The 144,179-nt window shown below is 44.3% G+C and overlaps 2 protein-coding genes across 3 annotated transcripts in view; both read right to left on the bottom strand.

The window, feature by feature from the left end:
• Positions 1-17,062: 17,062 nt before the first annotated feature.
• LOC122942028 (keratin, type I cytoskeletal 19-like) lies at positions 17,063-89,520 on the bottom strand. The gene is made up of 6 exons (XM_044299523.1): positions 88,969-89,520; positions 88,481-88,563; positions 77,817-77,973; positions 75,938-76,105; positions 18,662-18,790; positions 17,063-17,287 (listed from the first exon to the last, which is right to left on the bottom strand). Exons 1-6 carry the CDS (start codon positions 89,518-89,520, stop codon positions 17,063-17,065), a joined length of 1,314 nt encoding a protein of 437 aa, XP_044155458.1.
• Positions 89,521-135,865: 46,345 nt separating this feature from the next.
• Positions 135,866-144,179, bottom strand: part of LOC122940752 (keratin, type I cytoskeletal 14-like) — an 8,671-nt gene continuing 357 nt past the window's right edge. Inside the window, exons 2-7 of one of the 2 annotated variants that reach the window (XM_044297483.1) lie at positions 143,899-144,055; positions 143,662-143,823; positions 142,689-142,814; positions 142,378-142,598; positions 140,639-140,673; positions 135,866-137,712 (exon numbers count right to left, since the gene is read on the bottom strand). In XM_044297483.1, the coding sequence (XP_044153418.1) occupies positions 137,588-137,712; positions 140,639-140,673; positions 142,378-142,598; positions 142,689-142,814; positions 143,662-143,823; positions 143,899-144,039 (810 nt within the window). In that variant the 5' untranslated portion in view covers positions 144,040-144,055 and the 3' untranslated portion in view covers positions 135,866-137,587. Of the gene's footprint in view, positions 137,713-140,638; positions 140,674-142,377; positions 142,599-142,688; positions 142,815-143,661; positions 143,824-143,898 lie in introns of both variants that reach the window. The other variant, XM_044297482.1, reaches the window with a different exon arrangement.

The raw sequence follows: 144,179 nt of genomic DNA on the forward strand, positions 1-144,179 counted from the left end.
TTAACATTTATGATAAAGCAATTTTGTTGGAATCTTTAAGGTATTAGTTGTTATTAGGCTCCCAGAATTTCAAAAATCATCTGTCATCAAAATTTTCTAAGTGAATACTGTTGATTTTTCAAGAGGGAAAGTGGACATTTTTTTTCTGTATGCATACAACCCCATTAACCGTAACCTACCACACTGAACAGTCTGTCAAATCTGCAGGCAGCATTTTATAGAGAGCAAGAGGAGCTGAGCAGATAGATATATAGGGGGTCTATTATTAAACAGAAATATGCCAATATTAGGCATATAACTGGTGCAAATTACAGCACGTAGGTCTAAAAAAGTGGGTGCAACGTGGGTGGGGATGGGGACCGGCAGGCCCGTCTCATTTACCATTTTCTACGCCTGCTTTAGGCCCAGAAAATGGTCTAAATATAAGACAGCAAGGAAGCTGTCTTACATTTAGAAGTGGCGGTGGATTCGCTGAAGTTATGTAGAGGCCCGCGCCTCTACATAACTTCGGCGGTCCACTGCCAGCGCATGGGCTTATTAAGACTAGCATCTAAAATGGTGGTCTTAATAAATGTGCCCTGTAGTTTTATAGGAAAAGATTCTGCATAGTATAACTCATATTTTAATCATTTTAAAGGAAACCTGTCACCAGGATTTTGCGCATAGAGCTGGGGACATGGGCTGCTAGATGGCTGCTAGCACATCTGCAGTACCCAGGTCCCATAGCTCTGTGTGCTTTTATTGTGTTAAAAAACAGTTTTGATTGATATGCAAATGACCTGATATGAGTCCTGTATCCGGAGATGAGTCAAGCGGAAAGGAGCCCAGCACCGCCCCGCGTCCTCCGAATCTCCTCCTTGCTGGCTGACGTCACAGAGCTGGAGCGCCGAAATCTCGCGATGCGTGAGCTAGCGCAGTGTCGGCATCATGTTCATTCCCTGTACTGGCATCAGCACAGGGAACGAACTACGCATGCGCTAGCTCGCGCATCGCGAGATTTCGGCGCTCCAGCTCTGTGACGTCAGTCAGCAAAGAGGAGATTCGGAGGACGCGGGGCGGTGCTGGGCTCCTTTCCGCTTGACTCCTCTCCGGATACAGGACTCATATCAGGTCATTTGCATATCAATCAAAACTGTTTTTTAACACAATAAAAGCGCAGAGAGCTATGGGACCTAGGTACTGCAGATGTGCTAGTGGCCATCTAGCAGCCCATGTCCCCAGCTCTATGCGCAAAATCCTGGTGACAGGTTTCCTTTAAACTGTGCTCATTCTATGCAGTTTGTATGCCCATTAGAAACTGTAACTGCCAAGCTAGGTGCCCAATTGTAATTTTAACCAGTAAGCTCTATGTCACTTTGTAACAATTACACCTATTGCCCCATTTGGAGTAATGTTTTGTTGCTTTGTGCTCGTCTTCATCTGCCTTGATTGCTATGCCATCTTTGAGTGCGATACCGTGTCAGAATCAAGTGCCACGCAAAAAAGAAAACTGACACTATGCTGCTGTTGATTCTTATAAACCCTATGGATGGAAGATGTTTGCACTAAAGCAGCAATAAATAGTCATGTATAGGCTTTATTTTGACCTTAAACTATATTTTTCAGGACACAGAGGTAGCAAAATGGCAGACTGTTCATGTCAGCATGTGACAGATCCTTGTGGGAAAACAGTCACTGACAGATATGTTTCAGATTTCAGCTTTGAGCAAGACGATCAACATCCAGACATTGTGGAAAAATAAATTGGTTTTACTTGGGAGGGCAGATACAGGAGTAATTGACACATTAAAACTAGGGATGAGAGAATCAATTCTAATAAATTTATTTGTCATTTGTAGGAGTTGTTCCCCTGTGAGCGACTGTTCCCACAGATGAAGAAGCGTCCACCTGCCTGTTGATTGACAGGGTGGAAATCTAGTCTGCCCAGAAAATCTGGGCCCTGCTCCTCTTCTCCGAGTAGCAATGAAGGCGCCGAAACCCAAATTTATCTTTAGGAGCAGCGACTGCACTTGCACTGCTATCTAGAAGTGTATCAACGCATGTATAGTTGATGCACCAAAGCCAAATATAGGCTTTGGCATCTACATCGCTACCAGGAGCAGCGGTGCAGGGCTCAGATTGTCAGGGTCATGCCAGATGTTCGGCCCTGTCAATCAAAAGGCAGGTGAGAGCTTCTTCACCTATGGGGACAGCCCTTCACAGGTGAAGATCTCTTGCTAATGAGATGAATCAATTCATTAGAATCGAATAAGCACATCCCCAATTAACACCAAAGAAAAAATAGGGACTAGTGGACCTTTCCATCACAATGGGACCTGGTGCACCAGACAGTCGACCTGGTGCATTCATGCATTACATAGACTGACAGTCATTTAAATGACTGGCATGTTTATTTTTTTAAATAATTTTCTTCCTTTCAACTATATATTATTAATATAACACTTCCAATCACATATAAAAATATTTGCCATAGCAGTGGCCATATCATCTAAACATTTCAAAATGTCTTACTTCGCTCTTTCCCTCTCTCTCTCTTCCCCCTGAATTAACAGATTATTCTACTCTTCCATTAAAAATAAAGGGTCCATAATAATTTCAAACTGGTAGTGCCTCTGTTATTTACAGTGGCAATCCTCACACCGAAACTCCCTAGGGTGGAGCAGTGACAGGAGGGCACACTCTTTCATCCCTTGGGGCACACCCTAATCCTTTGGCTCCTGCCTGATGGTAGTTGGGGTGCTCTAGGTTTTATGAGGGTTGTGCGGATGCAAGACAGGAGATGTTGGTGCTGTGCAGCCAGTTGTGAAAAATAAACAAGTCTCTCTATACTAAAATGCAGAAAGGGAAAATCTCAGTGTGTGGCAATACCATCACGACTAGGCAGCATACCTGCTGTTTTCGTGTTATGTCTGACACTGATCTTTCACCCCCTATATTCATTCTTTTGCCTGCTCATGCCGCCTGCACCTCTCTAGGATCAAACATCTCTAGAACCTGCCGCTTCTTACTGTGGAAGCAACAAAAACTCTCATTGTTGTCTTGATCTATTCCTGTCTCAATTAATGTAACCCATTACTAATTGGTCTCCCCCCTCACCAGACTCTCTCCTCTCCAATTTATCCTGAGCAAAGCAGCCAAGCTCCTCTATATGCCCAGCTGCTACTTTGATGCCTACGTCCTGAGCCAGTTATTGCACCGGTTGCCCATGCATTACCGGATTCAATTTAAAGTTCTCATTCTCATCTACGAAGCTCTTCATAGTGCTGCATCCCCGTACACCTCTTCCCTCATTTCTGTCTACCGTCCTACCTGTGCCCTAATGATTTACGACTGACATCCACCATAATCCGAACCTCTAACTTCTGTCTCCAAGACTTCTCCCAAGCTGCACCAATTCTCTAGAATGCCCTACCCCAAGCAATTAGGTTAATTCATAATATCCACTGTTTCAGGCACTCCCTAAAAACACATCTTTTTAGGTTAGCCTATCACTTCCTCTGATCTAACCCTTCTTCATTTACTGACCCCTTCCATTGAGCATCATTCTTCTGAACCTGATCCATTGTCAAATATCTACATCCTATGCACTCAGAATCATTAGTGATACGGGCTGGTGACTGACTCATGTAGCCTTAGATCGATTCCCCTATTGTGTTTTAAGATGGCCGAACCATTGCACAAATCAAGCATTGTCTCAACTACAGTTGCAAGAAAAAGTATGTGAACCCTTTGGAATGATATGGATTTCTGCACAAATTGGTCATAAAATGTGATTTGATCTTCATCTAAGTCACAGACAATCACAGTCTGCTTAAACTAATAACACACAAATAATTAAATGTTAACATGTTTTTATTGAACACACCATGTAAACATCCACAGGGCAGGTGGAAAAAGTATGTGAACCCCTAGACTAATGAAATCTCCAACAGCTAATTGGAGTGAGGTGTCAGTCAACTGGAGTCCAATCAATGAGATGAGATTGGAGGTGTTGGTTACAGCTGCCCTGCCCTATGAAAAACACACACCAGTTCTGGGTTTGCTTTTCACAAGAAGCATTGCCTGATGTGAATGATTCCTCACACAAAGGAGCTCTCAGAAGACCAACAATTAAGAATTGTTGACTTGCATAAAGCTGGAAAGGGTTATAAAAGTATCTCCAAAAGCCTTGCTGTTCATCAGTCCACGGTAAGACAAGTTGTCTATAAATGGAGACAGTTCAGCACTGCTGCTACTCTCCCTAGGAGTGGCTGTCCTGTAAAGATGACTGCAAGAGCACCGCGCAGACTGCTCAATGAGGTGAAGAAGAATCCTAGAGTGTCAGCTAAAGACTTACAAAAGTCTCTGGCATATGCTAACATCCCTGTTAGCGAATCTACGATATGTAAAACACTAAACCAGAATGGATTTCATGGGAGGATACCACAGAGGAAGCCACTGCTGTCCAAAAAAAAAACATTGCTGCACGTTTACAGTTCGCACAAGAGCACTTGGATGTTCCACAGCAGTACTGGCAAAATATTCTATGGACAGATGAAACCAAAGTTGAGTTGTTTGGAAGAAACACACAACGCTATGTGTGAAGAAAGAGGCACAGCACACCAACATCAAAACCTCATCCCAACTGTAAAGTATGGTGGTGGGGGCATCATGGTTCGGGGCTGCTTTGCTACATCAGGGCCTGGACGGATGGCTATCATTGAAGGAAAAATGAATTCCCAAGTTTATCAAGACATTTTTCAGGAGAACGTAAGGCCATCTGTCCACCAGCTGAAGCTCAACAGAAGATGGATGTTGCAACAGGACAACGACCCAAAGCATAGAAGTAAATCAACAACAGAATGGCTTAAACAGAAGAAAATACGCCTTCTGGAGTGGCCCAGTCAGAGTCCTGACCTCAACCGGATTGAGGTGCAGTGGCATGACCTCAAGAAAGCGATTCACACTAGACATTCCAAGAATATTGCTGAACTGAAACAGTTCTGTAAAGAGGAATGGTCAAGAATTACTCCTGACCGTTGTGCACGTCTGATCTGCAACTACAGGAAACGTTTGGTTGAAATTATTGCTGCCAAAAGAGGTTCAACCAGTTATTAAATCCAAGGGTTCACATACTTTTTCCACCTGCACTGTGAATGTTTACATGGTGTGTTCAATAAAAACACGGTAACATTTAATTATTTGTGTGTTATTAGTTTAAGCAGACTGTTATTGTCTATTGTTGTGACTTAGATGAAGATCAGATCACATTTTATGACCAATTTGTGCAGAAATCCTTATCATTCCAAAGGGTTCACATACTTTTTCTTGCAACTGTATGTCTCCTGATTGATTGTAAGTAGAGATGAGAAAATGATTCAAAAATTCGATTCGGACAATTTTATTTAATTTTTTGTTTGAATCGCGTTAAAAAATGGCTATTTCCTGGCTGCAGAGGGCCTTTATAGTGGTGTAGAACACTGTGCCTTGCATATGGAGTCTGCTCTGGTAGTGAAACTAATACTGTGTCAGTATGACATGCAGATGACAGGCGTCACTCTTAGAATCACTGCACACTTCACTTATTTGGGAAGTGACGGGGTCAAAACTGACCAAATAACTCAAGTGAACTCAGCCTTACAGGTCGATGTTAGGGTTAAGAAGAAGCGCACTTCTTTTACACTGTTGTCAGCTGATTCCATATAGATGTCTACAGAACCTGTACTATTAAACACTTATATAAGTATAGCCCCTCCCGACAGAGTGGAGAGGGTGTCAGCAGTAAGTTTGTGTTGATGTTACTAATTATTTTGCCCTTCATCTGATCTGTCAGAACAATTACCCCCCCCCCCCCCCAAAAAAAAAAAATGGATCCTGTCTATTGAGCATCTGCCTTCACTCGGTCAGCATTTGGTCAGTATTCCATCAGTATTTCTAATGCCCAAAAAAACAAAGATGATTGAGTCAACCATTCAAGAACCATTGGGTTGCTGGTAGAGTTGAGCTGACACCTGGATGTTCGGGTTCGACGGGTTCGGCCGAACTTTGAATAAAGTTTGTGTTCGGGACCCGTACTTGACCCTGAACCCGAACCCCATTGAAGTCAATGGGGACCCAGACTTTCGAGCACTAAAATGGCTGTAAAAATGTCATGGAAAGGGCTAGAGGGCTTCAAATGGCGTCAAAATGTGGTTAAGAGCATGGCAAGTGCTCTGCAAACAAATGTGGATAGGAAAAATGACTTTAAATAACATTAAATACGTAAAGATAAAAAATATTAATCTTGATCTAGGAGGACGAGGTCCATATGGAGTAGGAGGTTGAGGAGGCAGTGGATGTGGTGGTGTAAGTGGAAGCGGCGGTGGAGGAGGAGGAGGTAGCCTACACTGCTTTTTGGTTTTAAATTTTATTTTAAAAATTAGGGTACACCCCAAAACATTGGGAAATATAACCTGTGATAACCCCCTCCAGTCATGCTAAACACACATTCAAACAATACACTGGCTGCAGGGCAGGCCAGCACCTCCAAGGGGTAAAGGGCAAGCTCAGGCCATGTGCCCAATTTGGAGACCCAGAAGTTGCAGGGGCTGACCCCTGTCAATCAGTTCGTGTAGGCGTGTGCACACTTACTGCCCCACCATGTAGCACGTCCCCGTGATGTTCACGATCCAATTTGATATCTGCTCTATCAACTTTCGATGTTCTTTTATGCGCCTACAATGGTGATCACGGGTGGCGGGGAATCTGGGTTCCAGGCCAGAGAGGGAGCGGGAGAAAGAGAGACCACATCCAAGGAAGGATTCATTTTTTCAAATTTAAAATTAGAGTTGAAATATGGGAGAAATTATTAAAGCATAAAAGTGAGACAACTTTTCAAAGTTTAAGCATTGATTGAAAGGATGTGGTGCGCATTAATTACTGAATAATTTATTAAATTTTATTCCCTGTCACCTATGCATAGCAGGGGTTTATTCACGTCTAAAATTGTATAATATCAACCCAAGAATGTAACAGAAAAATTATTGAAATTGATTAAGCTGTCAACTAGGTAGAGGAGGGGTATATTACACCCAAAAATTAGTTAATTTCACCATAAAATGTAACTGAAAATTTTTATTTTTACCGGTCCACTAGGTATAGCAGTGGTACTATACACACCAAAATTGGTGAATTTCCCCCTAAAATGTAAATGACAATTTTTTTTTTAACCGGAGGCATAGAAGTGGGATAGTAACACTGAGAACGGCGTTATCGGCACTGGCCATGTTGGTGGAGTACTCGAAACAGCGCAACAAGGAACACAGGTCTCGCATGGAGGCCCAGTCATTGGTGGTGAAGTGGTGCTGTTCCGCCGAGCGACTGACACGTGCGCGATGCAGCTGAAACTCCACTATTGCCTGCTGCTGCTCGCATAGTCTGGCCAGAATGTGCAAGGTTGAGTTCCACCTTGTGGGCACGTCGCATATGTGGTGGTGAACCAGAAGGCCGAAGTTACGCTGCAGCGCTGACAGGCGAGCAGCAGCAGGGTGAGAATGCCGAAAGTGCGCACAGACGGCCCGCACTTTATCCAGCAGCTCTGACCTGTCAGGATAATTTTGAAGGAATCTCTGCACCACCAAATTCAGCACATGCGCCAGGCAACGGATGTGCGTCAAACCGGCTAGCCCAGAGCTGCCACGAGATTTCGCCCATTTTCGCACACCACCAGGCCGGGCTTGACGCTGACTGGCACAAACCACTCATCGGTCTGTTGTTCAAGACCCGTCCACAGCTCCTGCGCGGTGTGGGGTTTGTCCCCCAAACAGATAAGTTTTAAAACTGCCTGCTGTCGTTTACCCCTGGCTGTGCTGAAGTTGGTGGTGAAGATGTTACGCTGACCAGATGAGGAGCTGGTAGAGGATGAGGAAGCAGAGTAGGAGGAGGAAGCAACAGGAGGCAAACTGAAGCTCCCTGCAATCCTCGGTGGTGGAAGGACATGCGCCAACCTGCTATCCGCCTCAGACCCAGCCGCCACTGCATTTACCCAGTGTGCTGTTATGGAGATATAAAGGCCCTGACCCTGCTTACTGGTTCACGCATCCGTAGTCAGGTGAACATTGCCACAGGTGGCGTTGCACAGTGCACACCTGATTTTGTCCCTTACTTGGTTGTGCAGGGAAGGGATGGCTCGCCTGGAGAAGTAGTGGCGGCTGGGCACGACGTACTGTGGGACAGCCACCGCCATAAGGCCTTTAAAACTATCCGTCTCCACCAGAAGGAATGACAGCATTTCGAAGGCCAGTAATTTTGAAATGCTGGCATTCAGGACTAGGGATCGTGGGTGGGTAGGGGGGTACTTCCTCTTCCTCTCCAGCGTTTGGGATATGGAAAGCTGAACGCTTCTGTGGGACATTGTGGAGATGCTTGGTGACCCAGGTGTTGGTGTTGTTGGCAGATCGTCTGTTTGCGGGGTGCCAGGTGGCACTGTCACTCCAGAGGTGGATGAAGTGGCCACGACTGCAGCAGAAGAGGAAGCAGGAGGAGCCAGACACCTTTCTTGGTTTTAGAGGTGTCTACTTCACTGCAGCTCGTGCTTTGCACTTAAATGCCTGGTCATGCAGGTTGTGCTCAGATTGAGAACGTTTATGCCTCGCTTCAGGCTCTGATTGCACAGCGTGCAAACCACTCGTGTCTTGTCATCAGCACATTGTCTGAAGAACTGCCACGTCAGGGAACTCCTTGGAGCTGGCTTTGGTGTGCTCGGTCCCTTGCTGCGGTGGGAGTAGTAGGAGGCGCACTGTCTAGAGGACGGCCGCTCTGCTTTTGTACCCTGCTCCCTCTTTTGCTGTGCTGGTGGCTCTGTCCGACCACCGCCTCTTCCTCCGAACTACATTGGTCACTCGCATGACCTTGATTCCATGTGGGGTTGAGGACCTCATCGTCCTCCACATCATCTTCTACCCAGTCTTCACCCCTGACTTCCTTGTCGGTCTGCACACTTTCGAAAGCCCCAGCAGTTGGGACCTGTGTATCGTTATCATCCGAGACATGCTGCTCTGGTCCTCCCATGTACTCGTCTTGAAAGATAAGTGGTTGGGCATCAGTGCACTCAATCTCTTCCACTTCTGGGGCAGGGCTAGGTGTAAGCCCCTGGGAAACCCTGCTAACAGAGTCAACAAAAAGTAGCAGAGACTGCTGCATGACTTGTGGCTCAGACTGCTTGGCTAATTTGCAAGGGGGTGAGGTGAAAGACTGATGGACATCAGCTGCAGGTGCCAACTATGTTATTTCAGCAGGAGACTGGGTGGGAGACAATGTGAAGGAACTGGATCCACTGTCAGCAACCCAATCTACTATCGCCTATACTTGTTCAGGCCTCACCATTTGTAGAGCAGCATTAGGACCGACCAAATACAGCTGCATGTTTTGTCGCTTACTCGCACCTGAGGAAGGGGTTTCACTTGTGCGTAAAGCTGGCACAGATCGACCACGTCCTCTCCCTGCAACAGGAGCTCCACCAGCAGCACCATGACCTGGGCCACGTCCCTTATTTGACGCTATTTTTTGAATTTAGGCTCTTGCCTTAAATAGGTGTTTAATTAATAGTAGAATAGAACGATAGTATGTAAAGGGAGTATCTCAAGGGCCTGAACCAGTGTAGGCCTGAAGTAAATATATCTTTGCACAAAATGGCTGTATTTCAAATGGCTGTATTTCAAATGCCTGATTCAAACCCCTGGATGTAGAGGGGGTATCTCACAGGGCCTGAACCAGTGTAAGCCTGAAGTAAATATATCTTTGCCCAAAATGGCTGTATTTCAAATGCCTGATTCAAACCCCTGTATGTAGAAGGGGTATCTTACAGGGCCTGAACCAGTGTAGGCCTGAAGTAAATATATCTTTGCCCATAATGGCTGTATTTCAAATGCCTGATTCAAACCCCTGTATGTATAGGGCAGGGGTGGCCAACCTTACAGGCACAAAGAGCCCAAAAATAAATGTATGACTACCAGGAGCCACAAACTATATATTTACACACAAGTCACTGTATTTTTCGCCCTACAAGATGCACCTAGGTTTTAACAAAGAAGAATAAGAGGAAAACATGTCTGAAATTTTTTCTTATTTTTCATTAGCAGAGAAAAAAATAAAAATTATATTTTTCATTAGACCTCAGATCAGATTCCTAAATCAGATCCCCAATCTTCATCTGACCCAAAATAAGATCCCCAAACCTCATCAGACCTCCAAATCAGACCCCCAATGCTCGGATCAGACAACACAAATCAGACTCCCAGTGTCAGACGCTTAGTGCTCAGATCTCCCCCCCATGCTCAGATCAGATCCACCATGCTCAGACCTGACCAACCGATACTTAAACAAGACCCCCCCATGCTCATCTCTGCCCCCCATGCTCAAATCTGAACCCCCATGCTCAGATCTTCCCCCAGACCCCTATTGTTCAGATCAGGACCCCCTATGCTCAGATCAGACCCCTATTGCCCAGATCAGGCTCCCCCCCACCATGCTCTGATAAGAACTTTCCATGCGTAGATCAGACCCCCATGCTCAGTTCTATAAATTAAAAAAAATCTTTTCCCTCTCCTGATCAGGCACTGGGCTCCTGCTCAGGCACCTGCTACTCTGCAAGTTTGACACACTCTCAACTGTGACCTGATGAGCACAACGTCAGATCATAGTGCGTGTATCCACATACTATGTTCTGACACTGTGTGCATCAGGACATAGTGGAGAGTAAGCTGGAGCTGTAAAGTAGCAACAGTGCCCGATCAGGAAAAGATATCTGAGCATGGGTTGGAGAGTGAGCCGGCCTGACTGCTTCCCAGCTCCACAGCTAGAGCCGCACTTTAAGAAGCAAAGAGCCGCATGTGGCTCAAGAGCCACTGGGTTGGCCACCCCTGGAATAGGGGGTATCTCACAGGGCCTGAACCACTGTAGGCCTGAAGTAAATATATATTTGCACAAAATGGCTGTATTTCAAATGGCTGTCTTTCAAATCCCTGAATCAAACTCCTGTATGTAGAGGGAGTATCTCACAGGGCCTGAACCACTGTAGGCCTGAAGTATATATATATTTGCACAAAATGGCTATATTTCAAATGGCTGTATTTCAAATGCCTGATTCAAACCCCTGTATGTACAGGGGGTATCTCATAGGGCCTGAACCACTGTAGGCCTGAAGTAAATATATCTTAGCACAAAATAGCTGTATTTCAAATGGCTGTATTTCAAATGCCTGATTCAAACCACTGTATGTAGAGTGGGTATCTCACAGGGCCTAAACCAGCGTAGGCCTGAAGTAAATATTTCTTTGGCCAAAATGGCAGTATTTCAAATGGCTGTATATCAAATGCCTGATTCAAACTCCTGTATGTAGAGTGGGTATCTCACATGGTCTGAACCAGTGTAGGACTGAAGTTAATATATCTTTGCACAAAACGGCTGTATTTCAAATGGCTGCATTTCAAATGCCTAATTCAAACCCCTGTATGTAGAGGGGGTATCTCACAGGGCCTGAACCAATCTAGGCCTTAATTAATTATATCTATGCCCAAAATGGCTGTATTTCAAATGGCTGCATTTCAAATGCCTGATTCAAACCCCTGTATGTAGAGGGGGTATCTCACAGGACCTGAACCAGTGTAGGCTTGAAGTAAATATATCTTTGCACGAAATGCCTGTATTTCAAATGGCTGTATTTCAAATACCTGATTCAAACCCCTGTATGTAGAGGGGGTATCTCACATGGTCTGAACCACTGTAGGCCTGAAGTAAATATATATTTGCACAAAATGACTGTATTTCAAATAGCTGTATTTCAGCTGTATGTGGAGGGAGTATATTGCATGGTCTGAACCACCAAAGGCCTGAAGTAAATATATCTTTGCCCAAAATGGCTATATTTCAAATGCCTGATTCAAACCCCTTCATGTAGAGGGGGTATCTCACAGGGCCTGAACCAGTGTAGGCCTGAAGTAAATATATCTTTGCACAAAATGGCTGTATTTAAAATGGCTGTATTTCAAATGCCTGATTCAAACCCCTGGATATAGAGGGGGTATCTCACAGGGCCTGAACCAGTGTAAGCCTGAAGTAAATATATCTTTGCACAAAAGGGCTTTCAAATATATAACTGCACTGCTGAACGGAAAATAGGCCCTTATAACCAGAAACAATATGCAAGTAACCTATTCTGGGGTACTGCACATATGGCTAACATATAAATTTGGATTCTCCTATTCATAGCAACCATAGATAAGAAAATTTGGACTCTCACAAATACTAAAGAAGGGCTAGCACTACTAAGCGTCAACCGTTTGAGGACCACTGTATTGTAATATGTTATATAGTAATATTTCAAATGTAAAATGCAGCATTTTCCTAATTATAAATTAAAACCAACAGAATAGTGTCTTAAAGAAAAAGATTTTATTGAATATATGGTGGTTGCCAATACATAGTGTCTAAAATAAATATAAATATATATCTATATATATACATATATATATATATATATATATATATATATATATATATATATCTTCCAAAGAAGAGGCAGCGCTATTACTACCTGATGACCGAATTGTCTAAGGTCTGAGGATTTGCACCTTACTTCACCAACAAGTGCTGCTGCTTTTTCTTTGTGTTTTATATATATATATATATATATATATATATATATATATATATATATATCTATATATATATATCTATATATCTATATATATATATATATATATATATATATATATACTGTGTATTTTATAGTCTTTAAAACTAGAGATAAGCGAATTGCCTGAAACTCATTTCAGTTCCAATACTAGCGATTTGGCTGTCAGATTCTATTTGGTCTGAATACATTTGACCTAAAAAATCTGAATTGCTATAGTTGCCCTAAAAAATAGTTTATGACACTGTGGGGTTTCCTATGACTATATCCAAACCCTTTCAAGCTCTTTAAATCAAAAAGAGCATTCATAATCTTCAAGTGACAGTGACATAAACACCTGTGGGTAAAAGCATGATAGCAGGTGGCTACAAAAAAGCCTGTTTAATAACACAATGAACTGTTGAATATTTAAAAAGTTACAGAAATATCTTTTTTGTGGGCATATGCCTGCCGTTACAAACACGGTGGTATCAAAAGAAGCAATGGCTTGTTCTGAACTTTGCAATAGTTTTTTTTAGAAAGAGTCTACTATGAGACACAAAACAATATCTCAGGCTGCAGGTATGCTTTGAGGAAATGATTATTTTTTAAAATAGCAATGACAATTTTTTTTAAACAAAAAATGGTCAATTGCACAGAGTCTGCTGTACAGTAATTGTGATACATATAACTACCCTATGTCATAGCTCCCAGTAAAATGGCTTACAGCCTCCCTGAATCTGTGAATTATATGGTGAAGATCGGGATGTTGGGATGATTTATGTTAATAATAAGCTGAATACTGTATGTTTAAATTCTGCAGCCCTCAATAAAATGTCTGCTAGCCCTTAATAAAATGTCTGCCAGCCTGCCTGAGACAGCCTAAGTTACACACTAACTCCTGTCCTCTGTCTAAAACCTATCTCTCTGTGTCAATAAATTGTAATATTTTACCAGCCATTTTCTTCTCTTCATTGTGAAATTACCACTCTGACCCTAAACTAGCTGAATTCTGTGTTTTAAGATCTCTTTCTTCTAACAATTATGCAATTCTACCAATTTAAAAGCCCAGAAAAATATGGCAGATCCTGGCTTGGATCTTATATAGTACCTATTACAAGCCTTCTGGGACAGGATTATGTGATCCTTCTTCCTCATCTTCTCATCTTCCTTGTATACTGATGTGTAAATCACATTTCACCATTTTGATCAATTTTTGCGCTACATCTATTTAACAACCATAAAAGGGCACTTAAAAAAGTGGTACATGCATTTAATATAAAGTTTAGGACCTCGGAATAATGTCCCTTGGTGGACCCAAGATGACAGTGGAGTTCCAGCAGTTTGGACTGCTTTAGATCCTAAAACAGCCTGCCCATGGTGGTTAAGAATCAGCAGAATCAATTTCGTTTTTCTTGTATATCTGTAAAGAATAAATTAAGGCAACTGGACTTACTGTAAATTTCTTGAAAACATTTCACTCGTTCTTCCAACGAGCTTTCTCAATTCTGAGTGACTGTACAAGAATTCTCTGGGAATAAATATGTAACTGAATCAACATCTGGTAATTATACCCAGCATGGGGTCAGAGGTCATTATACCCAGCATGGGGTCAAAGGTGTTTATTCCATTATCCTAATTGGAGTTAGTAGGTGATAATGACCTCTCAGAAAAAGGTGTTAAGACAGCATTGTATGTGACAGACAATAGACCTTTGACCCCATGCTGGGTATAAGAACACCTTTGACCCCATGCTGGGTAAAATTACCTCTGACCCCATGCTGGGTATAATTACCAGATGTTGATTCAGTTACATATTTATTCCCAGGGAATTCTTGTACAGTCACTCAGAATTGAGAAAGCTCGTTGGAAGAACGAGTGAAACGTTTTCAAGAAATCTACAGTAAGTCCAGTTGCCTTGATTTATTCTTTACAGATATACCATGACCTGGATAAATGAGAACCTTCACAGACATAGTTCTTCTTGTGTTAGTGTAAACATAGTCATTTTCTTTACATTCAATCAAGGTCAGACTGACTAATCAGAATACCAGAGAATGGGCCCAGGCTCTGACACTATAATGGGCACTAAAGATCCAGCAATAGTCAACACACTTTGGACCTGACTTCAGAGCCCTAAGGTCAATTATCCCTATGGCCTACTTCTTATGTGCTGGGTTACAAATAATGGATTAGATCTCCTTTGGTTGATCTAAGACAAAATGTATAGAATATAGAACCCAACTTTGTACGCACAATTACCTAATAGCTAAAAAGTGACATAATGAAGATGTAATAATGATATGGTGCAGGGATTTACAAGTGGTCTCCAAAACAATCAAGTTTTCCAGGGCTTTAAGGACACAGTATGTTACCAATTTGCCATGACAATGAAATTCTCGTAATCGTAGCAGTAATGCAAATTAGTTATTATGCATTGATGTTTCTATAACTGTAGTATTAAACGGCACTAATGACAAGGACATATAGTGCAAAAGTCAATCCTTCTGTGCATCATATCATTATTATATCTTTATTATGTCGCATAACCAGAGTGATGCCTCTAATTATTCTACCTCTCCCATAGATCACTCATCGCAAAGATACATTTAATGGCTATATATGTCTTAGTAACTGAGGTTTCATTAGCTCATGACAGTTGACCAAAGAGTACAATATGAGATGACTGTCTCTAGACACAAATAAAATATATACACTGTATTACAAAGATATTGACATGATCTAGCAGTGTAAAGCCTTGTTTATCAGTCATGGTTGTAACACCAAAGCTGATGAGATGTTCCAAACCAAGAATAGTATATCTAAGATGAAGCCATCATGTCAACCTGGTTGAACTGGCCGGACCAAAATGGAAGACCAGCTGTTTGGGTTATGGCAGTAGCAGTAGAAAATCCAAGAAAAACATTTATCTAGCCCTACGGGATTCAACATGCTGTAAGTAAGATCACGGATGCGATTGAAATGCATAACGCACTTAATGCTTGCCATTGTTGTTTTTAACATTAAAATAAAGAGGAAGATTTTTTAAATCTGGATGAATGTTTCAACACAAACTGGCCAAACAGAGCACCTGAGGGTCCTTTAGTGAGTACATACTCAATTAAAGACACAATTAGACCCAAAGGTTTAGCAGAAGACAACCCTATTTGGAGGTTGGTTTAGAGTCAATCACTTGCCCCTGGTGTGTGTTTAATATAAGATAAAGGCATATATTATGATGCAATTAAATGCGGATGTATATATTATGGACAGAGGTTGGAAACCCCAATCCGTCATAGAATGTCAAACATTCCTAGTAATTTTCTCTTGGAGATATAATTTTTCTGCTTTCAGTTTCTTCCGTCACAGAGACAACCCTTATAAGCTTTGAGCGGTCTAAAAAAAAAAAGAAAAGAAAATATTGAAAACATTTTTAAAATAGCAAAAATAATTTCTAAAGTATTCTAGATGCCATTTGGCTTGTTGATAGGTTACATGTGATATTTCCTTCCACCTTATATTGGTGGAATATTCCTTCATGATTAAAACCTTTCTCAGCTTTTCAATATTCCTCTCTCAACGGTTGGGGAATAGCAGCCACCTTCTGCAAAATACTGGAGGCAAGTTTAGCACCATAAGTCTCCAGCTTCCTTGCTGTCTTACACTTAGACAATTTTCTACACCTAAACCAGGCGTAGAAAATGATGAATGAGCTGGGCCTGTCCCCTTCCCCACCCACACCACACCCCTATTTTTAGACCTGGCATGAGCTGGGAAGAAGTTGCAGATTCTGCCATGGCATGTGACAGAATCTGTGCTAGATATATGCCACAAAAATTGTGTATATCTGTTCGTAAATGACCCCCTATGTACAGTATGTGATACACAAGGTATTATGTAGCTCGCTGTGTAGGTTCATGAAGGTAAGTGCAAGAAAAATACATCCACTGTTTGTACTTACTTTCAGCTACAGGTGATGAAGACCTTGGTGCACTGCAAAACAAACCAGGCAGGGTGTATATTAGAAAACACACTAAGGTTCTTGAGCTACATTGTATTTTGTGTGTAGGTTTGTGTGTCAACATTGTCCTTCAATGATGTTTGCAAGCCCATGCTAAACCATACAGACCCTACTTCTTTCTTCTAGAGTACGTAAGTTACTAATCCACAGATTGGTGAATGATGAAGTGGATCAACACAAAACTGCAGGAATCAGACTACCTAGAGCAGGCATGTCCAAAGTGCGGCCCTCCAGCTGTTGAAAAACTACAACTCCCAGCATGCTTGGATAGCTTACAGCTATTAGGGCATGCTGGGAGTTGTATTTTTGCAACAGCTGGAGGGCCGCACTTTGGACATGCCTGACCTAGAGTTTCTTTGCAGTCTGTAACCATGGAGACAGTAGGCCTGCAAATAAGCTGTATACATTTTTACTTACTGTGCGTCCTGATCATCGAGCAGGAGTCGATATGTAGCAATTTCTCTCTCCAAATGTGTTGTCTCATCCATTAAAACCTTGTAATCTTCATTCTGATGTTCTTGCTTGGCTCGTATTTGTGACAGATTTGATTCGACTTGATTGATGAGGTCTTGTAACTGTGACAACTGGGAACTATAACTGGCTTCTTTTTCTGTTACTGTGGTTTCAAGTGCCAATTTCTATGATGGGAAAGAAATGACTTAATAATGACACATTACTTATAACTGGAGCAGATGGAGTTAAACTAGCATCTTCAAGAACACAGTAAATTCTTATTAATATGTCAGTGTTTTTATCAGTGATTTAGATCAGTCATTGTGAATAGAGATGAGCGAATTTCTTGAAAATTTGATTCGGCTGATTCACCGAATAAAAAATTAAAATTGCTTCGTGACAAATTATTTCGCCACGAAGCGCATTTTTTTTTTGTAAGTAGTGGGTACAATGACAGGGAGTGGAAATAGCGCCGTCCCCGCCATTGTACCCCTCAGATGCCGCGTTCATACATGATCGCGACACCTGAGCGTACAAACAATGTGAAATTAACATTAAAAAAAAACCATTACATCAAACGTACACCATCCATTTGTGCGCGACGGGCTGGCCACCACAATCTTGCCTGAAAATCTCGGCCGAAATGACGTGCTGCGCGAGATTACGTCGCCACACCGACCCGCGTGATGATGTAATCTCACGCCGCACAGGATTTCGGCCGAGATTTTTAAGCAAGATGGAGGGTGGCAGCCCGTCGCATGCAAATGGAGGCGGTAAGTTTGAATTTCAGGATTAATCGATTCGCTGACATGAAGCACGAGGAAATTCGGCTTCTAGACAAATCAAATAATTCCTGAAATTCGGATCGAATTGTGAACCAAAACAGAACAGGCACAGATCTTTTCCTTATACCTTATCTCTGTGGATGCTCCAATCCTGGCTTTGGCTCACAATAACTGATGGAAATCACTGACCAAAACACTGGTGTGTAAATAAGTCCTATGTGAGATTTATTAATTTAGTATTGCTTTAAGAAAAAAAAAAATGCTGCAAATTGAGCCACATTTATTGAAAGGGTGCAAACGCAATGCTATAAAATATAAGATGGTGCCACTCACAAAGTATGTAATGCACTTATTTGTTCATTATGCCACTTGACTAGAATACCTTTACACCATTAATATGCACAAAAAATTACATAAATTATTATTTATTGTGGGTAACATAACAGATTTGGAAGATTATCAGCCTTACCATTACAATTTTCACCTTTTAATGCCATGTTCTTGAATAATTAAATTGTAATTACATTGTATATCGTTATAGTGGCCAGAGAACATTTTTCTGATCCAGAGCTCCATTTCCCCTGCATAGGTACTTTGTTACATGATAAAATGCTAACTGCCTGCTTAACTGTTCAGTGTATGAGCAGTATGCTCATAAGGCCCCTCTAGTGGTGGCTGACATTTACCTCTAACTAGTAAAATTGTTTATTATTCTTTGATTCTTTGAATTAACATCTCAGATATGTATTAAGAAATTTCATATTTACAATTTACCATGCTTAGTTGGCTTTGTAGATCAATATCCAAAGTCTGAACCGTTCTCTTTAGCTCTATGATCTCCCCCTGGGAGGTAGGAAGGTGTTCAGAAGAGCCATAGTCTACCTCACGTTTCAGTTCTTCACTCTGGAAATAGATAAACAGGGATGGAAATGGTCTTCAGGTCTAACATAATGGCTTGTGATCCTTATACTATAACTACCCCTAATTTTGGAAAAGATGGTTTAATATAATGTGAAAAATAACACCTTTGCCAGGAACCATTTTTCAGCTTCTGCTTTGTTATTGTCCATCAGAACTTCATATTGTTCACGAATCTCAGATAACATTTTGCTCAAATCCATGGTGTGGGGGGTATCCACTTCAACAATGACTCTGGCACCAAGCTGATTGTAAAGACTGTTTATTGTCTGTTAGGATGTAAGAAAGAAAAAAGTCAATGCCTCATGTAAAGGAGGAGTAGAAAGCCTGTAGGATCATATATACTCCAAAATGTGCATGTTAAAACAGGGCTAATACAGGATAATGTTCACTTTTTTAAAACTCTTATCCAAGTCACATGTCTTTGTGGTCTACAAAACAAGACTGTTCTGAGAATGTTTGGGAGTAGCATGATTGGAAAGCTAAATCTATATGTTCTCATTCAATATACTTTGCTAATAGAACATTTATAGTCCCCAACATTTTGTACTAGTACATTACATCTTGATTGGCCTTCTTCTTCTGAAGCATATCATGTTGAAGTGTTTGATGATCAAAATCTAGATCTTCAATTTCCTGCTTGAAAGCCTCTAACTCATGGCGCAGATCCTTCACATCCAGCTGAATATCAGTCCTTAACTTGACCTCTATCTCATATCTTGGAAAATAGTAAAAAAAAACTATGAAATAATTTGTTACAAAATTTGTGTATACAATTATTTCCTACCTCCATAATTAATAAAAATAGAAATAGCCTACCATGTCAATGTATTCTCTTAGTATGATTTATATACCCTAAATTAGCACAGTGCTACTCAATCTAATCAATGCATCCACGGTATCAAGCATCATCCTTACAATCATATTTAATTACAATAATGTTTTCCCCCAATACAATATTGGTAATCAGATTTATTTTTTCCCAATTGTTGTTAAAACATAATTGGCCAAAATAGTTTGCCAGTCCTAACTTGAAGCTCCTGGGCCCCAGTGCTAAATCTGTATCAGGGAGCCACAGCTAACATTCATTATATACAGTAATGGTATCCTTACATGGGGTAGAGAGATTTTTGGGGACCTGGGTGCAACTGTTACCTCTGCACCTTATATAGTTACTCCTCAGGTCATACCTTGTATGTTGGTTCATGATTAATATGGATAAAGCCTCCTTCACACGACAGTGTTTTGGTCAGTGATTTCCATCAGTGATTGTGAGCCTGGATTGGAGCCTCCACAGATATGAGGTATAAGGAAAAGATCAGTACCTGTTTTATTTTTAGAGCAGCGCCTGATTTTGGCTCACAATTACTGAGGGAAATCACTGACCAAAACACTGACGTGTGAATGAGGCTTAAGTCTGAAGACATACTTACTTGTTTTGAAAATCGTCCACAGCTAAGCGAGCATTGTCAATCTGCCGAGTAAGCCGTTTGTTAACCATTGTGGATTTTAAAATCTAAAAAAAACAAAAAAAACAAACAAACAACAGAATGTATGGGGGGACTTATTAAAACTGGTACAAAGGCTTAATTGCCCATAGCAAACAATCAGATTCTACTTTTCATTTTAAAAAGGAGGTCTAAAAAATGAAAGATTGAAGCTGATTGGTTGCTATGGGCAACTAAATTAGTTTTCCTTTGCACCAGTTTTGGTAAATCTCTCCCATGTCTTTTTATGTAATAATTTGATCTCCAAAGTGGCACAGTTCTTTAATGCTTCCTCTCTTGCACGGTTCCTCAATGTGGAACTTATCATTACTATTAAGATAAATAAAGGCAATAAGTGTTAAAAACAAAAATACATTTTTGTAAATCTAAGTTTTCTCCCATATATAATCCCAAAAGACTTCATTCATGTCATTTTATATTATACCAATCCCTGCCAAATAAGGTCATAGTCTAATTTAGTCAGAAACACACTACGGACAATTTTCCTATGAAGAAGTAGGATCCGGGAAATTATCAGGAAGGAGAGTTCCTGGGAATGCTCCTTCCCGATAATTGACCTGTGTAAAGGTGCCTTAAATCACCCGATGATTGCTGCATGTAATTACGGCTCTCAACTCCTCTGACGTGGGAGCACATTTCAGCATTCGGGAATTAATGGATTATTCCTGATAACTGACTCCTGTGTCGGCCAATGCAGAGAGTAAACATAGAAACTTCTTGCAGATGTTAACAGTGTACCCCCCAAATACAACATCCCTAAAATATCATTATTAATATTATTAAATAGATACATTTCTAAGATGTATTTATTGCTATAGTATCCTACCACCTAAGAGGTATGTTAACCACACTGAAGATCATCATATTGTATACTAATATTCAAATAATTGTCATTTATTTATTTTTTTAAACGTAAAGGGTTTTTCCAAGATTTTGATATTAGGAGTAAGTAAATAACTTCCGCTGATCTTATATTCATGACCTATCCTGAGGATGGACCATCAATATCTTAATCTCAGAATATTGCTTTAACTTAAAAGGGCTGTATGACTTCAGAAATTGGCATTTATCATGTAGACAAAGTTAATACAAGGCACTTTCTAATGTATAGTGATTGTCCATATTGTCTCCTTTGCTGGCTTGATTCATTTTTTAATCACATTATACACTGCTTGTATCCAAGGTTATGAACATCCTGCAATCACAATACATTAGTAGATGCCTTGTATTAAATTTGTCTACATGATAAATGCCATTTGCTTAAGTGAGACAACCCATTTAACTATTATGTTAACTTTTTAGTTTACTGGCAACTTGAAAACAGTGGTATTACTGGAGTTAACCACAGTGGCATCCTTACTACATTTCATATGTACAAAGGATCAGAAGACAGAGATATGGAAATTTGTTTGGAAAGGGGTCGTTCTATTTAGTGCTTACTGGTGATCTACCATAATTTTAAAATAGTCCAAAGCCACTGACTTACAGAGAAACAAACTCACTGGTGACTTAAGAATACTACCAGCTCTTGAGGACACTATCATACAACTCCCCATACTTTATTAGATTCTTCCTAGATCATACCACTTAAAATTGTTTTATAATATTTTAGCATCTGACTAGTGCAAGATTGATCAGTGTTAAAGTAATACATTTCATTTACCTTTCTTTGAAGTTCTTCAATTGCACCAAAAAAGTCATTAAAATCAGGTAGCATCTGAGGATGATTTTTGTCATACCACTCTCGAATCTTCTTCTCTAGGTGAGCATTTTCTTCTTCTAAGGAACGCACTTTCTCCAAGTAAGATGCTAGTCGATCATTCAGAATCCTCATAGTTTCCTTCTCATTTTTGGTATGTAAATTATGCTGCTTGGGGTCTCTACTAGGAGAACTATCCCTAGAAAAGCTTCCATTTGTTGGTCCAAAGTTACATCCATATGTAAAGGAATTGTGCTTAATAACAGGACTTCCAGCAGTTTTTGCTTGAAAACTAATTGGTCTCCAACTACAGGCAGTGGTGGCTTTACTGAAACCTCTGAGGTTAAGAGAAGTTATCTGGTTGAAGATATGTGGGGATAGACTCCCTTTAAGTTTTTCTGGTAGAGACTTCTTGGAGTTGTGGCTCATGGTGTCAGTACAGCATATATTATACTTTGCAGGCTTTATAGTACAAAGAATGTTTTTACAAATGTAAGACCTCTTTTAAGAAGCATGGGATAGGGTGTGAGAATACAGCATCTTCTTTATAGGCAATATAATCTAATCATTTCCTTTCTTTACTCAGTAAGTGGATTTGTCAGACAATGTAAAAAAACATCTAAGAACATGGGGGTGGTTTGTCAGATTGTAGGCATTTAATATGTTTCTTAGGAGAAACATTGACACACCCAACTAAGCAACATGGTAAAAGAAAAATCACCTTTAAAGCAAGGAGGCTTAATTTTCTTACACACCTCCAATAATATCCTTAATTGGTATACCGATCACCACAAGAAATATATATACACATATCTAAATGGCAGTTCTAAGTATGGTGATTCAGAAGAAGGTACACATAATCCTTCAAATTAGGCCTAAAAAAAGTTCAATTACTTGACTAAGATGCAATCAAGTTTTCAGTGTTAAGACAGCCAGATACATTAGATGTGTATTAGTCAAACCTTGCTGATTATGGTGGATTACAATTACCATGTAATGTGTAGGGCCTCACGAATCTCCCTTGATGGCTGATATCAGGGGGCCATTAAGAAGATGCCCGGGGGGATGTCCAAGCCCTCCTCGAGGCTGCTGGTTTGGTAAATAGAGATCTGATCCTCTCAGCATTAATTAAAGCTAGGAGCATCTGCTACTTTTGCACCTGGCTGGCAGAAGAAAGTGTCCTCTTGCAGTCAACAGTACTGCTTTCCTCAGGATGGTGATAGAGTTGAATCAAGCAGCAGGGACTGCAGTATTTTGTGCTGCACTACAGTATTTTTGGTTCGCCTACTTATGTTATTCCTGCCTACTTATATTGGCCCTGCCATCTGTCAATTTGGACCCACCTACAACATGGGGCCACTTTAAGTTTTTTCAAGGGCCACTACAAATTTCCCATCTGCTCGTGCAGGAGACATAAGGATTTGACAATTTATCTCATGTATATGGCCAGATTTATATATTTTAAGTTTAATTCAACAGGACCAGGGGTACAAGGAATAGGGAGCTGTCTATAGCTCAACTGGGCAGTAAATGGATATATGGATTGAATGAAAACTGAATGATTCAAAAGAACATTTGATGTAAAAGAGTTAAGGAACATAGCCGGGACAGGAGCTAACAGACCTTACTGCAGACATGTGGTAGAGTAGTAGAAATGTTGAGTATGTGCAGCGGGCCGGACCGCAGGGGCAGTATGTGAGTGCACGATGGACTGATGGGGGTAGTAGTCGTACTCAGGGTTTTGCAGCTCCCTGGGTCGGCGTGCAGTGATAAGGAAGACAGCACTAAATCCTCTGGGGCACTATTTATTGAAGGGAACACCAGACAGATGGAAGTTGAGGTGCCCTTGATGGTAGTGGGTATGCTTAGGGTGCTTTGGTGGCTGGGCCTCTGTGTTTGTGATGCCAGCACTGTGAGGAGCAATTAGGAGATGATGTAGAGCCAAGTTTCTTAACAAACTCCCAGTAATTTACTGAAGCTGATCCAAAGGTCATTGATGTATGCAAAATTCACTTACAACAAGGCAGCAGTTTTCTTATGACAATCAATCTTTCTCCCTTGTTTCTCCAGGCTGGAGGGATGTACTATGTCTGCTGTACTGTATAATCATATACTTCTGTATCCTCTCTGGGGAATACTATATGCTGACAGATGGCATTTCTGTCCTTGGTTATGGTGGGTAGCTTGTAGCTTAGAATTTCTCCACCTAATGCAAAGGAGACTAGAGCCTGATAAACAACAGTTACCTTCCTTTGCCAATATTCTCACTCTCTCTCTGAGTTGCCTGGTTCTTCTATAATCTTTCCCTTCTATAGGCTGGTACATGGAACTAACTATGAAGTTTGGCTAACTTTCCAAAATGGCTGCTGAGGTTAGACATCACACACACACACACACACACACACACAGACCTTCTTCTCCTTCTCCTTGTACTGTGTGCAGGGCGGAATCAGCCCTGGGAGGCTTTTTAGAACCTCCTCCTCCCCATGCAACTTTATTGGAACTCCTATACAAGCTCAATTTACATGAAACACGATCACAGTATTAAGCAGTGTGTTTCAGGACACTGCATTTGTATTAAGAATAGAAACAGTGGGAAGAGTAACATGGATGAAACAATATAGCATGGGTGACAAGGGCTGTAGTTTCTCTTGTAACTGGGGATCTGGGAGAGCTGACCTGGCACAGCAAACAGTAAAGACCAGGATAGTCCATAATGTAAAACAAAAAGGAAACTTCTCAGGAGGCTCACAAGGCATGAGTCCGTTCCCTGGGCATGAAGCATAATGGTTGTAGAACATCACGGAGGGCTTTAGTATGTCAAAGTCCATCTCCGGGCACATGACTTGAACTTTGCAAAACAAGAGCAAAGGAGTCTTCAGAGAGTCCTTAGAGCAAAGCAAATAATCAAGGCAATGAGTCTCTTACTCAGGCTCTGTAGCTCCAATTGATGCAAGAGTACAATCACAGTTGAACTGGAAGGGCTGGAAGTCTCCTCCTCGGCTGCTGCTGCTGGATCTCCCTATAACGGGCAGGCGGCTGCTCTATAGGCCTTGGTTCAAGGCAACTTGATCTGAGGATCCTTCACAAGGTAGTTTTTCTGGCTGAAGTGGGGCTGTATTAGTCTTGGCGGGAACAATAAAGTTAAGCCATGGTATAAGGAACCACTGAAGGGGGTATGAGTCTAATAGTAAATTTAGTAATAGTAAGTTATTAAAATTCCTAGGTCCTTTTCCATGTCAGTGTTACCCATTGTTTTACCATTTAGTATGTACGGGGGATTTGCATTATTCCTTCCCGTGTGCATAACCATACATTTGTCAGTGTTAAACCTCATCTGCCACTTCTCTACCCAAGCCTCTAATCTATTCAGATCCATCTGTAGCTGTACATTGTCCTCTTCAGTGTTAATTACTTTACACAGTTTAGTGTAATCTGCAAAAATAGATTTTGTAGATATCAGTCTCAGGATTAGGAATAGCTGTGATGATGTAGGGTTACCTTTTCCATTTACTATCCAGCTTACTAGTGCGATGATTATTTTTCAGCCATGGTTACCAAATTTTAAGAGTTCTGCTTTTGCAGACTGATCATAGTCTTTCCGTTGCTTTTGTCATACATTCGCCATGTGGATCTGGACAATCTATGGGGGATCAGCTAGGAGTTTTTGATGTTCACTCACCCAATCTGTTTGTGGCAAAGGATTAATGGAATCTGGAACTTGTACATCGAAAATGAGATCTGAGGTAATCTGCCTCGACGGCCAAACGTAAGGTAATATGCGGTGTATCCAGTAGAACAATGGATGGTATTGTTGTAAAGATATATCAGTTGAGGTAGTAGAGTTGGCCAATCATTTCTTTTAGCAGGTGGTACAGCTCTCAACATTTCAATCAAGGTTTTGTTCATTTTCTCGCAAAGTCTGTTACCTTGAGGATGGTAAGCTGTTGTTCTCATCTTCTGACAATTGTGAAGTTAACATAGTTCATGGAAGAGTTGGGATTCAAAGGCAGATCCTTGATCTGTGAGAATCTTTTCAGGGCATCCATAGAGCAACAGGAAATTCTTCCAGAAAACGTTTGCACGGTTTTGGCTGTCAAGTCTTTAACGGGTACAGCTACTATGCATTTGGGGTAGTGATCTATTATTGTCATGGCAAAGGTATATCCTGAGCGGCTTCTAGGATTTTGTTGGGTAAAATGTTTGGAGAAAACCGTCATCTCTACTTCTTCCCAAATGTCTTCCTGTTGAGTAGGGTTTTCTCTGGTAGGCAGACAGAATAAGGCATCTCATTTTCATTTGATTTGCCTGTTCTGTACTTGACCACAAAGTTGTAGTTGGCAAGATGTGAGGCCCATGTTTGTTTTAAGGCTCATAACTTGGCTATATATACAGTACAGACCAAAAGTTTGGACACACCTTCTCATTCAAAGTGTTTTCTTTATTTTTATGACTATGAAAATTGTAAATTCACACTGAAGGCCTCAAAACTATGAATTAACACATGTGGTATTATATACATAACAAAAAAGTGTGAAACAATTGAAAATATGTCATATTCTAGGTTCTTCAAAGTAGCCATCTTTTGCTTTGATTACTGCTTTGCACACTCTTGGCATTCTCTTGATGAGCTTCAAGAGGTAGTCATCTGAAATGGTTTTCACTTCAATGGTGTGCCCTGTCAGGTTTAATAAGTGGGATTTCTTGCCTTATAAATGGGGTTGGGTCCATCAGTTGCGTTGTGGAGAAGTCAGGTGAATACACAGCTGATAGTCCTACTGAATAGACTGTTAGAATTTGTATTATGGAAAGAAAAAAGCAGCTAAGTAAAGAAAAACGAGTGGCCATCATTGCATTAAGAAATGAAGGTCAGTCAGTCCGAAAAATTGGGAAAACTTTGAAAGTGTCCCCAAGTGCAGTCACAAAAACCATCAAGTGCTACAAAGAAACTGGATCACATGCGTACCGCCCCAGAAAAGGAAGACCAAGAGTCACCTCTGCTGCGGAGGATAAGTTCATCCGAGTCACCAGCTTCAGAAATCGCAGGTTAACAGCAGCTCAGATTAGAGACCAGATCAATGCCATACAGAGTTCTAGCAGCAGACACATCTCTAGAACAACTGTTAAGAGGTGACTGTGTGAATCAGGCCTTCATGGTAGAATATCTGCTAGGAAACCACTGCTAAGGACAGGCAACAAGCAGAAGAGACTTGTTTGGGCTAAAGAACACAAGGAATGGACATTAGACAAGTGAAAATCTGTGCCTTGGTCTGATGAGTCCAAATTTGAGATCTTTGGTTCCAACCACCTTGTCTTTGTGCAACGCTGAAAAGGTGAACGGATGGACTCTACATGCCTGGTTCCCACCGTGAAGCATGGAGGAGAAGGTGTGATGGTCTGGGGGTGCTTTGCTGGTGACACTGTTGGGGATTTATTCAAAATTTAACGCATACTGAACCAGCATGGCTACCACAGCATCTTGCAGCGGCATGCTATTCCATCCGATTTGCGTTTAGTTGGACCATCATTTATTTTTCAACAGGACAATGACCCCAAACACACCTCCATGCTGTGTAAGGGCTTTTTGACCATGAAGGAGAGTGATAGGGTGCTGCGCCAGATGACCTGGCCTCCACAGTCACCGGACCTGAACCCAATCGAGATGGTTTGGGGTGAGCTGGACCGCAGAGTGAAGGCAAAAGGGCCAACAAGTGCTAAGCATCTCTGGGAACTCCTTCAAGACTGTTGGAAGACCATTTCAGGTGACTACCTCTTGAAGCTCATCAAGAGAATGCCAAGAGTGTGCAAAGCAGTAATCAAAGCAAAAGGTGGCTACTTTGAAGAACCTAGAATATGACATATTTTCGGTTGTTTCACACTTTTTTGTTATGTATATAATTCCACATGTGTTAATTCATGGTTTTGATGTCTTCAGTGTGAATCTACAATTTTCATAGTCTTGAAAATAAAGAAAACTTTTTGAATGAGAAGGTGTGTCCAAACTTTTGGTCTGTACTGTATATATATATATATATATCGTTTTTGTATTCATCACTTTTTTGGTCTAGGGTCATGTTCTTATTGATGGCATAGGTTTCTATTACCATTTTTGACTTATGGATCTATGGATCCATTTTTATAAAGTTACAATATTACACAATACATTTTTTTTTTTTTTTTGTGTTATAGCAATATAGAAGGAGTTTGTTTATGGGGTTGTGCATATATCATTAATGGTGAAGGCTATAGGGGGCTCTATACTATGCTGCTCTGCCTGTATATATTACTCTGATATGCTGTACGATTGAGCTGACTATTGGCAATTTTGATCTTTGTACCCCCATATATTGTCCTTTATATGTGGTTATCTTTCCACTGTCCTCTATACATTGTCTCCACCTGGCATATGCGCATCGCTCTGGTGCGCTGTCTGGCTGGCATTGTAGTGACGCTCCTATACCTGGCTGTCTCAGGGCCGGCCAACGTGTGTGTCATGTGATCGGACCCGGGGCGGGGAGGTGTGGCTGCGTGATGTCAGATGCGGCTCCCTCCCTCCTCCTGGTCTGGTCATGTGACGCGGTGGGCGTGCCTCGCCTTGCTCTGTAAGCTGGGTGGCGCGTCTTTATGATGTCATCCCTGCAACACTGGGCGGATGCGCTAATCAGCAGCCAGCTATGGACCACACCATTTAAGGACGAACTCAGTTTGTTACTTTACCTCCTGACGAAGCCTTTCTAGGTGAAACGTACGTCGAGGTGCAGCTTTTGGTCACATGCTCTGGGTCCAGCATATCATGGGTAATACATGTTTTGTTGTTTTGCTCAGTTAGTTGTTACATTTCTTTTTATATCTCTATTACCACCTGCACTTGGCACACTTGCCTCTGTCTGTAATGTACAGTTCAATGGCTATGTGCATACCTTATGCGGCCATCCCAGGTTTTTGGGTGGGCTAGTTTGCCTTGTGCTATTTGTAAATTTTCTCATTTATCTTTCTGTGCATGCAACATACATACCAGTACATGTTACTTTGAGTGAACCTACAGTTCTCACAATTTTCATGCTGATGTATACCTAGGGCTGTGACATCTTTTTCCCTGCCAGCTAGATGTTTGGGAGAGAGGTTGTATCTGACCTCCTTACATGAGGTCTCCCCCCCCCCCTCCTGTACACTTGTGCCTTATGTTTCATATATAGTTTGTTATGTGATCATGTCTTTATTATATATATTTTATATGTGTGTCTCCCACTTTTCTTTGGGGTTATTGGTTTTGTTTTTGGGTTGGCTCAGTATATTATACTAGACCCCAGTGTTATCTACACATTATATGTGAGTTTTTTCTTATAGGTTGGTCTAAAAGTCTTTCAATATAATGCAGATTAAATATGGTTTTACACACTTTTTGCATTGCGTTACTATTGGCAACTGCTACTTTGTAGGTGTCTGGCTCTTTTAGGAGTCACTGTGACAGCTTAATATAGAGGAGTATGGTGCTCTGTAAGGCAGATAGTGATCCCAAACAGTACTTATTAAGGTTCATTTTTCCAACTGCACTCACCCTGACATTCATGGACGATTCTCAGGCTACAGGGAATTTGGAACATTCTTTATTTTTTTCAAGGTCGAGATGCTTTCACTTCCTCTATGGGTGCAGCTGGTTTATCTGTCCTCCAAGAAACTTGCACTCAAATACCTTTGTTCCTCTGTGGAGGCAGGCTGTTTGTCTGTTTGTACGTGGAGAGCAACAACAAGATGGCTGATTAACCCCTGTTTTGCCAGCAGCAAATAAATGCAATACAGTCACTTGTATGGGTTTTTTACAGATGCTGTAAGTAGGGATGAGCGAACCCAAACTGTATAGTTCGGGTTCCTACCGAATTTTGGGGTGTCTGTGACACGGACCCGAACCCGAACCTTTTCGTAAAAGTTCGGTGTTCGGCGAATTCTTGGCGCTTTTTGAAAGGCTGCAAAGCATCCAATCAACAAGCGTCATACTACTTGCCCCAAGAGGCCATCACAGCCATGCCTACTATTGGCATGGCTGTGATTGGCCAGTGCAGAATGTGACCCAGCCTCTATTTAAGCTGGAGTCACGTAGCGCTGCATGTCACTCTGCTCTGATCAGTGTAGGGAGAGGATGCAGCTGCTGCTGTTAGGGCGGATTAGGCTGGGATTTACGCAGCAAAAACACTTAATGAAGTGATCGATCTACAGCTGTGAATCATTCAACTTCTGCTATTTAATAGCTCACTGTTTTTAGGCTGCCCAGAGCGTTTTTCAGTCATTTTTTTCTGGGGTGATCGGCGGCTATTTTGTGTCTTGTGGTGCGCCAGCACAAGCTGCCACCAAATACATTTAACCATCAATAGTGTTTTTTTTTTTTTTTTTTTTTTTTTGCTATATCCTACATCAGGGGCTTGGCTGTGCTTGCTATTTTATTGAGGGGTGAAATACAATTGCGAAAATAGCAGTACCCTAAATGTGGTGTTTCAGCTGTGGCTAGCCAATTGTAATACTGTCTGCTGTCTGGCAAAGGATATATTTTTGTTCTGGATTGAAATACAATTCCCAACTTAGCAATTCCCTAAATCAGTGGTTTCTGCTGTATCAGGCCAAGTTTAAATCTATCCATAAAAGGGTATATTACATTGAAGGTGCTGATAGGGTCATCCTCAATAACTTCACACGCTACCGTGCATTTCCAAGTCTAATTCTGTCCGTAAAAGGGATACCTGTCATCCAGGGCCTAAATACTAGGCCTACAATTTATATTCAGCTAAATCTGTTGTTACTGCTGTGCCTGTATTAGTGTAATACGGTACCTAAATAGATAGCCAGATAGTGTTAGGTGCCTGTAAAAAAAGGCCTGAATTTGAATTCAATACATTGGGCCAAATAATTTTTTTCTTATTGTGGTGAACGGTAACAATGAGGAAAACATTTAGTAAGAGACGCGGACATGGTCGTGGTGGTGTTAGTAGACCCTCTGGTGCTGGGAGAGGACGTGGCCGTTCTGCCACAGCCAAACGTCCTAGTGAACCAACTACCTCAGGTCCCAGTAGCCGCCATAATTTACAGCGATATTTGGTGGGGCCCAATGCCGTTCTAAGGATGGTAAGGCCTGAGCAGGTACAGGCATTAGTCAATTGGGTGGCCGACAGTGGATCCAGCACGTTCACATTATCTCCCACCCAGTCTTCTGCAGAAAGCGCACAGATGGCGCCTGAAAACCAAGCCCATCTGTCTGTCACATCACTCCCATGCATATCAGGGAAACTGTCTGAGCCTCAAGTTATGCAGCAGTCTCTTATACTGTTTGAAGACTCTGCTGGCAGGGTTTCCCAAGGGCATTTACCTAGCCCTTCCCCAGCGGTGGAAGACATAGAATGCACTGACGCACAACCACTTATGTTTCCTGATGATGAGGACATGGGAATAGCACCTCAGCACGTCTCTGATGATGACGAAACACAGGTGCCAACTGCTGCGTCTTTCTGCAGTGTGCAGACTGAACAGGAGGTCAGGGAGGAAGACTGGGTGGAAGACGATGCAGGGGACGATGAGGTCCTAGACCCCACATGGAATGAAGGTCGTGCCACTGACTTTCAGAGTTCGGAGGAAGAGGCAGTGGTGAGACCGAGCCAACAGCGTAGCAAAAGAGGGTGCAGTGGTCAAAAGCCGCCATCTAGGATCGAGCACCCCAAAGGCAGCTTCAAGGAGTTCCCTGGCATGGCACTTCTTCAAACAATGTGCTGATGACAAGACCCGAGTGGTTTCCACGCTGTGCCATCAGAGCCTGAAGGGGCCCATCACTGGTGCGTGGCTGGGGGGAAACGCAGGACGATGACGATACCCCTCTTACATTTTAACGTGTGCAGACTACTGGGTTGCCACCCTGCTGGATCCACGGTACAGACAATGTGCCCACCTTACTTCCTGCACTGGAGCGTGATAGGAAGATGCGCGAGTACAAGCGCACATTGGTAGACGCGCTACTGAGAGCAATCCCAAATGTCACAGGGGAACAAGTGGAAGCCCAAGGCGAAGACAGAGGAGGAGCAAAAGGTCGCCAACGCAGCTGTGTAACGGCCAGCTCCTCTGAGGGCAGGGTTAGCACGGCAGAAATGTGGAAAAGTTTTGTCAACACGCCACAGCTAACTGCACCACCACCTGATACGGAACGTGTTAGCAGGAGGCAACATTTCACTGACATGGTGGAACAGTACGTGTGCATACCCCTCCACGTACTGACTGATGGTTCGGCCCCATTCAACTTCTGGGTCTCCGAATTGTCCACGTGGTCAGAGCTAGCCTTTTATGCCTTGGAGGTGCTGGCCTGCCCGGCGGCCAGCATTTTGTCTGAACGTGTATTCAGCACGGCAGGGGGCGTAATTGCACACAAACGCAGCCGCCTGTAAACAGCCAATGTGGACAAGCTGACGTTCATAAAAATGAACCAGGCATGGATCCCACAGGACCTGTCCATCCCTTGTGCAGATTAGACATTTATAACTACCTCCCCTTAACCATATATTTTTGTACTCCAGGGCACTTCCTCATTCAATCCTCTTTTTATTTTCATTTTACCATGAACCTCTCCTCTGTCTGGGTGCCGGGGCCTAAAAATATCTGACAGTGGCCTGTTCCAGTGTTGGGTGACATGAAGCCTGATTCTCTGCTATGGGACCTCTCTCCTCTGTCTGGGTGTCGGGGCCTAAAAATATCTGACAGTGGACTGTTCCAGTGTTGGGTGACATTAAGCCTGATTCTCTGCTATGACATGAAGCCTTATTCTCTGCTATGGGACCTCTCTCCTCTGTCTGGGTGCCGGGGCCGAAAAATATCTGACAGTGGCCTGTTCCAGTGTTGGGTGACATGAAGCCTGATTCTCTGCTATGACATGAAGCCTGATTCTCTGCTATGGGACCTCTCTCCTCTGTCTCGGTGCTGGGGCCTAAAAATATCTGACAGTGGCCTGTACCAGTGGTGGGTGACGTGAAGCCTGATTCTCTGATATGACATGAAGCCTGATGACATGAAGCCTGATTCTCTGCAATGGGACCTCTCTCCTCTGTCTGGGTGCCGGGGCCTAAATATCTGACAGTGGCCTGTTCTAGTGGTGGGTGACGTGAAGCCTGATTCTCTGCTATGACATGAAGCCTGATTCTCTGCAATGGGACCTCTCTCCTCTGTCTGGGTGCCGGGGCCTAAATATCTTACAATGGCCTGTTCCAGTGTTGGGTGACGTGAAGCCTGATTCTCTGCTATGACGTGAAGCCTGATTCTCTTCTATGACGTGAAGCCTGATTCTCTGTTATGACGTGAAGCCTGATTCTCTGCTATGACGTGAAGCCTGATTCTCTGCTATGACGTGAAGCATGATTCTCTGCTATGACGTGAAGCCTGATTCTCTGCTATGACGTGAAGCCTGATTCTCTGCTATGACATGAAGCCTGATTCTCTGCTATGACGTGAAGCCTGATTCTCTGCAATGGGACCTCTCTCCTCTGTCTGGGTGCCGGGGCGTAAATATCTGACAATGGCCTGTTCCAGTGGTGGGTGACGTGAAGCCTGATTCTCTGCTATTACGTGAAGCCTGATTCTCTGCTATGGGACCTCTCTCCTCTGTCTGGGTGCCGGGGCCTAAAAATATCTGACAGTGGCCTGTTCCAGTGTTGGGTGACATGAAGCCTGATTCTTTGCTATGACATGAAGCCTGATTCTCTGCTATGACATGAAGCCTGATTCTCTGCTATGGGACCACTCTCCTCTGTCTGGGTGTCGGGGCCTAAAAATATCTGACAGTGGCCTGTTCCAGTGTTGGGTGACATGAAGCCTGATTCTCTGCTATGACATGAAGCCTGATTCTCTGCTATGGGACCTCTCTCCTCTGTCTGGGTGCAGGGGCCTAAAAATATCTGACAGTGGCCTATTCCAGTGTTGTTTGACATGAAGCCTGATTCTCTGCTATGACATGAAGCCTGATTCTCTGCTATGACATGAAGCCTGATTCTCTGCTATAGGACCTCTCTCCTCTGTCTGGGTGCCGGGGCCTAAAAATATCTGACAGTGGCCTGTTCCAGTGTTGGGTGACATGAAGCATGATTCTCTGCTATGACATGAAGCCTGATTCTCTGCTATGGGACCTCTCTCCTCTGTCTGGGTGCCGGGGCCTAAAAATATCTGACAGTGGCCTGTTCCAGTGTTGGGTGACATGAAGCATGATTCTCTGCTATGACATGAAGCCTGATTCTCTGCTATGGGAACTCTTTTTTATTAGAAAAATAAAAAACTTTACAGACAAGAAAACAAACAGAACAGCTTCTCAGCTGGCCCAGCCTCACTCATACTCACATTCATACCAATACCCTATAAAAACTATATACAAACTATATACCAAAGCTAAAAAAGAAATTAAACTTACTTAGCCGGTTCAGCTGTAAAACCCAAAAGAAAAACTTGACTACTTGTCAATAAAACGAAACTGCAAATAAGACTACTTGCTTATAAAACAATAACAATAATAATATTAATAATAATACAAACAAATTTTTTATTTTTTTCCCTCAAATTTATTATATATATATATATATATATATATATATATTTTATATATTACCTTTTTACTAATATAACACATAAAGCAAAACAATTTTTTTTTTACCTCCCTAATCTAGCCCTAGTCCCACTACTTACTCCATCACCCTTCACCCATCACCCAAGGCTGACCTCTGCCTCACGTCTCTCTCGTGTCCGCATAGTCCGAGGCCAGCCCTACCTCCACCACCCACATCTAGCACCTCGCCCCATGTCCTCCCATGTCCGCATAGTCCAGGGCTAGATGCAGGCCTCCCACTTCAAAACACATAAAACACATAAAAGCACAAATAAAATACCCCTTCCCTCACCCACCAAACCTAACTAGCCCCAACTCATTCTCTCCTAATAAACAACATAACTATTTAACACACACTGCAAAATATTCTAATATACAGAACTACCCGAAGACCCAAGCTCGGTCTCTGTAAGCCTTTCTTCAAAGCTCAACATCCCACAAAACAAAAATCTACGGGGAAAGCATCAGCCCACCACCAGGAAACGTATGACTAGGCTAGGGTACGCTAAAAGCAAAGCCTCTCCAGAGGAGAGAGGCCCTACTGGCACCCAGTCTCTCATACTCCAAAGAACGCACCTTCGCCAGGTCACCCATAATGTTCCTACATACCTCGTCCACTGGGAGGACTTTCTGCTGCGTTGAAACTAAGCACCGTGCATGCCACGTGTAGAACCTAACCACTATACTGATTAAAAAACATGTGCACAGGTCCCTTCTACCAATGTCTCTGAGCACTCAATAAGCCCATTCCGCGTAGGAGCCGCTGGCTAGCGTAGGCCAGCCAATGGAAGCTCCCACCCGTTGGTATACCTCTGTATTAAAGGGACACTGAAGCAGGAAGTGATCCATACTTTCCAGTATGGAGCCACACTCCTCCCGGGGACAACCTCTTTCATCAGAGTTCCTGTACTTCAAGTTGTCCCTCACATACAGCCTCCCGTGAAAGCAGCGCCAAGCCAAGTCCCAAAACTTCAAGCAGATCCTTGCAGAATTTAGCAACTGTAACCCCTTGTCTAGATCCCGGCTTGGGCAATCCCTGAGGGCCAGGGGCTTCTGGAAGTGGGACAACAAGACCCTCTCGTCACGGGACCTCCTTGACAGAGTCCTGATCTCCCTCACCCCCAAACCCCACCGGCGGATAACCTTCAGAATCGGGGTGACGTAAGTCGGAAGATATCCGTGAGGCGTACGTAAGTCTTTCACTTGCCCTCCTGTCTCCCATTCCTGGAAGAAAGGCCGAAACCACCCCCGGCAGGAGACTACCCACGAAGAAGCCCTCTCCATCCAGAGGTTTGCCAGATTTGCTTTAACAAAGGTGTTTACAAGAAACACCACGGGGTTGACCATAGATAACCCCCCTAGTCTCCTCGTGCGATAAGTCACCTCCCTCTTGATCAGGTTCAGTCTATTCCCCCATAAGAGCTGGAAGAACAGACTATAAACCCGAGTCCAGAGAGGCTCTGGCATGATACACACGCTACCCAAATAGATAAGAAAAGGGAGTAAGTAGGCCTTGATCAGGTTTACCCTTTCCCTGAGGGTCAAAGACCAACCCTTCCACTGGTCGACCTTCTGAGCGGCGATCCTAAGCCTGTCGTCACAATTTTGAGTGGGATAATCCCCATGGCCAAAATGGATGCCTAGGACATTGGCTGACAACTTGGGCCCTGGGAGGGTGTCCGGGAGATCAAAAACTGGATCACCCCCTCCCAGCCAGAGACTCTCACACTTATCCTGATTAGAGTTGAGCGAACACCTGGATGTTCGGGTTCGAACCCGAACCCCATTGAAGTCAATGGGGACCCAAACTTTTCGGCACTAAAAAGGCTGTAAAACAGCCCAAGAAAGGGCTAGAGGGCTTCAAAAGGCAGCAACATGTAGGTAAATCCCCTGCAAACAAATGTGGATAGGGAAATAAATAAAAATTAACCAATATCAATTGGAGAGAGGTCCCATAGCAGAGAAACTGGCTTCACGTCACCCACCACTGGAACAGTCCATTCTCAGGAATTTAGGCTCCGGCACCCAGGCAGAGGAGAGAGGTCCCGTAACAGAGAATCTGGCATGGGCGTGTCTGTTTCCTGCAGCTGAGGTGGAAAGGTGTGCGTGCAGCAGCTCCAGGAGACTTCCACCTCGTTAAGGCCCCAGGGAGATTTTTCATCACCTTAATCCCCTGGGAGGGACCAGGCTTGTGGGGAGGTTTTCCACCTTTCTCCCCAGCCCAGGCCCTGCCTCTCCCTAGGGAGCTGGTAAGGGCCTGGGCTATGCGCTCAGGCAAGGCCCAGGATCCTGCTTTTCGGGGTAGGCCGGCGGGAGGTAGGGGAGGCGAGTTACCGGCCTCTGCTCCATCTTCCGCTCCGGGGGTCAGAAGATCAAGCAGGGGTCATGTGGAAGTGTCCCCTGTGGCCCCCAGGGGCGAAGCCGTGAAGATCGCCAGCAAGTCCAGGAGAATGGAATCTCCTAAAGGTACGCAGGGTGCTCCTGGAGGTGGGTCGGGAACGGTGGAGGCCGACTGGGGCTGCATGCGGCCCAGGGAGCCTGTCGCCATATATAGCTCCCGTATAGCAGCCTATCTCCAGGAGTACGAGGAGGCTGGAAAAGCCTTAAAGAGGCTCAGAGGCGAGCTAAAGTGTGAAAGACGAAAAGCGGACTAAGCCTCTAAGGTGAAGAGGCCAGAAATATCGGCTAAGATTAGAGTCCTAAAAGACGAAATATGCATATTGGAGGACAGGAGGGCCGCTATCCTCAAGAATAGTGGTCCTTTTGAGGAAAAACTTAAAAATGAGAAAAGGTTTAAAGGAGAACTGGAGGAGGAAAAAGCAATGGACCCCTCAGATAATGAGGAGGAAAGGTCTGTGGTGAGCCTGGGGGGTCAGTCTGCAGGGCCTGCGCACTCAGGGATCCGGCCTGAGCAGGTCTGTCTCCCCCCCACAAGCTCAGAGGAGGAGGATAGTGAGAGCAGTGGGGTAGGGGGGCAATTAATGGAGCAAATTCGTCACCTAGAATCCCCCCGGGCTCACCTTGAAAACTTTGTTTTTGGGAATGAGCTCCTGGAGGACGAGCCTGCAAGAAAAAAGAAAAGGAAAAAGGCAAAGAAACAAGAAAAGAACAAAGAAATGAAATTGGTCTATGTTTCTCACCCACTGCCCACTGGACTGACTGCAAAGTCAGTCCAGGGGGCTAACCCCACTACCCCCCTAGCCTGGTTTCTGAAGTGAGACCAGAGCGTGGGAGTGGGGAAAGTATAGCTATTAAAAAGATGGCACAGGACACTGTCCTTGTTTGCAGTAACAGGGGCGGTTTGATGTTTGTGGGTGGAGCGGCTGAAAAGCCGAACAGTGAGGAGTCAGTGACGAGGGGAGATGGTGTGGCTCCGCCCACCGTCGCATCAGCTATAGCACTGGAAAAGTGCTCGGTTGAATTGCGGCAGTGTGGTGGGGTTACCTCCTCCTCCCCTGTGTCTGCTCGCAAATTGGAGGATGGTCCCGCCGGTTCTGCGGCTCCCGCTGTGGCTCCCGTTGCCCCCTCTGCTCCTGAGGTCCCCGATACCCCTCCCCCTGCTGTGTGTGGGCGGGTGGAGAGGGTTGGGGATGAGGGGGTGGAGCGGGGTGTTGGGGGTGCATCAGGGGAGATCGCGCCGCCGGGGGGCGTGGCCGGGGGCGTGGGCAAGAGCGGCGACGTGGCTGGAGCAAGCATGGAGCACTGGCTCATAGGAACTGTTAAGGACGTGATAAAAAGCATGGCAAACACTAAATTAAGTGAAAAAAAGCTAGCTAAGCTAGCAATGAAACACCAGAGGTACAAGATTCTCAGGGCTGTGGACGCCGCTGCATCCTCTCTGTCCTCCTCTGAAGAGGGGGGGAGGGGGGTGATAGTGGCGGAGGCCATGGTCCACCACAATGCAAATAATGCCAATGAAGCCAAGGAAGTGGTGACAAGGGCTACTGAGGCTGAGGCAAAGAATGTGAATATTAATAATAATAAGAATGTTATGGTCCCAGCTGGCCCAGCTGAGTGTTTGGGGGTGGGAGAGGAGATGGAGGTGGCTACTGAAAAAGTGGTTACCCAAAAAAATGGTTACAGAGGGAATGTTAGGTCAGGGGTCACTCCGGATCCTGATGGGGGGGGGGGGGTGAATGCGGGGGGTTGTCCTGCTGCTGGAAAAGTGGCGGGGTCCCCCCGTGTGGCCTCCTCAGAGGGGTCTGGCGTGACAGGTGGGGGGGGGGAGCCGGTTCTGCTGCCCCTCCTGCCTCCATGGCGCCTGGCAGAAGTTATGCCAGTGTGGCTGCGGCTGTAGGGGGGGGAGGGGCTGACTTCTTTGGCTTCCTCGCTCTCAGGGTCTGGTAACGGTGACTTGCAGCGGCGACTGCTGGAGGCCCTCAAAAAGGGGGAGAGTTCCTTTTCCGTAGAGGGAGAGAAGGTGGAATGTTCATTCTGGTTCAACAGACATGGCGTTCGGACCTTCCGAGAACAGAACGGGGGCGAGACCGCCTGGTCTTCACCCACAATCGGCCCTGGAGCCAGATGGAATGTGGTCTGTCTCAAGTGGAGTAGCGATGAAGCTTGCCCTACTAGAAAGAGGGTAGTGGAGCTCCTGCTTGGGATGGGTTTCAAGGCTACTGACATTTTTGCCTTGATCCATCCTTTTGGCTCCAAGGAGTTTGACATCAGCTTTGTCCGGCCGGAGGGGCTTGAGCTCTTCTGGTCCGGATATGAGCTGGTGAAGAACATGCCGGACTGGCGTGGTTTCGTTGCAAAAGCGATAACCCGCCAGAGTGAGGTCAAGAGAGTGACCGTGCTGACCCGTAACGAGTCTCTCTCTTGTATTGACTTCATGACCTGGCTGGGAAGGTACGGAGAGGTCCAGGGAATACCAGCTAAAAACCTGGACGAGTTTGGCATTTGGTCGGGTGCCTGGACGTTTAATATCAAGCTTAGGCGTCTGGGTAGTACAGTTTCCCACATTCCATCATCTGCCTTTATCGGCCGAGACAGGATCTTGGTTTTCTACAGGGGGCAGCCTAAGCTCTGTCACAAGTGCGGCAGCCCCACACACTTCAGCGCCAGCTGCCAAGTGCAGAAGTGCGCGTTGTGTGGGGGGACAGGTCATCTTGCTGCATCTTGTGAGGAGATAAGATGCAACCTGTGTGGGGAGCTCGGGCACCCCTTCAGTCGCTGTCCTCTCTCTGAGGCCAATGCGGCCCGAGCTCATGCAGGAGCGGGCCGGGAGGTCCCTTCGGCTGAGGCGGGTGCTGGCAAAGGCAGTGGAGTTAAGGGGTCAGTGAGGAACCGGAACAACCCGTCCCAGCAGAGGCGGAGAGGGAGGGGGAGGAACCCCGTCCTGGGGTGATGCCCGCTCCTTCCCAAACGACTGCCCCTCCTGAATCCGAGAGCCTAGGGGGCAGCGAGCTGGAGGAGGAGATTGAGAGACTGGATCGGGCCGAAGAGACTACGAAAGTTCTGCAGAGAGTAGTGGGGCAGAGTCCCAAAGTAGACGGAAACGACGTACTAAAAAAAGATCTAGCCCGACCAAAGTTGCCAGGGAAGGTGTAACCGGCTCCCCTCTGGAGCTCTCCAACCGGTACCTCATCTTGGATGAGACCTCTGCCTCCTATGCTGAGGAGGAGGTTGAAGGTGAGGGGCCGGGGGCGAAGGAGGGAGGGCCTTCAGGGGGCCCCGCGCCCCCCTCTGGTGGGGATGCAAGGTCCTCAGGAGGGGTGGCAAAACCGGGCCCTGAGACTGAGAAAGCCAGGAGTGGTGCGCAGAGGGAGGTGGTGGTGGCAGAGATGGATACCACTATCTCCATCAAGAGAGGTCGTGCTGCTCTAGAAGGCAGCCCCGGGAGGGGGGAGAAGGATGGGAAGAAGGCGGTCTAATTTAACTACTCTTTATGGCGGTACCCGCTCTGCTGACTCTGGCGACCATTAATGTCGCCAGCATTAAGTCGGATGCGGCTCGTTTCACAGCCTTCGATTTTCTCAGCCGTGTTGAAGCTGACATTTTGTTTTTGCAAGAGACCAGGCTGCCAGATTTGGCAGCGATTTATAAAGCCAAGAGGGAGTGGAGACCAGGGCCCTCCTACTGGTCTCTTGCGGCTGAGCCGTATAGCGGAGTGGCGGTCCTTTTTACCGCACCGGTAGAATGCCGACGAGTAATTGAATTAGAAATGGGGAGGTGTTTGATCTTGGATGTCCTCATGAAGGGACAGGAACTGCGCCTGATTAATATCTACGGGCCCCAGTCCAGGTGGGACAGGAAATGTCTCTTTATGACGATTAAGCCTTTCCTTTTTACAAGCCGGCAGGTGGTTTTTGGTGGGGACTTTAATACTGTCACAAGGCCCCAAGACAGGGGAGGCACCAGAAACCGGCTGACTTATGATAGTATTTTTCTGAATAGAGTAGCTAGTGAGGCTCGTCTGGAGGATGTCCACATTAGGCATACCCCAGGCCACGGGGGTTTCACTTTCTATAGAGGTAGTCAGGTAAGGTCTAGAATAGATAGGTTTTATTTGAAGGAGGAGGCTACCTTTTCGCCCTTAAGAGTTGTGGAGGTGGAATTCTCCGATCACTGTTTGATTATGTTTTCTCTGAATATTTCAGAATCCCCCCAAATGGGAAGAGGTTATTGGAAGCTGAATTCGGGTGTCTTGGAGGAAGCAGAGGTGAGACAATCCTTTGAGGACTTCCTTCAGAGTCAGGTACCTTTACTGGATCTCTGTGATACTAAGTCAGAGTGGTGGGAGATATTCAAAGATCGGGCTGCAAAGTTCTTCCGCCGGCTCTCGAGCCTCAGGTCCCTGGACAGGTACCGCCTGTATCAGGGTCTGAGGAGGAAACTCGAGCATCTGGTCTCGCCTTATGGTAGCCGCGAGGATATCTCCAGGGTGAAATCTTTGCTCAAGAGGTGCCAGTATGATAGGCACACATCTTTAGTTTTTGAGAGGGACTTTGGGAGGTACCGCTCGCCCGACCCCTACAGAAATTGAAAGATGTCAGTGAAGAGTAAGTTAATAACAGGACTGGTCGATAGTACGGGATCTCTGAGCAGGTCCAGATCAGGGATCCTGGAAGTCGTTAGATCCTTTTACTCGTGCCTCTTGGGGAGGAGGGATCTGGATCGGGACAAGATGTCGGCTTTCCTGGCTGGGGTCACCCCTGAGTCAGGAGCTCACCTCTCTTTTGACGGTTTGGTAGAAGAGATCAGGAAGGAGGAAGTTATCCTGGTGGTGGAAGGGTTAGCTCTGAAGAAGTCGCCAGGCCCGGATGGCTTAACATCTGAGTTTTATAAGACCTTTAAGGACTCTTTATGTCCCCTCTTGACTGAGGTATTCAATGAGTGTTTATCCTCGGGCACTCTGCCTCGGTCAATGAGGAGGTCAGCTCTGATCCTTTTATCAAAGGGTAAAGATCCGAGCCGTATTGAGAACTGGCATCCCATAGCACTTCCTAATACGGACAGAAAGATTCTGGCCAAGATACTTTTTAATAGGCTGGTAAAATTTGCACCCCAACTCCTTTTGGTGGCTCAGCATTGCTCGGTTCCAGGCCGCAGCACTTTTAGTGCTGTACTCGGTGTCCGAGAGGCAGTGGAGCAGAGTAGAGCAGGCTACTGGAGGGGGTACATGCTGTCCTTAGATCAAGCAAAGGCGTTTGATCGGGTGAACCATGAGTACCTCTGGTCGGTCCTTCTGAAGTATGGCCTGCCGGGGGGGTTTGTCGATTGGTTAAAGATCTTGTATGCAGGGGCATAGAGTTTCCCGCTTGTGAACGGTTGGTCTGGCTGCTCTTTTGAGGTTGGGTCTGGCGTCCGCCAGGGTTGTCCTTTGAGCCCGCTTTTATACGTGTTCGCGATTGATCCCTTTCTTAGGCGGATCGATCGTGGACCGTTGGCGGGAGTCGGGATGGATCGGGCGGCGCCGGAAGCCACTCTGAGGGTAGTAGCATACGCTGATGATGTCACCATTTTCGTATCCTCGTGAGGGGAGGCGGAGTACGTAATGTCTGAAGTGGATCGCTACTCGGAGGCATCCGGGTCCATGATCAATCGGGATAAGTGTGAGAGTCTCTGGCTGGGAGGGGGTGATCCAGTTTTTGATCTCCCGGACACCCTCCCAGGGCCCAAGTCGTCAGCCAAAGTCCTAGGCATCCATTTTAGCCATGGGGATTATCCCACTCAAAATTGAGACGACAGGCTTAAGATCGCCGCTCAGAAGGTCGACCAGTGGAAGGGTTGTCTTTGACCCTCAGGGAAAGGGTAAACCTGATCAAGGCCTACTTACTCCCTTTGCTTATCTATTTGGGTAGCGTGTGTATCTTGCCAGAGCCTCTCTGGACTCGGGTTTATAGTCTGTTCTTCCAGCTCTTATGGGGGAATAGACTGAACCTGATCAAGAGGGAGGTGACTTATCGCACGAGGAGACTAGGGGGGTTATCTATGGTCAACCCCGTGGTGTTTCTTGTAAACACCTTTGTTAAAGCGAATCTGGCAAACCTCTGGATGGAGATGGCTTCTCCGTGGGTAGTCTCCTGCCGGGGGTGGTTTCGGCCTTTCTTCCAGGAATGGGAGACAGGAAGGCAAGTGAAGGACTTACGTACGCCTCACGGATATCTTCCGACTTACGTCACCCAGATTCTGAAGGTGATCCGCCGGTGGGGTTTGGGGGTGAGGGAGATCAGCAGTGGCGTCTCTAGCTTTCAAATTTTGGGGGGGCACACTGGGGGCCAGGACAAAAGTAGGGGGGGCAGCTATAACAACGATACATTTACACAAGTATGCTTAGAAATGCTACGATACTTTACCCAATACCTAAAACCGCAATAGGGAAGAAAAACCCCAATCACTCAGATTTCAACATGTCCTAGCTGCCTGGGCATGCTGGAATCACTCCAGATACAGCATCTACCAGCTGTGTCAAGTCCCCTTCTCTTTGTCACATGGCATGAACCAATAGTATCGCTATCGGCGAGCACCTGAAGTACTTGTACTCAGTATTATTATAGGAGCGGATCCGTCTGTGCAGACACCAGACGGATCCGCTCCGAACGCAAGTGAAAGTAGCCTTATGGAGGGGGATCTGTGGATGACCCTTATGGAGGGGGATCTGTGGATGACCCTTATGGAGGGGGGTCTGTGGATGACCCTTATGGAGGGGGGGTCTGTGGATGACCCTTATGGAGGGGGGGTCTGTGGATGACCCTTATGGAGGGGGGTCTGTGGATGACCCTTTTGGAGGGGGGTCTGTGGATGACCCTTATGGAGGGGGGTCTGTGGATTACCCTTATGGAGGGGGATCTGTGGATGACCCTTATGGAGGGGGATCTGTGGATGACCCTTATGGAGGGGGGTCTGTGGATGACCCTTATGGAGGGGGATCTGTGGATGACCCTTATGGAGGGGGATCTGTGGATGACCCTTATGAAGGGGGATCTGTGGATGACCTTTATGGAGGGGGATCTGTGGATGACCCTTATGGAGGGGGATCTGTGGATGACCCTTATGGAGGGGGATCTGTGGATGACCCTTATGGAGGGGGATTTGTGGATGACCCTTATGGAGGAGGATCTGTGGATGACATGCCGTTTATAGCATCTTATGCTATATGTGTCATCCACAGATCCACCCCATATCAGTGTCATACCGGGATCCCTCTCCCTATAAGGCCCCAATCACACATCCAAAATTTGCATAACGGAATTGCGGACCCATTCATTTCTATAGGGCAGCACGACATGCTGGCAGACACGGAAATGCGGACTCGCACTTCTGGGTCCGCAATTCCGTTCCCGAAAAAAAAATGCCGACCCGTACATTGCCGCTGTTATGGATGTCTGAATAGAGCCTAACAGTGTCATCCACAGAGTGGCACAGATCCCCCCCAATAATCGTGTCATCTACAGATCCTCGTCCCTATAACAGTGTCATCTACAGATTCCCCGCCCCCCCATAACAGTGTCATGACATCCACAGACCCCCGATCCCCCTCCCTATAGCACTATAAGAGTATCATCCACAGATCCTTCCCCCCTATAACAGTGTAATGACTCATGACATCCACAGATCACGCTCCCACCACTCACATTTGAACATGATTTTTCTAAACGGTAAAGTAGTAAACACTGTAATCATCCAGGCTGCACTGACAGTAAGTTTAAAGGGGTTCTGCACTTTCATTTAACTGATGATCTATCCTCTGGATAGATCATTAGCATCTGATCAGCTGTTTGATCAGCTGTTTGAGAAGACACCGGTGCTCCAGCAGCGCCGCGGCCTTCTCACTGTTTACCGCAGGCCCAGTGATTGACATCTCGACTAGTATCAACTAGCCTGAGCGCGGCTAAGCTCTGTTCACTTGAATGGAGCTTAGCCGCGCCCACGCTAGTTGATACTAGTCGTAACTCGTGACATCACTGGGCTGGCGGTAAACAGTGAGAAGGCCGCGGCGCTACTGGAGAGCCGCTGCCATCTCAAGCAGCTGATCGGCGGGGGTCGTGGGTGTCGGACCCCCGCCGATCAGAAGCTGATGATCTATCCAGAGTATAGATCATCAGTTAAATGAAAGTGCAAAACCCCTTTAACTTTTAAATCAGGAAGATTCAGGGGCAGCCGCCAGCCAGCTCTCCTCTCAGTCTTAGGGCTCTTTCACACTTGCGTTGTCCGGATCCGGCGTGTACTCCACTTGCCGGAATTACACGCCGGATCCGGAAAAACGCAAGTGAACTGAAAGCATTTGAAGACGGATCCGTCTTCAAAATGCGTTCAGTGTTACTATGGCAGCCAGGACGCTATTAAAGTACTGGTTGCCATAGTAGCAGTGGGGAGCGGGGGAGCAGTATACTTACAGTCCGTGCGGCTCCCGGGGCGTTCCAGAATGACGTCAGAGCGCCCCATGCGCATGGATGACGTGCCATGAGATCACGTCATCCATGCGCGTGGGGCGCCCTGACGCACGGACGGTAAGTATACTGCTCCCCCGCTCCCCACTACACTTTACCATGGCTGCCAGGACTTCTAGCGTCCCGGCAGCCATGGTAACCATTCAGAAAAAGCTAAATGTCGGATCCGGCAATGCGCCGAAACGACGTTTAGCTTAAGGCCGGATCCGGATTAATGCCTTTCAATGGGCATTAATTCCGGATAAGGCCTTCCGGCAAGTCTTCAGGATTTTTGGCCGGAGCAAAAAGCGCAGCATGCTGCGGTATTTTCTCCGTCCAAAAAACGTTCCGGTCCGGAACTGAAGACATCCTGATGCATTCTGAACGGATTTCTCTCCATTCAGAATGCATTAGGATAAAACTGATCAGGATTCTTCCGGCATAGAGCCCCGACGACGGAACTCTATGCCGGAAGAAAAGAACGCAGTTGTGACAGAGCCCTTAGTCACAGTCAGATCTAATCTCTCTCGTTAGGGTACTTTCACACTAGCGTTTTTCTTTTACGGCATAGAGTTCCGTCACAGGGGCTCTATACCAGAAAAGAACTGATCAGTTTTATTCTCATGCATTCTGAATGGAGAGTAATCCGTTCAGGATGCATCAGGATGTCTTCAGTTCAGTCGTTTTGACTGATCAGGCAAAAGAGAAAACTGCAGCATGCTACGGTTTTCTCTCCGGCGAAAGAAACTGAATACATAGGAATGTATTAGTGCCGGATCCGGCATTCAAAATACCGGATCCGTCCTTCCGGCCTGTGAAGACCGGTAAAAATGTGAAAAAATGTACAAGACGGATCCGTCTGTCTGCGTGACAAGCGGAGAGACTGATCCGTCCTTGCAATGCATTTGTGAGACGGATCCGGATCCGTCTCACAAATGCTCTCAGTCAGCTGCAGATCGGCGGATCCGGCGGGCAGTTGCGACGACGGAACTGCCCGCCGGATCACACTGCCGCAAGTGTGAAAGTACCCTTAGAATAGAAAGAGACTTAGTCAGTCCACTCACTCACTACTTGTAAGTTGTAGTACCTTATATTATTAAGTTAACCTGAGTGTCCTGCTTGCTACACACCGTCACCACTAGGTCAGTCTCAGTCCAGTCTGTCCGTCTGTCTGTTCAGTATCGGTAGGGCCACACCAGGCCACACACTGTCTCGTCTGTCTCAGTCAGTCTCTAGTCTTGTCTGGCCCTGGCTGGCTTAAGCAAGTTAGACTACAGGCAGTGGGCGTGCTGCTCACGGTGACGTCACACGCCTAGGAGGAGGAGCAGGAGCGCCTCCCGCACTGCTGCCAGTAGTTGAATAAATTCAGATCAGCTGAGCTAGTCTCGACTAGGTGATTGAGACTAGCTCAGACACTAAGTCGGACTCAACTGGTATGGGGCTGGGGGCGGGGCTTATTATGTGGCGGGAGCGGGGTTTATGACGTGGCGGGCGGGGCTTATGACGTGGCACGGGTGGAGAGTGAGACTAGAGGAAAGTGAGAGAGACCGCAACGGCAGTACGGCACCCGGGCACCAAGACTCAGTCAGATCATCAGACTGAGATGTGTGAACTTAGATGTCCGGTAGGAGTGCCTACACAGTGCGCAGCAGGCAGCACAGACCAACACTAGTATCAAAATGAATGGGGGATATTTTAGTTGGGGGGGCACATGGGGGGGCACAGCTTGATGTAGGGGGGGGCCGTGGCCCCCTCTGGCCCCCCCCTGGCGACGCCACTGGAGATCAGGACTCTGTCAAGGAGGTCCCTTGACGAGAGGGTCTTGTTGTCCCACTTCCAGAAGCCCCTGGCCCTCAGGGATTGCCCAAGACGGGATCTAGACAAGGGGTTACAGTTGCTAAATTCTGCAAGGATCCCCTTGAAGTTTTGGGACTTGGCTTGGCGCTGCTTTCACGGGAGGCTGTATGTGAGGGACAACTTGAAGTACAGGAACTCTGATGAAAGGGGTTGTCCCCGGGAGGAGTGTGGCTCCATACTGGAAAGTATGGATCACTTCCTGCTTCAGTGTCCCTTTAATACAGAGGTATACCAACGGGTGGGAGCTTCCATTGGCTGGCCTAGGCTAGCCAGCCTCTCCTACGCGGAGTGGGCTTATTGAGTGCTCAGAGACATTGGTAGAAGGGACCTGTGCACATGTTTTTTAGTCAGTATAGTGGTTAGGTTCTACACGTAGAATGCACGGTGCTTAGTTTTAACGCAGCAGAAAGTCCTCCCAGTGGACGAGGTATGTAGGAACATTCTGGGTGACCTGGCGAAGGTGCGTTCTTTGGAGTATGAGAGACTGAGTACCAGTAGGGCCTCTCTCCTCTGGAGAGGCTTTGCTTTTAGCGTACCCTAGCCTAGTCATACGTTTCCTGGTGGTGGGCTGATGCTTTCACCGTAGATTTTTGTTTTGTGGGATGTGGAGCTTTGAAGAAAGGCTTACAGAGACCGAGCTTGGGCCTTCGGGTAGTTCTGTATATTAGAATATTTTGCAGTGTGTGTTAAATAGTTATGTTTATGTTGTTTATTAGGATAGAATGAGTTGGGGCTAGTTAGGTTGAGTGGGTGAGGGAAGGGGTCTTTTATTTGTGCTTTTATGTGTTTTATGTGTGTTTTGAAGTGGGAGGCCTGCATCTAGCCCTGGACTATGCGGACATGGGAGGACATGGGGCGAGGGGCTAGATGTTGGTGGTGGAGGTGGGGCTGGCCTCGGACTATGCGGACACGAGAGAGACATCAGGTCAGCCTTGGGTGATGGGTGAAGGGTGATGGAGTAGGTAGTGGGGTTAGGGCTAGATTAGGGAGGTAAAAAGTTTTGTTTTGCTTTATCTGTTATATTAGTAAAAAGGTAATATATATAAAAAAAATATATAATAAATTTGGTGATGGAAAAAACAAACAAAAAAAAAACAACTTTTTTTTGTTTGTATTATTATTATTATTATTATTATTATTATTATTGTTTTATAAGCAAGTAGTCTTATTTGCGTTTTCATTTTATTGACGAGTAGTCAAGTTTTTCTTTTGGGTTTTACAGCTGAACCGGCTAAGTACGTTTAATTTCTTTTTTAGCTTTTGTATATAGTTTGTATATAGTTTTTATAGGGTATTGGTATGAATGTGAGTATGAGTGAGGCTGGGCCAGCTGAGAAGCTGTTCTGTTTGTTTTCTTGTCTGTAAAGTTTTGTATTTTTCTAATAAAAAAGAGTTCCCATAGCAGAGATTCAGGCTTCATGTCATAGCGGAGAATCATGCTTCATGTCACCCAACACTGGAAAAGGCCACTGTCAGATATATTTAGACCCCGGCACCCAGACAGAGGAGAGAGGTCCCATAGCAGAGAATCAGGCTTCATGTCATAGCAGAGAATCATGCTTCATGTCACCCAACACTGAAACAGGCCACTGTCAGATATTTTTAGGCCCCGGCACCCAGACAGAGGAGAGAGGTCCCATAGCAGAGATTTAGGCTTCATGTCATATCAGAGAATCATGCTTCATATCACCCAACACTGGAACAGGCCACTGTCAGATATTTTTAGGCCCCGGCACCCAGACAGAGGAGAGAGGTCCCATAGCAGAGATTCAGGCTTTATGTCATAGCAGAGAATCATGCTTCATGTCACCCAACACTGGAACAGGCCACTGTCAGATGTTTTTAGGCCCCGGCACCCAGACAGAGGAGAGAGGTCCCATAGCAGAGATTCAGGCTTCATGTCATTGCAGAGAATCAGGCTTCTTGTCACCCAACACTGGAACAGGCCACTGTCAGATATTTTTAGGCCCCGGCACCCAGACAGAGGAGAGGTTCATTACACTTTGGGTTGCCCCGCAATATAATGGTAAAATAAAAATAAAAAGAGGATTGAATGAGGAAGTGCCCTGGAGTACAATAATATATGGTTAAGGGAAGGTAGTTATAAATGTCTAATCTGCACAAGGGATGGACAGGTCCTGTAGGATCCATGCCTGGTTCATTTTCATGAACGTCAGCTTGTCCACATTGGCTGTAGACAGGCGGCTGCGTTTGTCTGTAATGACGCCCCCTGGCGTGCTGAATACACGTTTGGACAAAACGCTGGCCACCGGGCAGGCCAGCACCTCCAAGGCATAAAAGGCTAGCTCTGGCCACGTGGACATTTGGAGACCCAGTAGTTGAATGGGGCCGAACCATCAGTCAGTACGTGGTGGGGTGTGCACACGTACTGTTCCACCATGTTAGTGAAATGTTGCCTCCTGCTAGCACTTTCCGTATCAGGTGGTGGTGCAGTTAGCTGTGGCGTGTTGACAAAACTTTTCCACATCTCTGACATGCTAACCCTGCCCTCAGAGGAGCTGGCCGTGACACAGCTGCGTTGGCGACCTCTTGCTCCTCCTCTGCCTTCGCCTTGGGCTTCCACTTGTTCCCCTGTGACATTTGGGAATGCTCTCAGTAGCGCGTCTACCAATTTGCGCTTGTACTTGCGCATCTTCCTATCACGTTCCAGTGCAGGAAGTAAGGTGGGCACATTGTCTTTGTACCGTGGATCCAGCAGGGTGGCAACCCAGTAGTCCGCACACGTTAAAATGTGGGCAACTCTGCTGTCATTGCGCAGGCACTGCAGCATGTAGTCGCTCATGTGTGCCAGGCTGCCCAGAGGTAAGGACAAGCTGTCCTCTGTGGGAGGCGTATCATCATCGTCCTGCGTTTCCCCCCAGCCACGCACCAGTGATGGGCCCGAGCTGCATTGGGTGCCACCCCGCTGTGAACATGCTTCATCCTCATCCTCCTCCACCTCCTCCTCATTCTCGTCCTCCAGTAGTGGGCCCTGGCTGGCCACATTTGTACCTGGCCTCTGCTGTTGCAAAAAACCTCCCTCTGAGTCACTTCGAAGAGACTGTCCTGAAAGTGCTAAAAATGACCCCTCTTCCTCCTCCTCCTCCTCCTGGGCCACCTCCTCTTCCATCATCGCCCTAAGTGTTTTCTCAAAGAGACATAGAAGTGGTATTGTAAGGCTGATAACGGCGTCATCGCCACTGGCCATGTTGGTGGAGTACTCGAAAAAGCGCAACAGGGCACACAGGTCTCGCTGTCACGAGGGTGTCAAGAGCCACGTCTGACTCCGTTATACCCGGGGTCAGGAAGTCGCAGCGGGTGGCTGCGCGCTCTATGTCTAAAGATCATACTGCTTTTTAATGATAGCTTTCTGTGTTTGCCTTACAATCCATTTTGTCTCACTCGGGGATCCGTAGCTTCTCCTCAGCTGTTTCTTGTCTGTCACTCCCAACCTCCTTATGTTCTCCTCTCCCACTTCTCTGGTTGCCAGATATAGAGCTTCCTGCCTGGACTTCTATACTGACCCACTGGAGCTGTGTAGCTGTGATTCCTGGTTGTTGTTCCAGAGCGTTACACTCCGGATCCCTGTTGGGCTTTTGTTGTTCGCTGTTTTTGCCCACCTGGGATTATATGTTTTGTCTGTATTGTCTGTCCTCTCCTTGGTGTTTTCCTTTAGTGTTAGTGGTGCGGACTAGTGTTCCCACCGCCATATTCACTACCTAGAGCTAATCTTAGGGAAAGCCAGGGTTTAGGCACGTGATCGGCGTACGGGTGAGAAACCCATCTAGGGACGTCAGGGCAGTCAGGTGCCAGCATCAAGGTGAGTTAGGGGTCACCACCTTTCCCTCTCCCTTGGACAGGGCCTTCCCTTTTCCCTCCCTTTACGTCACGTATGTGATCGGTACGCCGGTCATGATACTCGCATGGAGGCCCAGTCATTGGTGGTGAAGTGGTGCTGTTCCACAGTGCGACTGACCCGTGCGTGCTGCAGCTGAAACTACACTATGGCCTGCTGTTGATCGCACAGTCTGTCCAGCATGTGCAAGGTGGAGTTCCACCTGGTGGGAACGTCGCATATGAGGCGGTGAGCGGTAAGGCCGAAGTTATGCTGTAGCGCAGACAGGCGAGCAGCGGCAGGATGTGAACGCCGGAAGCGCGAACAGACGGCCCGCACTTTATGCAGCAGCTCTGACATGTCGGGGTAGTTGTGAATGAACTTCTGCACCACCAAATTCAGCACATGCGCCAGGCAAGGGATGTGCATCAAACCGGCTAGTCCCAGAGCTGCAACGAGATTTCGCCCATTATCGCACACCACCAGGCCGGGCTTGAGACTCACCGGCAGCAACCACTTGTCGGTCTGTTGTTCTATACTCCGCCACAACTCCTGTGCGGTGTGGGGCAAACATATGAGTTTCAGAATGGCCTGCTGACATTTACCCCGGGCTGTGCTGAAGTTGGTGGTGAAGGTGTGTGGCTGACTGGATAAGCAGGTGGAAGAAGAGGAGGAGGAAGCCGAGTAGGAGGAGGAGGCAACAGGAAGCAAAGAATGTTGCCCTGCGATCCTTGGCGGCGGAAGGACGTGCGCCAAACAGCTTTCCGTCTGGGGCCCAGCCGCCACTACATTTACCCAGTGTGCAGTTAGGGAGATATAGTGTCCCTGGCCGTGCTTACTGGTCCACGTATCTGTGGTTAGGTGGACCTTGCCACAGATGGCGTTGCGCAGTGAACACTTGATTTTATCGGATACTTGGTTGTGCAGGGAAGGCACGGCTCTCTTGGAGAAGTAGTGGCGGCTGGGAACAACATACTGTGGGACAGCAAGCGACATGAGCTGTTTGAAGCTGTCTGTGTCCACCAGCCTGAATGACAGCATTTCATAGGCCAGTAGTTTAGAAATGCTGGCATTCAGGGCCAGGGATCGAGGGTGGCTAGGTGGGAATTTATGCTTTCTCTCAAATGTTTGTGAGATATAGAGCTGAACGCTGCCGTGTAACATGGTTGAGATGCTTTGTGACGGAGGTGGTGGTGTTGGTGGTACATCCTCTGTTTGCTGGGCGGCAGGTGCCAACGTTCCTCCAGAGGCGGAGGAAGAGGCCGAGGCAGCAGCAGCAGAAGAGGTAGCAGGGGGAGCCTGAGTGAGTTCCTTGTTTTTAAGGTGTTTACTCCACTGCAGTTCATGCTTTGCATGCAGGTGCCTGGTCATGCAGGTTGTGCTAAGGTTCAGAACGTTAATGCCTCGCTTCAGGCTCTGATGGCACAGCGTGCAAACCACTCAGGTCTTGTCATCAGCACATTGTATGAAGAAGTGCCATGCCAGGGAACTCCTTGAAGCTGCCTTTGGGGTGCTCAGTCCCAGATGGCGGCGGTCACTAGCAGGCGGAGGATGTTCTGCTTTTGCCCACTGCTCCCTCTTTTGCTACGCTGTTGGCTCGGTCTCACCACTGCCTCTTCCTCCGAACTCTGAAAGTCAGTGGCACGACCTTCATTCCATGAGGGGTCTAGGACCTCATCGTCCCCTGCATCGTCTTCCACCCAGTTTTCCTCCCTGACCTCCTGTTCAGTCTGCATACTGCAGAAAGACGCAGCAGTTGGCACTTGTGTTTCGTCATCATCAGAGACGTGCTGAGGTGGTATTCCCATGTCCTCATCATCAGGAAACATAAGTGGTTGTGCGTTCTATGTCTTCCACCACTGGGAAAGGGCTAGGTGGATGCCCTTGGGAAACCCTGCCAGCAGTCTTCAAACAGCATAAGAGACTGCTGCATAACTTGAGGCTCAGACAGTTTTCCTGATATGCATGGGGGTGATGTGACAGACTGATGGGCTTGGTTTTCAGGCGCCATCTGTGCGCTTTCTGCAGAAGACTGGGTGGGAGATAATGTGAACCTGCTGGATCCACTGTCGGCCACCCAATTGACTAATGCCTGTACCTGCTCAGGCGTTACCATCCTTAGAACGGCATTGGGCCCCACCAAATATCGCTGTAAATTCTGGCGGCTACTGGGACCTGAGGTAGTTGGTTCACTAGGACGTGTGGCTGTGGCAGAACTGCCACGTCCTCTCCAAGCACCAGAGGGTCCCCTAACGCCACCACGACCATGTCCGTGTCCGCGTCCCTTACTAGATGTTTTCCTCATTGTTACCGTTCACCACAATAAGCCAAAAATTATTTGGCCCAATGTATTGAATTCAAATTCAGGCCTTTTTTTACAGACACCTAACACTATCTGGCTATCTATTTAGGTACTGTATTACACTAATACAGGCACAGCAGTAACGACTGATTAAGCTGAATATAAATTGTAGGCCTAGTATTTAGGCCCTGGATGACAGGTATCCCTTTTACGGACAGAATTAGACTTGGAAATGCACGGTAGCGTGTGAAGTTATTGAGGATGACCCTATCAGCACCTTCAATCTAATATACCCTTTTATGGATAGAAATAAAGTTGGCCTGATACAGCAGAAACCACTGATTTAGGGAATTGCTAAGTTGGGAATTGTATTTCAACCCAGAACAAAAACTGTGCTTTGACGGACACTAAATAACTTGACCAGCTACAGCAATAATGACAGATTTGGATGAATATAAATTTAAGGCCTATTTTTTAGGCGCTGGGTGACAGGTATACGTTTACACACAGAAATAGACTTGGAATTGCACAGTAGCGTGTGTGTGAAGATATTGAGAATAACCCTATCTGCACCTTGAATCTTATATACCCTTTTAGGGATAGATTTAAAGTAGGTCTGATACAGCAGAAACCACTAAATTAGGAAATTGCTAAATTGAGAATTGTATTTCAACCCAGAACAAAAACTGTGCTTTGACAGACACTAAATAACTTGAACAGCCACAGCAATAACCACAGATTTAGATGAATGTAAATTTGAGGCCTAGTATTTAGGCGCTGTGTGAAAGGTATACGTTTACACACAGAATTAGACTTGGAAATGCACAGTAGCGTGTGTGTGAAGTTATTGAGAATGACCCTATCTGCACCTTGAATCTTATATACCCTTTTAATGAATAGATTTAAAGTAGCCCTGATACAGCAGAAACCACTAATTTAGGAAATTGCTAAGTTGGGAATTGTATTTCAACCCTGCACAAAAATATATCCTTTGCCAGACAGCAGACAGTATTACAATTGTCTGGCCACAGCTGAAACACCAGATTTAGGGTACTGCTATTTTGGCAATTGTATTTCACCCCTCAATAAAATAGCAAGCACAGCCAAGCCCCTGATGTAGGATATAGCCAAAAAATAACCACACTATTGAGGGTTAAATGCACTTGGTGACAGCTTGACCCTGATGTAGGATATAGCCAAAGAACAACCACACTATTGATGGTTAAATGCACTTGGTGACAGGCTCAGCTTGCCCCTGATGTTGTATATGGCCAAAAAATAACCACACTATTGATGGTTAAATGCACTTGGTGTGACAGCTTGAACCTGATGTGGGATATAGCCAAAAAACAACCACACTATTGAGGGTTAAATGCACTTGGTGACAGCTTGACCCTGATGTAGGATATAGCCAAATAACAACCACACTATTGATGGTTAAATGCACTTGGTGACAGGCTCAGCTTGCCCCTGATGTAGTATATGGCCAAAAAATAACCACACTATTGATGGTTAAATGCACTTGGTGTGACAGCTTGACCCTGATGTAGGATATAGCCAAAAAACAACCACACTATTGAGGGTTAAATGCACTTGGTGACAGGCTTAGCTTGCCCCTGATGTAGTATATGGCCAAAAAATAACCACACTATTGATGGCTAAATGCACTTGGTGTGACAGCTTGACCCTGATGTAGGATATAGCCAAAAAATAACCACACTATTGATGGTTAAATGTACTTGGTGGCAGCTTGTGCTGGCGCACCACAAGACACAAAATGGCCGCCGATCACCCCAGAAAAAAGTGAATGAAAAACGCTCTGGGCAGCCTAAAAACAGTGAGCAATTGAATAGCAGCAGTTCAATGATCCACAGCTGCAGATCGATCACTGAATGAAGTCTTTTGGAGGAGTTAATCACTGCCTAATCTCGCCCTAACGTCGCAGCTGCAACCTCTTCCTACACTGATCAGAGCAGAGTGACGTGCGGTGCTACAAGACTCCAGCTTAAATAGAGGCTGGGTCACATGCTGCACTGGCCAATCACAGCCATGCCAATAGTAGGCATGGCTTTGACGGCCTCTTGGGGCAAGTAGTATGACGCTTGTTGATTGGCTGCTTTGCAGCCTTTTAAAAAGCGCCAAGACACGGACACCCCAAAATTCGGTACGAACCCGAACTATACAGTTCGGGTTCGCTCATCCCTATCTGTGACATACAGTCTAAATTTTCAATAGACGGTGTCCCCTTCTCACAGTGACATTACCAGTGCCACTGGTCCAGTGTAGCGTGTGCGCTTAAAAAATTAATCTGTGACATACAGTGTACTTTTCAATAGACGGTGTCTGCTTCTGACAGTGACATTACCAGTGCCACATCTGCAGTTTAACGTGTGCGCTGAAAAAATTTATCTGTGACATACAGTGTACTTTTCAATAGACGGTGTCTGCTTCTGACAGTGACATGACGAAGGTATGGGCTATCGTGCTCGCTACCCGTACTCCCACCCCCAACCCACCGCCATGTCCCAATAACGACACAAACACCAGGTTGGATTTGAATTGGCGACAACAGCCGTTTTATTATTATATATTCCAATTAAAATTTTCCAATAACACATTTGAACAACCAACCCATATGCAACAGCATATGATACCATGACCCCCCCAACATATGTATAACATAAAATAATGACAAGTGAGATCCTCGAAGCCCCAACTGTTTTGTTAAATCCTCCTCCACGGGGTACTCCATCTTGCCCCCACGTGATGAGCGCCAGCCACAACCACGGAGCTCTCTCATCCTCCAGAACCAGATATTCAACCCACTTCAAGGACCTCCCGCCGCCTCGACTGCCACAACAAGAACATTACACCTCCGTCAGCTGTGAACAGAAAACAAAACCACCTGACTGCCCTTAATGAAAATTGCTACCCAAGACAAAAATAACAAGAAGGGTGGGTGGGTGGGAGCTGACTGCTCTTCACTTGTACCTCTAGCCTGTCGTTTCTGTTCACCCAAAATGGCCCCTTCTTCCCTCCTCCCATCCTATTTAAAACCTCCTTCTTTTTTCTCCGCCCCAACTTTTAAAACCACCAATCAACCCTTTGCCTATATCGCCGTCGCCCCCCCTTGTCTCTAGTCCGGCCACACTTTACCAATGCCACATCTGCAGTGTAACATGTGCGCTTAAATGTATCTGTGACATACAGTGTACATTTTCAATAGACGGTTTCCGCTTCTGAAAGTGACATTACCGGTAGTGATGGATGAACATCAGCCGGGACAATTCGTAAACGCGGTCAAATGTTCGCAAACTGCAAGTTCGCTGCAGGCCCATTTTACTTTAATGGCAGGCGAACCCGAAAAATCTTCAGGTCATATTTTCAGCCACCAAATACTTACTAGAAGTGCACAAATCATCCCACAACATGGACAGTGACATACCAGAGGGGGATCGATGGCAAAAATTCCCACAAAAAATATGTATATTTTTATGGAGTAGAAACTCCATAAAATTGACCCCATCTATGAAATTACACCCCTCAGGGTATTCAAAACTGATTTTACAAATTTTGTTAACCCTTCAGGTGTTGCACAAAAGTTATTGGCAAATGGGGATGAAATTTGTGAATTTCGATTTTTTGCCAAATTTTCCATTTTAACCTATTTTTTCCACTAACAAAGCAAGGGTTAACAGCCAAACAAGACTGTATCTTTATTGCCGTGACTCTGCCGTTTGCAGAAACACCCCATATGTGACCGTAAACTATTGTACGGGCACACTGTAGGGCGTAGAGGGAAAGGTGCGCCATATGGTTTTTGAAAGGCAGATTTTGCTGGACTGGATTATTTACACCATGTCCCATTTGAAGTCCCCCTGATGCACCACTAGAGTAAAAATTCCATAAAAGTGACCCCATCTAAGAAACTACACCCTCAAGGTATTCAAAACTGATTTTACAAACGTTGTTGTTATTGGCGAATGGGGATGAAATTTGTGAATTTCATTTTTTTGCCAAATTTTCAATTTTAACCCATTTTTCCACTAACAAAGCAAGGGTTAACAGCCAAACAAGACTGTATCTTTATTGCCCTGACTCTGCCGTTTACAGAAACACCCCATATATGACCGTAAACTACTGCACGGGCACACTTTAGGGCATAGAGGGAAAGGTGCGCCATATGGTTTTTGAAAGGCAGATTTTGCTGGACCGGATGATTTACACCATGTCCCATTTGTAGCCCCCCTGATGCACCCCTAGAGTAGAAACTCCATAAAATTGACCCCATCTAAGAAACTACACCCCTCAAGGTATTCAAAACAGATTTTACAAACTTTGTTAACCCTTCAGGTGTTGCACAAGAGTTATTGGCAAATGGGGATGAAATTTGAGAATTTCATTTGTTTGCCAAATTTTCAATTTTAACCCATTTTTTCCAATAACAAAGCAAGGGTTAACAGCCAAACAAGACTGTATCTTTATTGCCCTGACTCTGCCGCCTACAGAAACATCCCATATGTGGTTGTACACTACTGTACGGCCACACTGCGGGGCGTAGAGGGAAAGGAGCGCCGTGTGGTTTTTGGAGAGCTGATTTTTAAGGACCGGTTAATTTACACCGTGTCCTGTTTCAACCCCCCGGACCCCTGGAGTAGAAACTGATTTGACGAACTTTGTTAACCCTTTAGGTGTTGCACAAGAGTTATTGGCAAATGGGGATGAAATTTGAAAATTATTATTTTTTGCCAAATTTTCAATTTTAACCCATTTTTTTCACTAACAAAGCAAGGGTTAACAGCCAAACAAGACTGTATCTTTATTGCCCTGACTCTTTTGTTTACAGAAACACCCCATATGTGGTCATACACTACTGTACAGCCACACGGCGGGGCGTAGAGGGAAAGGAGCGCCGTGTGGTTTTTGGGGGGCTGATTTTTTATGGACCCATTTATTTACACCGTGTCCTGTTTCAACCCCCCTGATGCACCCCTGGAGTAGAAACTACCTAAAAGTGACCCCATTTTGGAAACTACGGGATAAAGAGATGGTTTTGTTGGGACTATTTTTAGGGTACATATGATTTTTGGTTGCTCTATATTACATTTTTGTGAGGTAAGGTTACAAAAAATTGAAATTCTGAAATTTCATCCCCATTTGCCATTAACTGTTGAGTAACACCTAAAGGGTTAATAAAGTTTGTAAAATCAGTTTTGAATACCTTGAGGGGTGTAGTTTCTTAGATGAGGTCAATTTTAGGGAGTTTCTACTCTAGGGGTGCATCAGGGGGGCTTCAAAAGGGACATGGTGTCAATAATAAAAGGCCATCAAAATCGGCCTTCCAGAACCCATGTCGGTCCTATCCTTTTGCGCCCTGCCTTTTAGTGATACAGCAGTTTACGACCACAAATGTGGCGTTTCTGTAAACTGCAGTATCAGGGTAATAAATATTAAGTTTTGTTTGGTTGTTAACCCTTGCTTTGTTGCAGGAAAAAACGGATTGAAATGGAAAAAAGTGCCAAAAATAGCAGTTTTGGCATTGTTTTTTTGTTTTGTTTTTTGACCGTGTTAATCTGGGGGGTTAGGTCATGGGGTATTTTTATAGAGGAGATTCTTACGGACGCGGCTATACCTAATAAGTCTACTTTTTTACAATTAAAAGTCTAATAGTAATTTTTTTTGTTATTTAGCCAATTATCTTATGTAGGGGCTCATTTTTTGCGGGATGAGAGGTCGGTTTTATTGGCACTATTTTGGGGGCTTTAGGACTTTTTGATCGCTTGCTATTAAACTTTTTGTTATGTAAGGTGACAAAAAAAGTTATTTTTTTGCACCGTTTTATTTTTTGCACTGTGCTTATCTGGGGGGTTCAGTCATGCAGTATTTTTATAGAGGAGATTATTACCGACACGACGATACCTAATTTGTATACTTTTTTCAATTATTTTAGTTTTTACAATTTTTTTGGGTGTCTCAAGTCTGAGAACCATTTTTTTTATCCGATTGTCAGTGGCTACATTGGGATATAAATTTAGTACTCCATGGAAGTGTGGTACTCCCTGAAGCAACCGTCAATGCAGAGGCCCGGATGATCGGGGCACGTGTCGCACTGAGTAGTGGTGTCCTTCCGTTTCCCCTTCCTGCGACACACTCTGCACTTTTTGGGGGTTTGTCCCTTCTTTCCAGTATGGGGGACCATACCTGGAAAGCGTTGGCCAGGCAAAGGGTTGATTGGTGGTTTTAAAAGTTGGGTCCGAAAAGATCAGGGCCTTGAGGACTGCCTCATAGAACTGAAGGAATGTCCCTGTGTTGCCAGCGCTCTGGGACAGCACTAAAGAGTTGTACAAGGCAATCTGCACCAAGTAGACCTCAACTTTTTTGTACCATGCCCGGGTTTTGCACATGGCGTTATATGGCTTGAGGACTTGATCAGAGAGATCAACTCCTCCCATATACCGATTGTAGTCGACGATACAATCGGGCTTGAGGACCGTTGCAGCAGTACTTAGCACAGGGACAGGAGTGATGCCGTTACCATGAATTGTGGACAGTACAAGGACATCCTTCTTGTCCTTATATCTGACCAGCAACAGGTTTTCACTGGTAAAGGAACGTGTCTCACCCCTGGGGATAGGTACCTGGAGGGGGTGGGCAGGGAGGCCGCGTTGATTTTTCCGCACGGACCCACAAGCGGACGTGGATCTGGCGGCGAGGGACTGGAACAAGGGGATACTAGTATAAAAGTTATCCACGTACAGATGATAACCTTTATCTAGCAGTGGGTGCATAAGTTTCCCGCTAAAACCCAGTGGGGGGGACATTCGGGGGGTTGAATACGGGAATCTTGCACCTCGTACACACAAAACTTGTAAGTGTATCCTGAGGTACTTTCACAAAGTTTGTACAGCTTCACGCCATACCTCGCCCTCTTTGAGGGAACATACCGGCGGAAAATGAGTCTCCCTTTGAACGCAATGAGAGACTCATCAACTGCGACCTCCCTTCCAGGTACATAGTCCTGTACAAATTTGGCCCCAAAGTGATCGATGACCGACCGTATCTTATACAGACGGTCATAGGCAGGATCACCTTGGGGGGGACATGCTGCATTATCTGAAAAAATGCAGGCATTTCCAGATGGCCTCAAACCGGTTACGTGTCATGGCCGTACTGTAAAGTGGGGTCTGGTACAGGACGTCCCCACTCCAGTAATGCCTGACACTAGGTTTCTTGACTAGGCCCATGTGCAGCACGAGGCCCCAAAATGTCCTCATCTCGGCTGCACTGACCGGGTTCCAGCCACCGTGCCTAGCCAAAAAGGAGCACGTGTGTTGAGAAACGAACTGTTGGGTGTACAGGTTCATCTGCTCCACCATTAGATTTACCACTTGGTCACTGAAAAAAAGACTAAAAAAGTCATATTCAGTGAAGCCCACTGTGGAAATCTGGATTCCTGATTGGCCTACAAACTAAGGCATCACGGGCTCAAATCGCTCTGGGGTACACCAGACAAGTTCACCGGCAGGGGGCTCCGGTGGATTTAACTGGTGTTCTGGAAAACTAGTTAGAGCCCCAGAGCTGCTCGTACTAGGGTGGGCCACAGGGTCCCTAGCATGGCGGTCCCCTTGCTCTGCCTGGCGGCGTCTCTGCCACCTTGGGGGCTCATCATCATCGTTAGATGATGAGGAGGATGCAGATGACAACAGGAAAGTGGGATCATCCTCGTCCTCACTAGGACTCTCAGACTCAGAGGCAAGCTGGGTGTATGCCTCCTCGGCCGAGAACATCCGGCGGGCCATAGGGGAGTGTGTGTCTGCATGTGTGTAAATCTTTATCCAGTGTGCGTGTGTTTGGGGGCATGGGTGTTCACGTACTTATCCCTCAAACTAACCGAAAAAAAAAAAAAAAATTTTTAAATTCAAAACCGCTGATCAACCATCCAAAGTTGATTAGTGGTGGGGTTTGCGATGCGCTAACAGTGGCCGGACGCTGAGTGCCGGCCACAGTCAGTGTACGCACACAAAAAAATAAAATAAAATGCCTGCGCCCAAAAATAGTGGGGGGGGGCAGGGGGGCAAGCGGCAGCACCCCCGGGGGGTCTAGGGTCTAGGACCCCAGATACCCTACTTAGGGTGATGCAATAAAACTTTTTCACACTAACTTTCCCTTTATTATCCCTGCCTAGCCCAACCTTTCCCTAGACTTTCCCTAATTACCTGCTGATCAGATGAGGGGTGCTGGGGCACAGATCGGGTCCTGAGGCAAGGATGGGTGCTGGGGCTCAGATCCACATGTGCACAGCAGCGCTTCTCTCTCCTCGGGCTCCGGACACAAAAGGAGGAGGAGAGGAGCGCTGCTATGAGTTGAATCTCCCGCCGTCCCGCCCACCTACAAATCAGAGGCGATCATGAGAGGTGATGTCACCATCACCACTCAGGATCTAAGGATGGTGATTGGTGGGGTAAAAACACACCACCGATCACCATCCTGTTCCAGGTTATCGGGTACTCAGAGACCCGAATAACCCGAAAACGCACCAAACCGCAGGTCTGAATTGACCTGCAGTTTGCTGCGATCGCCTACACGGGGGAGGGGGGGGGGTGTCACAGGACCCCCCGATCACCGCCCTACCTGTACACCCAGTGTCCAGAAGAGGCTAAAAGAACAACAAATATAAAATTGGATTAAACAAATGGCTAACAATATTCCCTTAAATAAACCCTAAATGATAATAGGTGAAATTTGATAACACGTGATTGTTACAGGTGTTGAATTCCGCCGAGGCCCCAACAATTAGGCATTCACCGTACAGAAAAGATGAAGTGATTATGTGGCTGGAGGTATATTAGATGGTCATTGGATATCAATTTTACTGCAGGCCAGTGGACTACAGGCCCCAAAAATTATTCATTTACTGTACAGAAAAGAACAATTGATAATGTGGCTGGAGGTACATTAGGCAGTCACCGCATAACAATTTAACTGTTGGCCAGTTAGATTACAGGCCCCAAAAATTATGCATTCACTGTCCATAAAAGATCAAGTGATTATGTGGCTGGAGGTATATTAGATGGTCAATAGATATAAATTTTACTGCAGGCCAGTGGACTATAGGCCCCCAAAATTATTCATTCACCGGACAGAAAACATCAAGTGATTATATGGCTGGAAGTATATTAGACGCTGATTGGATATCAATTTTACTGCAGGCCAGTACAAATACATGCCAAATACAGATCTTTGAAAGAACAAAAAATATTAAATTGGATTAATAACATGGCTAACGAAATCACCCCTCTTGAAAAAAAATACATGACAATAGTTGAAATTCAATAACACGTGGTCGTCACAGGTGTTGAATTCCTCCGAGGTCCCAAACATTAGGCATTCACCAGACAGAAAAGGCCTTTTATGATGCTGTATTTACATAAGACAAGGACCATTCTTTGTTCTGGGTTTTGGCGGATATGTGTGGGCTGGCATGAGGAAATTCAATTACACGTGGTTGTCACAGGTGTTGAATTCCTCCGAGGTCCCAAACATTAGGCATTCACCGGACAGAAAAGGCTTTTTATGCCGCAGTATATACATAAGACAAGGACCATTCTTTGTTCTGGGTGGTGTCGGATATGTGTGGGCTGGCATGAGGAAATTTAATTACACGCGGTCGTCACAGGTGTTGAATTCCTCCAAGATCCATGCCTCATTCATTTAAAAAAATGTGCAGTAGTCCACACTGTCGTGAGCTAGGCGAGTGCGCTTATCGGTCATGGTCCCCCCTGCTGCGCTGAACTTCCTTTCAGACAAGTCAGACAAGACACTCGACGAGGGACAAGCCAAGAGTTCCATGGCAAATTGTGCCAGCTCTGGCCACAGGTCAAGCCTGCACACCCAGTAGTCAAGGGGTTCCTCGCTTCTCAGAGCGTCCACATTGGCCGTTAACCCGATGTAGTTAGACACCTGTCGATCTAGGCATTCCCTGAGGCTGGATCTGGAGGGCGGCTGTGGATGGGTTGGCTGCAAGAATGATCTCATATCCGAAGTGACCAACACATCTTCAAACCGCCCTCGTCTTGCATGATAAGTACTCGCAACTGTTTCTCTGTGGGTGGAAATTCCTCTGCCAGCGCCCGCAACAGCAAAGTGCAGAATCTCTTGAAGCAAGGCCTGGAAATGCTGCAATCAGACAGCCCTCTGTGATGCTGGTAACATGTCCGCCATTTTGTGTTTGTATAGGGGGTCTAAGTACGTTTCCACACAGTTCTGGCCCTTGCTCTTATGCTTTTTATACGGAGTCCCTCTTCAAACACTGGAGCATGAAGGCCCCGATTTGCACTAAATTGGAAGCTGTGGAGCGCCCTGGCTCCTGCTCATCGCCCAGGAGATCCCAGTAAAGTTTAAAGCCTGCTCTTCTTGCTCCTCCTTCTCCTCCTCCCCCCAGGCAGCATCCTCCAAGACTCCTCTTTAGACTCCTGCTGAATTTTCTCAGATGGCGTAGCCCCCATCATTCAACATTGCGACTTCCTCATCTTCCTGCTCCTTGACGGCTTGATCAATGACACAACGCAATGCACGCTCCAGAAAGAAGGTGTAAGGTACGATATCCCTGGCTGCGACTGACCAATTTGGTGATCTCATCAAATGGCCGCAGTAGTCTGCATGCGTCGCGCATGAGCAGCCACTGGCGCGGTGAAAAAAGAAACAAGCCCCCCAGAACCTGTCCTGCCGCAGAGTTCGTGCAGGTAGTCATTAACGGCATGTTTCTGCTGGAGCATCCAGTCATTATATACAAGGTTGAGTTCCAGCGCGTCGGGCTGTCACAAATCAGACGTCTGACAGGCAAGTGGTGTCGCCGCTGAACGTCAGCAAGGCGAGCCATGTAGGGTTGCCACCTTTACCAACAAAAAATCAGGGGGTGTGAAGTCGCTGTAATACCGTGGCTCCCCAGGAATAATAAAGCACCCATTAGTGCCCCCAGTTATAGTAATGCACCCACCAGTAATAGTAATGCCCCATTAGTGCCCCCTCAGTAATAGTAATGCCCCCATTAGTGTTCCCCAGTAAGAGTAATGGCCCAATTAGTGCGCCCCAGAATGAATAATACCCCCTATTAGTGCCCCCCAGTAAGAGTAATGCCCCCATTAGTGCCACCCATTAAGAATAATGCCTCCATTAGTAACCCCCAGTTAGAGTTATGTAGCCCTCATACCCCGGGAACCATCACTCGGGGCCAGCACACTGACTGTAGAGTGTTGTGTGAGAGTCCGGCAGCTTTCCTGGGCCCGGTAATGGAGACCGGGGGAGAGGGGAGGTGTCATGATAGGAAAGGAGCGCAGCAGAAGAGCCGGGAACGGGAAGAGCGCAGGCCCGCGGCTCGTCCCATTGTTTTCCGGCCTGTTCTGGGAGTGAGAGCAGCTCTGTGCCGGCGCAGCCGCCATGCTATGGGGCAAGGGTTTGCTGCTCTCCTTCTGCAGCATCTTCGTCCTACTGCTCCGGAACACCTGCAGCCCCCAGCTCTCTGGCTTCCAATCCATCCTGACCGGCTGCCTCGTCCTCTTCAGGTTCAAGCCAGTCTCAGAGTGCCAGCCGCTCACAGCTGACCACCGCTCACTCACCGCCAGCTGTCAGGATCGTGAGCGGGCAAGTCAGACAGTCTGCACTGCAGTTTGAAATTAATCCTGTGCCCGGGTCTCAGAAAGGCTTGTACCCGGGAGCACAGGCTGCAGATGGCAACACTATTGTCAGCAGCTGACACTTTAAAACACACTGCAGAGCCATGTGCCGGCATCCTGGGAGCGCCAGAAGTGACCGTGCATGGTGGATGGCTCGCTCCAGATACATTTGCAGTCTGCTTTTTGCCTCCTGTGCACTGCGAGTTCTGCCTGCTTCTCCTCCTTCACGATACGACCACTAGATGGCACCTGGAGCTCAGACCTCTTGAAGTGACCCCTGCTGCCACGCCCCCTTTTTCTGCTGTGACCTGTGCCATAAACATTTAAGCCTCCGCCAGTCCACTGTGCAGGGCCTGTCACTTCTCTGTCAAATAAATAAATAAAAAGGAAAATAATACACCACAAAAAAGGCTGTAATTTTCTCACTTCACTACACAACAGCTAATAAGCCCATTTTTTCCACTAATACACCTTAAAAAGACTTTAGAGAACATATAACTGCACCGCACAAGGGCTAATAAGACGTAGAAATATTTCCTATTAGTACACCCTGTAAATGGCTGCATCACACAGCACTTGCACCCCAATAACAAGAAAGGGTTGTTGGAATTACAGAGGTATCATCTATTGCAAACCTGAAAGCAGCTGTATAATGACAATTTGGATCCCCAGTCAGTGCAGCAAGATGTCATAGGATTGTTCCTATTACCCAGGCTGTAACCTCCCCTACTGAACCCTGTTCTCCTTTTATAGTGTTGAATTCCTCCCTATCCTTTCCCTACACTTCTAATGATCTTTCCCTGAACTTCTATTCAGCAAAATAAAAGTTTTCAAGTATTTCCTAGCACTTTCCCTAGCACCTGCTAATCTCTCGCTCTGCACTAAGTACTGTACACTGGAAAATGCCTGAATCCAAGATGGCTGAGGCTAATTATAGGGCTGTGACATCATAGGGCTGGCTGCTGATTGGCTGCATGCATGGCATTGTGGATAATCTCTCATTCCGAGAGTTGTTTGTTCCATGTCATAACAGCCATTTTAAGAAAAAAATGTGATTCGTTACCTCGAAGCGTCAGGAAATTCGGATTCGATGCAAATCGAATTTTTCCTGAAATTCGGATTGAATTCCACTTTGTTAACTTCGATTCGCTCATCTCTAGTTATGAAAATTGTTAGTTTGAGGAAAGATGCCTCAACAAGATGGCTAAGGATAGCCTCCACAGCGGCAAGTGATTGGCTAAGCAGGCACTTACAGGGACCACTAAAACGGGTGTGTCAGGGGATGGTGGATGTGAGTATTAAAGATGCCAACATTATCCCACATTTTCTGGGGTTGTCCCAAATTTTCAGAGACAGTACTCCTTTTCCTGGTCAAAAATCTGTTTCACTTATGTAAACTCCTCCCAGAATCAGGCATTGTTGGCGGGTTGGGGGGCACTTCTCTAGTCAGTGCTTAAATGCCCTGAACTAACAGAACTGTTAGTAAGTATTGATTATGAATTATTTAGTTTTGTGTAAAGATGAAGAAGGTCACGGCACTCTAAAAGCTTCCTTGTTCAGTGTTCTTTATTGCACCAAAATGACAGCAGCAACGTTTCGACAATATAGTCTTTATCAAGTCTTCTGTTTCTTCATTTTCTTAAATGCCACACTGAGCTCTTTTTTTAAATGATCAAAATTATATATTTTTATGGGGGGGGGGCTTTTAGATCTCTTAATCATTTGTGTTGATTACTTTGCATGCACAGCTCTATAAATACATAAAAGATACAAAAATGAATCAAAATGGTTTATTTTTGAGTATACATATCACAATTAGAAAATTTTGACATTACAGTCCAGTATCTTCTCATATCACAAATACATAAGCATTTGTATAATTAATCATGAACATTTCAGTGTCACAATGACTATAATTAGTGGGTCACTGTGTAGCACTACATTCTGCTCAACTGTGCTTTGGATTTGTTATATACTGTATCAGGGAAAGTCCAATCTCTGTTTTCATGTCCACTTTGAGTCTATGTTAAGATTTAGCTCAAAGAGCTAATTCTGGAGACCATGGACATAAAATGCATCTAAAATAAAATATAGAAACAGACAAGAGATCAATGCTCAGTGGCCAAATTTGAATATAATCTCATTTCAGTACTTAGAGCACATCAAGTGATGAATATCTCTCTACTCCTTTAGAAAGCCTTCAAGATAAAACTTATGGCCAGTTAGGCTCGTCACAAAAATTATAAAGATAAAGAAAATGTGTCATCAGAAAATGCCCTAATGTTTTAGGGTCCATTCACACAGAATTGCAGACCCATTGATTTCTATGGCTCCGGAAATGCGGCCGTGTGAATGGAGCCTTAATCAGTTTTTCGTGTTAACACTTTCATGACCAGGCCTGTAAAGTCCTTAATGACCGGACACTTTTTAGTGATTTAGCACATGCGGTGGTTTTAGAATTTTTGCAATGTTTTTAAATGACACCTAATGCTTTTAAAAGATTTTTTTTCCTTATTAGGTTTAATTTTGGAAAAATGCCCACATTTTCTTAAAGTAACTTGTAGCTTTTTACTTATTAAATATAAAATACTTAATCAGATAGGTTCCCTATTTTGTGTTAGTTGTTCTGATATATGTGTAGATTTGCGTGCACGAGGCAACTATGACAAGGGTTTTGGTTGGCATGGGCATTTGTGATTATGTGATGTTTTTAATTATTTATTATTTTTCAATATATTTTGGTACATACTATGTACCCCAAGAGGTTATTAAAGGACCACTGGTGGATGCTTTTCCACTGTAACTGATGTATCCAAACGAGCTCCAGTTACAAGGGAAAACAGCTCCCTGTGGAGGCACTGTACACAGACAGAGATAATCAAATTCTGCTAAGACCCAGCAGCTCTGCTATGCCTGAGACACATGGAGATCACATGATCTCTCGGTCCAACAGAGGAACCGGCATAGCCACTTCCTCTTATCACCGCATTGTGCTCATTGAGCAGTATGCATGTAGCAGAGGAGAAAGCAGAAGCTGTAATAAACTGTAAAAATGGCTAGAGTGCAGGAGATTTAATCTGGATAAAGTCATGTTGCAAAAGTTTATAAATGATTAACTTTATATAAAAATAAAAAAAATCTAAAATCTTGCAATTTTCACACTGGCCACTAGGCCTAAATACACCAAGATAGGACACAATAGTTTCCAAAAGATTCCAGCTCACCTTAATGACTTCTATGGGAGAGTTTTTTTTTTTTTTTTAGGCATGCTCTATGCAAATATCAGGAGAAAGTAGATAAGCTGTTATATCACTTATTGCAAATGGTTGGTCTTGTGTTATTTTTACATGGAAATACTCTGCCTGTCCACCTGGATTTAACTAAGCAAATAGTTATGAGCCTCCTATTGGATAATTACTGCATGGGCGATTATCTTTCAGCTGGCAATAAGTTATTTAACCCCAACTGGTGCAATGAGCTGCTTCTCATTTCTTAAACAACCATGTCGAAAGACACATCTCGTGGTCGTGGAAAAGATGTTAGTCTGTTTGAGAAGGGCTAAATCATTGGCATGCATCAAGCAGAGAAAACATCTAAGGAGATTGCAGAACTACTAAAATTGGGTTAAGAACTGTCCAACGCATTATTAAAAATTGGAAGGATAGTGGGGACCCATCGTATTCAAGGGAGAATCCTGACTGATCATGATCGGCGATCACTTAAACGTTTGGTGAAATCAAATCGAAGAAAAACAACAGTAGAACTCAGGGCTATGTTTAATAGTAAAAGTAAGAGCATTTCCACATGCACAATGCGAAGGGAACTCAAGGGATTGGGATTGAACAGCTGTGTAGCCGTAAGAAAACCACTAATCAGTGAGGCAAACCAGAAAAACAGGTTTCAATTTGCTAGGGAGCATAAAGATTATGGAAGAAGGTCATGTGGTCTGATGAGTACAAATTTGCTCTGTTCCAGAGTGATGGGCGCATTAGGGTAAGAAGAGAGGCAGATGAAGTTTCACCGCCAGCTCTGTGAGAAGATCTGGCAGACGTTCTTCTCTACCTGTTGTATGATGTTCTTTGTTTTGGTTTCACTTTCTCATCTCTTTTTCTTTTCCCAGCTGTCACCTATTTGCACTGATTGTCTCCCTTTATATTCCCTCCCATACTGCCTCACTTTGCGGTTTACACTTCTTCCTGGATTGTGTTCACTGCTGGAGGCTGCTTCTCCTGATTCCTCAGATAAGTCTGTTTCCTTTATTTGTGTTTCTTTCCTGGCTTGATTGTAGGTGACCCTGACTCCATCCGTATTAAGTGCAGGGAGCCGGTGGTCGTGTCCCCTCACTATTATAGGGTTTTTAGGTGTCACATAGTAAAAGGTACGAGGGCATGCAATCGTCTACCATTAAGACCTTTGCATGGGCATAGCAGTCAGGGAGAGCTCTAGGGGTTTTATAGGGCTCACCCATATGCTCCTTAGTTTGGGATCAAGCCAGTCGGATGTTTATTTATAAGTTCCAGCTTTCTGCAACACCATCCGTGACATGAAGTGATGCACTCATCATGCCTAGTGCCTACTGTACAAGCCTGTGGGGGCAGTGCTATGATCTGGGGTTGCTGAAGTTGGTCAGGTCTAGGTTTTGCAACAGTATGTGCTCCAAGAATGAGGTCAGCTGACTACCTGAACATACTGAATGACAAGATTATTCCATCAATGGATTTTTTTTCCCTGATGGCACGAGCATATTCCAAGATGACTATGCCAGGATTCATCAGGCTCAAATTTAGAAAGAGTGGTTCAGGGAGCATGAGACATCATTTTCACACATGGATTGGCCACCACAGAGTCCAGACCTTAACCCCATTGAGAATCTTGAGACCTTAACCCCATTGAGACTGCGCAGCAGTCAGACTCTACCATCATCAATGCAAGATCTTGGTGAAAATCTAATGCAACACTGGATGGAAATAAATCTTGTTACATTGCAGACGCTTATCGAAACAATGCCACAGCGAATGCATGCCGTAATCAAAGCTAAAGGCGGTCCAACAAAATATTAGAGTGTGACCTTTTTTTTTTGTGGCGACTTTTTTTTTGGGACAGGCAGTGTGTCTATTATTGTAATTCTGTGATGATAATAAGTTTACTGAAAACTTACTCACAAATATTTTTTTCCTATTTTCCAATGCACAATATGGTAAATTATATTTTGCCATTAAAACTACAACTTGACCTGTAAAAAATAAGTCCTCATATGGAATGGCTATGTGAACAAAAAAATGTATGGTTCTTGGAAGGCAGGAAACAAAAAGCGTAAAAAAATAAATTGGTCCTTAAGGGGTATTTAACTCCATAAAAGCTGCCTCCTGTCTTTTGATATTAGTGATATAGTGAGATTTTTTTTGTACTAAGCAATTACATATCACATAGTTAAAATCTCCATGTGGCTTTAGATGTAGTGACCACTACACAAGAAGAGTAAGACACATCTTGGTCTCTCTTCTTTCTTTTTCTTTTTTGTCATTATTATTTATGGTTTAGGACACTCCGCCACTTTTGGTTTTCTCTCCCCTGAGGAGCCTCACACCAACCAGGCGAAACGCGTAGGTACGCTTAGGGTAGGAGTGCCAAATTGACACTCTACCCTTACTTTATATCTCATTCTTTGTTTATCTTAATTACTATTATTATTATTACTTTTCTCTTGTTTTTTGTCTACTCACCACCACCCTGGGGAAGGGGGGGGGGGGTGTTCTCAACTTGTTGTCCTTTTTTGTTTTTGGCAAATGCATAGAATAGACCTGGTCTCCTAATAGGAATCACCCTATCTGTCACCGGTCTTAGGGTCCTCCAGGGAACAACAGGAGGCACGAGACACGGGATCGCCCTTATTAGGGCGGCCATTCCGTTTACAGGCAGGGCATACTTAATAGGGTAAGCATTAGGGATATCGTCCCATCTATACCACTATAATCATACCTGGTGTCCATTCCTGCCACTGAGGAAACCAGTGTTACACAGGTTCTTATTTTGTTTCTGCCAATTTGTATTTATTTGTAAATCTAAAGGGTCCAATATATGTTAATATTGATTATTAAAAGCTATGTTTTAGAATTAATGGTTACTCTGTGAAGTCTGTCTTATAACTGACCTAATTCTACTATAATCCCTCGAACAGGGTTATGTTCATTCTGTGAATTCGTTACTGTCTTTTGATGCAAGATGGTGCAGGACATCAGTATGCAGTGACATCTTTTGGAGTTGCTACAATTAAGGGGCTTAACGGCTCCCCCCAGTGCTCCTTAACTAAGTAACCAGTCTCAATTCTTATTGCAGTCTCTTATTTCATGGGTGGGTCGGAGGAATTGTCATGTTAAAGAGGACGAGTGTTAAAATCCGTTAAGTAAAAAAAAAAAATTATATTTCTTCTGCATAAAACAAGGCCTGAGACAGCCACATCACTGAAAAAATAAAAATAGTATGGCTGCGGAACTTCAAAGAGGAAAAACAATTTCCATGTCATTATGGCTTTTTCAGTCCTGGTTATCAACCGGTTAAACAATAGGTATTTTTTTATGACACATTACCTTTAAGTTTTATGTTTTAACTTCCTTAACTATGGAAACAAGTGTGCAGTAGCTAGAGATCTATCGAACATCATATTTCCATCCCATATATGGAGGCCCATATAGAGTATAATAAGCAGTGGCATTCATGGAAGAGATAGCAAAGATCAAATGGTTCTTCTGTTAAAGTGCCAGGTTTTGCTAGCTAGGACAAAAAAAAGCCTGGTGTTTGTTTCCACCTCCTTGACCATTCTTGACCCTTGGGCCAATTATACAGTTGTCACCAAATACAGAAAAATAATCTGTTATGTCAACATCTCATGTTCCTCATATGCTTTCTATGCATATGTTGCTCTGATGGACCATCACCTCAAAATAAAAAGTATATCCAGAGAATATTTTTGAAACAAGACCACATGATCTTCAAGACTTTTTCTTCTGCTTCCAAAGATTAAACCTAAACTAAATTGAAATCCCACAAGCCACTGGGGCTACAGTATCACATGCAGTATACCTTCTAAACTAATTGTATGTACATCAGTCTTATCAAATCTTGCAGAAAACCTAAAAGGCTTATTAATATATAATATAATTATATAGTGATAACTATTACTTAGTGCTTGGTCAGTTATTATAAATCTCATTAGATACACAATTAATATTTCAGCTAATAAAATGTGTAAGAGACTGCTGGACACCCTTGGGCATCTACTTTTAACCTTGCCATACACATGAGAGAAAATTTTGCTGAGCCCATTGGCAGGAGCGGACTGGCAATAGAGCCTACAGGAAAATATCCCGGTGGGCCGATGCCCAGGGGAGGGCCCCTCCTCACAGCTGGGTACATAACGATCTGATGCTCTTAGTATTAATTAATATTAATACTAGAAGCATCAGGTACATATGCACATGGCTGGTTGCCATAGGTCCTCTTATAACTTGATATCGCTAACCTTAGGACAGAGATACAGTTGAAGACTGCAGTGCGGGCAGCAGTATTTTGTGCTGCACTGTGGTATTTTGTTCAATTGGGATAGTATTTTGTGCTGCATGAAAGTATTGCTGGCCCGCCTTCTGTCAATTTGGTCCCGCTTTCAACATAGGGCTAGTTGTATAAGTTGTTTTTTCCAGGGCCACTTAAAGTTCAAAGTCTGCCCCTGCCCATTGGTATCTTCAGGAATAACTGACACTAGATGTTGGGAGGAGGAATCAGACATGCTGGATCCTTTGTCCCTTATTGAAATACACTGTTGGCTAAGTCAACCATCCATGTTGAAGTCAGGAAAAATAGATGTCAGGAGAGACAGCTGTTGGCTGAACATGTGCCAACAGCTGTCTCAAATGTATGACTGACATTTGGGGAAGCTTTATGCAGATTTTACATTATTGATTTCCAAGGCCCTTCCTTTCTGAAAAAGCGAATGGTATCCAAATAAAAGCTGAATCATTAGCAAGTCGATCCTCATATTGAGTCTAAAGTCTAGATTGGTTATAAATGAGTTTTCCTATTATATTTAGCGTTTTTTTCTGTCCCTCGTCTGCTACAATACAATATTACAGCAGCCTTAGCTGTTCTTGCTTAACAACTGGAATCACAAGCAGGTTCTTCAGCAGCAGGTTGAGGTGCAGAATCTGAATGGGAATCTGAAATATTAAGATTGATGATTAATATAGCCTGAGTCTTTGTACTGAATGTATAATGAAATGTTAATAATCAGTGGTATCACTGTAGGGGTAACAGAGTTAACACATTGGCTCTGGCTCCTTAGGGTGCCTAACTGCCTCTCTGCTACATGAAAAGACAACAGTACTATAACTTGCACTTGGTAGGTGGGGAACCCTGTTACAGATTTTGAATTAGATTCCAAGAACTCAAAGTTCTACCTGATAATGTAATAAGGTTTGATATTAATTATAAAAATAATAGTAATAATAATAACACATATAAAGTAATAATGTACTTCTATGATGTTGAACATTTTCAATGTTTTTTTTTTTTCAGCCTCATCTACTATACATATATATCTACAATATGTTACTATAGTTCGATTTTAATAAGGCTTTTTACTTGAAATTTGTTTACCTTGTGGAGGGCAGGATGCAGATGGGGGAGTTTCTTTAACACTGTGAATTTTGGAAAAAAAAAAGGAAACAAATTTTTACCCACTCAACAAGAAACAAGTTGAACTCAGACAATCCGATAGCTTCTGTGTGTTCATCAAATGCATATTATGTGTTCCCTAACATTGATCCCATTGTAGTTTGGTCAGACAAATCTAGAGACAAGCTGATAGGAAAGTAATGTACTGAATGTAGACTCATATCCAAAAATGGTAATGAGATATGGATACCATAAACAGTGTGACTCAATGCTTCTAAGACAAGTACCTTCTACTCAAATAAATTACATACAACGTGGACCCAAGGTTACGGCCATACACAGTGCTGCGCCTATTAAAGTCCAATATAAAGATAGAGTGCAAGTACATCCTTGAGACATAGCATGTACTCCTAGATATACTGTGTATATATATATATATATATATATATATATACCTCAGGTCAAGAACCTGAGCCATGACACCATACACAAGCCTGGTTTAGCATTCTCCTTTGCTTAGCTACACGACATGACATGAACTGTAGTTCAGGTTCCTACTCACATATTGTCCTGCCCTTCCAGCAATTTCATGTAGGTGGCAATTTCCATTTCAAGCAGATTCTTCTGATCCATAAGACTTTTATACTCTGCATTTTGGCATTCCAAGTTACATCTGATTTGTACAAGTCCTCCCTGAATGTTGTCAATCATGTTCTGGAGTTGAGCAAGTTCTGAGCTGTAGTTGGCCTCAGTTTCTATTAAATTACTTAGCAGAGCAGATTTCTGCAATTAAATCAGAAGCATGGTGAGAGCAATTCTAATTGAATTGCATATATCAAAAGTTACCATTCTCTGGGCACAATTAGGACACAACCAATTGAGCAAAATCATGTATCTCACTGCTCATCATACCATATTTAATTGACTCTCCAGGTCGATCTCCAGGTTCTGTACACTGCGCATTAGATCAATTTTTTCGATTTCTACTGACTGAGGGTTTGCAGAGCTTGACTGGACTTGAGAGCTTAGTTCTTCGGACTTTAAGAAAGAATAAAGTTTTGGTAAGTCTATTGACACTGCTATAGTTTAGAAAGTAATAGAATAAAATCTAGGGGGAACATTTATTAAGACTGGCATTTTACACACGGGTCTTAAGTCCCTCTGCACTGACTGAGTAAGCACCAAAGTTATGTAGCAGAACAGGCCTCTACGTAAATTTGGTTATTCGTCTGGCAGACTGTGTGATATACAGTACTTAACTCTACGCAACACAAAAATTGACATGAAAAATAATAAATAAGCCGGGCTGGCCGGCCAATTCCCCTCCCATGCCACCCCCCCCCCCCTTTTCTTGCCACTTGTGGAGTGAGCGGGGTAAAGTCACATGTTTTGCTGCACATAAGGCTGAGTTGACACTTCAGTTATTTTTTCAGGTATTTCCATCAGTGATTGTGAGCCAAAACCAAGTGTGGGTCAAAAACACAGAACAGGTTCAGATCTTTCCTTTATACCTTATCTCTGAGTAGGCTACACTACAGGTTTTGGCTCACAATAACTATTGGAAATAACGGATCAAATAACTGAAGTGTGAACTGGACCTAAGCTGTACGCCAAGACTTGTGACACCTTTACGCCACTTTTTGCGTGATAAATGTCCACCTGGATTTTTATCAGAACAGAAAACAATTTGGAGTTTCATACTTGTCGATAGATTGTTTCCGGTTGTGTAGCTCATTTCTTTTTAAAGAATGGGACTGACCTGCAATACCAGACACGAATTAAGGGCAGATGTGCTCTGTTTTCTGAAGAAAACATACCGTTCACATTTTTGCAATCCTGTATAAAATTATTATATATAATAATTTATAAAACATTTTCAAGATTAGCACATTCCATTCTGTCAAATATTTTGGAGCTGATCAAGTCATCAGAAGTTATAGTCCCTCACTAATGAACTGATCTTAAATGGTCTTGTGGGTGTAATACATCTCTCACCTGGTATTTGTTTTTCCATTATTTTTTTTTTAAATTCAAATACACGTGAGGACATCTTGTTTCAAAACATTAATATTTTTTAAAAAAGTGAGTAAATAAAAAACTACCCTTGCAAGGAACATGGCTTCAACTTCTCTTAGGTTCTTTGCCATTAGGTTTTCATATTCTTCACGAATCCCAGATAGAACCCTATTCAGGTCTACAGCTGGAGCAGCATCCAATTCCACATTTATTCTGGCTGAATTCTCAAGCTGACCTTTCAGGCAGTTGACCCCCTGCATATTCAGGAATGAAAAAAAAAACATGTTTTTAAATATGCATAATGAGAACATATTGCTGTTTTTTATGTCCTATTGGCAGGAGAATACACCTTAGGCTACTTTCACACTCGCGTTTGGTGCTTATCTGTCATGAATCTGCACAGACGGATCCGTTCAGATAATACAACCGTCTGCATCCGTTCAGAACGGATACGTTTGTATTATCTTTAACATAGCCAAGATGGATCCGTCTTGAACACCACTGAAAGTCAATGGAGGACGGATCTGTTTTCTATTGTGTCATTGAAAACAGATCCGTCCTTATTGACTTACATTGTGTGTCAGAACGGATCCGTTTGGCTCAGTTTTGTCAAGCAGCATTTTGGTGTTCATCTCCAAAGTGGAATGGAGACGGAACGGAGGCAAACTGATGCATTCTGAGAGGATCCTTTTCCATTCAGCATGTATTAAGGAAAAACTGATCCGTTTTGGACCGCTTGTGAGAGCCCTGAACGGATTTCACAAACGGAAAGCCAAAACACCAGTGTGAAAGTAGCCTTAAGGAGATCCATGTCCAATTTTCAGAGTAGAGAGGCTAGCAAGTAGTGTTGATCCCGAATATTCGAATTTCGAATTTTTATCGCGAATATAGGCACTTCGAAAATTTGTGAATATTTCGAATATAGTTATATATATTCGTAATTTCGAATGTTCGTTTTTTTTAAAAATCAGTACACATGATCCCTCCCTGCTTCTAGCTTGTGGGCCAATAAGTGTTTGCGAATTTTGGTCTATATTTGTTTTTTCGAATATTCGCTATATTGCTATGTATTCTTGTTTTAGAATATTACGAATATTCGAAAAAAGGAAGTTATAGCAATATAGCGAATATTCAAAAAAATAATAATAATATAGAGCAATTTAGCTAATATAGTGCTATAATCTTCTTTGTCTAATAGTTGTAATTTTTTTCTCATCTGAAGTTCAGATTGGAAAAAAATTACATATATAAAAAAAAAGATTATAGCACTATATTAGCTAAATTGCTCTATATTTGTTTTTTCGAATATTCGCTATATTGCTATATATTCTTGTTTTAGAATATTACGAATATTCGGAAAAAAAAAGTTATAGCAATATAGCAAATATTTGAAAAAAATCAAATATAGAGCAATTTAGCTAATATAGTGCTTTAATCTTCTTTGTCTAATAGTTGTAAGTTGAAAAATTTGCAATAAAAATTTGAATTAGAAAATTCGATTTACGGAAATTTGCATATTACACAATCATTACCTTGCCGATTTTTTAAGTAAAAAAATCGTGAATTTTCGAATTTTCAACGAATATTCTAAAAAATATTTGCGAAATATTGCGAATTCGAATATGACCCCTGCCGCTCATTACTACTAGCAAGTATGGCCCTTGCATTAACATATGATATGACTTATTGATTACCCTCATAAATGCAGGGCAAATAAGGAAAGATCAGATATGTAACTCCACTAGTATGTCAGGAGATCCTTTCAACTGAATTCTTGACAGTTTTTGTGAATATGGTGTATATGTTTGTATAAGTTGTATGGTGTATAAGTTTACTAATGCAACATAAAACATGATAAAGTACTGTATAAGTGCATTGCCAGCTTTGTAGTATTATCTTTTGCTTTTGCCATTTTCTGATCTATAACATGCATAAAATATTCTGCATATTGCACAGCCACTTTACCTCCTCATGGTTCTTCTTCATTTGCTGCAGTTCTTCTTCTAGTTCTCGAACCTTCATATCAAGATCATATTTGTCCATGTTGAGTTCTTCCAACATTCTTTGAAGTCCTCTTATATCTGCTTCTACATTTCTCCTCAGGTCAAGTTCAATATCATACCTAGTTTTAGCAAACACAATACTATCAAAACAGCCATTTTCTGATTTGTATATGACAAGGGGGTGTGACTTAGTGGGGCAGATGCATGCGGTGCTGTGAAAAGGGGCGTAACTTAAGATGCACCAAAAATGCACCAACATTTTGTGAGACAGCTAATAGGTGTTATAAAGCTAGACTGTCTAGTCTACAGGTGGGCCAGATTTATCACTTAACTTCAGCTACTGTAATAAATCTGGTGCACTTTAAGACTGTCTAAGTTTATCCTGTGTAGGTATTAGAGAATAATAAAAAATGTACCCCAATTGTGGAAAAAGTTTGAAATGCTAAACAGAAAATCATATTTGGTGGTATGGTGTATCATTTATTCTCTAGGACTTGGCACCATCTTAACATCCACTATTATATGTTGTATATAGTATTTTTCATTTCAGTTGGTTAACTCAGCAAAATTTTATACCTTACTTGTGATTTAAAAACAACAATAAAAAGAGTCCTAGGAAGTCCACTTATCACTAGAGATGAGAGAATCGAAGCTAAAAAAAATTAGATTTGCTTCATGGTAACGAATCACATTTTTTTCTAAAATGGCTGCTGCACGTGTAAGGAGTCAGGACACTGAGCAAGAAAATCTGGGAAGGCCGGATCACCCATAATGGCATGCATGCAGCCAATCAGCAGCCAGTCCTGTGATGTCACAGCCCTATAAATAGCCTCAGCCATCTTGGATTCTGCCATTTTCCAGTGTACTTAGTGCAGGAAGAGACGGCAGGCGCTAGGGACAGTGCTATAAAAACTTTATTGTGGTAAAAAACGATTTACAAGTGCAGGGAAAGATTATTCAAGGTGTAGGGAAAGGATAGGGCTCAGTCATTCCACAGCATTTAGCATTTACAGATGAAGCAGGGGTAACACACACACTCTTAACTGAAATGTATTAACTCATCGCGTTATCTTGAAACAAAAGCCATAAAAAAGCAATTGCTTAACGCATTTAGTTGCATTTAGATAACATGTCTCATAAAGCATGTGTGTTACCCCTGCTACATCCGTATATTGAACAGGCCTCCTTTTGTGACGTGTATTAGTGGCAAAAGAAAAATATATTTGCCGTTCAGTGGTGCAGTTATATGTTCTAAAGTCTTTTGTGGCATGTATTAGTGTGAAAAAAGGTCTTTTTTTCCATTGTGTGGTGAAGTTAGAAAATTACAGACTTTTTTGGGGTGTTTGAATTTCCTTTTTATTTACTTATTTGATCTAACAGTATGTCAGACAGAGAAGTGCAAGGCCCTGCACAGGGGAGTGGCAGAGTCCTTAATGTTTCTGGCGCAGGCACAGATGACAGCAGAGTAAGGAGCCGTGGCATCAGGGGTCACTTCGAAAAGGCCTAAGCTCCCGGTGTTAGCTAGCGGTTGTGTCTTGACCAGCAACCTAGTGTTTCTTGAATGGTTGACTCGATCTTCGACTTTGTCACAAGTGGCATCAGACACCTCCAGCAAAGTTTCAGTGGGTTCATCAGACACAACCCTTAGTTGGGATGGCCCTCTGCCCTCAAGTGTCCTCAACCTGCCTCTGTCCATTTCTGTTCCCACAGCCAGAGGAATATTGTATGCTGTGGGCTCAGCTCCACTATACCGTGAGGACGAGCTACTAGATGACAGCCAGCAGCTACTGGCAAGCTAAGATGTACAGGAGACATCCGCTGCTTCCTCCACTAGGTGGGTAAGTAGTGATGAGGAGAGTGGCGTGGAAGCTGGTGTTGTGAGTGGTCAGGCTCCTGACCCAGAGACGGTTGAGGAAGACATCAGTGACTTGCAGACAGTATTCGATGATGATGATGTAGCTGATCATACCTGGGAGCCGTGTGACGAAGGGGCGTCATCATTATCATGAGAAGAGGGTGGCAGCTTTCCCATGAGGCAGCAGCAGAGCCGACAAGTCGCCAGCATGATGGGAGTCAGCAGGGAGGCAGCAGTGGGGGGTCGGGAGCCTAATGTGCACGGGGGAGACCACGTGCTTCGCAGGAGCCTACCTGCCCAGGAAGTAGCGGTGCACAGGTTCATGGAGGCAGCAGCGGTAGCATTCAGTCAGTGCATAGTGTTGGGGGTAAAATCACCTACTCGGCAGTGTGGCAGTTTTTTGTTAAGCCTCCGGAGGAGGTGAACATGGCCATATGTAGAATCTGTGGGCAGAAGGTGAAGCGTGGCCAGAGTGTCAATGTTGGCACCACGGCCCTGCGTCAACATATACAGCGTCACCATAAAGTGGCCTGGGAGAACTGTGGCTCCGATGTGGTGGTCCAGACTGCCGCAGCAACTGCTTCATCACCTAGTGGCATGCAGCCGATTTCAGGCAGTCAAGGATCCACCACCTCTGCTGAAGGAAGCTGTCTGTCCTTCCCATCATCTTCTGGTACTGATGCTACTGCTCCTCCTCGTACTCCTCGTCAGTCATTCCGTCAGCAATATATCACCAAAGCGATTGCCAAGAGACAAAAGTATGCGTGCACTCATCCAACAGCGCAGAAGCTGAATGTGATCCTGGCCAAGTTGCTAATGCTGCAGCCCCTCCCTTTCCAAGTGGTGGACTCTGTCCCTTTCAGAGAATTGATGGCTTGTGCTGAACCGAGGTGGAGTGTCCGAAGCAGTGATTTCTGTGCCAAAAAGGCAGTACCAGCCCTGCACACGTATGTAGAACAGAAGGTGGGCCAGTCCTTTAGCCTGTCGGTGTGTGCCAAAGTGCATGGCAGCGCCGACATGTGGAGCTGTAACTATGGTCAGGGACAATACATGTCCTTTACGGCCCACTGGGTGAATGTGGTTCCTGCACAGGCACACCAGCAACTTGGCCAGGTGACGCCGCTTCCACCTCCACGCTGCCACCCCGTTGGTCCAGCGACAATGTCTGCCTCTGCTTCCTCATCCTCCACTGTGTCCTCAGCCTCCACTGTAGGGACAATACACAGCATACCGCATGTGCAGGGCACGGTGGTGTCACAATGTTCTGCACCTCGTTTGCCTGGGGGAACAGAGTCACACAGGGGAGGAACTGCTCTATGTCCTTCAGCAACAAATTGAATTCTGGCTTTCTGCACAACAACTGAAAATCGGAAACATGGTTACTGACAACGGGAAGAACATTGTGTCGGTGCTGCAACAAGGAGGGATGAGCCATGCGCCCTGTATGGCACACATGTTCAATCTGGTTGTTCCTGAACTCTTCCACCCATCTGTAACACATCCTCAAAATGGCCAGGAAACTTTACATGCACTTCAGCCACTCGTACATCACAAAGCGCACCCTCCTTGAGCTGCAGTGGAAGAAAGGCATCCCCCATTATAGGCTGATATGTGACGGTTACACCCATTGGAATTTCATCCTCCATATGTTGGACCGACTATATGAACAGAGAAAGGCCATAAATGATTTCTTGATAATCCAAGTAGACAGGAGTTCTCCCCTGTGTAACTTCGATGTCAGCCAGTGGCAGCTCATATGTGACACCTGCCGTTTGCTCAGGCTCTTTGAGGAGGCCACATTATTTATCAGTCACCAGGACTACAGGATTAACGATGTTATTCCACTGCTTCATGTCCTGAAACTGATGCTGGTAAATCTGGCTGGTGAGGGGACTTGAGACGTGGCGCCTAGATCTCACGGCCACATGAGCCCTGTGGAATCTGTACTTGAGGAGAAGGAGAACATTAGAGCACGAGCAATGTGTAGCGAAATGGGTGGTTTTTATATACAGGTGATAGGAGAGAAGCAGCAGGAGCAGCTGGAGGAGCTACAGGGCAATGAGAAAGATGAGGCAGAGGACCCAGACACACCATGGAAGTATGCAGTGGAGATGGAGGCAGGGAGTCCCCCCTAGTCACTTGCACAAATGGCCCAATGCATGCCCACTTGCTTGTGTAGTGACAGCTGAATTGTCACCTTTCGGCAGAGGGATCACTTCTGGCTCTCCACCTTGTTGGACCTCCGCTACCAGTCCAAAATGGGGCCCTTTTTTACACCCGCGGAGAGATAGGACAAACTAAACTACTATAGAGACATCCTATGTAGTCAGTTGGCTGCTGCCTATCTGCGCCTTCGTCCATCCTCTCGCAGGTCTGACCGGGGGGGGCCTCTCCTCTCACGTACCTCTGCCATGGCTGCTGGGTAGGAGTGGCAGGAGCAGTACCAGCTCTATCAGCAGCAGCCTGAGTCTAGAGTCGCTGATGAGCAGCTTTCTTCACCCGCATAGTGAAGAAAGTACTCACCAGCAGCAGCAGCTAGACCTGGAGAAGGACCTGAACTAGCAGGTGGTGGCATACTTGGACAACACCCTGCCACCCCACAATGAAGATCTTATTGACTACTGGGCAGCCAAACTGTATTTTTGGCCGCAACTGGCAAAGGTTGCCCTGGAAAAGCTGTCCTGCCCGGCCAGTAGTGTGGCATCAGAGCGGGTGTTTAGTGCGGCGGTGGCCATAGTTACCCCAAGAAGAACTCGCCTGTCCACCCAAAATGTGGAGAGACTGATCTTTGTCAAGATGAATCAGGCATGGCTCAGCCAGGATTTCCACCTACAAATGCCTGATGCATCAGACTAGATCATCCATGGTGCCACACCAACACTTTGACAAAAGAAACCGGTTTCTTCTGGCTACCTGCCTGAGCTACTATTCTGATGCTGCCACCCGCCCGATGCCACACATCAGATGCCAAGTGCTCCTTCTTTCACCCATCATCTTCAGCTGGTACTGGTATTGCCCCCACCTTCCCACTCTGTCACCAGGTCACTCTGTGGTCTCCTGATGCTTCCTTCACCTCCACACTATGTCACCTTGCCACTCTGTGGTCTCCTGATGCTGCTGCCACCTCCCCACTTTGTCACCGGGTCACTCTGTGGTCTGATGCTGCTGCCTCCCCCACACTTTGTCACCTTGCCACTCTGTGGTCTACTGACGCTGCTGTCTCCTCCACACTATGTCACCTTGCCACTCTGATGCTGCCACCTCCACACTGTCATTGTGCCACTCTGTGGCCTCCTCATGCTGCTGCTGCTGCCACCTCCACACTGTCATTGTGCCACTCTTTGGCCTCCTGATGCTGCTGCTGCCACATCCACACTGTCATTGTGCCACTCTTTGGCCTCCTGATGCTGCTGCCACCTCCACACTGTCATTGTGCCACTCTGTGGCCTCCTGATGCTGCTGCTGCCACCTCCACACTGTCACTTTGCCACTCTGTGGCATCCTCATGCTACTTCCACCTCACCACTATGTCTTAGGGCCACTCAGTGGACTTCTCACGCTCTTCCCATCATCCCCACTTCATGACTGGGCCACTATTTTGCCTTTCGGCCTGGCTGACATTATCATTTATTTGACCCTTCTTCTGATCTGTCAGAAGGAAGGAAAAATGAGACGAACAACGGATCCTGTCCGTGTAGCAGCTGTAAGGCCTATATGGTCCCATCAGAATTGGTTTGTGATTTGGTAGCCAAAAGCCGGAGTGGGTACAATACACAAAAGACATGCAAATATTCCATTCACGTGTCATCTGTTTTGGATCCACTCGTGTTTTTTTGGGCATTAGCAATACTGATGGATTACTGACCGAGTGAAGGCTGATGCTCCAGGCTCCACAGACAGGATCCTTTTTTGGGTGTTATTGTTCTGACGGATCAGAGGAAGGGCAAAATAATCAGAGACATCAACACAAACTTACTGCTGACACCCTCTCCACTCTGTCGGGGGGCTCTACTTGTATAAGAGTTTAATAGAACAGGTTCTGTAGACATGTATATGGAATCAGCTAACGACTTATGACACTAACATCGACCTGTAAGGCTGAGTTCATACTTGAGTTGAGTTATTTGGTCAGTTTTGGCCCTGTGACTGCCCAAATAAGTGAAGTGTGCAGTGATTCTAAGAGCGACGCCTCTCATCTGCATGTCATACTGACTCACAGTATTATTTCACTACCACAGCAGACTCCCTATGTGTGTTACTGCAAGGCACATTGTTCAACACCATTCTAAAGGCTCTCTACAGCCAGGATATAGCCGTTTGTTTATGTGATTTGCCGCAAATAAATTCGGATCAAACCAAATTTTCTTCAGAAATTTCGGCGAACTGGCCAAATAGAATTTTTGAAAAATTTGCTCATTTCTCCTCATCACTTGTGTTGATCGATCACCAAAGTGCTTGCGTGCTCGGGCCGAACACATCGGTATGGTCGGGCGATATGGAAGTCAATGGGAGAACCTCAGGCACCCTCTGCTCGGAATATAAGAGGGTGTCTGGTTCACAAAAAAAGGTTAGAAATTGATGGAAAACCCATCAAAATGGTTTGGAAACAGCATTAAGTGAAAGGCTGGATGCGTCTTGGACTCCTATTATCTATGACATACCGTATTTTTTGCCCTATAAGACGAAAGCTGCCGAAGGCCTGGGGCTGCCATTTTTACACTGTTACACCGCCGACCGTAAGCTGCACAGCGCGGCCGTTGTGTGTATCAGGGAGGAAGGGCTGGTGGGCGGCCTTTAGTTTTGTAATGGCAGCGGGGCCCGGTGCAGTCACTGTATTCTATTGCAGCGGGCACCTCTCACTGTACTAATGGTATCTACTGTAACTGCAGGCAAGCAATATTTAACTATAGATATGTCCGATCCAGCAGCCTGTACTTACGATCATAGCAGGCTGGAGGCAGGAGGCTGGGCGGGCGCCGGGCACTGGCAGCGTAACTTCCTACGTCACATGCCTGCTCCGCCCAATTTATGAATGAAGCAGGCGGCGCAGACGCATGACGTAGGAAGTTAAGCTGCCAGTGCCCACCCAACCTCCTGATCGAACATATCTATAGTTAAACATTGCCTGCCTGCAGTTACAGTAGATATCATTAGTACAGTGAGCGGGGCCGGGTGCAATAGAATACAATGACTGCACTGGGCCCCCACTTCCATTTAAAAACTAGTGTAGATGCCAGCCCCCACCCCCTGTATTGGGGGTCATTCACAGTGGCTGACACTGTTATGGGGGATCTGTGGATGTCAAATAGCATAACATGCTATTTATCTGTCATCCACAGATCTCCCCATAGCAGTGTCATGCCATCCACAGATACCCCCATAACAGTTCCATCCACAGACACCCATAACAGTGTTAGCCACAGACCCTCATAACAGTGTCAGTCACAGACCCCCATAACAGTGTCAGCCACAGACCCCCATAACAGTACCAACCACAGACCCCCATAACAGTACCAACCACAGACCCCATAACAGTGCCATCCACAGACCCCCATAACAGTGCCATCCACAGACCCCCATAACAGTGCCATCCACAGACCCCCATAACAGTGCCATCCACAGACCCCCATAACAGTGCCATCCACAGACCCCCATAATAGTGTCATTCATAGGCTACCATTAGTTCAAAGCCCAACAAAAGCACACCTTTTGTTTAAAAAATTTTTTTTTCTTTTTTCCTCCTCAAAAACCTAGGTGCGTCTTATGGGCCGGTCCGTCTTATACGGTACGGGCAAAAAATACGGTACGATAGACAACCACACAAAGGCTATCTGACAAAAGCCAGGTATGTGGAAGCCAACAATCTATCCATGAGACAAATAACACTCAGCATACCTTACAAAAAGTTTTCTAAATGTTCTAACATAATATTTAATAACCTTTCTATACAGTTCTGTCATGTAAAAGCTAATTTGCATAAACATGGGCATATGGGAAAGACAAGCTGAAAAACCATTTGCATGGAAAATTCGCAATCTACACTACTCATGAACAGTGCCATCTATTGGATTAATAGTCTTGTCATAAGACTATGAAACCAATAGATGGCGCTGTTCATGAGTCATAAACTGTCACTGTTCTTCTTGTTGGGGCGCTAGTAAGTGGGGCACACTGCTCAACAGAGTCTACACACCGTGTAGCACTCAGCCTATAATAGCCTGAGCTAACACTGAGGTGTATATAGGATTAGTGTTGATCACGAATATTCGAATTTCGAATTTTAGCGCGAATATAGTTACTTCGAAAATTTGCAAATATTTCGAATATAGTGATATATATTTGTAATTTCGAATATTATTTTTTTTTTTTAAATCAGTACACATGATCCCTCCCTGCTTCTAGCTTGTGGGCCAATGAGAAGGCTGCAGTATATTTGACTATAGGAGTAGTGTTGTTTGCGAATTTTCGTAAAGCAAATTTTTATTGCGAATTTTTTTACAACTATTAGACAAAGAAGATTATAGCACTATATTCGCTAAATTGCTCTATATTCGTAATTTTTTTCGAATATTCGCTATATTGCTATAACTTCGTTTTTTCAAATATTTGTAATATTCTAAAACAAGAATATATAGAAATATAGCGAATATTCGAAAAAAAAAACTAATATAGAGCAATTTAGCTAATATAGTGCTATAATCTTCTTTGTCTAATAGTTGTAATTTTTTTCTCATCTGAAGTTCAGATTGGAAAAAATTTACAACTATAAAAAAAGATTATAGCACTATATTAGCTAAATTGCTCTATATTTGTTTTTTCGAATATTTGCTATATTGCTATATATTCTTGTTTTAGAATATTATGAATATTCAAAAAAATGAAGTTATAGCAAAATAGCGAATATTGTAAAAAAAACGAATATAAAGCAATTTAGCTAATATAGTGCTATAATCTTCAGATGAGAAAAAATTACAGCTATTGGACAAAGAAGATTATAGCACTATATTAGCTAAATTGCTCTATATTCATTTTTTACTCGAATATTCGCTATATTGTTATATTTTCTTGTTTTAGGATATTACGAATATAAAAAAAAAATTGCATTACGAAAATTTGCATATTACACAATCATTACCTTGCTGATTTTTCGAGTAAAAAAATCATAGAATATAACGAATATTCAAATTTGAGAATATTCAACGAATATTCTACAAAATATTTGCAAAATATTGCGAATTCGTATATGACCCCTGCCACTCATCACTATATCGGATTGCTGCTATCATTCACACATCTTCTAGCACTTTATCTGTTGTAATATAAGCTTGCTAGGATAGTCTGAGAAATGTTGCCCTGCTTGTAATGACTCATGAACAGCGCCATCTATTTGTTTCATAGTCTTATGACAAGACTATTAATCCAATAGATGGCACTGTTTATGAGTAGTGTAGATCATGAATATTTATCGCAAATTTTCTTTGCAAAAGGCTGAGTGCTACACGGTGTGTAGACTCTGTTGAACAGGGTGCCCCACTTACTAGCGCCCCAACAAGATTAACAGCGCCAACTATTGGTTTCATAGTCTTATGACAAGACTAATAGTCTTGTCATAAGACTCATAGTCTAATAGTCTTGTTATAAGACTATGAAACCAATAGATGGCGCTGTTTATGACTCATGAACAGCGCCATCTATTGGTTTCATAGTTTTATGACAAGACTATGAATCCAATAGATGGCGCTGTTCATGAGTAGTGTAGATCGTGAATTTTCCATGCAAATGGTTTTTCAGCTCATTTGCATTTCATTCACATATGCCCATGTTTATGCAAATGAGTCTTTACATGACAAAACTGTATAGAAAGGTTATTGAATATTATATTAGGACAATCAGAATTTTTTTTGTCACCCTAATGATATTGATCTAGTTGCACAGGTCAACCCAAGCCATCCAACAGATGTGATGCAACTTTGAGGCTTACTGGCTCTCAGTCAGATGAGAGTTGGTTTGGAATGTCTCATAGTGCACAAGGCTGCCATTATGGGGTATGCTGACTGTTATCTCTCTCATTGATAGTTTGTTGGCTTCCACATACCTGGCTTTTGTCTTATAGCCTTTGTGTGGTTGTCTATTGTATGTCATTGATAATAGGAGTCCAAGACACATCCAGCCATACTCTTAATGCTGTTTCCAAACCATTTTGATGGGGTTTCCATCAATTTCTAACCTTTTTTTTGTAAACCAGACACTCTCTCTTCTTCAGAGCAGGGGGTGACTGGTTTGATGCTCGGGTCTTCCATTGATTTTCATTGTATTAAATTGTACCTGAGCACCCACAGTATTCGTCCAAGCACTGCAATGTGCCGCGCATAGCGATTCTCGAGCCAAACAGCAGTTCGGCCGAGCATGCTCGATCAACACTACTCATCATCATTGCTGCTTGGTGGCTGTTTCTCCTCTTTAGTACTAAGAGTGAAAAGGTTGGTATACCAACCAGTCTAGTGTAGTAAAGTAAACTTCAAAATAGTCATGAGAACTAGATATTTTTAAAAATAACTTTCCAAATATATTTGGTTCTCCTACAAAGCAAGAACAGTACATTTAAAATATTCTTCATGGTCATTTCATATGACTATAAGATGGCCATATTAGTTTGACCATTATACTCAGGCCCTTGATTCAACCGAATTGTACAGTGTTCTTGTTTTCCAGATGTAAAACATGGGTAATTTTAATTTATCTACTATTTACCTTTATTTTAACAAACTCACTTTTTTCCAAAGTCATCAGTAGCCCATTTAGCATTGTCTACCTGAAGAGAGATTTTAGCATTTTCTACAGTTGATGTTGAGATCTATATGAAAAGTACACAAGTTTAGTTAGGATAAACATAGAATCTTCAAGGAATACATCTAGGAGTCATTATGAACTGCAATTCCCATTTACCAAGTAATAATATTATGTATAAATGTGAATGCTCTGAGTTATTATTTACAGAATATGTGTGCTGTGTTTGCCAAAAGAGTTTTTTTTTTATATCTCCCTAAACAAGTGGTCTCCAAACTGTGTCTCTCCAGCTGTTTCAAAACTACAACATGCCTTGATAGTCATTAAAACAGCTGGGGAACTTCATACAGTATTAAAGAGTGCTGGTTTAGACAAAGAGTATGAACAATGATGAACTTCAAGATATGTTTGTTATCATAATCATAAATCTAATTTATACCAAATGCTAAAAAGCTTATCTTACAAGGTGTACCTGATTTTGTAGTTCTTCAATCGTCTTTAAATACTGACTGGTGTCAGGGAGTGTGGTTGGAGCATTGTTTTCATACCACTCATTGATCTTCTTCTCCAGCTGGTTATTATCCTGCTCCAGGGAGTGAACCTTATCAAGGTAAGATTCTAGACGTTCATTCAAATAATGCATGGTTTCCTTTTCATTGGTGCTAAGGAAGCCTTTGGTCTTGCAGCTTCGGTGGTCCTCAGTGTGACCTCTATAACTTTTAGTATCATGAACATATCCATGACTTTGTCCATCAATTAAAGATGAATACTGTTTTTCTTTATGCCCTAGACCTCTGGAAGATTTGAAGTGATCTTGAGAAGAATTGTGGAATCTTTCATGCTGAGATGACTTTGAATAGTGGCACTTGTAACTTTTAACAAAGGAAGCTCCACCACTTCCAATTTCGAATTTGTGGGTAGAGTAGACTCTGCTGGATCCTCCATGATCAGGAAAATAAAAACTTCCATAATTGAACTTATGGGAAGAAGCTGGAGAGTAACATTTCTTAACATTATATCTCATAGTTTTGGTCAAGGTAGACTCTTGTTGACGTGTTAGGGCTGCTTGATTAAACCACAACTGTCCTTTGTAGGTAGAACCCTTTTATATTAAATACAAGGGTGTTATGGATTACTGAGCTATGTTTATAGGCTTTTTACAAGCATTTAACTCCTTTACCTTCTATGGTTCATTGATGATAAAATAATGTTTTCACAGCAAGTGGCTTGTCATACAGTCTGATACATAAACTTATTGAAGGTGTAGATTGTTTTAGTACATTTATTAAATACAATAGTTTATGGATTTTAGGGTTGTGTCAGCATCAGGAAATAAGTCATGCTGGATGTTTACACAAATGTTATTACGATTAGTTCAAATGGTTGCTTTGCCTTCCAATTTTTCTGAGATGTGTATGAAAGCATTAAAAGTTTTTTTAATGTTATTCTTCAGTGCAGGGCTGTATTTACACTTCAAGTTGCCTTGATACCATGACTGGAGAACATCACCATACTGTGACTAGATAACACCAACATCCTTGACTGGATAACAACACTATACCATGACTGGATAACACCATCATACTATGACAGGATGACACCACAATGTCATGACTGTGTAACACCACCATAAAGTTACTAGATAACATCACCATACCATGACTGGATAGCACCACCATACTGTGACAGCATAACACCACCATAGCATGAATGAATAACAGAGATACAGGGAAAAAAGAAGAGGGGATTTAGTCACAGACTCCTTTGGATGTAGAGAGTCTGGGATATCCAGGCAGGGCGCCAAGGAGAAAGGACCATTAGGTTGTGATATTATATATATAGAGTCCTGGATATATTTCGGATGTATTTTTTTATTTTTTATATATATTTTATTAGATTAGATTTGGTTGTTAGGGAGGTGGTAGGCTGCCACAGGTATAATGTCCAGATAGAGTTAATCTAAAGTGGACATGGTACAGGAAGGGAAACACAAGAAAAGAAAAAAACCTGTATACGGCAACAAATGCCTCAGAGGTGATCAGCTGCTTGTAGTTGAATGGTAAAACAAGGGGTAGTCCCATTCACGGTTTTAAAATCGCAATGTTTATGTAACCAGGCAGAGTTACTTTTAGGATTGAAAGTAATAATAGTACATTAAAATAGTACATTAACCACTTCAACCCCGCTAGCTAAAACCCCCTTAATGACCAGGCCACTTTTTACACTTCTGCACTGCACTACTTTCACCGTTTATCGCTCGGTCATGCAACTTACCACCCAAATGAATTTTACCTCCTTTTCTTCTCACTAATAGAGCTTTCATTTGGTGGTATTTCATTGCTGCTGACATTTTAACTTTTTTTGTTATTAATCAAAATGTAACAATTTTGTTGCAAAAAAATGTAATTTTTCACTTTCAGCTGTAAAATTTGGCAAAAAAAACCAACATCCATATATAAATTTTTCGCTAAATTTATTGTTCTACATGTCTTTGATTAAAAAAAAATGTTTGGGCAAAAAAAAAAAAATGGTTTGGGTAAAAGTTATAGCGTTTACAAACTATGGTACAAAAATGTGAATTTCCGCTTTTTGAAGCAGCTCTGACTTTCTGAGCACATGTCATGTTTCCTGAGGTTCTACAATGCCCAAACAGTACAAACACCCCACAAATGACCCCATTTTGGAAAGTAGACACCCTAAGGTATTCGCTGATGGGCATAGTGAGTTCATAGAACTTTTTATTTTTTGTCACAAGTTAGTGGAATATGAGACTTTGTAAGAAAAAAAAAAATCATCATTTTCCGCTAACTTGTGACAGAAAATAAAAAATTCTAGGAACTCGCCATGCCCCTCACGGAATACCTTGGGGTGTCTTCTTTCCAAAATGGGGTCACTTGTGGGGTAGTTATACTGCCCTGGCATTCTAGGGGCCCTAATGTGTGGTAAGTAGTTTGAAATCAAAATGTGTAAAAAATGACCTGTGAAATCCTAAAGGGGCTCTTTGGAATGTGTGCCCCTTTGCCCACCTAGGCGGCAAAAAAGTGTCACACATGTGGTATCGCCATACTCAGGAGAAGTTGGGGAATGTGTTTTGGGGTGTCATTTTACATATACCCATGCTGGGTGAGAGAAATATCTTGGCAAAAGACAACTTTTCCAATTTTTTTATACAAAGTTGGCATTTGACCAAGATATTTATCTCACCCAGCATGGGTATATGTAAAATGGCACCCCAAAACACATTGCCCAACTTCTCCTGAGTACGGCGATACCAGATGTGTGACACTTTTTTGCAGCCTAGATGCGCAAAGCGGCCCAAATTCCTTTTAGGAGGGCATTTTTAGACATTTGGATCCCAGACTTCTTCTCACGCTTAAGGGCCCCTAAAAAGCCAGGGCAGTATAAATACCCCACATGTGACCCCATTTTGGAAAGAAGACACCCCAATGTATTCAATGAGGGGCATGGCGAGTTCATAGAATTTTTTTTTTTTTTGCACAAGTTAGCGGAAATTGATTTATTTATTTTTTCTCACAAAGTCTCCCTTTCCGCTAACTTGGGACAAAAATGTCAATCTTTCATGGACTCAATATGCCCCTCACGGAATACCTTGGGGTGTCTTCTTTCTGAAATGGGGTCACATGTGGGGTATTTATACTGCCCTGGCATTTTAGGGGCCCTAAAGCGTGAGAAGAAGTCTGGAATATAAATGTCTAAAAAATTTTACGCATTTGGATTCCGTGAGGGGTATGGTGAGTTCATGTGAGATTTTATTTTTTGACACAAGTTAGTGGAATATGAGACTTAGTAAGAAAAAAAAGAAAAAAAAAAAAAGAAATTTCCGCTAACTTGGGCCAAAAAAAAATGTCTGAATGGAGCCTTACAGGGGGGTGATCAATGACAGGGGGGTGATCAGGGAGTCTATATGGGGTGATCATCACCCTGTCATTGATCACCCCCCTGTCATTGATCACCCCCCTGTAAGGCTCCATTCAGACGTCCGTATGATTTTTACGGATCCAGGGATACATGGATCGGATCCGCAAAACGCATACGGACATCTGAATGGAGCCTTACAGGGGGGTGATCAATGACAGGGGGGGTGATCAATGACAGGGGGGTGATCAGGGAATCTATATGGGTGATCACCCGCCTGTCATTGATCACCCCCCTGTAAGGCTCCATTCAGACGTCCGTATGTGTTTTGCGGATCCGATCCATGTATCCGTGGATCTGTAAAAATCATACGGACATCTGAATGGAGCCTTACAGGGGGGTGATCAATGACAGGGGGGTGATCAATGACAGGGGGTGATCAGGGAATCTATATGGGTGATCACCCGCCTGTCATTGATCACCCCCCTGTAAGGCTCCATTCAGACGTCCGTATGTGTTTTGCGGATCCGATCCATGTATCCGTGGATCTGTAAAAATCATAAGGACATCTGAATGGAGCCTTACAGGGGGGTGATCAATGACAGGGGGGTGATCAATGACAGGGGGTGATCAGGGAATCTATATGGGTGATCACCCGCCTGTCATTGATCACCCCCCTGTAAGGCTCCATTCAGACGTCCGTATGTGTTTTGCGGATCCGATCCATGTATCCGTGGATCTGTAAAAATCATACGGACATCTGAATGGAGCCTTACAGGGGGGTGATCAATGACAGGGGGTGATCAGGGAATCTATATGGGTGATCACCCGCCTGTCATTGATCACCCCCCTGTAAGGCTCCATTCAGACGTCCGTATGTGTTTTGCGGATCCGATCCATGTATCCGTGGATCCGTAAAAATCATACGGACATCTGAATGGAGCCTTACAGGGGGGTGATCAATGACAGGGGGTGATCAGGGAATCTATATGGGTGATCACCCGCCTGTCATTGATCACCCCCCCTGTAAGGCTCCATTCAGACGTCCGTATGTGTTTTGCAGATCCGATCCATGTATCCGTGGATCCGTAAAAATCATACGGACATCTGAATGGAGCCTTACAGGGGGGCGATCAATGACAGGGGGGTGATCAATGACAGGGGGTGATCAGGGAATCTATATGGGTGATCACCCGCCTGTCATTGATCACCCCCCTGTAAGGCTCCATTCAGACATCCGTATGTGTTTTGCGGATCCGATCCATGTATCCGTAAAAATCATACGGACATCTGAATGGAGCCTTACAGGGGGTGATCAATGACAGGGGGTGATCAGGGAATCTATATGGGTGATCACCCGCCTGTCATTGATCACCCCCCCTGTAAGGCTCCATTCAGACGTCCGTATGTGTTTTGCGGATCCGATCCATGTATCCGTTGATCCGTAAAAATCATACGGACATCTGAATGGAGCCTTACAGGGGGGTGATCAATGACAGGGGGTGATCGGGGAATCTATATGGGTGATCACCCGCCTGTCATTGATCACCCCCCTGTAAGGCTCCATTCAGACGTCCGTATGTGTTTTGCGGATCCGATCCATGTATCCGTGGATCTGTAAAAATCATACGGACATCTGAATGGAGCCTTACAGGGGGGTGATCAATGACAGGGGGGTGATCAATGACAGGGGGTGATCAGGGAATCTATATGGGTGATCACCCGCCTGTCATTGATCACCCCCCTGTAAGTCTCCATTCAGACCTCCGTATGTGTTTTGCGGATCCGATCCATGTTTCCGTGGATCCGTAAAAATCATATGGACGTCTGAACGGAGCCTGACAGGGGGGTGATCAATGACAGGGGGGTGATCAATGACAGGGGGGGTGATCAGGGAGTCTATATGGGGTGATCAGGGGTTCATAAGGGGTTAATAAGTGACAAGGGGGGGGGGTGTAGTGTAGTGTAGTGTTTTGTGGTACTTTACACAGCTACCTGTGTTCTCTGGTGGTCGATCCAAACAAATGGGACCACCAGAGGACCAGGTAGCAGGTATATTAGACGCTGTTATCAAAACAGCGTGTAATATACCTGTTAGGGGTTAAAAAAATCACATCTCCAGCCTGCCAGCGAGCGATCGCCGCTGGCAGGCTGGAGATCCACTTGCTTACCTTCTGTTCCTGTGAGCGCGCGCGCCTGTGTGCGCGCGTTCACAGGAAATCTCGGCCCTCGCGAGATGACGCGTATATGCATCACTCTGCGCAGGGCTGCCGCCTCCGGACCGCACATCTGCGTTAGGCGGTCTGGAGGCGGTTAAAAAGCCCCCGTGAGAACATAGAAAATTTTCAAATAAAAAATTTTCAAATAAAATTTTCAAATAAAAACTCACTTCACCCAGGAGGGGCAGGGTGGGATAAAGCACATAACACCCACTCTGCTTCCTCCTGCGCCTGGGTCGCCTAAAAGATCGTCCGGAAAAAAACGGCAGTCACAGCTGGAACGTCTGGTAAATTTCCTCTTTATCAGCACAGGGTATGGGTAAGGGTGGGCTCAACGCGTTTCGGGGTCACCAAGGATCCCTTTCATCAGGAGCATGAATACATCACATTTGTTTGCAAGCATTTATACCGTAAAAAGAGCGCCAAAAAGCTGTGGGAAAGGCGTCAAAAAGCAGGGGGAGGAAGTGATGTCACTTCCGGTATGCATTCCAGAGTGGAGCGCATGTTGGCCGGCTTAGATTTTGAGTGAGTTCCGGTTTGCGTTCCAGCGTGGAACGCACCGGAACCTGGATAGTGAGGTGTCTGGCGCTGGAAGGGAAGTGACGTCATTTTAAGACTGTGCTCCAGCTTGGAGCGCTTGGTATTGAGTTCCGGTATGCGTTCCACGGTGGAACGCATCGTAACATGTACGAATCGAATACAAATTAGTACAATTTCTGAAATGGTGTGGGTGAGTTATCTGAAGTGGTGATAGGGGGCATATGTAGTGATCACAGTACATGGTGTTGGTTGGATTTCGGCTGTGTTTCTGTATATATGGGCACGGAGGGCAGGGAAGGGAAGGGGGAGGAGTGGGTATGATTTTGCACAGATGGATTAATTCAGAGAATAAGGGGATACAGCAAATAAAAAATGACACAAAAAAGTCACATATATATAGTCATCACTATCCTTGAACCGGGAGTGTTTTTTTGGCAACAAAATAAATAAATACCGTGTTTTTAAATATATAATAAAATATGTGGCATCTCCTTAGTATACAGGTCCTTCTAAAAAAATTAGCATATTGTGATAAAGTTCATTATTTTCTGTAATGTACTGATAAACATTAGACTTTCCATATATTTTAGATTCATTACACACCAACTGAAGTAGTTCAAGCCTTTTATTGTTTTAATATTGATGATTTTGGCATACAGCTCATGAAAACCCAAATTTCCTATCTAAAAAAATTAGCATATTTCATCCGACCAATAAAAGAAAAGTGTTTTTAATACAAAAAAAGTCAACCTTCAAATAATTATGTTCAGTTATGCACTCAATACTTGGTCGGGAATCCTTTTGCAGAAATGACTGCTTCAATGCGGCGTGGCATGGAGGCAATCAGCCTGTGGCACTGCTGAGGTGTTATGGAGGCCCAGGATGCTTCGATAGCGGCCTTAAGCTCATCCAGAGTGTTGGGTCTTGCGTCTCTCAACTTTCTCTTCCCAATATCCCACAGATTCTCTATGGGGTTCAGGTCAGGAGAGTTGGCAGGCCAATTGAGCACAGTAATACCATGGTCAGTAAACCATTTACCAGTGGTTTTGGCACTGTGAGCAGGTGCCAGGTCGTGCTGAAAAGTGAAATCTTCATCTCCATAAAGCTTTTCAGCAGATGGAAGCATGAAGTGCTCCAAAATCTCCTGATAGCTAGCTGCATTGACCCTGCCCTTGATAAAACACAGTGGACCAACACCAGCAGCTGACATGGCACCCCAGACCATCACTGACTGTGGGTACTTGACAATGGACTTCAGGAATTTTGGCATTTCCCTCTCCCCAGTCTTCCTCCAGACTCTGGCACCTTGATTTCCGAATGACATGCAAAATTTGCTTTCATCCGAAAAAAGTACTTTGGACCACTGAGCAACAGTCCAGTCCTGGTTCAAAAGTGGCTTGACCTGGGGAATGCGGCACCTGTAGCCTATTTCCTGCACACGCCTGTACACGGTGGCTCTGGATGTTTCTACTCCAGACTCAGTCCACTGCTTCCGCAGGTCCCCCAAGGTCTGGAATCGGTCCTTCTCCACAATCTTCCTCAGGGTCCGGTCACCTCTTCTCGTTGTGCAGCGTTTTCTGCCACACTTTTTCCTTCCCACAGACTTCCCACTGAGGTGCCTTCATACAGCACTCTGGGAACAGCCTATTCGTTCAGAAATTTATTTGTGTCTTACCCTCTTGCTTGAGGGTGTCAATGATGGCCTTCTGGACAGCAGTCAGGTCGGCAGTCTTACCCATGATTGCGGTTTTGAGTAATGAACCAGGCTGGGAGTTTTTAAAAGCCTCAGGAATTTTTTGCAGGTGTTTAGAGTTAATTAGTTGATTCAGATGATTAGGTTAATAGCTCGTTTAGAGAACCTTTTCATGATATGCTAATTTTTTTAGATAGGAATTTGGGGTTTTCATGAGCTGTATGCCAAAATCATCAATATTAAAACAATAAAAGGCTTGAACTACTTCAGTTGGTGTGTAATGAATCTAAAATATATGAAAGTCTAATGTTTATCAGTACATTACAGAAAATAATGAACTTTATCACAATATGCTAATTTTTTTAGAAGGACCTGTATATGTAGCCCATGTACCTGTAAAGTGTGGAGGACAGGATAAGGAAAGTTGCATGGATTATGCAGATATTGTGCAGGAATTGTGGAAAAATAAAATGCTAACTGTATGTATAGAAGGCGAAACAAAAAATAAAAAATAAGAATGGCGATAAAATACATAAGCAGAAAAAATAAAATAGAATAAGATGAATATAAGTCGGACTGTGTGTGAGTCTCTCTAAAAACATGACCATGTTCTTAAATCTAAAAGAACACGTATGTATACATATAAAGGGATAAAACCTGAGCGTTTAGTCGTGTGGAGCTCGATAAAAAATGGAAAAGATTATATTGCAAATGGTGCACTATAAGGTTAAATGTTTTAGTATATACGATGCTTAAAAAATACATACGGAAATATATGGCAAAAATATATGGCAAAAGTAGAAAGGTCTTTTGATAGAGGATGTTTTTGTATGTGTGTGTAAAGCTAGTGCATATTGACGGTATGGTGATACATATAGCTTTTTTAGCCTGTTTTTTTCCAACGTCCCTTCCTCCCTACCTATTTACCCCCCACCAGCGACACGCGATACAGATAGATCCTCTAGAATACCCACCAACTCCCCACCCAACACCCTGCCCACCCCATCTACTGCCGAACACCCCACCGATTCCTCTGTCTCACCAAATCCTAACCAACCAGTGGATTGTAATCTGTCTAGCTCTATTTTGAACACAACGACCCATTCCCTTTCCAGTACACCATCAGATACTTTTTTAGCCTTGCCCTCCAATCTATCAGGAAGTCCTCTTTTAGGAACCCTTTCCCCGGGACCACAAGTAACACCATCTTCCACACCAACCCAGAAAGTAATCTCGAGCATACAACTGCTGAGCCCCTTTTTCACCCCCACTAACCACACCCCCAACCCGAGCCCCCGTATACAGAATCGGAGAATCACACAATTCTTCAGCCCACTACCAACAACATAAAAGACCAATAAAAGAACAAGAGGATGTAGAGGAGGCAGATATAGACACACCAAAAACCAAAAAACCAAAGTGTGAGTCATGTTTTTAGAGAGACTCACACACAGTCCGACTTTTATTCATCTTATTCTATTTTTTTTTTCCTGCTTATGTATTTTATCACCATTCTTATTTTTTATTTTTTGTTTAACCTTCTATACATACAGTTAGCTTTTTATTTTTCCACAATTCCTTCACAATTTCTGTATAATCCATGCAACTTTCCTTATCCTGTCCTCCACACTTTGCACACCTTGTTGTGCAGCCTGCACAGTCTCACAGAGCCAGCGCGCAGGAGAGGTCCAATGAGGACAGCGATGCTGACGAGCTGCAAGGTAAAGGGACTCTCCCTATAACCCGGCACTATTTAAAACATGCCCTGTGTAAAGCCATGGAACCGATCCTCAGCAAAATCGCTGCTATGCGCCAAGACATGAGGCAAGTTGGGGACAGGGTGTAGGCACTTGAGACTCACCAGGCCATGGTCCTAGAGCACCAGAAAGCTACATGCAGCTCCTTTCAAAAGTGCAGCGCTCACCTTAATGAACTGCATAATGCCCTGGAGGACCAGGAAAACAGGGGGCACCGCAACAATCTCCGCATACGAGGGATCCCTGAAACAGTAGCCCCAGGAGATGTTCCAGCTGCAGTTAAACATCTTTGTATCTCACTCCTGGGCCCAAACTTTGCTCCTGACATAATACTGGAGAGAGCCCATAGGGCACTACGCCCCAAACCTAAACCAGAAGACCCTCCTACGGATGTAATCTGCAAATTTCTCAATTTCCAAGTCAAGGTTGCTGTGCAAGAAGCGGCAAGGAACCGTCCGGAAATTATATTTGAAGGGGCACAAATATCCATCTATCAAGATTTAGCCCCTTCCACGCTTAGAAAGCGCAGGATCCTGAAACCCCTGACAGAATGGCTGCGCTCTAACAAGATCCAATATAAATGGAACTTTCCGTTTGGCTTATCTTTTTCCCAGGGAGGACGTCGCTTTAATATCCTGTCACATTCTGATTTGGATGAAATGTATGATGTCCTGCAAATTCCTCCTTTCCAGATTGAGAATTCGGACCTGTTCCAGGACATTGCGGCTCTTCCAGAAGTCCCCTCCATCACACCCTTTACCATGATGCAAACCCCTAAAGCCCACAAAGCTGGTAAAAGAGGAAGACAACTGACCCCAATGAAACCCTGCTCACCAAAATTAAAAAACTTGAGACCCTACACAAACGTTCTTTAGCTGATTTGCATCGTCAGGACCTTTCTAGTCTTAGAGCGGAACTGAAAGCTTTATTGGAAGCTAAATCCGCTAAATACTACCTGAACTCACAGCATAAATTCTATGCTCACGGAGATAAGACTACTAAATTCCTGATGAATAGAATTAAGGCGAGAAGAGATAGCAACTATATACACCAGCTAGCCTCATCCAAGGGAGAGATACTTTTTTCTACAAATCAAATAGCCAATTAATTTAGAGTTTTTTATGAGGAGCTATACAACATCCCTCCACCCCCATCCTCTGATTCTCATCAGTCTTTAATTTCCTCCTTCCTGGAGGCCAACACTCTCCCCACGCTTACTGAACCTCAGAAGATTTCTCTTGCAGCACCCTTCTCTATTGAGGAGTAGAGTTGAGCGAACACCTGGATGTTCGGGTTCGAGAAGTTCGGCCGAACATCCCGGAAATGTTCGGGTTCGGGATCCGAACCCGATCCGAACTTCGTCCCGAACCCGAACCCCATTGAAGTCAATGGGGACCCGAACTTTTCGGCACTAAAAAGGCTGTAAAACAGCCCAGGAAAGAGCTAGAGGGCTGCAAAAGGCAGCAACATGTAGGTAAATCCCCTGCAAACAAATGTGGATAGGGAAATGAATTAAAATAAAAATTAAATAAATAAAAATTAACCAAAATCAATTGGAGAGAGGTTCCATAGCAGAGAATCTGGCTTCCCGTCACCCACCACTGGAACAGTCCATTCTCAGATATTTAGGCCCCGGCACCCAGGCAGAGGAGAGAGGTCCCGTAACAGAGAATCTGTCTTCATGTCAGCAGAGAATTAGTCTGCATGTCATAGCAGAGAATGAGGCTTCACGTCAGCCACCACTGCAACAGTCCATTGGCATATATTTAGGCCCAGCACACACACAGGCAGAGGAGAGAGGTCCCGTAACAGAGAATCTGGCTTCATGTCAGCAGAGAATCAGTCTGCATGTCATAGCAGAGAATGAGGCTTCACGTCACCCACCACTGCAACAGTCCATTGGCATATATTTAGGCCTAGCACACAGGCAGAGCAGAGAGGTCCCGTAACAGACAATCTGGCTTCATGTCAGCAGAGAATCAGTCTGCATGTCATAGCAGAGAATGAGGCTTCACGTCACCCACCACTGCAACAGTCCATTGGCATATATTTAGGCCTAGCACACAGGCAGAGCAGAGAGGTCCCGTAACAGACAATCTGGCTTCATGTCAGCAGAGAATCAGTCTGCATGTCATAGCAGAGAATGAGGCTTCACGTCAGCCACCACTGCAACAGTCCATTGGCATATATTTAGGCCTAGCACACAGGCAGAGCAGAGAGGTCCCGTAACAGACAATCTGGCTTCATGTCAGCAGAGAATCAGTCTGCATGTCATAGCAGAGAATCAGGCTTCACGTCAGCCACCACTGCAACAGTCCATTGTCATAAATTTAGGCCCAGCACCCAGGCAGAGGAGAGAGGTCCCGTAACAGACAATCTGGCTTCATGTCAGCAGAGAATTAGTCTGCATGTCATAGCAGAGAATCAGGCTTCATGTCAGCCACCACTGCAACAGTCCATTGGCATATATTTAGGCCCAGCACCCAGGCAGAGGAGGGAGGTCCCGTAACAGAGAATCTGTCTTCATGTCAGCAGAGAATCAGTCTGCATGTCATAGCAGAGAATGAGGCTTCACGTCAGCCACCACTGCAACAGTCCATTGGCATATATTTAGGCCTAGCACACAGGCAGAGGAGAGGTTCATTCAACTTTGGGTAGCCTCGCAATATAATGGTAAAATGAAAATAAAAATAGGATTGAATGAGGAAGTGCCCTGGAGTCCAATAATATATGGTTATGGGGAGGTAGTTAATGTCTAATCTGGACAAGGGACGGACAGGACCTGTGGGATCCATGCCTGGTTCATTTTTATGAACGTCAGCTTGTCCACATTGGCTGTAGACAGGCGGCTGCGTTTGTCTGTAATGACGCCCCCTGCCGTGCTGAATACACGTTCAGACAAAACGCTGGCTGCCGGGCAGGCCAGCACCTCCAAGGCATAAAAGGCTAGCTCTGGCCACGTGGACAATTTAGAGACCCAGAAGTTGAATGGGGCCGAACCATCAGTCAGTACGTGGAGGGGTGTGCACACGTACTGTTCCACCATGTTAGTGAAATGTTGCCTCCTGCTAACACGTTGCGTATCAGGTGGTGGTGCAGTTAGCTGTGGCGTGTTGACAAAAGTTTTCCACATCTCTGCCATGCTAACCCTGCCCTCAGAGGAGCTGGCCGTGACACAGCTGCCTTGGCGACCTCTTGCTCCTCCTCTGCCTTGGCCTTGGGCTTCCACTTGTTCCCCTGTGACATTTGGGAATGCTCTCAGTAGCGCGTCTACCAACGTGCGCTTGTACTCGCGCATCTTCTTATCACGCTCCAGTGCAGGAAGTAAGGTGGGCACATTGTCTTTGTAGCGTGGATCCAGCAGGGTGGCAACCCAGTAGTCCGCACAGGTTAAAATGTGGGCAACTCTGCTGTCGTTGCGCAGGCACTGCAGCATGTAGTCGCTCATGTGTGCCAGGCTGCCCAGGGGTAAGGACAAGCTGTCCTCTGTGGGAGGCGTATCGTCATCGTCCTGCCTTTCCCCCCAGCCACGCACCAGTGATGGACCCGAGCTGCGTTGGGTGCCACCCCGCTGTGACCATGCTTCATCCTCATCCTCCTCCACCTCCTCCTCATCCTCGTCCTCCTCGTCCTCCAGTAGTGGGCCCTGGCTGGCCACATTTGTACCTGGCCTCTGCTGTTGCCAAAAACCTCCCTCTGAGTCACTTCGAAGAGACTGGCCTGAAAGTGCTAAAAATGACCCCTCTTCCTCCTCCTCCTCCTCCTCCTCCTGGGCCACCTCCTCTTCCATCATCGCCCTAAGTGTTTTCTCAAGGAGACATAGAAGTGGTATTGTAACGCTGATAACGGTGTCATCGCCACTGGCCATGTTGGTGGAGTACTCGAAACAGCGCAACAGGGCACACAGGTCTCGCATGGAGGCCCAGTCATTGGTGGTGAAGTGGTGCTGTTCTGTAGTGCGACTGACCCGTGCGTGCTGCAGCTGAAACTCCACTATGGCCTGCTGCTGCTCGCACAGTCTGTCCAGCATGTGCAAGGTGGAGTTCCACCTGGTGGGCACGTCGCATATGAGGCGGTGAGCGGGAAGGCCGAAGTTACGCTGTAGCGCAGACAGGCGAGCAGCAGCAGGATGTGAACGCCGGAAGCGCGAACAGACGGCCCGCACTTTATGCAGCAGCTCTGACATGTCGGGGTAGTTGTGAATGAACTTCTGCACCACCAAATTCAGCACATGCGCCAAGCAAGGGATGTGCGTCAAATTGGCTAGTCCCAGAGCTGCAACGAGATTTCGCCCATTATCACACACCACCAGGCCGGGCTTGAGGCTCACCGGCAGCAACCACTCGTCGGTCTGTTGTTCTATACCCCGCCACAACTCCTGTGCGGTGTGGGGCCTGTCCCCCAAACATATGAGTTTCAGAATGGCCTGCTGACGTTTACCCCGGGCTGTGCTGAAGTTGGTGGTGAAGGTGTGTGGCTGACTGGATGAGCAGGTGGAAGAAGAGGAGGAGGAAGCCGAGAAGGAGGAGGTGGCAACAGGAGGCAAAGAATGTTGCCCTGCGATCCTTGGCGGCGGAAGGACGTGCGCCAAACAGCTCTCCGCCTGGGGCCCAGCTGCCACTACATTTACCCAGTGTGCAGTTAGGGAGATATAGCGTCCCTGGCCGTGCTTACTGGTCCACGTATCTGTGGTTAGGTGGACCTTGCCACAGATGGCGTTGCGCAGTGCACACTTGATTTTATCGGATACTTGGTTGTGCAGGGAAGGCACGGCTCTCTTGGAGAAGTAGTGCCGGCTGGGAACAACATACTGTGGGACAGCAAGCGACATGAGCTGTTTGAAGCTGTCTGTGTCCACCAGCCTAAATGACAGCATTTCATAGGCCAGTAGTTTAGAAATGCTGGCATTCAGGGCCAGGGATCGAGGGTGGCTAGGTGGGAATTTACGCTTTCTATCAAATGTTTGTGAGATGGAGAGCTGAACGCTGGCGTGTGACATGGTTGAGACGCTTGGTGACGGAGGTGGTGGTGGTGGTGTTGGTGGTACATCCCCTGTTTGCTGGGCGGCAGGTGCCAACGTTCCTCCAGAGGCGAAGGAAGAGGCCGAGGCGGCAGCAGCAGAATAGGCCGAGGCGGCAGCAGCAGAAGAGGTAGCAGGGGGAGCCTGAGTGACTTCCTTGGTTTTAAGGTGTTTACTCCACTGCAGTTCATGCTTTGCATGCAGGTGCCTGGTCATGCAGGTTGTGCTCAGGTTCAGAACGTTAATGCCTCGCTTCAGGCTCTGATGGCACAGCGTGCAAACCACTCGGGTCTTGTCGTCAGCACATTGTTTGAAGAAGTGCCATGCCAGGGAACTCCTTGAAGCTGCCTTTGGGGTGCTCGGTCCCAGATGGCGGCGGTCAGTAGCAGGCGGAGTCTCTTGGCGGCGGGTGTTCTGCTTTTTCCCACTGCTCCCTCTTTTGCTACGCTGTTGGCTCGGTCTCACCACTGCCTCTTCCTCCGAACTGTGAAAGTCAGTGGCACGACCTTCATTCCATGTGGGGTCTAGGACCTCATCGTCCCCTGCATCGTCTTCCACCCAGTCTTGATCCCTGACCTCCTGTTCAGTCTGCACACTGCAGAAAGACGCAGCAGTTGGCACCTGTGTTTCGTCATCATCAGAGACATGCTGAGGTGGTATTCCCATGTCCTCATCATCAGGAAACATAAGTGGTTGTGCGTCAGTGCATTCTATGTCTTTCACCGCTGGGGAAGGGCTAGGTGGATGCCCTTGGGAAACCCTGCCAGCGGAGTCTTCAAACAGCATAAGAGACTGCTGCATAACTTGAGGCTGAGACAGTTTCCCTGGTATGCATGGGGGTGATGTGACAGACTGATGGGGTTGGTTTTCAGGCGCCATCTGTGCGCTTTCTGCAGAAGACTGGGTGGGAGATAATGTGAACGTGCTGGATCCACTGTCGGCCACCCAATTGACTAATGCCTGTACCTGCTCAGGCCTTACCATCCTTAGAACGGCATTGGGCCCCACCATATATCGCTGTAAATTCTGGCGGCTACTGGGACCTGAGGTAGTTGGTACACTAGGACGTGTGGATGTGGCAGAACGGCCACGTCCTCTCCCAGCACCAGAGGGTCCACTAACACCACCACGACCATGTCCACGTCCGCGTCCCTTACTAGATGTTTTTCTCATTGTTATGGTTCACCACAACAACAAATATATTATTTGGCCCAATGTATTGTATTCAAATTCAGCGGGATATAAATTTGAGGCCTAGTATTTAGGCGCTGGGTGACCGGTATGGATTTAGTGACAGAATTAGACTTGGAAATGCACAGAAGCGTGTGTGTGAAGTTATTCTGAATGACCCTATGTGCACCTTCAATATGATCTACCCTTTTAGGGATAGATTTCAAATAGCTCTGATATAGCAGAAACGACTAAATTATGAAATTGCTAAATTGGGAATTGTATTTCAACCCAGAACAAGAAATGTGCTTGAACGGACACTAAATAACTCGCCCAGCTACAGCACTAGGGACAGATTTAGCGGGATATAAATTTGAGGCCTAGTATTTAGGCGCTGGGTGACAGGTATGGGTTTAGTGCCAGAATTAGACTTGGAAATACACAGTAGCGGGTGTGTGTGAAGTTATTCTGAATGACCCAATGTGCACCTTGAATATTATATACCCTTTTAGGGATAGATTTCAAATAGCTCTGATATAGCAGAAACCACTAAATTATGAAATTGCTAAATTGGGAATTGTATTTCAACCCAGAACAAGAAATGTGCTTGAACGGACACTAAATAACTCGCCCAGCTACAGCACTAAGGACAGATTTAGCGGGATATAAATTTGAGGCCTAGTATTTAGGCGCTGGGTGACAGGTATGGGTTTAGTGCCAGAATTAGACTTGGAAATACACAGTAGCGGGTGTGTGTGAAGTTATTCTGAATGACCCAATGTGCACCTTGAATATTATATACCCTTTTAGGGATAGATTTCAAATAGCTCTGATATAGCAGAAACCACTAAATTATGAAATTGCTAAATTGGGAATTGTATTTCAACCCAGAACAAGAAATGTGCTTGAACGGACACTAAATAACTCGCCCAGCTACAGCACTAAGGACAGATTTAGCGGGATATAAATTTGAGGCCTAGTATTTAGGCGCTGGGTGACAGGTATGGGTTTAGTGCCAGAATTAGACTTGGAAATACACAGTAGCGGGTGTGTGTGAAGTTATTCTGAATGACCCAATGTGCACCTTGAATATTATATACCCTTTTAGGGATAGATTTCAAATAGCTCTGATATAGCAGAAACCACTAAATTATGAAATTGCTAAATTGGGAATTGTATTTCAACCCAGAACAAGAAATGTGCTTCAACGGACACTAAATAACTCGCCCAGCTACAGCACTAAGGACAGATTTAGCGGGATATAAATTTGAGGCCTAGTATTTAGGCGCTGGGTGACAGGTATGGGTTTAGTGCCAGAATTAGACTTGGAAATACACAGTAGCGGGTGTGTGTGAAGTTATTCTGAATGACCCAATGTGCACCTTGAATATTATATACCCTTTTAGGGATAGATTTCAAATAGCTCTGATATAGCAGAAACCACTAAATTATGAAATTGCTAAATTGGGAATTGTATTTCAACCCAGAACAAGAAATGTGCTTGAACGGACACTAAATAACTCGCCCAGCTACAGCACTAGGGACAGATTTAGCGGGATATAAATTTGAGGCCTAGTATTTAGGCGCTGGGTGACAGGTATGGGTTTAGTGCCAGAATTAGACTTGGAAATACACAGTAGCGGGTGTGTGTGAAGTTATTCTGAATGACCCAATGTGCACCTTGAATATTATATACCCTTTTAGGGATAGATTTCAAATAGCTCTGATATAGCAGAAACCACTAAATTATGAAATTGCTAAATTGGGAATTGTATTTCAACCCAGAACAAGAAATGTGCTTGAACGGACACTAAATAACTCGCCCAGCTACAGCACTAAGGACAGATTTAGCGGGATATAAATTTGAGGCCTAGTATTTAGGCGCTGGGTGACCGGTATGGATTTAGTGACAGAATTAGACTGGGATATGGCCAAAAAATAAACAGACTATTGCTGGTTAAATGCACTTGGTGTGACAGCTTCACCCTGATGTAGGCTTTAGCCAAAAAACAACCACACCATTGAGGGTTAAATGCACTTGGTGACAGGCGCAGCTTGCCCCTGATTTAGTATATGGCCAAAAAATGAACAGACTATTGCTGGTTAAATGCACTTGGTGTGACAGCTTCACCCTGATGTAGGCTTTAGCCAAAAAACAACCACACCATTGAGGGTTAAATGCACTTGGTGACAGGCGCAGCTTGCCCCTGATTTTGTATATGGCTAAAAAATGAACAGACTATTGCTGGTTAAATGCACTTGGTGTGACAGCTTCACCCTGATGTAGGCTTTAGCCAAAAAACAACCACACCATTGAGGGTTAAATGCACTTGGTCGCAGCTTGTGCTGGCGCACCACAAGACACAAAATGGCCGCCGATCACCCCAGAAAAATGTGACTGACAAACGGTCTGGGCAGCCTAAAAACAGTGAGCAATTGAGGATCAGCAGCTCAATGATCCACAGCTGCAGATCGATCAGTTAATTAAGTCCTTTGGAGGAGTTAATCTGCCTAATCTCGCCCTACTGTCGCAGCCGCAACCTCTCCCTACGCTAATCAGAGCAGAGTGACGGGCGGCGCTATGTGACTCCAGCTTAAATAGAGGCTGGGTCACATGGTGCTCTGGCCAATCACAGCCATGCCAATAGTAGGCATGGCTGTGATGGCCTCTTGGGGCAAGTAGTATGACGCTTGTTGATTGGCTGCTTTGCAGCCTTTCAAAAAGCGCCAAGAAAGCGTCACAAAAGCGCGAAGAAAGCGACGAACACCGAACCCGAACCCGGACTTTTACGAAAATGTCCGGGTTCGGGTCCGTGTCACGGACACCCCAAAATTCGGTACGAACCCGAACTATACAGTTCGAGTTCGCTCATCCCTATTGAGGAGCTATCTGTAGCTCTCTCCTAATTGCCCTTAGGTAAAAGCCCTGGCCCCGATGGTCTTCCGTCATCATATTATAAAACTTTTAAGAACCAATTACTCCTGCATCTTCTTAATGTTTGTAATTCTGCACGCCAGGGTAATTCTCTGTCTAGAGATATGACAACAGCACACATAGCACTGATCCCCAAAGAAGGGAAAGATCCCAAATTATGCTCTAATTATAGTCCCATTTCCCTTTTAAATATCGACCTTAAACTCTTAGCTAAAATGTTGGCCAACCATCTTGCAAACTTTCTTCCCTTATTGATACATGGGGACCAGGTAGGCTTCGTCCGCAATAGAGAAGGTAAAGACAACACAACGAGGGTTATCAATGCATTATGCCAGGCCAAACAAACCTCCTCTCCTCTCCTTTTACTTAGCACCGACACTGAAAAAGCGTTCAACAGAATTAATTGGACATATTTAAAGCAAGTTTTGTTGGGCTTTGGCTTACCTGGTACCTTTGTTCAAGCGACCTTTGCTATGTATACACAAGCGACTGCCTTAATAATGGTTAACGGCAACCTCTCTACACCTTTTCACATTCATAACGGTACCCGACAGGGCTGTCCCCTATCCCCTCTCCTCTTTGTGTTAGCGATGGAACCCCTTCTAATTACACTTCGAAATGACCGCAATATTAAGGGTCTTTATCTGGGAGGAAGAGAACACAAAATCGCTGCGTTTGCCGATGACGTGATGATTATGACGACAAACCCCAAAACCTCCCTAATTTGCATACAAAACCACCTACAACAATATAGCTCCATCTCAAACTTCAAGATCAATGCTAGCAAATTCTTTCTTTAGGGCTGCCTGCTCAAATTAAATCCTTATTGATGGAAAATTCCCCTTTTAACTGGTCCTCCCCCACCGTCACTTACCTAAGAGTTAAAATTAGCTCACGTATCCCAGATCTTTTCTCCCTAAACTACATTCCCCTTAGAAATTCCCTATTTATAGCTATAGAAAACTTACAGGCTAGGGCACCAATGCTATCCTGGTTTGGGCGTAAAAATCTTCTTACCTCTTTAATCCTGCCACGCCTAACATACCTTCAGCAGGTCCTTCCAATCCCTATACCTAAATCCTTCTACACATCCCTGAAACAAAAATTTAGATCCTTCACCTGGAATGGTAAAAAAGCTTGACTCTCATACAAACTTTTAGCCCGTCCACGTCAGCTAGGAGGCATTGGTCTCCCCGACCCAGAATTGTATGGGAAAGCAATACTACTGGCTAGAGTAGTAGACTGGCTCCGCAACACTACCTATAAACCATGGGTAGACTTAGAACAAAGCATACTAGGCCTACCGTTTCGGACCGTACTTCTGGGTCATCATACCCCCCCTACCCAATTTTAAAAGCAACACTGGACGCCTAGAGATGGCTGAACTCCTCCCACTGTTCAGTTCCCTTCCCCTCCCCTATTCTGACAGTTGCAGATGTTTTAGGCACATCCTCTCCAATTTTATTACAATCCTCTTCCAAACGGATCAGGTCTTCCTCCTTACCTATCAGCAGTCTCTTGGATTTTCCCGGTAAGCTGTTAGAGACGGATGCCATATGTGCTTTACTCAACCCTCACCCATGTGACCTTACCTTAATCCCACACATTAAATCATTCCTAACAAGAAACAATGCTAAAGGGGAACTTCTTCGTCCAATAGGCTAGTTCGAGGCTCTCATTATCATTCCCAAACCTCCAAGAAAGCTAATTTCACAAATACATAGCAAATTGCGGGCTTCACCCCTCATCTCTAAACCGCCTTTTATACATAACTGGGAAAGAGAAACTGGGATAACCATACCTATGACTGTATTGCCAGATTTATTCAACCTCCCTCATAAGGCTTCTCGCTGCGTACGCATCCAGGAAAATGGATACAAAATCCTGACCCAATGGTATATTACTCCAGCTAGATCCGCTCACTTTACCGAATCCTCTTCAGACAAGTGCTGGGGGTGCTCTGAAGAAACTGGAACCTTCCTCCATATCTGGTGGAATTGTCCAGCAATTAACAAATGGTGGTCGGACATTTTTCATTTAAGTAATCAAATTTGTCAAGAATCTGTAAAGATGTCCCCATATGCAGCTTTGCTGTCCCACTTTACGGAGGCAAACCACCCCCCACCCCCCAACTACCTCTTTAAACAACTTTTGAGCGCGGCACGCCTATTAGTCCCCAAACACTGGCTTCAGATCTCATTACCAACCATTGAACAATGGAAGCTTAAGGTGGACCAGCTCTATCGTTTTGAGGAGCTGTCCTCTTGGGAATCCCGTATACACCCTGCTTTCTTGAAGCGCTGGTCACTTTGGTCCAATTTTAGATTTTCCAGTCGCACTTAGTCACATCTCTACTCCAAGGTCTTCTATGCCTTCATTGTTGATGGCCGCTCTATTTGTTGTTTGCTGTTTCTTTATCCAGGTGGACTAGGCTAAATCCCCTTGCTATATTGTCACAGCTGTTTAAGGGTAACCAGAGCATACACAGTAAGAAGAGCTACTGACCGGACCCCAAAGTAGGGAAGAGAAAGGGTGACCCCTGTCAGACCCTCAACACTCTCCCTATGCTGCTAAAGCACATGCCCGGATCCAAATGGTGGAATGAGGCATGCCCGCGTACCTTAGACTGATGAGCCCTGTAACCCCTACAATAGTGGAAGGGGCACGGCCACCGATGCCCTGCTCAGAATATGGAGGGAACCGGGGCCACCTCAGATCCAGTCAGGAAATCACCAGGTACACAACAAAGTCTGCACACTTAGCTGATGAAGCTGCAACCGCAGAGAAGACGGATCCAAGGGCCGCTGGCAAAATCCGGAGTGCTTGCAGCAGCAGAACACAGGTCCAGGGAACTAGTAGCTAAAGAAGTGAAGATACTCAAGGCAGAGCTACAACTGAAAAGAGAAATATAATCCACACCCTGCAATAGGAGGAGGGGTGATTTAAAGGCAGGGAAATCAGGAGAGACAGCTGGGAGTAAAGACCTCACAACAGGGGCGGAGAAACAGAACAGTGAGAACACCTCCAAACTCTAAGTGACATCATCACAGGGGTGGAGACACAGAGCTGTGAGAACGTCTCAAAGCTCTGGTAGTGACAGTACCCCCCCCCCCCTCTACGGGTGGACTCCGGACACCCAGGACCCACCTTCCCAGGATGAGCCCTATGAAATGCCCTGATAAGGCGAGTGGCTTTAATGTCCGACATCGGAACCCACATCCTCTCCTCAGGACCATAACCCTTCCAATGAACGAGGTACTGAAGAGAACCGCGGACAATGCGAGAGTCCACAATTCTGGAAACCTCAAACTCCAGATTGCCATCAACCAAAATCGGAGGAGGAGGCAAAGAGGAGGGTACCGTGGGCTGGACATATGGTTTTAAGAGAGATCTGTGAAATACATTATGTATCTTCCAAACCCGTGGAAGATCAAGGCGGAAGGCAACAGGATTGATGACTGACAAAATTTTATAAGGCCCAATAAACTTGGGACCCAATTTCCAGGAGGGAACCTTCAGTTTAATATTTCTTGTAGACAACCACACCAGATCACCCACATTCAGGTCCGGACCAGGCACACGTCTCTTATCAGCCACACGCTTATACTTCTCACTCATCTTTCTGAGATTACTCTGAATCTTTTGCCAAATGGTAGACAAAGACGAGGAAAATCTCTCCTCCTCAGGTAAACCAGAAAGAGCCCCTCCCGAGAATGTCCCAAACTGCGGATGGAACCCATATGCACCAAAAAATGGTGACTTATCAGAAGATTCCTGGCGACGGTTGTTCAAAGCAAACTCAGCAAGAGGGAGAAATGAACACCAATCCTCCTGGTTCTCTGCCACAAAACAGCGCAAATATGTCTCCAGATTCTGATTGAGGCGCTCAGTCTGACCATTCGACTGCGGGTGAAAAGCAGAAGAGAAGGACAGCCGAACCCCCAGGCGAGAACAGAAAGCCTTCCAGAACATGGACACAAACTGCGTGCCTCTATCGGAAACAATCTCAGAGGGAATGCCGTGCAATTTAACAATATGATCGACAAAAGCTTGCGCCAACGTTTTAGCATTGGGTAAACCAGGGAAAGGAACGAAATGAGCCATCTTGCTAAAACGGTCCACGACCACCAGGATCACCGACTTCCCCGAGGAACGAGGAAGATCCGTGATAAAGTCCATGGACAGGTGTGTCCAAGGACGGGAAGGTATGGGTAACGGGAGAAGGGAACCTGAAGGTCGTGAACGAGGGACCTTAGCGCGAGCGCACGTCTCACAAGCCGCCACAAAACCCTCCACAGACTTACGAAGAGCCGGCCACCAAAATCTCCGAGCAATGAGATCTACCGTGGCTCTACTCCCGGGGTGACCAGCAAGAACCGTATCATGATGTTCCTTAAAGAGTTTGTGACGTAGCTCAGGAGGCACTAACAACTTCCCGGAGGGACAACGGGCAGGTGCCTCAGACTGGGCAGCCTGGACCTCGGCCTCCAAATCGGAATATAGAGCAGAAACAACTACCCCCTCCGCCAAAATGGGACCCGGGTCCTCGGAGTTTCCTCCTCCCGGAAAACAGCGAGAGAGAGCATCAGCCTTCACATTCTTGATCTCAGGGCGGAAAGTAACAACAAAATTGAATCTGGAGAAGAACAGATACCATCTGGCCTGTCTCGGATTCATACGCCTGGCCGACTCCAAGTACGCCAGATTCTTATGGTCGGTAAAAACGGTGATAGGGTGCCTGGCCCCCTCCAACCAATGGCGCCATTCCTCGAAAGCCAACAACTCCCTATCTCCCACATCATAGTTTCTCTCTGCCGGGGAGAGTTTTCTAGAGAAAAAGGCACAAGGTCGCCATTTGGCAGGAGAGGGGCCCTGGGACAAAACTGCACCCACACCCACCTCGGAAGCATCCACCTCAACAATAAAAGGTAAGGAAACATCGGGATGCACCAAGATGGGAGCAGACGCAAAACTCTCTTTAATCTTAGAAAAGGCTGCAAGCGCCTCCTCCGACCAAGAGGAAAAATCCGTCCCCTTTTTTGTCATGTCAGTAAGGGGTTTGACAATAGAGGAATAATTCAAAATGAACTTTCTGTAGTAGTTAGCAAAACCCAGAAAGCGCATCAATGCCTTCTGATTTTCAGGAAGCTCCCACTCCAGCACAGCACGGACCTTCTCCGGATCCATGCGAAAACCAGAAGCAGAGAGGAGAAAACCCAGAAATTGAATCTCCGATACCATAAAAAGACATTTCTCCAGCTCGGCATACAGTTTATTTTCCCGCAGTATCTGCAGGACCTGAAAAAGATGATCCTGATGGGTCTGAACATCAGGGGAAAAAATTAAAATATCATCAAGATACACCAATACAAATTTCCCCATTAAATGATAGAAAATACTATTAACAAAATGCTGAAAGACGGCCGGAGCATTCATCAGGCCGAAAGGCATAACGAGATTCTCAAAATGCCCATTAGGGGTATTAAAGGCCGTTTTCCATTCATCCCCCTCTCTGACCCTGACCAGGTTGTACACGCCTCTCAGATCCAATTTGGAAAACACCTTGGCCCCAACAATTTGGTTGAAGAGGTCCGGGATTAGAGGAAGGGGATAGGGATCGCGAATCGTGATACGGTTCAGCTCCCTAAAATCTAAGCAAGGTCTCAGAGAGCCATCTTTTTTTTTAACAAAAAAAAAACCCGCGGCAACAGGCGACTTTGAGGGACGAATATGCCCCTTCTCGAGACTCTCGGAGATATAGGTTCGCATTGCGAGTCTTTCCGGTTGTGAGAGATTGTAGAGGCCTGCCTTTGGCAGCTTGGCGCCGGGAATGAGGTTAATGGGACAGTCAAACTCCCGGTGAGGAGGTAGCTCCCGAACACCGCTCTCGGAAAACACATCCGAGAAATCAGAGAGAAATGATGGCAGAGTTTTAGTAGACACCTCTGCAAGAGTGGCTGTGAGACAATTCTCTCTACAAAAGTCACTCCACTCATTTATTTGCCTTCCTTGCCAATCAATAGTGGGGTTATGTCTAGTGAGCCAGGGTAGCCCCAAAACTAGAGGAGAAGGCAATCCGTTAAGGACAAAACAAGATATCTCCTCCACATGAGTGTCACCTACAGCTAGCCGGATATTGTGAACAATGCCTTTCAGAGATCTCTGCGAGAGTGGGGCAGAGTCAATAGCGAAAACAGGTATATCCTTTTCTAATGTACAAACCTGAAAACCATGCAAGGCTACAAATTGAGTGTCAATAAGATTGACGGCCGCTCCACTATCGACAAAAATCTCACAAGGAATGACTTTGCTCTCTAGCGCCACCCTGGCAGACAGGAGAAAACGGGAACTGCAGGTCAAAGGAAAAGCATCAATTCCCACATCAACTTTGCCCAAAGTAGCAGATGAAGCAGAACTTGATGATCTACCTCTTGAGGTTTTTCTCTTATTATCGCTCTTAGAACAGGTCAGGAATCTCCTAGACGGACAAACATTTGCCAAATGACCTATGCCCCCACAACAAAAACACACCACATTCTGAGGACTAAATCCTCTTATCAGGGGCAAGTCGGCCTAGCTGCATGGGCTCCTCCTCAGAAGGGAGCGAGACAGGATGAGACCCCTGCATACTGAATGAGTCCGCACCATTGCCCCTAGACTGACAATGGCTGGACGGAGAGGTCTTGTTTCTTTCCCTTAGACGCCTGTCAAGGCGTACCGCTAATGACATGGCAGACTCTAAGGATGTTGGTCTCTCATGGAAAGCAAAGGCATCTTTCAAATCCTCTGAGAGACCATGACAGAACTGACTTCGGAGTGCAGCATCATTCCAGCCTGAATCAGCTGCCCATCTCCGAAATTCAGAACAATAAAGCTCCGCAGACAGTTTGTTCTGGCATAGAACACGTAAGTTCGATTCTGCCAGAGCAACACGATCCGGGTCATCATATATCTGCCCAAGGGCCACAAAAAACCTTTCCACGGATCGAAGGGAAGGATCCCCTGATGGCAGCGAAAAAGCCCAAGTCTGAGCATTACCTCTGAGCAGGGAGATGACAATCCTCACCCTCTGTTCCTCATTACCAGAGGAGTGGGGACACAAACAAAAATGGAGTTTACATGCCTCTCTGAAGCAAACAAAATTCTCACTGCCCCCGGAGAACGTTTCCGGAAGTGAGACCTTTGGCTCGCAACAGACTCCATGAGCCGGAGCAGAGCCCAATGTTTGTAGCTGAGTCAGAGATTGACGGAGATCCGCTACTTCCAAAGAAAGACCCTGCATGCGGTCAACCAGGTCAGAAAGCGGATCCATGTCAACAAGGATGGTTTTGGTGGATTATAATGTCACGGCTGTTTAAGGGTAACCAGAGCATACACAGTAAGAAGAGCTACTGACCGGACCCCAAACTAGGGAAGAGAAAGGGTGACCCCTGTCAGACCCTCAACACTCTCCCTATGCTGCTAAAGCACATGCCCGGATCCAAATGGTGGAATGAGGCATGCCCGCGTACCTTAGACTGATGAGCCCTTTAACCCCTACAATAGTGGAAGGGGCACGGCCACCGATGCCCTGCTCAGAATATGGAGGGAACCGGGGCCACCTCAGATCCAGTCAGGAAATCACCAGGTACACAACAAAGTCTGCACACTTAGCTGATGAAGCTGCAACCGCAGAGAAGACGGATCCAAGGGCCGCTGGCAAAATCCGGAGTGCTTGCAGCAGCAGAAAACAGGTCCAGGGAACTAGTAGCTAAAGAAGTGAAGATACTCAAGGCAGAGCTACAACTGAAAAGAGAAATATAATCCACGCCCTGCAATAGGAGGAGGGGTGATTTAAAGGCAGGGAAATCAGGAGAGACAGCTGGGAGTAAAGACCTCACAACAGGGGCGGAGAAACAGAACAGTGAGAACACCTCCAAACTCTAAGTGACATCATCACAGGGGTGGAGACACAGAGCTGTGAGAACGTCTCAAAGCTCTGGTAGTGACATATATTCCTGGTGCACTATTATCATAGTCCCTATAGTACTCCTGCCTATTAAGCCTATATAAGCTCGAACATATGTGTATGCTTTTGAACCTGGTTGGAAAGCACTTCCTGACTACAGGATAGTCAGCTTTATCTCATGATGTATTTAACCAGTTCATGTCTGTCACCGATTTGTCTGCCTCCTCTATATACGCAGGATTCTTCCGCTTTTCAGATATTATGTACCTTACTCCATGTTACATTATACCTTGTAACCTATTGTCATGCTTTTTTGACTATGAAAATAAAATAAATAATAAAAAAAACACGGTATTTATTTATTTATTGCCAAAAAAACACTCCCGCTTCAAGGATAGTGATGAATATATACAGACGTGGACAAAATTGTTGGTACCCTTTGGTCAATGAAAGAAAAAGTCACAATGGTCACAGAAATAACTTTAATCTGACAAAAGTAATAATAAATTAAAATTCTATAAATGTTAACCAATGAAAGTCAGACATTGTTTTTCAACCATGCTTCAACAGAATTATGTAAAAAAATAAACTCATGAAACAGGCATGGACAAAAATGATGGTACCCCTAGAAAACACAGAACATAATGTGACCAAAGGGACATGTTAATTCAAGGTGTGTCCACTAATTAGCATCACAGGTGTCTACAACCTTGTAATCAGCCATTGGGCCTATATATATGGCTCCAGGTAATCACTGTGTTGTTTGGTGATATGGTGTGTACCACACTCGACATGGACCAGAGGAAGCAAAGGAAAGAGCTGTCTCAAGAGATCAGAAAGAAAATTATAGACAAGCATGTTAAAGGTAAAGGCTATAAGACCATCTCCAAGCAACTAGATGTTCCTGTGAGTACAGTTGCACATATTATTCATAAGTTTAAGATCCATGGGACTGTAGCCAACCTCCCTGGACGTGGCCGCAGGAGGAAAATTGATGACAAATCTAAGAGACGGATAATCCGAATGGTAACAAAAGAGCCTAGAAAGACTTCTAAAGAGATTCAAGGTGAACTTCATGCTCAAGGAACATCAGTGTCAGATCGCACCATCCGTCGTTGTTTGAGCCAAAGTGGACTACATGGGAGACGACCAAGGAGGACACCATTGTTGAAAACGAATCATAAAAAAGCAAGACTGGAATATGCCAAACTACATGTTGACAAGCCACAAAGCTTCTGGGAGAATGTCCTGTGGACAGATGAGACAAAAATCGAAGTTTTTGCCAAGGCACATCAGCTGTATGTTCACAGACGAAAAAATGAAGCATATCAAGAAAAGAACACTGTCCCTACTGTGAAACATGGAGGAGGCTCTGTTATGTTCTGGGGCTGCTTTGCTGCGTCTGGCACAGGGTGTCTTGAATCTGTGCAGGGTACAATGAAATCTCAAGACTATCAAGGAATTCTAGAGAGAAATGTACTAGCCAGTGTCAGAAAGCTTGGTCTCAGTCGCAGGTCATGGGTCTTGCAACAGGACAATGACCCAAAACACACCGCTAAAAACACCCAAGAATGGCTAAGAGGAAAAAATTGGACTATTCTAAAGTGGCCTTCTATGAGCCCTGACCTCAATCCTATTGAGCATCTTTGGAAGGAGCTGAAACATGCAGTCTGGAAAAGGCACCCTTCAAACCGGACACAACTGGAGCAGTTTGCTCATGAGGAGTGGGCCAAAATACCTGCTGAGAGGTGCAGATGTCTCATTGACAGTTACAGGAAGCGTTTGATTGCAGTGATTGCCTCAAAAGGTTGCGCAACAAAATATTAAGTTAGGGGTACCATCATTTTTGTCCATGCCTGTTTCATGAGTTTATTTTTTTACATAATTCTGTTGAAGCATGGTTGAAAAACAATGTCTGACTTTCATTGGTTAACATTTATAGAATTTTAATTTATTATTACTTTTGTCAGATTAAAGTTATTTCTGTGACCATTGTGACTTTTTCTTTCATTGACCAAAGGGTACCAACAATTTTGTCCACGTCTGTATATGCAACTTTTTTGTGTAATTTTTAATTTGCTGTATCCCCTTATTCTCTGAATTAATCCATCTGTGCAAAATCACACCCACTCCCCCCCCCCTTTCCCTGCCCTCCGTGCCCATATATACAGAAACACAGCCGAAATCCAACCAACACCATGTACTGTGATCACTACATATACCCCTTATAACCACTTCGGATAACTCACCCACACCATTTCAGAAATTGTACTAATTTGTATTTGATTCGTATATGTTCCACTGTGGAACGCATACCGGAACTCAATACCAAGCGCTCCAAGCTGGAGAACAGTCTTAAAATGACGTCACTTCCCTTCCAGTGCCAGACACCTCACTATCCAGGTTCCGGTATGTTCCTCGCTGGAACGCAAACCGGAATTCACTCAAAATCTAAGCCGGCCAACATGCGCTCCACACTGGAACGCATACCGGAAGTGACATCACTTCCTCCCCCCGCTTTTTGACGCCCTTCCCACAGCTTTTTGGCGCTCTTTTTACTGTATAAATGCTTGCAAACAAATGTGATGTATTCATGCTCCTGATGAAGGGGATCCTTGGTGACCCCGAAACGCGTTGAGCCCACCCTTACCCATACCCTGTGCTGATAAAGAGGAAATTTACCAGACGTTCCAGCTGTGACTGCCATTTTTTTCCGGACGATCTTTTAGGCAACACAGGCGCAGGAGGAAGCAGAGTGGGTGTTATGTGCTTTATCCCACCCTGCCCCTCCTGGGTGAAGTGAGTTTTTATTTAAAAAATTTATTAAAAAATTTTTATTTTAAAATTTTCTATGTTCTCACGGGGGCTTTTTAATGTACTATTTTAATGTACTAGCATTACTATCAATCCTAAAAGTAACTCTGCTTGGTTACATAAACATTGCGATTTTAAAACCGTGAATGGACTACCCCTTGTTTTACCATTCAACTACAAGCAGCTGATCACCTCTGAGGCATTTGGCGCCGTATACAGTTTTTTTAATTTCTTTTGTGTTTCCCTTCCTGTACCATGTCCACATTAGATTAACTCTATCTGGACATTATACCTGTGGCAGCCTACCACCTCCCTAACAACCAAATCTAATCTAATCAAATATATATATAAAAAAATATATAATACATCCGAAATATATTCAGGACTCTATATATATCATATCACAACGTAACGGTCCTTTCTCCATGGCGCCCTGCCTGGATATCCCAGACTCTCTACATCCAAAGGAGTCTGTGACTAAATCCCCTCTTCTTTTTTCCCTGTATCTCTGTCGTATATTTGTTCGGCCGATGGGGAACCAACGGCCGACCAGAGGAGCAGAGGCTGACATAGGATGGACCTACTTCGAAAGGGATTTGCCGGATATATTCGAAAGACTGCAAAGAGAAATCAAAAGAATGCCCACCGATAAAGACTTCCCAATGCCGGAGAACATCCAGTCCTGCACATGGCGAAATATCCTCAACCTACTACGAACTTTAAAGCGTTTGAAGGACAAAGTAAGACTCTTAAAACAACATTGTTGGGGATCGCCAAGGATTTTTTAAGGAACGAGATTGACTGGTTCTTTCTCGTTATCTATCTCCATCTAAAAATTATACCAAGAGGCCTGAGACTCTCCCTTAAACCCACCTTTGAGAGGGATCCTCTCTTTATCAAAACATGGTTAGAAGTCAGCGATGTTTGTTCTCTAAATTACATCAATTTATTAATAAATAAGAGAAGATCGATATGCAAAGACTTAGGGGCACATCTCAAAAACCTCCTAGACACAAACCCTGACACATCACCAGGCTTTACCACCAACACATTAAGAATTTTTGAATACAATGAAGCTGCAAAAAAAATTTGAAAATTATTCAGGGACCTAACAGACTACCATACCAACACGATCAGACCATGGGAGAATAAACGTTCCCAACACATCAACCACCATTTTTCAGTACGTCCTACCACCACACCACTTAATCCCAATACCAACTATGCCAGTAGACCTATTCCATCACTTGCTGTCATGAAACCATCCAGAGCCCCCCACACCGAGAAATCTTGGATTGAAGGCAGAACCTTCTACAACAGAAATCACTATAAAAATCCCATTTATTCCCACCAACATAGAAAAACATAAATTTCACCAACCAAAACAAACATTCCACAGCCCCCTTCTCTGATCTCCATTAACCACAAGGTTTCACCTCCACTAACAGGTCCCCTTCCCAACAGGACCACCACCGACTTAGCTAATGTGTCCATCTACAACACCCCGCCCACACTATCGCGTCACTCTCCCCCGTCCCCGGTTTCTACCAGTTTATCCACCCAAAAAGGATTGGAAAAGAATTCCAACGTCCCTTCCTCCCTACCTATTTACCCCCCACCGGCGACACGCGATACAGATAGATCCTCTAGAATACCCACCAACTCCCCACCCAACACCCTGCCCACCCCATCTACTGCCGAACACCCCACCGATTCCTCTGTCTCACCAAATCCTAACCAACCAGTGGATTGTAATCGGTCTAGCTCTATTTTGAACACAACGACCTATTCCCTTTCCAGTACACCATCAGATACTTTTTTAGCCTTGCCCTCCAATCTATCAGGAAGTCCTTTTTTAGGAACCCTTTCCTCGGGACCACCAGTAACACCATCTTCCACACCAACCCAGAAAGTAATCTCGAGCATACAACTGCTGAGCCCCTTTTTCACCCCCACCAACCACACCCCCAACCCGAGCCCCTGTATACAGAATCGGAGAATCACACAATTTTTCAGCCCACTACCAACGACACGAAAAAGACCAATAAAAGAACAAGAGGATGCAGAGGAGGCAGATACAGACACACCAAAAAACAAAAAAACAAAGAGCTTGCGGCCGTCACCCAACAAACCCAATCAGAACGCTTAAATCCATCCCCTTCCACTAGTCTACCAAATACCAACGGTACCATCACATCAAAAACCAATAGAATCTTCAATCTCTCTAAATATCCTCTGAAACAAGAAGAATTATCACTCCTGAGTAAAGGCCTCTCTTTTTGTCCCACTTATTATCCAGACCCCTTCGAGTTATTTGTCGATCTCAATCAGTTTATCAGAAGACTAACCTTGAAAAGACACTTTTCCATTAAAAACCTCACGGATGGGGACCATGATCTTCCAACCCACAACCCCGAGGCCACTAGTCCCACCGAATCCGAGGATGTTTGTATGGTCGTTTTCAACGAACCACCCCCTGTACCCTCCAAACTAAAACCCAAATTTTCCTTTTACCCCTCAGGAAGCAAAGGCCCCCACTTAGAAACTTTTTTTAATTTAGTCCTTGAAGATTTGAAAACTTTAACAAAAAATCTAATAAACATCCTTTAAATCTCAAAACTTACGAGAACAGAGCCCTGAAGGCCCTAAAGAGCAATAACGACATAATTATAAAAAACAGCTTTTTGGCGCTCTTTTTACTGTATAAATGCTTGCAAACAAATGTGATGTATTTATTCTCCTGATGAAGGGGATCCTTGGTGACCCCGAAACGCGTTGAGCCCACCCTTACCCATACCCTGTGCTAATAAAGAGGAAATTTACCAGACGTTCCAGCTGTGACTGCCGTTTTTTTCCGGACGATCTTTTAGGCGACCCAGGCGCAGGAGGAAGCAGAGTGGGTGTTATGTGCTTTATCCCACCCTGCCCCTCCTGGGTGAAGTGAGTTTTTATTAGAAAATGTTATTTGAAATTTTTTTATTTGAACATTTTCTATGTTCTCACGGGGGCTTTTTAATGTGCTATTTTAATGTACTATTATTACTATCAATCCTAAAAGTAACTCTGCTTGGTTACATAAACATTCCGATTTTAAAACCGTGAATGGGACTACCCCTTGTTTTACCATTCAACTACAAGCAGCTGATCACCTCTGAGGCATTTGGCGCCGTATACAGTTTTTTTTCTTTCTTTTGTGTTTCCCTTCATGAATGAATAACACCACCATAAAGTTAGTAGATGACATCACCATACCATGACTGGCTAACACCATCATACTGTGACCATAGAATGCTACCATACTGTGATAGGATTACACCACTATTGCATGAATGGATAACACCACCATAAACTGTTATACAAATACTGATAAAGTGTTCGGTTATAAAGAGGTAGAAACATATAAAAAAGTACTACTACTACTGCTACTACTACTACTAGTACTACAACTACTACTACTAATAATAATAATAATTATATGAACCCTGCCTTGCTATGTTACAGTACAGGAAATGGGTTGTAATTTACTATGTTAAATAGTCCGGACTCTAGGAAAGCTGGGTGACAATCTTTGTGGGTATAGTACTAGTGCCTATGTTTCTTGCAATCCAGCTTTCGCAGACACCTATTTGAAGCCTGGTTTGTTATGCTAAAGTATAGTACAGGAAAGAGGGTTATCACGGATCACTGTGATGAGTGTGAACCCACTGGTCCAAGTAACTGGTTTGGCTTCGGGCTAATCCCTAAAGGTTTTATTCCAGCGCGTCCCTGGTATTCACCCTTTAACGCCTGTACTGGGATATTGACTTCTCGGTCGAGAGGAGAAACCAGACAGCTACCTCTAGGGATAGTCCTGGTATAGTTGGCAGCTGACCCACTGGGGTCAGGGACTCTGGTGCAAGCAGCCGAAGCTCTAGACACAGAAAATGTGTGAAAAACACACCAATACTACAGGTTTAGTCAGAACAGTCATTTATAGTGGCTTTAGTGGGTTTTTCCAGAACTTGACTATAGAAAACTTAGCTATAGAAACTTGACTGAAAGCATAACGGTGAGATCAGGAGTACACAGGCAAGATGGGTACAAAACCTTTTTGGATGAGGGCCCCAGAAGACTATAGATGCTCCTTTTTTGCAAGAGCGTGGTGTACAGGGTACTACTGTACTCTGCACCATTTTGTTCCTTTAGATTTATGTAAAGGGGTGGAATGGCCATAGACCATACAGGGAATTTTTCCAGTGGGCCGATATCCATAGAGCCACCTGAGCCCTCCTCACTGCAGCTGGCCAGGTGCATACTACTGGGGGAATTATAGGGGTCATTATAAAAGAAAGTCCAGACAGCATGCTGAAGGTAGTGTGAACCGAGAGCAAGGCAGGTGGTTTGACTCCGCAACCAGAAAAGAGTGTGTGGCGAAACCAACCTCGCCACTGGGTTTTGGAGGGGGCTGTTTAAAAGCCTCTTGCCTCAGGATTATGGCCTATAGTAACTTTTAAACCCCTGAACCTATTCCAGGGAATTTTGGATAGGTTTGTCCCCCAAGTTATACTGTTTAAATTGATGTAAGTTATATGTATGGACAATGTAACCTCACAAAGTTATAACAACTTATAATAAGTGTAACTTGTCAGCTTGGGAGGAAAATGCTGGGTGTGGTTCTATTGTCCCATTGTGTGTTTAAATGGTGATGTCTGCCCTGTTGTCTCCACATGTGTATTGGTGATCTCCCCTTTGTCCTGAGAGATAATTGGATTGTCTTCGGTCGTCTCCCAGGCAGAGAGGAGGAAACCATGATGCATTGTGGGGATATGTTGTATCTGTTCTGTGTCGCAGTCTCCCTTCTGGTCCTCTAGGGGGCGGGAACGATTGGTTGCTGTTTTTACATTGTGTGTGTTGTGAATTACTGATTGGTTGGATTTCAAAACCCTGTGGGCAGTACTATGTTTGTTTTTTATCAATAAAAGAGGCTGTACTTGAAGTACAGTCAGATCACTGCTGACCCTCAAGACGGAGCCTTGTCTCGTTATTGGGGGGATTCCCTGTATGCTGTTGGAGACTGATTGCCAGGAGTGTAAGCTGACTGATACGCTTTTCCTGTTCGCCTGCCTGCAGCTATTTGTGAGGTTCCAGTTTGGAGTGCTATTTTGTATCCAGTTCGGGAGGTTGGTGTTCTGCAGTAGCTGTACCTGTCTCTCGGAAAGGGGCATATCGTCTAAACGGATTTTAACCCCTTGTCTGCTGAAACGGTCCGTTACAGAGTGCGTACGCAGAAGTCAAGATTAAGAAAATTGCATTTACTATAAATTAATAAAAGCAGGTTAACAGTGAAGTTACAGAGATAAAGACAAGCAAAATATTCAAAACAGTATAAACAATACAAGTCAAATACTGCAACAATTTTCACCTTTGCTGTGTCCGTATTCGCAGTGCGGACACTAAGAAATAACAGTCCCAGGAACTATCCCTAACTGACCCTAACTTTCAAGCGGGTGCGCACCCCCCTTATCCCAGTGGTCCAAGTGGACCTCTTACAGTTTGTGGAAGTGCACGGTGGGGCCCGATGTCGTCCTTTTCCTTTAACCAGCGCAGGATCCGCAACAAAGAAGTCCTCCCCAGCAGGCCGGAAAACCAGTTGAATATAATCAAGGATTATTACAGTTACTGTCCGGTATCTCGACAGCACTGTGAGTCTCTTTACTGTTTGGGGCAATCCACTCAGCCCAATGTCAGCTCCACAGGTTAGTTGCTGCACAGTCCTTTTTAGACAGGCTGGTCTCTTTATACTCCATCCGTCTCTAGACTAAAGTTCACACAGCTTGGCTGCACAGGAAAGTCCTTTAGTATCTCCACACACGTCTCACACAGCACAGAACTTGTTTTCTTTCTTGCCAAAATGGCAGCCGTTATAGTTCCAGTCTCTCTTCCTCTTTCTTCCTGCTCACACTGAGGCAGACTGACATCATAAGGGGCGTATCACTTCAACACTTAACTGCTGCCTTAAAGAGCCAGTATCACATTAATACATTTTCTCTATGGTAAACTTCAATGCAAATTGGTCCTATGCTGCCATCTATTGACCAAACGAATACTGAAGGCATTTACATTTATCTGTATTACTGAAATAGCATTATACATTACATTTTAACACAATTTACCAGGATAATGAAACTTAGAGACATTACATGACTGCTTCTTACATAGGACCCACATCTCACTTCCCATGTCCCCTGCTCCATATCTTAATTAGGGACAACTGGAGGAAGACAGAGGGACAGCTTCTGGGGAGGTATTTTGTGCTGCACTGTAGTATTTGGTTCTGTGGGATGGTATTCTGTGCTGGACTATTGTATTACTGACCCTGCAAACTTATATTGCCCTCATCTACTTGTGTTGCCCCACCCCCTTCCTTCCACCTTTTGTCAATTTGGACCCACCCCTAATGGGTTACTTTTTTTTTTCAGAACCACTTTAAGTTCCCAGGCCAGTCCTGCGTATTTAATTGTATGCAGTACAGCTGCATATGTTGTTCAATGACGACATGTATTCCATGTGGTAGACATTTTTTTTTTTCAAACTGCTGCTTCATTGTTCTAGGTAACCCTTGACAAAGGTCCAATAAACCTAAACCATTGGCAGGATAGACACATGCCTAGGGTGCCATTAAATTTCAAATCTAAGGGCACAATTCAAAGAAAATAAAACTGAGCATTTACATTTCTGTTTGTAGTGACAGACTGCAGGTGTTGGACTCCAAAAAGCTTTCCTGTGCAATAAATGGAAGCTCTCACATGCTATATCGAAGTGGTGGCGAACCTATGGCACGGGTGGCAATCAGAGCCTCTCTGTGGGCACCCCGCCCTGGAAAAAGACTGTGGTGTACCAATATGTCTTAGACTTTTCCTGCCATTCATCAGCGCAGGGCCCGTTATGAACAGCGCAGGCAGCGCACTGAATGTAGGCAGGCTATTATAGCTAAATGATCAAGTACATAGAATATATTTTATATTGGACGGTAGTATTCAGGTTAAATTGTCGTGTTGGCACTTTGCGATATATATAACGCTACTTTCACACTAGCGACAAGGGACTCCGGCAGGCTGTTCCGGCGAGTGAACAGCTTGTCGGATCCGTGCTGCCGCTAGTGAACGCGTGCCCCTGGACTACGACATGTCAAAGTTTTATTACAGCCGCCTCTCGGCATGCACTGCCGTGCTGCTGTCGGAACTCTGCCCCACCCCCATTATAGACAATGGGGCCGGAGCGGTAGTCCGGGTGCATGCGTTCACTAGTGGCAGCACGAATCTGACAGGCTGTTCACCCACCAGAACAGCCTGTCGTAGTCTCTTGTCACTAGTGTTAAGCTAACCTAAGTGGGTATTGGGTTGCAGTTTGGGCACTTGGTCTCTAAAAGGTTAACTATCACTGCTATATTGCAACAGAAGAGGCATATTAGTGACAATTAGTGTTGAGCAAATCAAAGTTGAACTAATTGACTTTGATCCGCATTTCAGGAAAAAGTAGTTTGCCACAAAGCCAAATTTCCTCGCTTTTCGTGGTAACAAAACAATTTTCCCTGCAATGGAGGTAAAAAAAAAAAAAAAAAACGTACAAATTTTTACCCTGATTAACCCCTGAAAGGCCTAAATTTTTGCCTCAGATGCAGAGATCATGGGGTTCGATGAAGGGGGAGGCACGATCACCGTTCCCAGTCTTTGCACCTGCTACATACAAAAAAAAGGCGCTTCGTGAGAAGTAATTAATCACAAATCGAATTTCTTTGTGAAATTTGGAGAAGCAGCTGAATCAAATTTTTCATAACTTCACTCCTCTCTAGTGACAATGCCTTAGTAGGGAGGTAGGGTGACAAGTACTAATAAGCCTGAGAGGAATGTTAAGAGAAAACAAAAAATATGTTTATTAATTAGTAAGTGTAATAAAAGACTGGGGCAGAAGCCCAAATACAGATTGGCTATAGGGTGTGACAATCAGGAGTGTGAGGTCTATATCGAATGTCAGACCTCAACATACTCCTGAGAATAGAGTAATTTTGAGGGTGATGCAGAAATCTGAAAACCCCACCTATTCACAACGCCCTTTTGAAATAAATCACTGCTGAAGAGCAGTGAGCGCACACTCAGGAGGGGCAGTAATACAGGGACCTCAATATAGGAGGTCTCTGTTACCCACAGGCTGTTACCGTGCCTGTGCAGGGTCCTATTACTGCATGGACACTTACTACTTAGGGGTTCACTAAGTAGGCTGCATTTAACCCTATGCCTGCTCATAAATCACTGGCAATTGTCACTGCATGCGGATATCAGCTCTAGCCACTGCTCTTTGGCAGTGATTTATTTCAAAAGTTGTGAATATGTGGGTTATCTGGTGAATACTCTATTACTGCATCACACCCCACAATTACTATATTCTCAGGAGCATGTTAAGGTCTGACAATCGATATAGACCTATCCTGATTGTCACACCCTATAGCCTGATCTGCATTTGTACTGTATGGGCTTCTGCCCCAGTCTTTTATTACACACTAATTAATAAACATATTTTTGTCTTATTTTAACGTTCCTCTCAGGCTTGTTAGTAATTGCGATATAGGGATGTATACCTACAGTTACTATATTTTGGTTTTGAGGTAGGGTGACAAGCTAACTCTTAATTATGCTTATGGAGAAACAGGAAGAAAGAAGCAGCCGCCGAGCGTCCTTCCCTCACTGCACCTGCAGATATTTACACTGCAGACACGGCTGATGGGAGGAGAGCAGCGCTGTCCTGGCCAGTCAATCAAAAGAACAAGGGAGTGAAAAGAGGTGGGCAAACGGAGCCTCTAGGAGCAGGGGCAACGCCCCCACTGCTCCTAGAGGCTAATTAGCATATTATACAAGTTTGTTTTTCTCAATTAAGGCTTTAGGAGATGGCTCTAATATAGTTATGTTTAGCTGACATTAGCACATCGCTAATGTCAGCCAGCTTAATACCCATTTTTCAGGTGACAGAAACCCTTTAAAGGGGGAATATTCTGGTTATATCAAGTTATTCCGTATCCACAGGATATGGGATAACTATTAGACTGTTGGGAGTCTGACCGGCCGGACCCCACCGATTCCCTGCAGGGACCTCCAGAATGAATGGGGCGGCAGGTTGTGCATGTTCATTGTTGCTCCATTTATCTCTGTTGGACAGCAGAAGATAACAAAATACAGATTGTAGAAGTCACTATTTGCTGGCAGTAGCTCTTGTAAATCCATATCCTAGGATGCCTTGTCCAAAAATTACAAAGACAGGTGTATCCACATGGGCTATGGACAGGGTTGGACAGGTCCACCAGAGCACCTGAGGATCTTCAAACTCTGAAGTTATAGTGGGCCCAAAAATTCTGGAGAAAATCCCATTTGGAGCTCACTTTGAAGCTAATCATTTGCCGCTAGGGTCTATTTCTTTGTATCAAAACCTAGGCATTATTAATGATATAGAGTTTTGGCTTCAAGAATAATTTCCTCTCAAAGGCCCTGTGTAATCCAGTTCAATATTGCATTTAGAAGAAATTGTAGGTTAAATAAATCATTTTAAGTTGTGAGCTTGATGCTAGAGAAGCACAGATGAAAGTCAAAGGTATAGGACAATACACAGGAGAGTCTTCAGGCTGTGCCTATTCAGCAGCATGCATTGAACAGGCAGTTAAAAAATTGTGATTTACAGTAGGAGGGCAAGAGATTAATTCAATTGGATTAGCCTACTACAGTAGCAGAATACAGTGGCTCTGACACAAAATAGGCACCAAAGAGCAAGTCAACCCCATTTGGGACTTGTCAGTTACTTGCTGCCGTGGTTTCAGACTTAGCAAATCAAATGCTAGTCTTATTAAACTGTTCACTTTTGGCAATCTCTTTAGTTACCAAAGTCTTCTGATTATAAGCTAACAAGGGTGTCCATTGGACCATTCGAAATCAGTTGTAATCTTTAGGAAAACCTGGAAGTAAAGGTTAATTTCCTTAAAGTGCCACCACAGGAGAAATGTAGCACTACATTGAACTCATAGACTGTCTATATAATGCCAAAACATGCTAGGTCCTCCAGAGTGACAGATGTTCTCTGCAGCAATTTTTCTTTCATGATGATCTTGAATAAGGAATCTTTGTTTCATGAATACTCAAATATATTGACACAAATTGACATGAGTTGTCATGCCTAGCACATTTCACAGCTGTATTTGATTTTTTATGCATTTTTGTCAAATGCACAGTGGCTTCAGTGGCTTTTCACCTGCTCTATAATTTCAACTTTTAAAGTAAATCTCCATGCTTGAACAATGGCATAGTCTTAAAGTTAGAATTTTGCATAACTATGATTATGTGAGCTAGCGGAATATGGCTTTTACATTTCAATGCACCTAGATTCTTGCATATATTGTGCCAAACTATAGCACTATTTAGGTCATGTGGGTTTGGCGAAATTATCTGTGCCTAGCACCAGAGTTCTTGTGTAAATTTCTTTCTTAAAGTAAGCCAACTAATAGTTGGTATAGAGTCAGAGATACATGTCTATCCCTGCACCAAATTTATCATGCAGCCTGAAGCACTGTGATAAATCTGGTGTAGGTCTAGACAGTCTTTCCAAGTTTAAAGGGAACCTGTCATCAACTTTATGCTGACCTCACTGAGGGCAGCATAAAATAGTGACAGAAATGCTGATTTCTGTGGTGTGTCACTCATGAGCTAAAAGGAAGTGAGATGGGCTCAATAGAAAGTGCTACTCCCTTCTCATTCTAGCAATAGGTCTAAGCACTCAGAACCCCACCTATCAAAAAAAAATTCTCTTCTTTTTTTCCCCCCTTCTTAATACCATATCTCTGTCACGCAAGACCAAAATCTTACCAAGGAAAATCAGTGGCTGTCTCCCAGGGATTGATTTACCTCCTGGGACCAGAGGAGTCCTTTCTATTAAAAACAATGGGGAAAAACTATGACATATCCCATGTTTTATGAAGAGTGAGGGACCCTTAAAACACTATGTAAAAAATTTACTAACAGTGGGTTTTCATAGGCGAGTCTTAATCCAAAGTAGCTTTTAATAAATGTGGTTTCTCTTTGTCAGTGTATGTGCCGTAAGCTGAAATATATGCCTGATGTGAGCAATATCATTATAGTGCTATCATTTACACTGATTTCTGAAGTGAATTATAGTTAGAGATGGCCTTCCGGTTTGCCCGGTGGTCGTTTTGCTGTGAACTTTGCGCGTTCGCGATTTGCCGAACAGGCGAACATATGCCGATGTCAACCGGCGCCATATTCATTTGCATTGCGGTGAACTTTGACCCATGACACATCCATCAGGTGGGACAGGACAACCAATTGAGACGTTTCAACACAAGGACACACCCCCACCCTATAACAGAACCTGATCTGGCAGTCATTTTACATTCTGTGTTTTTGGGTGTGTTATACTTATAATATACTTTCTAACATAGAAAGTATTTTTTTGTGCATTTGTATTGTGCAGCAGTTGTATGCGGTTCTGCTGCGATACCGCAGCTATATAGAGGGACAAGCGCTATTGGAACAACAGGTGTGATATACCTGTTGCCCCCCAAAAAACTGATTGAGGGGTGTGATATACCTGCTTCCACAAAATACTGATTGACGGCAGCAATATACCTGTTGCCCCAAATAAACAGGGTGGTGTGATATAACAGTTGGGGCAAAAAAAAATAAAATTGAGGGGTGTGATATACTTGCTTCCACAAAATACTGATTAAGGGGTTTGATATAACTGCTTCCACCAAATATTGATTAAGGGGTGCGATACACCTGCTTCCACAAAATACTGATTAAGGGGTTTGATATACCTGCTTCTACCAAATACTGATTGAGGGCTATGATATACCTGCCTCCACAAAATACTGATTAAGGGGTTTGATATACCTATTTCCACCGAATATTGATTGAGGCCTGCGATATACCTGCTTCCACAAAATACTGATTAAGGGGTTTGACATACCTGCTTCCACCAAATATTGATTAAGGCCTGCAATATACCTGCTTACACAAAATACTGATTAAGGGGCTTGATATACCTGCTTCCACCAAATATTGATTGAGGCCTGCGATATACCTGCTTCCACAAAATACTGATGAAGGGGTTTGATATACCTGTTTTCACAAAATACTAATTGAGGGCAACGATATACCTGCCTCTAGAAAATACTGATTAAAGGGTTTGATATACCCATCTCCACAAAATATTGATTGAGGCCTGCGAAATACCTTCTTCCACAAAATACTGATTAAGGGGTTCGATATAACTGTTTCCACCAAATACTGATTGAGGCCTGCAATATACCTGTGTCCACAAAATACAGATTAAGGAGTTTGATATACCTGTTTCCACCAAATATTGATTGAGGGCTTTGATATACCTGCATCCACAAAATACTAATTATGGGGTTCAATATACCTGCTTCCATCAAATATTAATTAAGGACTGCGATATACCTGCTTCCACAAAATACTGATTAGGGGTTAAATTTATCTGCTTCCCCCAAATATTGATTAAGGCCTGTGATATACCTGTTCCACAAAATACTGATTAAGGGGTTTGATATACCTGCTTCCACCAAATATTGATTGATGCCTGTGATATACCTGCTTCCACAAAATACTGATTAAGGAGTTTGATATGCCTGCTTCCACAAAATACTGATGGAGGGCTGCGATATACCTGCTTCTACAAAATACTGATTAAGGGGTTTGATATACAAACCGGATTCCCAAAAAGTTTGGACACTAAACAAATTGTGAATAAAAACTGAATGCAATGATGTGGAGATGGCAAATGTCAATATTTTATTTGTAACAGAACGTAGATGACAGATCAAACGTTTAATCCGAGTAAATGTATCATTTTAAAGGAAAAATACGTTGATTCAAATTTTCACTGTGTCAACAAAGCCCCAAAAAGTTGGGACAAGTAGCAATAAGAGGCTGGAAAAAGTAAATTTGAGCATAACAAAAGAGCTGGAAGACCAATTAACACTAATTAGGTCAATTGGCAACAAGATTGGGTATAAAAAGAGCTTCTCAGAGTGGCAGTGTCTCTCAGAAGCCAAGATGGGTAGAGGATCACCAATTCCCACAATGTTGCGCAGAAAGATAGTGGAGCAATATCAGAAAGGTGTTACCCAGCAAAAAATTGCAAAGACTTTGCATCTATCATCATCAACTGTTCATAACATCATCCGAAGATTCAGAGAATCTGGAACAATCTCTGTGCGTAAGGGTCGAGGCCGTAAAACCATACTGGATGCCCGTGATCTCCGGGCCCTTAAACGACACTGCACCACAAACAAGAATGCTACTATAAAGGAAATCACAGAATGGGCTCAGGAATACTTCCAGAAACCATTGTCAGTGAACACAATCCACCGTGCCATCCGCCATTGCCAGCTGAAACTCTACAGTGCAAAGAAGAAGCCATTTCTAAGCAAGATCCACAAGCTCAGGCGTTTTCACTGGGCCAGGGATCATTTAAAATGGAGTGTGGCAAAATGGAAAACTGTTCTGTGGTCAGACGAGTCACGATTCAAAGTTCTTTTTGGAAATCTGGGACGCCATGTCATCCGGACCAAAGAGGACAAGGACAACCCAAGTTCTTATCAATGCTCAGTTCAGAAGCCTGCATCTCTGATGGTATGGGGTTGCATGAGTGCATGTGGAATGGGCAGCTTGCATGTCTGGAAAGGCACCATCAATGCAGAAAAATATATTCAGGTTCTAGAACAACATATGCTCCCATCCAGACGTCATCTCTTTCAGGGAAGACCCTGCATTTTTCAACAAGATAATGCCAGACCACATTCTGCATCAATCTCAACATCATGGCTGCGTAGAAGAAGGATCCGGGTACTGAAATGGCCAGTCTGCAGTCCAGATCTTTCACCTATAGAGAACATTTGGTGCATCATAAAAAGGAAGGTGCAACAAAGAAGGCCCAAGACGATTGAACAGTTAGAGGCCTGTATTAGACAAGAATGGGAGAGCATTCCTATTTCTAAACTTGAGAAACTGGTCTCCTCGGTCCCCAGACGTCTGTTGAGTGTTGTAAGAAGAAGGGGAGATGCCACACAGTGGTGAAAATGGCCTTGTCCCAACTTTTTGGGGATTTGTTGACACCATCAAATTCTGATTCAACATATTTTTCCCTTAAAATGGTACATTTTCTCAGTTTAAACTTTTGTTCCCTGATTTATGTTCTATTCTGAATAAAATATTAGAAGTTGGCACCTCCACATCATTGCATTCAGTTTTTATTCACGATTTGTATAGTGTCCCAACTTTTTTGGAATCCGGTTTGTACATGTTCCCACCAAATATTGATTGAGGCCAGCGATATATCTGCTTCCACAAAATACTGATTAAGGGGTTTGATATACCTGCTTCCACCAAATATTGATTGAGGCCTGCAATATACCTGCTTCCGCAAAATACTGAATAAGAGGTTTGATATACCTGCTTCCACAAAATACTGATTGAGGGCTGCGATATACCTGCTTCCACAAAATACTGATTAAGGGGTTCGATATACCGGTTTCCACCAAATATTGATTGAGGCCTTTCAATATACCTGCTTCCACAAAATACAGATTAAGGGGTTCGATATATCTGTTTCCACCAAATATTGATTGAGGCCTGCGATATACCTGCTTCCACAAATACTGCTCTTCTCTAGGGACTTAGGCACACATTCATTTTGAAAATGACAGGCAGAGGAAGAGGCAGGGCATTCCGCAGGGGTAGTTGGGGTCGGGCAGGTGCACCAGGCCAGAGCCTAAGTGGGAAGTTGGAGAAGGCGTGTGCGATTACGTCAAAGGATGCACCAGAGTTTGGCTCATTCAGCCTTCCGCTTCTGCACCCTCCTCATCCTCTGTATCTGCACCCTCCTCACTCTCTGCTGTGTGCACTGCCAAAGACACCACCACCATCACCACCATAGCCCCTCCACTCGAGTCAGAGGAATTATTTTCCCATCCATTCCCAGACCTCATCGATGCACAGCCATTCTTGACATCGGATGAGAAAGAGGAGGTAGCAATGGCCGCCACCCAGCGGATTGACGACAGTACCCAGATCAGCCCAAGGAGGGAGGTCCCTGCTTTTGCTGCCTATTCCGAGATCTCAAATGTCAGTGGTGGTAAAGGTGACGATGATGAGGTGTCAATGGATGTCACATGAGTGCCCACAAAATAGGAAGAGGAGGGGAGTTCAGCAACGTGTCGTTAAAGACTACCTGTACGAACTCTGCAGCAGGACAGGTTCTGGGGAGCTTGGTTTTTGCTTTCACCGCCCCAGTGGCTGCTCATGCACAATGGATGCAGACTTCTGCAGGCATTTGATGAGATCACCAAACTGGTCAGTCGCAGCTAGGGCACCATCAAAGACATCGTACCTTATCCCTTCTTTCTGGAGTGTGCATTGCGTCGTGTCATTGATCAAGACGTCGAGGAGCAGGAGCTGGAAGATGAGGAAGTCGCAATGTCGAATGAATTCCAAGCGGGGCCTACTCCATCTGATACAAGTCAACAGGAGTCTAAAGAGGAGTCAGAGGAGGATCGTGGCTGGGGGGGAGGAGGAGGAGCTAGAAGAGCAAGCTTTGAGGGGGACTTGAAACTTTTTGGGGATCCCTGGTGTTGTCCATGGCTGGGGGGAAGAGACCGAGGAAGACTTTCTCCTGGGTGATGAGCAGGAGCCAGGGCTCTCCACCGCTTCCAATTTAGTGCAAATGGGGGCCTTCATGCTCCAGTGTTTGAAGAGGGATCCCCATATAAAAAGCATAAAGGGTAAGGACCAGTACTGGGTGGCAATGTACTTAGACCTCCGGTATAAACACAAAATGGCGGACATGTTACCAGCATCACAGAGGGCTGGCAAAATGCAGCATTTCCAGGCCTTGCTGCGAGGGATGCTGCATTCTGCTGTTGTGGGCGCTGGCAGATGAGTTTCCACCCACAGCGAAACAGGTGCTGGTACCAATCCTACCGTGCCTGCAAGAAGAGGGTGCTTTGAAGATGTGTTGGTCACTTTGGATATGAGATCATTCTTGCAGCCAACCCATCGACAGCCGCCCTCTGGATCCAGCCTCAGGGTTAACGGCCAATGTGGACACTCTGAGAAGCGAGGAACTCCTGGACTACTGGGTGTACAGGCTTGACCTGTGGCCAGAGCCTGCACAATTTGCCATGGAATTCTCGGCTTGACCCTTGTCGAGTGTCCTGTCTGAAAGGATGTTCGGCGCAGCAGGGGGGATCGTGATCGATAAGCGCATGCGCCTAGCTCACAACAGTGTGGACTACCTCACATTTCTAAAAACGAATGAGGCATGGATCTCTGAGGAATTCAACACCTGTGACGACCACCTGTAATTGAATTTCCTCATGGTTTTATTTATATATAGCGGCATAAAAGGTATTTTCTGTCCGGTGAATGCCTAATTTTTGGGGCCTCTACTCCAGTGGCCTACAGTAACATTTTTATCCAGTGACCGACTAATATACCTCCAGCCACAAAATTACAAATTCTTTTCTGTCAGGTGAATGCCTAATTTTTGAGGCCTGTACTGGCCTACAGTAACATTTTTATCCAGTGACCGCTGAATGTAATTCTAGCCACATCATCACAAGTTATTTTCTGTCAGGTGAATGCCTAATTTTTGGGGCCTGTACTGGCCTACAGTAAAATTTTTATCCAGTGACCGCCTAATGTACCTCCAGCCACATAATTACAAGTTCTTTTCTGTCAGGTGAATGCCTAAGTTTTGTGGCCTGTACTGGCCTACAGTAAACTTTTTGGCCAGTGACCGCCTAATGTACCTCCAGCCACATAATCACAAGTTTTTTTTCTGTCAGGTGAATGCCTAATTTTTGGGGCCTGTACTCCCGTGGCCTAAAATAAAAAATTTCTAGGCTCCAGCACGCCACATTTCTGAGAGTTTCCCTTTAAGACGTTTAAAAATGGCCCCTGATTAAAATACATATTTTTTGTGGGAATGTTTGCCAATAATCCCCCTCTGGTATGTCACTGTCCATGTTGTGGGACTATTTGTGCACTTCTAGTAAGTATTTGGTGTCTGCAAATATGACTTGAAGGTTTTTCAGGTTCGCCTGCCATTAAAGTCAATGTGGCCCACTGCGAATGCATGGTTCGCGAACATTTGATCGCGAACACACATTCTCATTCGCGAACCGTCCCGGCCGATGTTCGTCCATCACTAATTATAGTTAATCTGTTGTTCCACAGGGAACTCCATCTCAAGAAATAGCAACAATAGAAGTTTTGCATGGTCGTGTTGATTTACTTTCTGTAATGCATAACACTTGAGATAATTATGTTGCTTGACACATTAATGAATAGATTTTATTAGATAATAGATAGTAAATTATGTTCCAGAACAAGATATTGACATTACAGTCCAGTGTCCATTTTGTACAGGGATCTCTGAGCTTACAAGAGAAAATCTCACTGATCACAGAACAATCACAATGGTAACATTCATAGTGGTACATACATATACTGCTGGCGGTCTGTACACAGTGCACATTACAGTATGGCTCCTCACTTTTTCTCAGTGAACAGTACGTGGAAGATAGATTGAAAGATAGGGGGTCATTATTTAAGGAAAGATATGCATTGACAACACTTTGTCTCCATTTCTAGATTCTCTTAAAGGGGTTATCAGCTTTTTTACTATTGATGATCTATCCTCGGGATAGGTCATCAATATCAGATCGGCAGGGGTCCGACCCACAGCATCCCCGCTCATCAGTTGTTTGAAGATAAGAATCAGTCATATGAGCGCTGCCCTCTCTGCTCTGTTTACCTGCTCGCCACAGCAATTGCAGTGGTGAGCAGGTATAATTACAAATATGTAGTCTCCGTTCACCTCTATGGAATGACTCTGTCTGTTTAAGTGAATACTACAGAGCAGAGAAGGCAATGCTCATACAAGTACTGCCTTCTCTTCAAACAGCTGGTCTGTGGGGGTGCCAGGATGTCAATAGAAAGTAGACAACCCCTTTAAAGGGGCACATTAAAATGATTTGCTAGTGACTCTTCAAAAATCTCACCCATGGATTCTCAAACACTTTTGGTTGAGCAATGTTTTTAAATTGTTGAATGCCTTTTTACAGGCATCCTCTAAAAATATGTTACTCAACACCTCTTTCTCTGAACTTAAACCTTCGTTTTCATGTTCTAGCAGAACTAATCCCCAAATTAGGGGCTTGTTTCATATAAAAAAATGGATCTACTTTTTTCTAGAAACAGTGCCACCCCACTTGAGTTTGGTATAGCCGTTAAGACCAGTTCACTTGATTGGGACTAAGCAGCATTACTGGATTGGGCCATTGGCAGGAGTGACGCTGTTTCTGTAATGAAAAGGGAGACCATCTTTTCTAATATCATGTAACCTTTTTAAAGGCTACTTTCACTTTCACTTTTAGAAGATTGACCAGCATCCTAGTTTCTCAATAGTGTCCCTATATAAATCTAAAGCTTTCCTGAAACATTGAAAAAGCAATGCATATGTCACAATTCTTTCCCATTTTCTTTCCCTTAAACTCTTCTCCAAGTTACTCTCTAGATATTTTTCTAGAGTTGCCCCCATTTTATATGTCTTTTGCATTTTACACCCTTGTGCCTTTTGCATATTTTTTAATCTTTCATATCTGATTGAAAGACATCTGTGGAATGTAATGCATACACCAAACATATTACTTCAGAAGCCAGTCCATGAATGTGAAACATCGAAATAGGAGGTGATATGTTGAACAAAGTTCAAGGGCAAGGAGCTTATAATAAAGCCATTTTGGCCTACAAGTAAAATATCAACCCTATAAACCCATCTCAGGATTCACCTCCCCTTCTTTCTTATGTTTCATGAAGCTGTAGTACCCAAAACCATTGGATTTGTTATCACTTTCTTTTGGCCATCTATAATTATTGATAAAGCAAGGATAGTGAAGGATACATAATACATAAATATGATAGATATCAAATGTAGCAATATAATTGGGGGAAAGTTGAACATATTCTTTTACTTTGTTAGGTGGTTTCATAAAGGCACTTAATGACACTTATAGTGGCTTGAATAGTGATGTCCTCCACTTTTGTGTCCTAAGGAATGGTGACTTCCATGGTGGTGACCAGAGGAATGTTGTTTTAAGTATTGGTAGCTTCCAATATGGTGACCTAAAAAGTAATATGTAATATTAAATGAATATTCCGACCCATAATAATGTATTTTTAGACATTTTTTAGACATTTTGGATACCACTGACACAGTCTCACTACACAAAGAGTTTCTGCGGTTTCATATTAAAGGGGTTGTACAGGATTTTTTTTAAAAATTAAATACAGCCACACTTGCCCCATTCACTTCAATGGATTTATGCTGCAATACCAGGTGCAAGCCATGGACAGTTATGGCTCTGTTTTGTAAAGACAGCAACCACATTTTCCAAATCCTGTACAACCTCTCCAAGGAGCTCTAGGAACTACATGTGCTTCACCTTCATGATACAGCAACCTATGGAACAGTCACTTGTTTCATATGAGTACAAACTATAACCTCCAATTGTCTCAGTGTGAATTGTAGGCCCATGGAGATACATTGATCCAATCTCTTCTGTATGGACACATAATATAGCCATATATCTGCACTCCTAAATTTACAAAAGTTATAATCACATCAGCATCAGAGGCTCCTTTGGGAGCATCAGTCGCAGATTCCGTCATATTTAAATGTGCTGTTCTTGCAGTTAAAACTTTATAAAAAATTAATGCAGCGCTGTTCTTCCAGTTAAAACTCTAGAAGCCATGATGAATTATAATGGAAAGTACACTGCAGACGTACATACAGAGCCTAAAGGCAAACATAGATATAAGTGTATTGTCAGCCAAACCTGTCAAGAAAGGCGGTTTGGCCGACAGTCAAATGTGTATGGGGAGCTCCTGACTTTACACTGACACATGTTCGGGGATAAAATGATCAGGCAAATTGAATATTTTGATCCAATCCTGATGTTCTTCCAGGAGTTCGGCTGGCAGCTATTGAATGTCTATTGTCAGCTTAAGGCCTCACATGGCTGTTGCTCGGCTGTGCTCATATTGCGGCCCGCAAACCGCGGATCTGCAATACACGTGAACTGGCAGTGAGCACATCACATCACAGATGCAAACCCATTCACTCGAATGGGCCCTCAAGAATAGAACTCAAGTTGATTGAGTCTTGACCCCTCTGCGGAATCCACACTGATATTGCCCATGCATTGGGGACCCTAAATTGCAGTCCCTAATGCATGGAACGGCAGAGCAACGGCTGTGTGCATGAGCCCTAGGCCTCATGTCCAGCTTACCATAAGGCCTCATGCACAAGACCGTTGTGTGCACCCGTGGCCATTGCTCCATTTTCCGTGATTTTCTGCGGACCTATTGACTTTCAATGGGTCCGTTGAAAACTCGGAAGATGCACCGTTTGTCATCCGCCTCCGTGATCCGTGTATCCTGTCCGTCAAAAAAATATGACCTGTCCTATTTTCTTGACGGACAACGGTTCACGGACCTATTCAAGTCAATGGGTCCGTGAAAGAACACGGATGCACACAAGATTGGCATCTGCGTCCGTGATCCGTGGCCGTAGGTTACTTTCATACAGACGGATCCGAAGATCCGTCTGCATAAAAGCTTTTTCAGAGCTGAGTTTTCACTTCTGATGGTTACGCTTCTAGTTAGAATATACTACGAACTTTGTACATGACTGCCCCCTGCTGCCTGGCAGCACCCGATCTCTTACATGGGGCCGTGATCCGCACAATTAACCCCTCAGGTGCCGCACCTGAATGGGTTAATTGTGTGTATCATAGCCCCCTGTAAGAGATCAGGGGCTGCCAGGCAGCAGGAGGCCAGACCCCCCTCCCTCCCCAGTTTTAATTTCATTGGTGGCCAGTGCGGCCCCCCCTCTATTGTATTAATATCATTGGTGGCCAGTGCGGCCCCCCCCCGGCCCCCCCTCCCTCTATTGTATTAATATCATTGGTGGCACAGTGTGCGACCCCTCCCTCCCTCTATTGTATTAATATCATTGATGGCACAGTGTGCGGCCTCCCCTCTACCCCCCCCCCCGATCATTGGTGGCAGCGGAGAGTTCCGATTGGAGTCCCAGTTTAATCGATGGGGCTCTGATCGGTAACCATGACAACCAAGACGCTACTGCAGTTCTGGTTGCCATGGTTACTTAGCAATATTAGAAGCATCATACTTACCTGCTGCGCTGTCTGTGACCGGCCGGAAGCTCCTCCTACTGGTAAGTGACAGATCATTAATCAATGCGCCGCACAGACCTGTCACTTACCAGTAGGAGGAGCTCCCGGCCGGTCACAGACAGCGCAGCAGGTAAGTATGATGCTTCTAATATTGCTAAGTAACCATAAGTAACCATGGCAACCAGGACTGCAGTAGCGTCCTGGTTGCCATGGTTACCGATCGGAGCCCACACTGTGCCACCAGTGATATTAATACAATAGAGGGAGGGAGGGGGGGCCGCACACTGTGCCACCAATGATATTAATACAATAGAGGTATAATAGGGACTTCTGACTTTACATTGAAAGTCAATGGGGGACGGATCCGTTTGCAATTGTACCATATTGTGTCAACGTCAAACAGATCCGTCCCCATTGACTTGCATTGTAAGTCAGGACGGATCCGTTTGGCTCCGCACGGCCAGGCGGACACCAAAACGACTTTTTCCTTCATGTCCGTGGATCCTTCAAAAATCAAGGAAGACCTACGGAAGGAAAAACAGACACGGATCACGGAACTACGGAACCCGTTTTTACGGACCGCAAAAAAAAACGGTTGTGTGCATGAGGCCTAAGTATGAGCTTTTTATGGCATGTCAACTGTGCTGTATCATGTCTCTTGTAGTCCTGTCCTAAAAACAGAAGTTTGCAGATGGCACTTCATTCTATACCATTGGTGTAATCATACACCCTCCATCATATGGGTTGCTCAAGGTTTATAGCATCATTTTTTTTTTTGAGGAAGTGGTACAGGGACATAAAGAAACAGCTTTAAAATGTTGAAGTAAAAGCTTATTCATTCATTAGAGACTTACCATTCTTCCCATGTGACATGTTATGTCCAGAAATACTGAAAAAAAAAGAAGACAGTTGAAATGCAGTTCCTAAATTATACATGTATAATGTACATAGCTTTCAATAACAGCTAATTATCCATATACAGTGGTCCCTCAAGTTACAATATTAATTGGTTCTGGGAAGACCATTGTAAGTTAAAAATGTTCTAACTTTAGTCCATAACTCTATGGAAAACTAGTAATTGGTTCCAAAGCCCCAAAATGTCATCCCAAGATAACGGGAAATTAAGACTTAAGGAAAATAAGCAAATAACTAAGACAGAAAAGGCATATCTTTATATATAACAGTCATGAATAGATGCTGGAAGCAGTAAATCACTTTCTATGATGAGGATAAGACCTTCTTCTTGCAGTACACACTGTACCAGAAAAATAAAAAAAAGTCGCCCTCGCTTAACATGCAAAGGTGTAGTTCATCCTGGCAGAGACGCAGGACACTTTGTACAGCACTGTATTGTAAAGAACTGCTACTAGAGAGACAATACAAGTGGCTTGCCAGTGAAATGGCCATATTGAATGGTTGGATCCAAATCTGAGGTATTGTGTGTTGAGCCTAATTTCAAGTTATGATGGTCCAGGAAAACCAGAATGGTCAATATTACAATGTTACATTACACAATAAAAGAGTGAGGGATAATGATGTCAGTGATAGGTGTCTAGGAAGACTATCCACCCGTTTCACGGAAATTTTATGGCACTCTTGTTTTTACCAAAATGTGTCACTTGTTGAACTTCTTGACAATTTTTTTAAATGATGAGAAAAGGGAAGAAACTTATTCGGAGGGGCAGAGCCTATTACAGCCAGATTTACTATAACTTACACCTGTCCCTTTCTGGCATAAACTTGAGGTTTGGGGGAATGGACTTCCAGAGATGCGCCTAATTTATTAAGAGGCATCTTAATAAATTAGGCATATCTCATCACATCACACAGGGGATTGAGACACCAGTCTTGAAAAATGTCCCCTGGTGGTTTGTAATGTCTCCCATTACAGGATACATTGAAACCCAGTGCCAGTTAAACAGGGCAGTGAGACCCGCTAAAGATAGCATACTGCGAATGTCTTATAACCTAAGTAACAATAAGGTGTTTAGATATTCAAGCGAGTGGCTTGGTGAATTAGTGGGGCAGACCTTTCAGGTTGTCTCTATTACAAGGTGCTTTTGCACAGAACACTATTAGATATGAGCGGCAGGGGCTATATTCAAATTTGCAATATTTCGCGAAAATGTGGTAGAATATTCGTCATATATTCGCAAATATTCATATTCGAGATTAAATCTTCAATGTAAAAATCACGTAAGAATATTTTCGTGATTGCAAAAAATCTACAATGTAAAAATCGCGTAATGCGAAATGGGTAAAAAACTAATATATAGCACTAAAGAATATAGTGCTATATATTAGTTTTTAGAATATTCGTAAATTTTTTCCATCTGAAAACATGATTCCTCTCTGCTTCTTGCTTGTGGGCCAATGAGTCATTGGCCCACAAGCAACTTAAGCAGGTAGGAATCATGACTTCAGATGAAAAAAAAATGACGAATATTCGATATAACGAATATATAGCACTATATTCAAAATTTTCGCAAATTCTGGAAGTTACGATATTTAAGATAAATATTTGTATTTTGAATATTCGCGCTTAACACTAAACACTATAGGAGATATGTAGTACACTTCCCCCTGTACATACTCAATATCATGGCCATCCAGTAAGCGCTTATATGTAGCAATCTCCATCTCCAAGTGGTTCTTCTGGTCCATGAGAACCTTGTATTCATAGTTCTGACGTTCTAGATTGGATCGGATTGTGGCAAGCTCAGATTCCATATTATTGATCAAGCACTGTAATCCAGCAAGCTTGGATCCAAAGGTAGCTTCCGTTTCAGCCAAAGTACCCTCCAGTGCTGATTTCTGGAATTAAATAAATGTGTAATATGTTCACCTACTTTTTGTTGCACCTTGTATAGATACTAATCAATAATTATAGTTTTTACATCTTACCAGACTCAGTTCACTTTGTAGATCAATTTCAAGTGCCTGCACACAACGTTTCATTTCAATAATCTCAGTTTCCACGGACTGGAGTGCTTCTGAGCTAGAAGCTACCTCATTACTGAGCTCCTCGCTCTACAACAGCAAAAAGATAAAATACACAAACAGTAACTAGAAATGTAGTATTACATGGTGCCCATTTAAGTCAATAGTCGACTGTGTAACAGTTACATCTCTGTGGGTGGAATCCAGTTTTTCTTTCTACTTATAGAGGGAGGTCCTAAACAAATTACAACCTTCTATAACATAGATATGCCCTACACAGAGCACATAACTTTAAAGAAAAAATACTTTAAGCATACATATACTTTCAGAATTAGCTGCCCGTGTGTGTACATGAGTGATGTCGGTATATCTGCCCATTCTATATCTTGTATCTGGCATTTTTAGCAGCTTGGAGACTCTTTGCATGATGTCTTCTAGGCAGAGCAAACAGAAAACTCCCCTATCACTCTTTCATAAAACTGAGAAGTAGAACAGCATGGAAGACATTACAGAAAGGTACTGAACAGAAAAAACATTTGGAGTTATTTTGGAGACAGTAAATTGCAACTACGGTCTATTTCCTTAAATAAGAATCTATTAGAAAAGAGTTGATAACTGGAGAACATTGCATTTTTTCTGATAAGATATATTACAAAGTTTTTCATATTCAGATATACTACTGATTTATGCAAAGTAGTATTAAAGGTAAGTTTATATTTAAAGTTTTTCTTTGAGAGATCCATTTTCACAGTTGACCATAATCATCCAGGGTTTATCATATAACCCATACTAAATTTATGTGTACAAAATGAGTCTCCTCTGTCAGATTTGTAGAAGAAACTCTAGCATATAAAGGTCTATATAAAGGTCCAAGCTAGATAGGACTTATGTAAAAAAATATCTCATAGTCAATACAGGGAAATGTTAGCTAATTTACCATTTTGAGGAACATATCTTCTGCTTCTGTAAGATTTATTTCCATTAAGTTTTCATATTCCTCTCGGATCTCAGACAAAGCTTGATTTAAGTCAATAGATGGTGCAGCATTCAATTCCACATTAATTCTAGCCCCCAGCTGGGAGAGAAGAGATTCTATCTCCTGTAGTGAGACAACAGTCAGATATACTGTGCTTTTACATTTGAGATTTTCTCATGGCACACCAAGTATTTTTACCTCCTCACTGTTCATCTTAAGACTATTCTTTTCTTCTTGAAGTCTTTGGACATGAATTTCCAGTTCACAATTATCTCCATTCAGTCCTTCCAAAACTCTTGTCAGACTATTTACATCCATCTCAGCATTGTTACTCTGCATGAGTTCTAGCTCATACCTTTGAAGAACGAAATATATTATGTGCACATGCATTATATTAGTCATCTTTTAAACCTATTAGCCTTATTAAAAAAAGTGGTTTGTTTGCTAAAATATTACTAAACAATAGGACTTTTGTCTCT

The sequence above is a fragment of the Bufo gargarizans genome, chromosome 6, assembly GCF_014858855.1.
Source record: "Bufo gargarizans isolate SCDJY-AF-19 chromosome 6, ASM1485885v1, whole genome shotgun sequence".
NCBI classification, from domain to species: Eukaryota; Metazoa; Chordata; class Amphibia; order Anura; family Bufonidae; genus Bufo; species Bufo gargarizans.

Excerpts from the sequence above, each read along its gene's own strand:
- LOC122942028 (XM_044299523.1), bottom strand. The coding sequence starts at position 89,520 with ATGAGATATAATGTTAAGAAATGTTACTCTCCAGCTTCTTCCCATAAG. Across the intron at positions 77,974-88,480 it reads ACTGATGACTTTGGAAAAAA|GTATGATATTGAACTTGACC; the intron begins GTGAGTTTGTTA and ends TGCTAAAACTAG. Across the intron at positions 18,791-75,937 it reads AAGCCATGTTCCTTGCAAGG|AGTGAAGAACTGAAACGTGA; the intron begins GTAGTTTTTTAT and ends ATCTATTTCCAG.